This window comes from Atractosteus spatula, chromosome 16 (assembly GCF_055471065.1).
Source record: "Atractosteus spatula isolate fAtrSpa1 chromosome 16, fAtrSpa1.hap1, whole genome shotgun sequence".
Classification (NCBI taxonomy): Eukaryota; Metazoa; Chordata; class Actinopteri; order Semionotiformes; family Lepisosteidae; genus Atractosteus; species Atractosteus spatula.
Window position 1 is genome coordinate 16,454,094 of NC_142721.1, and position 128,216 is coordinate 16,582,309.

The following is a 128,216-nucleotide window of genomic DNA, read 5'->3' on the forward strand; positions in this document are numbered from 1 at the left end:
GCCTCCTTAGTGCCAGCCTGCGTGTCGGACGTGTGCCAGTGTCCACAGAGGAACCAGTCCCACTGCCTGTGCGCCACCGTGGCCGAGTACTCCCGCCAGTGTGCCCACGCCGGGGGGCGCCCCCAGAACTGGAGGACCCCCAGCTTCTGCCGTGAGTGTGCTGGGGATCTGAGTGCACGTAGGAGCAGTGAGACAGGAGCTCCAGCTCCGAGCCTGCTGCCCTCCTGGAGCAGGGAGCCCCTGTGCTGCAGAGGGCAGAGATTCCAGCATCCTGCAGCCCAGAGGAGCAGACAGGGCTGGATCTGACAGGACTGAGTGTCAGCAGGTCAAAACATTCTCACTGAAACTGAAGTTTCACACTTCAATGACAGCAATGCAGGATCAGAACAATCCAGTGACAAGTGTGGGGAGACTGTGAACCGTCTGCAAACAGCAAACTGGGACTGTCTGCTTGAACCTACCTGTCTGCCTGTCTACCTGTCTATCTGTATACCTGATCCATCCTGTATACCTGTCTACCTAAACTCTCCTGTGTACCAGAATGCTCCTGTCTGCCTGAACCAATGTGTCTACCTGTGTCCCTGAACCTGCCTGCCTGCTGTCTACCTCTATACCTGATCCTACCTGTATACCTCAGCCTACATGTATACCTGTGCCTACCTGTATACCTGATCCTACCTGTATATCTGAGCCTACGTCTCTACCTCTCTGCTTGAACCTACCTGTCTGCCTGTCTGTACGTCTATCTGTCTACCTAAACTCTCCTGTGTACCTGAACTTTCCTGTCTACTTGAACCGATGTGTCTACCTGTCTCCCTGAACCTGCCTGCCCTGCTGTCTTCCTCTATACCTGATCCTACATGTATACCTGTGCCTACTTCTCTACCTCTGTGCTTGAACCTGCCTGTCTACCTGAGCCTGCCTGTCCTCCTCTGGACCTGAAGACCTGTCTCCTCCTGTCTTCTCTGCAGCCAGGACATGCCCCCGCAGCATGGTGTATACTGAGTGTGGGAGCTCCTGCATGGCCACCTGCTCCAACCCCACTGGGGGCAGAATCTGTACCAAGGAGTGTAGGAGCGGCTGTTTCTGCCCCCCAGGTAAAGAGACCCCCCATCCCAGTGTGCAGCTGCAGGAATCAGGACTGACACCATGGATTTCAAATCAGATCATTCTAATCTGCTGTGTGCTGGGAGAACAAGTGTCCTGTCAATGTGCAAGAAACACCCACAGCCAACTTGTCAGTTCACCCGTCTCTCACGGACACTGTCCCCTGTCTGACAGGTACTGTCCTGGACGACATCACCCACAGGGGCTGTGTGCCGGTGGAGCAGTGCTCCTGCACTCACAATGGCAAAGCCTTCTCCTCAGGGCAGTCCTACAGCAGCGCCTGTCGCAACTGGTACGCCTCTCACTGCACACTGTACAACACTGCACTGCACACACACAGCTGAACACCAACTCTACAACACTGCACCGCACACACACAGCTGAACACCAACTGTATAACACTACACAGCACACAGAGCTGCACAGCCACAGTACAACACTGCACTGCTCACAGAGCTGCACAGCCACTGTAGAACACTGCACTGCACGCACACAGCTAAACACCAACTCTACAACACTACACTGCACTCAGAGCTGCACACCAACAGTACAACACTGCACACACAGCTGAACACCAACTCTACAAAACTGCACTGCACAAACACAGCTGAACACCAGCTGTACAACACTGCACTGCACACAGAGCTGCACAGCCACTGTACAACACTGCACACACAAGGCAACAGTATGCAACACACATGAATGACACTCTGCACACATGTTCAGTCAACAACAGCATGAATGGGACTCTGATCCTCTTCTCTCTGCTCTGTGTGTCCCTGTGTGTCTCTGTGTGTCCCTGTGTGTCTCAATGTGTGTCTCTGTGTCTCTATGTGTCCCCGTGTCTCTGCGTGTCCCTGTGTCTCTCTGTTTTTCTCTGTGTCCCTGTGTGTCCCTGTGTGTCCCTGTGTGTCTGGGCTGCAGCACCTGTGTCGGGGGACAGTGGAGCTGCCAGGACCTGGACTGTCCTAGAACCTGCTCTGTAGAGGGAGGCTCCCACATCACCACTTTCGACGGGAAGCCCTTCACCTTCCATGGAGACTGCTCCTACGTCCTGGCCAAGGTCCCTGAGCAGACAGCTCCGCCTGCGCCGATACCTGCCCCTCTGTGTGCCTCAGCAGGGCCACGTGACCGTCTGCGTCTCTCCACAGGACTGCTCTGGCGGCCAGTTCACCCTGGTGGCGGAGATCGTGAGGTGTGGGCTGACGGAGACCGAGACCTGCCTGAAGTCGGTCACCCTGTCCGTGTCCGGCACGAGCACGGTGAGTCCTCAGAGACAGGCCGCGCTCATGCAGAGAGACGCTCAGCCGCCTCTTGGTGGCGCAGAACGAGCAGCGTCCTGCTGGTCATGAGCGGCTGTGTTCTGCCCAGTGGGCGATGAGCCCCGGCCTGGCGCTGGGGTGGCAGGGAGGCAGGTGCCCCTCTGACGTGTGCGTTGTGCCCCTGCAGGTGGTAGCAGTGACGCCCAGCGGCTCCGTCCTGGTCAACGGGATGCTGTCCCAGCTGCCAGTGGCCACCAGTGAGCTGCTCTCCTCTCCTCTGCTCTGCTCTGCTCTTGTCCTTGTGAGACTGGGCGAGGGCCCGTGTGCTGACGCAGCCTGTCTCTCGTCCTCACAGATAACCTGACCGTCTTCACGCCCTCCTCCTCCTACACTGTGATCCACACCAGGCTGGGCCTGCAGCTGCTGCTCCAGCGCTCCCCCCTGCTGCAGCTCTACGTCAGCCTGCAGCCCTCGTACCGGGAGCAGACCTGCGGTAGGACAGCTACCTCGGTGTCCCTCTGTCTGCCTCTGTCCCCTCCTGCTTCTCTCTGTGTCCCTCTGTCTGCCTCTGTCTCTCTCTGTGTCCCTCTGTCTGCCTCTGTCTCTCTCTGTGTCCCTCTGTCTGTCTCTGACTCTTCCTGTCTTGCCTCTGTCCCCTCCTGTCTCTCTCGGTGTCCCTCTGTCTGCCTCTGTCCCCTCCTGCTTCTCTCTGTGTCCCTCTGTCTGCCTCTGTCTCTCTCTGTGTCCCTCTGTCTGTCTCTGACTCTTCCTGTCTTGCCTCTGTCCCCTCCTGTCTCTCTCGGTGTCCCTCTGTCTGCCTCTGTCCCTCCTGCTTCTCTCTGTGTCCCTCTGTCTGCCTCTGTCTCTCTCGGTGTCCCTCCTGTCTGTCTCTGTCCCCTCCTGTCTCTCTCTGCATCCCTTTGTCTGCCTCTGTCTCTCTCGGTGTCCCTTCTGTCTGCCTCTGTCTCCTCCTGTCTCTTTCTGTGTCCAACTGTCTGTCTCTGCATCTCTCTATTTCTCTATGTGTCCCCCTGTGTTTCTCTGTGTCTCTGTCCTCCCTTCTGTCTGCCTCTGTTTCCTCTCTCTGTGTCCCTCTGTCTCTCTCTACCTTCCTTTGTGTCCATCTTGTCTCCCTCTGTGAACCTCCCTTCTCCCTCCTGTCTCCTCCAGTTTCCCTTGGTCCTCTCTCTGTCTCCCCCTCTGTCTCTCTCTCTCTCTGTTCCCTCCTGTCTCTCCCTCTGTCTCCCTCTGTCTCTGAGTCTCACGGTGTCCTGCCCCTCTGCTCTCTGTCCCAGGGCTCTGTGGGAATTACAACGACGTGCAGACAGACGATTTCCAAGCTCCGGGTGGGATTGTGGAGGGGACGGCCTCAGCCTTCGGCAACAGCTGGAAGAGCAGAGGCAGCTGCCTGGACGTGAAGGACAGTTTCGAGAGCCCCTGCAGTCTGAGCGCGGAGAACGGTACGCAGCTCCTGCCCACTGCTCACCCGCTGTCCCACACACACGTGGCACCAGCGCCCAGACCCCCTGAAAAATCGGAATCGGATTAAACTCCTCATATTCTGGTTCCCAGCTTGGCTTCTGGCTCGTGCTTCTTGGGCAGTACATAGAGTAGCTCCAGCCACTGAACCTCTCTGAGACATCTGAGACATCTGAGCTCTGTGCCTGTGTGCTCAGTCAGGCCTGGTCTCTGAGCTCTGTGCCTGTGTGTTCAGTCAGGTCTTGTCTCTGAGCTCTGTGCCTGTGTGTTCAGTGAGGTTGTGTCTCTGAGCTCTGTGCCTGTGTGCTCAGTGAGGTTTTGTTTCTGAGCTCTGAGCCTGTGTGCTCAGTGAGGTTGTCTGTGAGCTCTCTGCCTGTGTGCTCAGTGAGGTTGTGTCTGTGAGGACTGTGCCTGTGTGCTCAGTGAGGTTGTGTCTGTGAGCTCTGTGCCTGTGTGCCCAGTGAGGTCTGTGCCTGTGTGTTCAGTCAGGCCTTGTCTGTAAGCGCTGTGCCTGTGTGCTCAGTGATGTCAGTGTCCAGTGTCCTCAGCATGGCTCAGGGCAGATCTCAGTCATCAGGCCTCTCTCTCACCTGCTGCTGTCCTTCCCCTCACAGAGCAGTTTGCCAAGCGCTGGTGCTCCCTGCTGTCCCAGAAGAAAGGTCCTTTCGCTGCCTGTCATGGTGAAGTCCTCCCCGATTCGTACGAGAAGGTACAGCAGCTCCTCGCTCACCTCTGTCCCCTGCAGCTGCTCCCCGACCCTCCTAATACCTGCTCCTCTGCCCCCAGAACTGCATGTACGACAGCTGTAACTGTGAGAAGAGTGAGGACTGTATGTGTGCTGCCATCTCCTCGTACGTCCGTGCCTGTGCTGCTAAGGGGGTGCAGCTGGACGGCTGGAGAGCCAGTGTCTGCAGTAAGTGTCTGCAATAGCCAGGGACCTGGGAGCTTTCAGGGTAGGAAGTTCAGACACCTGAAGGGAGTGTTCCTGTGACTGAAACCCTGGTTCTCCCTTCCTTCAGCCAAATACTCCAGCACCTGCCCCAGGACTCTGGTCTTTGGCTACAGCATGACCAGCTGTAATCGCACCTGCCGCTCCCTCAGCCAGCCTGACCCCACCTGTAGCGTCCAGTTTGTGCCTGTGGACGGCTGTGGCTGTGCCAAGGGGACCTACATGAACGAGGAGGGCAAATGTGTGCCAGCTTCACAGTGCCCCTGCTACTACCAGGGCACAGTGGTGCCAACTGGCGAGACCGTGACCAGGGACGGGACTCTGTGGTGAGTTCCTGTCTGCCGGAGGGGTCTGAGAGGCACATTTCCACAGCAGCACTGCTGGGAATCAACCAGCTGCTTCAGAAGATGAATTTCCTGCTCTTGCTTTGATCCATGAGAGTGATGGTCTTGATGATCTTTGTTCCTCTTTCAGCACATGCAGCAGGGGAACACTGAACTGCATGGGGTCGACCCCCCTGAAACCAGGTACTCTCCTCTTGACTGACATGATTCGTGAGACTGTGGCTAGATTAAGCACAAGAAACTAAGCGGCCTCTTGCCTCGCTCTCTCCTCCAGAGTGCACGAAGCCGATGATCTTCCTGGACTGTTCCAAAATTCAGCCGGGCTCCCCTGGAGCGGAGTGTCACAAGAGCTGCCAGACACTGGACACCGACTGTGTGAGTCACCGCAGCCCTGTGACATACACTATAGTGCCGCTCTGAAAACACACTACACACACAGCACTGTGTCACACACTATAGTGTCGCTCTGAAAACACACTGCATACACTGTACTGTCACTCCAAACACAGCACTGGAAACAGTGTACTGTCACTCCAAACACACACTGCACTGTCACGCACTGTACTGTAGCTCTGAATAAACACCACATACACTGAACTGTCACACACTGCACTGTCGCTGCAAATACACACTGTACGCACTGAACTGTCACTCCAAGCACACATTGGAAACAGTGTACTGTCACTCCAAACACACACTGCACACACAGCACTGTCACACACTGTACTGTCAATCCAAACACACACAGCACACACAGCACTGTCACACACTGTATAGTCACTCCGAACACACACTTCACACACAGCACTGTCACACACTGTACTGTCACTCCAAACACACACAGCACTGTCACACACTGTACTGTCACTCCAAACACACACTGCACACACAGCACTGAAACACACAGCACTGTCACACACTGTACTTTCACTCCAAGCACACACAGCACTGTCACACACTGTATAGTCACTCCGAACACACACTGCACACACAGCACTGTCACACACTGTATAGTCACTCCGAACACACACTGCACACACAGCACTGTCACACACTGTACTGTCACTCCAAACACACACAGACTGCACACACTGTACTGTCACCTGCATTCTACTGCCCTCTAGGGGTCATTCTGTCCTGGCTAATCCTGACCCTGTGCTCCCTGCAGATCAGCACACAGTGCATCTCTGGCTGCATGTGTCCAGAGGGCCTGGTGTCCAACGGCCATGGACGCTGTGTCCCCGTCTCCCAGTGTCCCTGCGTCCACAACGGACTGGAGTACAAGCCTGGGGAGAAAATCCAAGTCGGCTGCAACACCTGGTGGGCTGACCGTTGTGTTTTACCTGCAACTCCCCTTTCACAACAATGACACAACGTGAAGCCATATTTCAACAATGCTGCATTAAAAATGTCCCCTCTCCTGTTTCCAGCACCTGCAATGCCAGGAAGTGGCAATGCACGGACAGGCAGTGCCAGGGCTCCTGCACCCTCTATGGAGATGGGCACTACCACACCTTCGATGGGAAGAGGTTCGACTTCAATGGCGAGTGTGAATACACCCTGAGTCAGGTATGCACTGCGCCGGGGAGGGGCCCCAGAGTGGTCCCCAGTCCGCAGGGAGAACCACCAGGACCCTCCTTCCTCCTTCCAATCGCCCGTTTCCCTGCTTCTGCGACACGGGGAGTAAACTCTCCAGAGTCGGACAGCCTCACACACGAGCAGAGACCCGTGAATCTGACCTCCCACCTGCGTGTCTCCCCAAAAGTCCTAGACTCAGGCAATGTCGCACAGGCCACCCAGGCTGTGTCTCTCACCCCTGCTCTCTCCTGTGTGCAGGACTACTGCAGCAGCAGCCCAGACAACGGCACCTTCAGGGTGATCACTGAGAACATCCCCTGTGGCACCACTGGGACCACCTGCTCCAAGGCCATCAAGCTCTTCCTGGGGGTGAGACTCTGCTACCCGGCCTGCAGCTCTCAGGGGATCATAACTGTCCCTCCTGCCTGGAGAATCACATCGCCACCCTGAGGACAGGACGCCTACAGCTAGACTTACCCCTGTTCCCTTTCTACTTCCAACTCACTCTCACAGTGTCTCATAATTAAGACACCAGAGCACGAGTCTTCATGGGAAGTGGGTTAAATTAACTGTGTGGAGGGGCAGCCGGATACTTCTAAGCCAGACACTCTGTTGACATCTCCCCCTCCTCCCAGAAACCATCAGATTGCTACTGTCTGTGCTGACTGCAGTTCTGAGTAATGGTTCGGCATGTTGCTTCTGCAGAAAAACGAGCTGCGTCTATCTGAGGGGCGCTACGAGGTGGTGACGAGAGACACTGGCGCCGACGTGCCCTACAAGATCAGCCACATGGGCATCTACCTGGTGGTGGAGGCAAGCAATGGGCTGATACTACTGTGGGACAAGAGGACCAGCCTGGCCATCAAGCTCAGCCCCTCCTTCAAGGTAAAGAGACCCACAGAGATCTCACTATGCTCACGATGAGGAGCCAAACACAGGGCTTTCAGCATTGACTGTAACAAACCCATCACGTCTCATTGCATTCTGAGTGAGGAATATATTACACATGAGTCAGAAATGAACATACCACAAAATGCCCTGGAAAATCTGAACAACTGATTGTCCCTCCTCCCCCCTCTCTCCTGCTCCTTCTCTCATCTTCTCCCTTTCCAGGGTAAAACCTGTGGCCTGTGTGGGAACTACGATGGCAAAGGGAGCAATGACTTCACCGTCATGAGCCGGGAGCTGGTGGTCAGTGCCCAGCAGTTTGGGAACAGCTGGAAAGTGTCTCCCAGCTGCCCAGATGCAACTGTGGAGAAGAACCCCTGCAGCTCCAACCCCTACAGGAAGTCCTGGGCAGAGAAACAGTGCAGCATCATCCAGAGCAGAGTGTTCACAGCCTGCCACTCTCAGGTACTGCAATCACACTGGAGCTGCAGGCAGCCCAGGGCAGGAGAAGATGGGAAGTCATCATACTGTATGTGAGAAGTGAGACATCTCTGTGTCCCCCTGTCTGCAGGTGGACCCCACTCCGTACTACGATGCCTGTGTGACGGACTCCTGTGCCTGTGACAGTGGAGGAGACTGCGAGTGCTTCTGTACAGCTGTGGCTGCCTACGCTGAGGCCTGTAATGCAGCTGGTGTTTGTGTGGCCTGGAGGAGTCCCCAGATCTGCCGTGAGTACAGTTAGAGAGAACAACCTGTGCTAAAGCTGTGCTAACTCCCCTCCAATGTGCACCAGAAATGATACAAAAGTGCACGTAGAACTGCAAGGAGTTCAGCTTCTGTTACTCTCTCTCTCCTTCCCCCAGCTCTGTTCTGTGACTTCTACAACCCCCCTGGAGAGTGTGAGTGGCACTACAAGCCCTGTGGCTCGCCCTGCATGAAGACCTGCAGGAACCCCTCAGGGGAATGCTCCAGTCAGATCCCAGCCCTGGAAGGTAGGAACCTCACTCCAGAGCCTTTCAAAGACTCTAAACAAAAGGTGCAGAATTGCTGGTTAATGATGAGGTTTACCTCATGACCTCTGATCTTGCACAGATGTTTAAGCAAAGAAACCTGTTCATCCTCAAACCTCTAAGCTGGTGTCCCTCTGTCCTACTGTGGTGAACAGGCTGCTACCCCAAATGTCCCCCCAAGAAGCCCTTCTTCGACGAGGACTCGATGCGCTGTGTGGCCAGGAGGCAGTGCGGCTGCTACGATGCCAATGGGAAACGCTACAGCAATGGAGAGAGAGTGCCGTCCACAAAGAACTGCGAGGCCTGGTAAGACTGGCAAGAGCAGCCCAGCTGTGGGCACAGACAGGGTTGCTGTCATTAAGCCAGTCAGCCTTGCAGCAACATGGATGACATGAGCAGCTTCTGTGTGAGTCTCTGTCTTTAGATCAGCAGCTGCTTTGCTGATTACAGAATTGCTAGAACTTCACCCCCTTTCAGGATATTTCTCCCAGGTGACCAGGAGGGAGAGACATGGGAAGGTGACCAGGAGAGAAGGACGTTCAGACTGGTTTAATGTTCCAGCAGGAATTTGTCACAATGCTAAATATAACTGGAAACATGGAAGTCATTCAAAATGTAAACATAAGATGCTTTCCATCTAGTGTGTGGAATTATAAGGCCAGTCAGACCATGCCAAACAGTCCTGTAAGAATAGCTCCTGTTCAAGGTCAAACCTAAGGATTTTCTGAATCACACAGACCGATCTCCTTACTGAAGACAGACTACAAAATAACATTCAATCCTTAATAGGAGGCTCTTTCTTTCACATCTCTTTCAAGATTTGACTAAATATGAACATTATGAAAATTATAGAAAATGACAGGTTTGTTTTTCATCACATTTTACGCAGGATGTGGTGTGAAACAGACAGTTCCCATACATGCATAAATTAAACTGTTCTAATGCATTTGCTGTAGCTACATTACATAAAAGTTGAAATGAATATATTAAGAGCTTATATGGAATTATGTAAAATCTACTTAGACCATCAGAAAAAATAGTTCTTATTTCTATTTCATATTTATAGATGGAATACTTTCATGTTTGCTTCCTTCTTATTCTCTGCAGCTATTGCTCAATGAAAGGAGTACAGTGTTCTCATGAACCCAAAGGTGAGTAGAGGCCATTCATTCACTTTCGCTTCATGCAATTAAATAACGAACACACTCACCACACAGGCACCGTTTCCAAATTGGATTGCTTCAGACACTGTGCACTGTTTGGCATCACATGTCTCTTGAGCTGTCGTATTTCCCTTTGACTCCAGAATGCAAGTGTGTCTACGAGATGCGAGAGTACCCGCTGAACGCTGTGATCTACAACACCACCGACAGTATCGGAGGCTGCATGTCGGCCGTCTGCGGACCCAACAGCACGATCCAGAGACGGGTGTGGCCCTGTGCCATGACCACTGCAAAGCCCACAACCCCCTTCCAGTTCACCACAAGACAGCCGGCCTCTACCACCTCAGGACCAGGTGAGGACCAGGGGTCTGCAGCAGCTCCTCTAGAACCAGGAGAGCAACAGAATCCATTGAGCTGCAGGCTCAGCTCCTTCATGGGGCCTCTTCACAATCTGCAGGCGAAGTGCAGGGGTCTGGGAAAGTGTTTAAGTCCTGACTTTTATTACATCCTGGAGATTCACTACATTGTAGTTTGCTTTACCTTACACATAAAAACAACAGATGCTTGATCTAGAAAACCAAATATCTGATGAGAATGGTAGACCATGATATTTCTGTAATTAAGGGAGTTCTCTTTTGTGTAAATTATTTGGATGTTTATGCTTCAGAAACTGATCATAACTATTCTACAGTGTGAAAGAAGTGCAAAGCACTTTCTAATTTCTCATATTCATCCCTTCAAAGTTTTATACCAAATTGTTCTGACAAACCTTTTCCTTGACCCAGGTTCATATTATAATGAATGCCCTTTACCCCACCTTCCTTCACAGCTACATCTGCAGGACCAACAAAAACCTCTGTTTCTCACTGTGAAGAGGAGACCTGTGAGTGGTCAGTCTGGTACGATGTCCACCAACCTGATATTGTGAGAAGCGATGGAGACTTTGAGACTTTCACAGCCATCCAGGAAAAAGGCTACTCCATCTGCAAGACACCCAGCGACATACAGTGCAGGGCCAGCAGCTACCCAGACACGCCACTCAGTGACCTCGCCCAGGTGGTCCAGTGTGACAAGTCCGTGGGCTTGGTCTGTCGCAACTCTCAGCAGTTCCCTCCCTTCTGCTACAACTATGAGATCCGAGTCCTGTGCTGCAGCTACAAGCCCTGCCACAGCACCACCCCTGCCCCCACAACATCCACTCCTCACAAGTCCACCGTCTCCGGCACCACTAAGTATACCACCAAGCCCATCAAGACAACTACCTCCTCCAGCACCAGGACAACCTCCGCCCACACCAGCAAGCTCACAACCCCTGGGCACACCAGCAAGAGGGCATCAACGAGGATGACGCCCACACAGGCACATACCCGGACCACTGAGACGGCCCCAGTCAAGCTGAGCACTCCCGCTCCAACTCCACTCACAAGAACCACCAAGATCGCATTCACGTCCAGCAGCGTCCCCACCTCCCTGTCCACCAGCTCCCCCACCACCTGCAAGCGACAGTGTCAGTGGTCCCAGTGGTTCAACACCCATTTTCCCACAGTGGGCACCAATGAAGGAGACTTTGAAACATACGACAGGATTAAGGAAAGTGGAGGAAAAATCTGTGGTCAGCCAAGCCAGATAGAGTGCAGTGCGGAGAATTTCCCCAACAAGAGCATAGCGGATGTTGGACAAGTCGTGCAGTGCAATGTCTCCCAGGGTTTGCTGTGCAGGAACGCGGATCAGAGTGGACGCCTGCCACTCTGCTATGACTACAAGGTCAGGGTGCTCTGCTGCAGCCTGTACGAGTGTGAGACAACAGTCGCTCAGCCTACATCAAGCAGAGCATCGCCAACTACCACAGGATCACTGAAAAGCACCACTCGAGGCACCACAACATCCACCTTTGAGGTCAGGACAGGAAGCACCACTGTTCCCAAGACTGGAGGGCTTGTGTCCACGGTGATCCCAACAGTAACAAAAACATCTGCTCAGACCTCTAAGACAAGGACAACTACAGCCCGGACAACTAGGATTCGGACAACATCAAGCTACATTTTGGATCTAACAGAAACCATGCCCGACCTGACACTACCTCCAGACTTCACCTGGACCACTACTGAAAGAACCACCAGGGAAACAACCTCCAAGAAAACGTCTCCAGAAACTCTCCCTTACACCTCCACAAAACCCCTGTCTAGAACCACTACCCAGGTGACAACGTCTCTGAAAACCACACCTGTCAAGACCACCCTCACTCTCAGAACCACAACTAAAGAAGGAGAAACTAGCCATGAGACAACATCTACTACTCTGACAACCAGAAAATCTACTTCAGCTTTTATAACCCCTGAGAGGACAACCACACCCAAACCATCAACTCTTTTCACAACTCCCAAATCTCCAAGTCCAGCTCAAAGTACCCGCATGACATCATCCCACCCAGTAACAACCACAAAACCCCAGTCCACAACTCCTACTCACCTGCCAACTTCTCTGAAAACCACTCCTGTGAAGACCACCATCACTCTCAGAACCACAACTAAAGTTATTACTGGATCAACCACCAAATCCACTTCAGGTCCAGTAACTTCCAAGAAGACCACAACACCCAGAACATCAACATCTCCTGGAGTCACCAGAACGACACATCCAGGACACAGTACCCGTGTGACATCAACACACCCAGTAAGTCACAATAAGACTACAGCCTGTAAGCCCTTGTGTAGGTGGACGCAGTGGTTTGATGTCAACAAGCCCTTAGCATCATCTGGAGGAGATTTTGAGAATGTCACTGGAATTAGAAAAGCTGGATTCAAGGTGTGTGTGAATCCCAGGAACATTCAGTGCAGAGCTGTCGATTTCCCCAAGACAAAACTCTCTGAGCTCAATCAGAACGCAGCCTGTAACCTGAAGGGTGGACTAACGTGTTACAATCAGAAGCAGCCTGGCCCACAGAAAATGTGCCTGAACTATGAGGTGAGGTTCTTGTGTTGTGACTCATGTGAGCAGACCACAGCTATACCACACACCACAAGACCTACAACATCCAAGACAACGCCAGGCAAGACTTCAACATCTTCAGCAATCTCCAGAACAACAGGTCCAGCTCAAAGTACCCGGGTGACATCATCCCTCTCAGTAACAACCACAAAACCCCAGTCCACAACTCCTACTCACCTGCCAACTTCTCTAAAAACCACTCCTGTGAAGACTACCATCACTCTCAGAACCACAACTAAAGTTATTACTGGATCAACCACCAAATCCACTTCAGGTCCAGTAACTTCCAAGAAGACCACAACACCCAGAACATCAACATCTCCTGGAGTCACCAGAACGACACATCCAGGACACAGTACCCGCGTGACATCAACACACCCAGTAAGTCAAAATAAGACTACAGCCTGTAAGCCCTTGTGTAGGTGGACACAGTGGTTTGATGTCAACAAGCCCTCCGCATCATCTGGAGGAGATTTTGAGAATGTCACTGGAATTAGCAAAGCTGGATTCAAGGTGTGTATGAATCCCAGGAACATTCAGTGCAGAGCTGTCGATTTCCCCAAGACAAAACTCTCTGAGCTCAATCAGAACGCAGCCTGTAACCTGAAGGGTGGACTAACGTGTTACAATCAGAAGCAGCCTGGCCCACAGAAAATGTGCCTGAACTATGAGGTGAGGTTCTTGTGTTGTGACTCATGTGAGCAGACCACAGCTATACCACACACCACAAGACCTACAACATCCAAGACAACGCCAGGCAAGACTTCAACATCTTCAGCAATCTCCAGAACAACAGGTCCAGCTCAAAGTACCCGGGTGACATCATCCCTCCCAGTAACAACCACAAAACCCCAGTCCACAACTCCTACTCACCTGCCAACTTCTCTAAAAACCACTCCTGTGAAGACTACCATCACTCTCAGAACCACAACTAAAGTTATTACTGGATCAACCACCAAATCCACTTCAGGTCCAGTAACTTCCAAGAAGACCACAACACTCAGAACATCAACATCTCCTGGAGTCACCAGAATGACACATCCAGGACACAGTACCCGCGTGACATCAACGCACCCAGTAAGTCATAATAAGACTACAGCCTGTAAGCCCTTGTGTAGGTGGACACAGTGGTTTGATGTCAACAAGCCCTCGGCATCATCTGGAGGAGATTTTGAGAATGTCACTGGAATTAGCAAAGCTGGATTCAAGGTGTGTATGAATCCCAGGAACATTCAGTGCAGAGCTGTCGATTTCCCCAAGACAAAACTCTCTGAGCTCAATCAGAACGCAGCCTGTAACCTGAAGGGTGGACTAACGTGTTACAATCAGAAGCAGCCTGGCCCACAGAAAATGTGCCTGAACTATGAGGTGAGGTTCTTGTGTTGTGACTCATGTGAGCAGACCACAGCTATACCACACACCACAAGACCTACAACATCCAAGACAACGCCAGGCAAGACTTCAACATCTTCAGCAATCTCCAGAACAACAGGTCCAGCTCAAAGTACCCGGGTGACATCATCCCTCCCAGTAACAACCACAAAACCCCAGTCCACAACTCCTACTCACCTGCCAACTTCTCTAAAAACCACTCCTGTGAAGACTACCATCACTCTCAGAACCACAACTAAAGTTATTACTGGATCAACCACCAAATCCACTTCAGGTCCAGTAACTTCCAAGAAGACCACAACACTCAGAACATCAACATCTCCTGGAGTCACCAGAACGACACATCCAGGACACAGTACCCGCGTGACATCAACGCACCCAGTAAGTCATAATAAGACTACAGCCTGTAAGCCCTTGTGTAGGTGGACACAGTGGTTTGATGTCAACAAGCCCTCGGCATCATCTGGAGGAGATTTTGAGAATGTCACTGGAATTAGCAAAGCTGGATTCAAGGTGTGTATGAATCCCAGGAACATTCAGTGCAGAGCTGTCGATTTCCCCAAGACAAAACTCTCTGAGCTCAATCAGAACGCAGCCTGTAACCTGAAGGGTGGACTAACGTGTTACAATCAGAAGCAGCCTGGCCCACAGAAAATGTGCCTGAACTATGAGGTGAGGTTCTTGTGTTGTGACTCATGTGAGCAGACCACAGCTATACCACACACCACAAGACCTACAACATCCAAGACAACGCCAGGCAAGACTTCAACATCTTCAGCAATCTCCAGAACAACAGGTCCAGCTCAAAATACCCGGGTGACATCATCCCTCCCAGTAACAACCACAAAACCCCAGTCCACAACTCCTACTCACCTGCCAACTTCTCTAAAAACCACTCCTGTGAAGACTACCATCACTCTCAGAACCACAACTAAAGTTATTACTGGATCAACCACCAAATCCACTTCAGGTCCAATAACTTCCAAGAAGACCACAACACTCAGAACATCAACATCTCCTGGAGTCACCAGAATGACACATCCAGGACACAGTACCCGCGTGACATCAACGCACCCAGTAAGTCATAATAAGACTACAGCCTGTAAGCCCTTGTGTAGGTGGACACAGTGGTTTGATGTCAACAAGCCCTCGGCATCATCTGGAGGAGATTTTGAGAATGTCACTGGAATTAGCAAAGCTGGATTCAAGGTGTGTATGAATCCCAGGAACATTCAGTGCAGAGCTGTCGATTTCCCCAAGACAAAACTCTCTGAGCTCAATCAGAACGCAGCCTGTAACCTGAAGGGTGGACTAACGTGTTACAATCAGAAGCAGCCTGGCCCACAGAAAATGTGCCTGAACTATGAGGTGAGGTTCTTGTGTTGTGACTCATGTGAGCAGACCACAGCTATACCACACACCACAAGACCTACAACATCCAAGACAACGCCAGGCAAGACTTCAACATCTTCAGCAATCTCCAGAACAACAGGTCCAGCTCAAAGTACCCGGGTGACATCATCCCTCCCAGTAACAACCACAAAACCCCAGTCCACAACTCCTACTCACCTGCCAACTTCTCTAAAAACCACTCCTGTGAAGACTACCATCACTCTCAGAACCACAACTAAAGTTATTACTGGATCAACCACCAAATCCACTTCAGGTCCAGTAACTTCCAAGAAGACCACAACACTCAGAACATCAACATCTCCTGGAGTCACCAGAACGACACATCCAGGACACAGTACCCGCGTGACATCAACGCACCCAGTAAGTCATAATAAGACTACAGCCTGTAAGCCCTTGTGTAGGTGGACACAGTGGTTTGATGTCAACAAGCCCTCGGCATCATCTGGAGGAGATTTTGAGAATGTCACTGGAATTAGCAAAGCTGGATTCAAGGTGTGTATGAATCCCAGGAACATTCAGTGCAGAGCTGTCGATTTCCCCAAGACAAAACTCTCTGAGCTCAATCAGAACGCAGCCTGTAACCTGAAGGGTGGACTAACGTGTTACAATCAGAAGCAGCCTGGCCCACAGAAAATGTGCCTGAACTATGAGGTGAGGTTCTTGTGTTGTGACTCATGTGAGCAGACCACAGCTATACCACACACCACAAGACCTACAACATCCAAGACAACGCCAGGCAAGACTTCAACATCTTCAGCAATCTCCAGAACAACAGGTCCAGCTCAAAGTACCCGGGTGACATCATCCCTCCCAGTAACAACCACAAAACCCCAGTCCACAACTCCTACTCACCTGCCAACTTCTCTAAAAACCACTCCTGTGAAGACTACCATCACTCTCAGAACCACAACTAAAGTTATTACTGGATCAACCACCAAATCCACTTCAGGTCCAATAACTTCCAAGAAGACCACAACACTCAGAACATCAACATCTCCTGGAGTCACCAGAATGACACATCCAGGACACAGTACCCGCGTGACATCAACGCACCCAGTAAGTCATAATAAGACTACAGCCTGTAAGCCCTTGTGTAGGTGGACACAGTGGTTTGATGTCAACAAGCCCTCGGCATCATCTGGAGGAGATTTTGAGAATGTCACTGGAATTAGAAAAGCTGGATTCAAGGTGTGTATGAATCCCAGGAACATTCAGTGCAGAGCTGTCGATTTCCCCAAGACAAAACTCTCTGAGCTCAATCAGAACGCAGCCTGTAACCTGAAGGGTGGACTAACGTGTTACAATCAGAAGCAGCCTGGCCCACAGAAAATGTGCCTGAACTATGAGGTGAGGTTCTTGTGTTGTGACTCATGTGAGCAGACCACAGCTATACCACACACCACAAGACCTACAACATCCAAGACAACGCCAGGCAAGACTTCAACATCTTCAGCAATCTCCAGAACAACAGGTCCAGCTCAAAGTACCCGGGTGACATCATCCCTCCCAGTAACAACCACAAAACCCCAGTCCACAACTCCTACTCACCTGCCAACTTCTCTAAAAACCACTCCTGTGAAGACTACCATCACTCTCAGAACCACAACTAAAGTTATTACTGGATCAACCACCAAATCCACTTCAGGTCCAGTAACTTCCAAGAAGACCACAACACTCAGAACATCAACATCTCCTGGAGTCACCAGAACGACACATCCAGGACACAGTACCCGCGTGACATCAACGCACCCAGTAAGTCATAATAAGACTACAGCCTGTAAGCCCTTGTGTAGGTGGACACAGTGGTTTGATGTCAACAAGCCCTCGGCATCATCTGGAGGAGATTTTGAGAATGTCACTGGAATTAGCAAAGCTGGATTCAAGGTGTGTATGAATCCCAGGAACATTCAGTGCAGAGCTGTCGATTTCCCCAAGACAAAACTCTCTGAGCTCAATCAGAACGCAGCCTGTAACCTGAAGGGTGGACTAACGTGTTACAATCAGAAGCAGCCTGGCCCACAGAAAATGTGCCTGAACTATGAGGTGAGGTTCTTGTGTTGTGACTCATGTGAGCAGACCACAGCTATACCACACACCACAAGACCTACAACATCCAAGACAACGCCAGGCAAGACTTCAACATCTTCAGCAATCTCCAGAACAACAGGTCCAGCTCAAAGTACCCGGGTGACATCATCCCTCCCAGTAACAGCCACAAAACCCCAGTCCACAACCCCTTCTCACCTGCCAACGTCTCTGAAAACCACTCCTGTCAAGACCACCATCACTCCCAGAACCACAACTAAAGTCATTACTGGAACAACCACCAAAACTACTTCAGGTCCAGGACACAGTACCCCAGCAACATCATCGCACCCAGTAACTGGAGCGGTTGTGTCCACTGTGATACCAACACTTACGAAAACATCTGCTCAGACCCCTCAGACAAGGACAACTACAGCCCGGACAACTAGGATTCGGACAACATCAAGCCACATTTTGGATCTAACAGAAACCATGCCCGACCTGACACTACCTCCAGACTTCACCTGGCCCACTACTGAAAGAGCCACCAGGGAAACAACCTCCAAGAAAACGTCTCCAGAAACTCTCCCTTACACCTCCACAAAACCCCTGTCTACAACCACTACCCAGGTAACAACGTCTCTGAAAACCACACCTGTCAAGACCACCGTCACTCTCAGAACCACAACTAAAGAAGGAGAAACTAGCCATGGGACAACATCTACTACTCTGACAACCAGAAAATCTACTTCAGCTTTTGTGACCCCTGAGAGGACAACCACACCCAAACCATCAACTCTTTTCACAACTGCCAAAACTACAGGTCCAGCTCAAAGTACCCGCATGACATCATCCCTCCCAGTAACAACCACAAAACCCCAGTCCACAACTCCTACTCACCTGCCAACTTCTCTGAAAACCACTCCTGTCAAGACCACCGTCACTCCCAGAACTACAACTAAAGTCATGACAGGATCAACCACCAGGGCTACTTCAGGTCCAGTAACTTCCAAGAAGACCACAACACCCAGAACTTCAACATCTCCTGGAGTCACCAGAACAACACATCCAGGACACAGTACCCGTGTGACATCAACGCACCCAGTAAGTCACAATAAGACTACAGCCTGTAAGCCCTTGTGTAGGTGGACAAAGTGGTTTGATGTCAACAAGCCCTCAGCATCATCTGGAGGAGATTTTGAGAATGTCACTGGAATTAGCAAAGCTGGATTCAAGGTGTGTGTGAATCCCAGGAACATTCAGTGCAGAGCTGTTGATTTCCCCAAGACAAAACTCTCTGAGCTCAATCAGAACGCAGCCTGTAACCTGAAGGGTGGACTAACGTGTTACAACCAGAAGCAGCCTGGCCCACAGAAAATGTGCCTGAACTATGAGGTGAGGTTCTTGTGTTGTGACTCATGTGAGCGAACTACTGTTGCACCACACCCTACAACACCTGTAGCATCTACTACACCTAAACGCACGACTGCTGCCACTACCAAAGTCATTACCGGATCACCTCCTGCCACTACTGAGAAGACGACTCCCATGAAGACCACCCGGGTGGTGACCAGCCCCTCGGTGACCAGTGCCAGGACACAGTGTGTCTGCCGCTTCCAGGAACAGAACCTTCCTCCTGGTGAGGCTGGAGACTTTTATTCTCTCGTTTTCTCTACAATACCAGAGTTTTCGACTTTTTGTTATTCCTTGTTTGGGTGTTTGTGCTTAGTATGCTGGACATATCTAACAACAGAGATGCTCTTTCCTACAAGTTTTCCATAAAAGGTTTAAACGATGAGTGCATTTCTTTCTGTCTAGCTTGTTGATTTATAAATTGCATTAGGGGGTTTTAAATAGAATCAACTTCCCTCACAAAGTTCACCCTCGTGATGTACTGTACACAGACCTCATTCTGAAACTAATATTAAAAACTACTGTCCATTCGCTTGTCTTTATTCAGGGAGCACCATATACAATACGACAGACAATGGCGGGTGGTGCTACATTGCTTACTGCAACGCCACCTGTGGGATTGAGAGACACGTTACGGAGTGCCCCTCCACCCCCAGTGCCCCAGCCACCACTGCGGAGACAACAGCAGCAGGGACCCCCAAGACCTCAACCCCAGCACTGCCGACCACCACAGCTCCAAAGAAAGACTGCTCTGCTGTGTATCCGCCAAGAAAGGTAAGGACACAGCCCAGCCCCTCCAGCATCTGCTGATTCATGCCGAATGTGACCCCGTCTCCTGTCTGTCCCTGAGGCGAGGGTACTGACGTCAGTAATCACAGACATCAGGGCTCTTGTAATGCTGTCATTTACAGTGCTGTCCAGAGTAACCTGTCTATGTACTGCAGCAGACTTACTAAGTAGCTACAAAGGGTTTAGTCACAGCTCTCCTTCACATCGGAGTCAACAATAAGAGGCAGAGAGAATTGCACCAGCAGGCATCATGGTGTCTAGAGTTTACACCAATAAGACTGTTTCACTGAAACACCTGCTGCAGGCCCCTCATTCCTGGGCTCTGTTAAAGGTATTGGAGTAGAACAGTTGTGAACCACAAGCCTGTGAACTTGTCCCCCAGCTGAACGAGACCTGGAAGATAGACAAGTGCACCTACGCCACCTGCGAGGGGCCCAACCAGATCTCCGTGCAGCCCGTGAAGTGCAGCCCGGTGGAGCCGCTGACCTGCGCCAACGGCCGGCCGGCCCACAAGGTGTACGACGACACGGGCTGCTGCTTCCAGTACGAGTGTGAATGTGAGTTTCTGCTCTGCCCGAGGGCAGGGGTGGGACGCCCGAGACACAGTCATGCCAAGTGTTTCAGAGAGGAGCGTGTTGCTTTCAGCCCATGTATCTCAACACAGGTAGAGCAAGCAATGTTTCTGTACTGGAGCACATGAAGACATTTCAGTCTTTAACTGCTTCTTCAGAGCACCTCAAATGCAAACTAATCTGCCTGCTGCTGGTAAGACCCAGGAGCCCAAGCAGCTGTGATGAATTGCTCCGGCTACAAGCTCTTCCTCAGCTCTTCTCCAGCTGAGCCTCTCACTGCGGCCCGTGAGCCTCCTCCTCTTGAGGACCTCCTGTCCCGCGCTGCGCCCGCCTTACCACCCCTCCTCCCTCTCTGACAGGCGTGTGCGCCGGCTGGGGGTACCGCCACCACATGACCTTCGACGGGACGTACTACCCCTACAGCGGGCCGTGCACACACGTGCTGGTGCAGCAGGTCACCCCGCGGCTCGACCACTTCCGCGTCTACGTGGACGACGGGGACTGCCACGGCCGCAGGAGGGGGCGCTGCGCCCGCACCCTGCGCATCTTCTACCAGGCCAACGAGGTCACGCTGACCCAGAGGAACCGCCAGAACCTGGTAACCAGCAGCACACGCTGGCCACTGCGCCAGCACTGGCCTCTCGAGGCTTCTGTTCCGGCTCTGTAGCACCAGATCCTTCCTGACCTGGAGCTGCAGAGTCGCATGTTCCTGTCCCCACTCCTGGAAACTTGATTGTTCACAAGTGCACTGTAAAAACGTTCAAATACTGTCCGAGTTCAGGGTCCTGCGCCCCTGACCGAGCGTCGACTCCTCTCACTCTCTCTCTCCGGTCTGACCGGCCGCAGGTCTTCTTCAACGGCCGACGAGTCTTCCCCAGCCTGTACAGGAGCGGCTTCAAGATCTCCTCCACCGGCGTCAGCCTGAGCGTGCAGATCATGGACATCAATGTGGACGTGGCGTACGCGGGCATGGTCTTCGTGGTCAGCGTGCCGTACAAACTCTTCTCCCACAACACCGAGGGGCTGTGCGGTGAGTGTCTGCTTTGTTCGGAAAGCACCACCTGAGGCCAGAGCGTCCCACTCAGTGCCAGTTACCACATGACGTCCTCTGGATTGTAACTAACTCCACCTAAATCAGTGCACAGATAACTGTGTTCTGTACTACTGCTTGATCACCTCCTGCCAGTGCTGGGCAGCATTTACTGAGTGCAGGAGAATGAAATTGTGGTGTGTGGGATCTTGCAGGACTCTAAGATCATTTTTAGAAAGACTAAGAGGCCTAGGATTTTAATTGTGGAAGTTAGGCAGAGGCACACTGAGTAACAAAACTCAGCTCTGGAGTGAGAGTGCAGAAACACACAACAGGCAACTCTTCTGATTTTCTCACTTCTCCTGGAGCTGTCTGACCCTCTGAGGGCTTTGACCCTTCCCTTCCAACACCAGTGCTCAAGCGCAGTTCCTCCTCCACAGGCACCTGCACCAACCAGAGGGCGGACGACTGCCAACTGCCCAGCGGCGACATCGCAGACTCCTGCACCAAGATGGCCAAGGAGTGGCTGGCTCCTGGCCAGAACAAGTCAGCCTGTGAGCAGCCCATCTCCACCACGGCCGCGCCAACTTCACAACCCACCACGGCGCCAACGCCTTCCCGCCCCACTGGAACCCCGACCGCTGTCCCGTCCACCCAGACCACCCCCTGCAAGTCTGCCCTCTGCGACCTCATCAACAGCGAGTGAGTCATCCTGCAGACTCAGCTTGCCCTCACAGTGTTGCTCTGGGGTCGGGGATGTGCTCTGTTCTTCACGGAGATAAGCCTGCTCCTCTCTGCCACAGAGTCTTCCGGCCCTGCCACGCCCTGGTCCCTCCAGAGCCCTTCTTCCAGTCCTGCGTGGCGGACGCCTGCGAGCTGGGCGATGCGGACGTGGAGTGCAGCGGTCTGGAGAGCTACGCCGCCCTGTGTGCGGAGCAGGATGTCTGCATCGACTGGAGGAACCACACTGGGGGCCAGTGCTGTGAGTCTCAGCTTGATACTCACTGCTGAAGGACACAGCACTGCTCTGCGCCCATGTTGTCCGTATCAGCCCCACGTACCTCTACAGGGGGCGTGCTGTTTCCCTGAGTGCCCATCCTGTTACCTAAAAACAACATCAGTGACCTGTTGAGATCATGCAGTGCCAATTCGATCACATCATGAAAGTGAAATGTTTTGCTCCAGATTCTTATCAGGAGCTTATGAGCAGTGGAATCTGAGTCAGAACTCAAGAAGAGGTATTTCTGGTCGGCAGTGACTTAAGAGGACCTGTCTGCCATGTCTCCTGTGCTGATTTCTCACTGTGTCCTGTCCTATCCTGACACTCTGCTGCTGTGTCTCTGCAGTGTTCCCGTGTCCCAGTGGGAAGGAGTACAGAGCCTGTGGGTTCGAGGTGGAGCTCACCTGCAATCACAGGTACAGCCAGACAGTTCAGGGGCTCCTGGGAATGACAACCTCCTGCAGCTGCTGAGAGAAGGGGCTTCAGTCCCTCTGTCAGTTTGTCTTTGTCTGTCTTTGAGGCACTGAGCTTCTAACTTATATTGTCATGAATTATCTGTCATCGTCTCTAAGATTGCATAGATATTGTGTAAATTGGATATATCCTGCACACATAAAAAAACTTTATAAAACTGTTTCTCGTGTCATCCCTGTATCGAAAGGTATAATGAGGAATTCGGCAGCAGTGATAAGTCTCATCTGGCCGAGGGCTGTTTCTGTCCCAATGGAACCATGCTGTCCAGCCCCCATTCGGATATCTGCGTGTCGTCCTGCGGTGAGCCTGCTGACCGACTGACCCCCGACTCGCTCACAAGACCTCTGTCTTTCTCTGATTGATTTCTGCAGCACAAGTAACACTCAAGGATCTGTACCTGAGCTGTTTCACCACAGCCCAATATGAAGCTGCACAGTGTTTCCAGCCTCTAGTACCCCGACATGTATTCATGCATGACGCAGACATGATTCATGTGTGATCTGATGGATGCAGTCTGCAACGTGATCTGTCCTGTTTCAGCAGTCTGCTTGAGGTGGAGGAGAGGGCTGACTCAAACATTGAGCTTTGCTGGGGTAACTGATCTGAATGAGGGAGGATTCAAGCAGCTCGTTAGGGACAAAGATGGGGTGGATGGAGAGGTGTGAAATTAAACACACGAGCGAGCCGCGAAGAAGTGTGAGATGAATACATAGGTAGGAGGAAGTGGGCGAGATTAGCGTATGACCTCCAGCTGAGCTGATTTAATTCTCTAATTCTTTCGCTCAGAGCTGCTGTGAGTTAAGGAGCTGAAGACACCCGGCCTCACTGTCAGTGTGTGCTTTGGCTTCACTAACAGACCGTCCTCATTAAAACTTGTCCTTCTTCCTTTCAGACTGCATTGGGCCGGATGGCACGCCCAAGAAGGTGAGAGTGTTGTCTAACTCTGGTCCAGGTGTTTAATTTCAGCGTGCTTGTTTCTTGTGTGAGAGTCTTCTGCTCGTGAGCTCATGACTGTGTGTCACCTGTACTTCCTCCCTGTCACCCCTCTCCCCCAGCTGGGCGAGTCCTGGCGCAGTAACTGCCATGACTGCGTGTGCGACGAAGCCTCCATGAGTGTGCAGTGCCAGCCCCATGTGTGCCCTGTGCCACCCAAACTGCCCTGCACCCAGGAGGGCCAGGTGCTGGTGACGGGGCCCATGGCCAACGACTCCTGCTGCAACACCACGACATGCAGTGAGTGTCCAGCAGGGAGAGGGACAAGCGGTCAAGAGGGCCTGGACAGGGTCTGTTAGTCATGTATGGTCCAGGTGGATCTGTGCCCAGGAATCCACAGAGAGCAGCTGTGAACTCAGCGCAGCTCCTGGTCCCTTGTCCTGCTGTGAACAGCTGTCTGCTTGTCTGTGCAGAGTGTGACCTGAGCCGCTGCCCCAAGGCTGAGAAGAGCTGTGAGCCGGGATTCAAACCTGTGGCCCAGCCCTCCGAGCAGGGCTGCTGTCCAGTCTACAAGTGCGGTGAGCTTGTGCCCTCAGTCTGTCTCATTACTGCTGCAGCACGTGACCCAGTGAACCTCAGGGAGAGAAGACAATGCAGCTTCAACACGTTTCCAGCACAGACTTCCCTCCTATCAGCTCTTCAGAGTAACAGTGTTTGCTGCAGCAGTCAGCACCACTGCACTGGACCACACTGGGGAAAGTTCAGACACAGGACCTCACAGGCCCACAGCCACTCTGTGTGGCTCCAGTGTGAAACAGAACCAAGACAGAGATCAGAGTCCAGCTATATGAAACTCTTTCAGTTCCCAAGTCACAGAGTCTAGTCAAGGACAAAACTATCCTCATTTTGTACTCAAGATATCCAATATCTAAGATGTCCAGTGCAGGATTTATATGACTGATTGACTGATCTTGTGTTGTTAACGGTGCTCATTCTGCATTTGCAGAGCCCAGGAACGTCTGTGTCCTGAACAACATCGAGTACCAGGTAAGAGAGACCCTCCCTCCTCCTAGGGCCACGCGGAGAGCAGGGGAGGTCTGTGCGCCCCTGAACCCCTGGAAGAGCTGCGCGGTGCCGTGGTGAAGATGTGTCACATGTCTCCTGTCCTGTCCTGTGCAGCCCGGGGTGATCGTGCCGGTGTCCCTGTGCGAGGAGTGTCAGTGCACCTCTGAGATAGACCCCTTCACACAGCTGCACCAGATGCAGTGCAGGAAGCAGACGTGCGACAGGAACTGCCCAGCGGTGAGAGAAGTGATACAGCTCTGATGTCCTACTGGTGCGATTGATAGAGAGGAGAACTGGACAGAGCCTGGAAAGTGTGTAGATGAAGGAAGGATACTCTCAGAGCACAAGGCAGCTGTTGAGCCCTTGCTTGTTAGGGTGCCCCTGCTGTGACTGAAGCCCCTCACACGTGTGTCTCCACAGCCCTGCCTCTGCTGTTAACTGTGCTCTTTCCTCAAACCACAGGGTTTCCGATACCAGGAGGTCCCTGGCCAGTGCTGTGGAAAGTGCACCCAGGTTGCCTGTGTCTTCCCCATGCCCAACATCCCGGGCAGCACTGGCAACACCGATGGCAACACCACTCCCACTGGCAGCACAGGCCACAATGGCAACACAACACCTAAAGGCAACACAACACCTAAAGGCAACAATGGCAACACAACACCAAAAGGCCAGAATGACAACACAACACCTAAAAGCAATAATGGTAACACAACACCTAAAGACAACAATGGCAACACAACACCTAAAGGCCACAATGACAACACAACACCTAAAGGCAACAATGACAACACAACACCTAAAGGCAACACAACACCTAAAGGCAACAATGGCAACACAACACCAAAAGGCCACAATGACAACACAACACCTAAAGGCCACAATGACAACACAACACCTAAAGGCAACAATGGCAACACAACACCAAAAGGCCACAATGACAACACAACACCTAAAGGCCACAATGACAACACAACACCTAAAGGCAACACAACACCTAAAGGCCACAATGACAACACAACACCTAAAGGCAACACAACACCTAAAGGCAACAATGGCAACACAACACCTAAAGGCCACAATGGCAACACAACACCTAAAGGCCACAATGACAACACAACACCTAAAGGCAACAATGGCAACACAACACCAAAAGGCCACAATGACAACACAACACCTAAAGGCAACAATGGCAACACAACACCTAAAGGCCACAATGACAACACAACACCTAAAGGCAACACAACACCTAAAGGCAACAATGACAACACAACACCTAAAGGCAACAATGGCAACACAACACCAAAAGGCCACAATGACAACACAACACCTAAAGACAACAATGACAACACAACACCTAAAGGCAACACAACACCTAAAGGCCACAATGACAACACAACACCTAAAGGCAACAATGGCAACACAACACCTAAAGGCCACAATGACAACACAACACCTAAAGGCAACAATGGCAACACAACACCTAAAGGCCACAGTGACAACACAACACCTAAAGGCAACAATGACAACCCCACACCAACAGGCAGCAGTGGGAATCCCAGTGGAAATGGTGAAAGCCCTCTGTATGAGCTGAAGGTGAGTAAGAGCACTGTCTCAGTCTCAGGGGACAGGGGTGTGTGATGTACCTACTTCTCACTGACATTTATTACAATGCTTCTAGTTCTACTGTTACTACACTGCTACAAACTGCTGGGTTTGATACTACTGCCACTGCTACACCTGCCCCTGGATCTCATTAACACTCATCACAGGAGCACCTCTCCATTCTCCCCTCACAGCCTGGACAGAACATCACCTTCCCTGGAGACAACTGCACACTCTACCAGTGCTTCATGATCAACGGGCAGTACGTGCCCATCAGCACCAGGAAAGCCTGCCAGGAGTTCCACCCTGATGACTGTGTCCCTGTGAGTCTCCTGGATACAAACCTCACTCTAGACTCTACGAATACACTGAGAATCAGACTGTCACTAGACTGAGCTAATACACAGGGCATCAGACTGTCACTAGACTGGGCTAATACACTGGGCATCAGACTGTCACTAGACTGGGCTACAGTAATACACTGGGCATCAGACTGTCACTAGACTGAGCTACAGTAATACACTGGGCATCAGACTGTCACTAGACTGGACTAATACACTGGGCATCAGACTGTCACTAGACTGGACTAATACACTGGGCATCAGACTGTCACTAGACTGGGCTACAGTAATACACAAGGCATCAGACTGGCTCCTGGCTGGGTTAATGAGTACCGGTCACGTGGCACCATACTGATATAAATCGTTTTCTGTTTCAGGGCACCATTCGCTACACTGACGACGGCTGCTGTCAGATCTGTAAGTACAGCCAGCTGGACACAGACAGGGTTTCACACAAACTGAAAACCCCTCCTCTCAGGGCTGGAGCGTCTCTCACCAACAGCTGAGGATGTTGAGCAGATAGTCAGATGAAGAAGGGAAGGTGGAGGAGTACGAGGCAGGACTGGGCTTCCTCCTCTGCTGCATGAGGATGTGAGCAGAGCACAGAGCCAGGGCTGTGCTGTCAGCTGAGTAACGATGCCCTCCGTGTGTGTCTGCAGGCGATGAGAAGCCCAGGAGCTGCACTGTGCAGAAGAAGGCGACCACCATCACACACGAGGGCTGTGTGTCCAGCACGACTGTGGAGGTGTCGTCCTGCGAGGGCGCCTGCAGCACCTACTCCATGTGAGTACTGCCCTGCTGCCAGGCCTGGGGCAGGGGGACCCCCAGTGTCAGTCAGCTCCTGCCTTGATCCAGCACACTGTACCCCACTGTCTGCAGGGCAGGGGAACCCCCAGTCTCAGTCAGCTCCTGCCTTGATCCAGCACACTGTACCCCACTGTCTGCAGGGCAGGGAGACCCCCAGTCTCAGTCAGCTCCTGCCCTGATCCAGCACACTGTACCCCACTGTCTGCAGGGCAGGGAGACCCCCAGTCTCAGTCAGCTCCTGCCCTGATCCAGCACACTGTACCCCAATGTCTGCAGCGCAGGGAGACCCCCAGTGTCAGTCAGCTCCCTGTTCCAGCACACTGTACCCCACTGTCTGCAGGGCAGGGGGACCCCAAGTCTCAGTCAGCTCCTCTCCAGTGTGATGTACCCCACTGTCCACAGGCATCACCTTTATATGTTTTTCTATATTACTTTATTATTATTTCGCCTGCAGAGAATCAGAACATCTTAATTCTTTACTAATGTGTCTGAGACAAGAGCTCAGTCCTTCATCATCTCAGACACATGCAGTCCTCGTCCAGTAGGGAACCCGACCCCTCAGTCAGTGCCATCACAGGAAATCCTTTCAGAGTCTGTGCAGTGGAGACCGGTGGAGCCTGTCCCTGTCCATGGCCAGCGCTCAGGTGTGTCCACACTGCCCTGCGGCTCCTCCCCGCGGGCTCCCAGGCCCTGACCCCCATGGTGTCCCCCCCAGGTACTCCTCCGAGGCCAACGCCATGCAGCACAAGTGCAGCTGCTGCCAGGAGCTCAGTACCAGCCAGAGGAACGTGACCCTGCAGTGTGCGGATGGCTCCTCCGTGCCCTACACCTACACCCACATCGAGGAGTGCGGCTGCAAGGACACGCGCTGCCAGGACTCGTACAGCGACCTGCTCCTCGTCACGGCCAGCAGGGGCCGCAAGTGAGCGGGACAGCAGGAGGGCGAGAGGAAACCAGCGACTGGCCATGAGCTTCAGGCTCTGATCCATAGATACATGTCTCATATTTATATCTTCTTCTTGAGTAGATGATAATGACATTAGCACATGTATAATATAATAAAACAATGTACTTCTAAATATTGCATGTACCATTAGGCCAACGGATATGACATTGATCATATTTTACTGCGTTTCACATGTGCTTGTATTGAACTTCTGGTAGCTGCAATAAAACTGTAGTGTTTGCATTATAAGTGGGCTTGCTGTGTCTCCTTGAATCACACATCTGCAGCGGTAACTCCTCCCAGTGTGGCACACCGGTACCCCCTGTCCACCTTCACACTGGCATAGTCGCCCCACGACTCAGCGCAAAAGGGAGTTTATAACAGCAGGTCGGGAGGGACGACAACAACCAGGTTCAACCAGACTCAGCTGTCAGTGATTAGCAATCGCTCCTGACAATCCAGTCCTCTCCAGAACGCTACGAATACCTACGAGCTCCCCATCTCTCTCTCTTGCATGAGCCCCGCTGTCTCGCACAGACAGTATAAGACGCTGCCTAAACCGTCAATCAGTTTTCCCGTTTGCTGCTCCGATGCTCAGTCGATCTCAGCCAGGAGTCAGACTTCCTCCTCCTCCTCCGCGTACCAGCTGGCCATCGATCTGACTCTTCGTCGCTTTTCAACACCTGCGGCTCATGTCTTTCCCCAGACCGAGACCCGCCGTCGTCCCCCCGTCCTGTCCAAACCCCTGGCGTTCAACTATCCGCTTACTTCTCCTGTTGTGTTTTGAAATGAGCTGCTCTCGGCAAACGCGCATTGGCCGCCACGTTCGCAAACCTCCCATTCGAAACCTGTCCTCCCGTTATCACCCGGACAGTAGCACAACGTCACTAGACCACGTTTAAACAGCTTTCGTTCAGGACTTATATTTAGGAATATTACATATTCTCCTATCAAAGATATACTTATCGTATCCTGCGCTCCCGGTAAACTTCCGCGTCTCCTGATGACGTCATCAGCACCGCCACACTCCAGTGCAGCCGACCTGCTGATCCCGCCCTCGAGTCCACAGACCCGGGCTCTGGGTTTAAAAAATATGCTGCTTATTTCACATTCGCCACCCGCACTGCTAACGTGAGTCGCATTCATTCTCTATGTGTGGACCACGAGCAGGGAAGAGAAAAGTGCAACACACCTGCATTTCCCCAGCTTCCCACAAACCTGTTTCACCGTGAAGAAAGAGATAAATAAAGCTCTGAACTTCGGAGAGTAAATATCCATGGCTCTTCGGCACGCTGCTGCCCAGCTCATAGCAGGACGGAGCCTCTGAGCCCTGAAATACCACGACTGTCCATTCTGCAGTCTCCCTGCGTTTCTTCATTCAGCGGTCTGTATTGGTCTTCCTCATCGCGTCTAAACTCACCCCTCCGAATCTCAAGCCCCCTCTGTTCTTCCTCCATGTCCTTTTAATCTCACTTTTCTCCCGTGTGTTTTACTGCATCTCGTGTCCCCGGGTTCCTGTCTCCACTGCTATTGCAGCCGTCTCCTCGGCCCCGGGTCAGCAGTTGTCCTGTGTCTTGCGTCCCTGTCTCATTCGTGTTTCTGTCCAATTCAGCCCTTATGTCTCGTGTCCTTGTCTCGTTGCGTCTTGGTCCCCGGTGTCCAGTTCGGCCTCAGGTCTATCCCTCTCGTCTTCTGCTGTTCCCAAAGCTTGATATCAGTACAGGTAGGTCCTACTGGTGTCCCCGACTCATTGGTGTCTCTATCCCCGGCGTCCCATTCGGCCCCGGGTTCATTCCTCTCGTTCTGCGCTGCTGCTGATGCCAGCTCCGCTTTCCAGGCCACACCGGCTTCTGGGTCAGTCCAGCGTCTTCTCAGCTGCAGCACTACAGGGCCGAGCCACACTCAAACGATTCGCTGTCTGGAGGAGGGGCATCCATTGGGCCAGGACCCCCAGAGGTTTGTCTTCTCCCAACCGGAGTTTTTGTTTTCCTCTCCACGGCGCCCACATGGAGTCGCTGAGCGGTCAACAGCGCTTTCAGTCCTGTTCCAGAATCCGTAAGAATCCGAGCCGTTAGTCCCTTATACTTAACTCTGCCTCGGATACCAGGAGGCCACACGTCAGCAGGTGTATACGCCTCAGCGTTACACACTCACCCTGTCTGCCCAGGAGACTCTTATCAAATCCAATGGTTACAGGAGGCCGAGACGCTGCCGGTTACCTCCGTCCCTCAGTCTATTCACAGTACCAATACAGCGGACGAGTCTCCAATTTCCACTGCTGCTTTTGGGGGTACGATTGGAAACTCATCCAATCAGATAACACCGCCATTTTTAGTCAATTTAATAACGCCAGTGACTTCCTTTCCCGTTTACCAAGTTCTCGCGAATCCGGAGCTACTGAGGACGTCTCTTCCAGCTCAAGGCTGCCTCCTTGCTGCTCAATGCGGATGTATTTTAATAAGCAGCTCGCCCAGGTCTTCGGAGGCCTTCCTTCTTTACAAGCAATGACCCTAAACAAACGCTCCCTCAGCTGTTATTCGAGCTCTGCGATGACCCACAGTTCACACCACGAGTTCCTCTCCCCTCCTCCACGCTTCAGAATTCTGCATTGGTGGTTTGGGGTCCCGCTGGGAGACCAGGACCCCCCAGAAGAACCTTGTCCTCTGGCCGGGAGCCCTCAGCCGAGCGGGTTAAGCCACAGTTTCGCTCCATGACGCTTTCATCCCGGGTGTTGTCATTCCTCGTGAAAGGCTTTTCCCAATAAAAAACCCTGGGTAACACAAAGCCTGCATCATGTCCTCCTAAAAGAGAAACAGGCTTTTTCTCAAGGGGACGCCCAGCTCAGGAAGGAAGTGCAGAGAGAGGTGAAAAGGGAGATCGGGAAAGCTAAGGAACAGTATAGGGTGAAAATAGAGAACACCATGACAACAGGTGACACCAGGATGGCATGGCAGGGCATTAAAATCATAGCCAATATCCCTCAGAAGCGTAGTGGCAGCACTGTACCCTGTTAAGTGGTGTGGGTGGGCAACAGCTGGCCAATGATCTGAATGAGGTTTATACCCTCTTTGAGTTGAAATCTACAACCAGCTCAGCTCATAGTGCTATTCACCCTGGATCTGGAGAGGCTGTTTTTTAAATTGACACAGCAGAGGTACGTAGACCTTTTAGGAAACTTATATAAGGAAAAGTGCACGTCCAGATAGTGTGTGTGGTAGGGTCCTACAATCTTGTGCAGATCAGCTTTGCGATATGTTTAGTTTTCTCTTCCAGATGTCCTTAAACTTACAGATCATTCCCTCTCTGTGGCAGAAATCCATCATTATTCCTGTTCCTAAAACTGCCCAGCCTAGTGGCCTTAACAGCTACAGGCCGGTTGCCCTCACATCTCTCCCAGTGAAAGCTCTTGAGAGAATAGTGAAGCACCACATCACAAAGAGCACACAAGCCCTCATCGACCCCCTGCAGTTTGCACACAGGGACAGGAGGGGAGTAGACGATGCATTACACACGTTGTTAAATCTGGTCTATCAACACCTGGACCAACCAGGGACCTTTGTAAGGATTTTATTTGTTGACTTCTCCTCTGCTCACAATACACCCACTGTTGCTTGCACAGAAACTCTCAAAGTATTGTACTTCAGTCTGAATGAGAACTTGATAAGCTGGGTGCTAGACTTCCTAACTAACAGGTCTCAACAGGTCTGTAGCGGGAGCTGGTCCAGGCTCCTGCTAAGCGCTGTTCAGGACCCTGTGCAGACGGTATGATCCAGAAGTAAGTTGATAAGGACATCAGGGGAGGAGACGAAGAGGAATCAGGACGGGTTGACAGACGGGGAGGGGGGGGGGGTGACGGCAACCAAGTTTCCAAGGGGAAATCCCGGGGCGCAGTCCAAAGTCCGAAACCGGGGGATCCATCTAAGATGAGACAAACAAGGTTAAAATCTGGAACGGGATCTGGGACAGGGACAGGGAATAAAACCAGGATGAAGAGGCCAGGTGCTCTGAGCCCCGGACTCAGATGGTCAGGATGCTGTGATGAAACCTGTGCCGTCGGGTCTTTCCTGGACACGCCGGTAGACGAGCTTCTGGGCGTCCACCTCCCAGTGCTGAGCCAGGAATAGTGGGAGCACCAGGCTAAAATAAGGAGACAAACAGGGGGCAGGTGCACATAATCAACTAGAATACGAAAGGGATGGAGCGCCCCCAAGAGGAGGGATTACGACTGTGACAGGTCAGACTGGGGAAGTGCTTATCTGACATTCGCTACACATCAAGTGGATCACCACAGGGCTGTGTCTTGTCCCCTCTGCTGTACATTTTGTAAACCAGTGATCGCATAAGCAGACACACAGATAGACACCTCATGAAGTTTGCTGATGACACAGCCCTGGTCAGTTTATTAAAGGACACAGAATACCATCATGGGCCCATCCTAAATGATTTTACTAACTGGTGCAACGAGTCCTCCCTAAAGTTAAATGTTTCACAAACGAAGGAACTGGTTATTGATTGTAGGAAAAAGACCACACCCCCTCAACCCACTATAATAGATGGGCAGCCTGTTGAAATTGTCGATGATGCCGAATGCCTAAGCTGGTTGCTGAAAACCGAAAAACTGAAAAACCTTCTCGCTGCAGTCGGCATAGTTAATCAAAAATGCTAAGTAAAACTTTATATAAAGAGTGTTAGTTGTTATATTATAGATATATGATGACATGTTTGTAATTCAGCAGTAGCAGTAGTGGTGTGGACGGTCCTTCTCACTCTGATGTCACTTCAGAGACAAACGATGGGACAAATGTTGTGACACGATCTATAAAAAAGGCCAACAGAGACTCTTCTTTCTTAGGAAACCCAGGCACTTTAAGGCAGATAAAACTATTCTTACACTTTTCTACAAATCATTCACTGAAAGTGTCTTCACATCCTGCTTCACTTGCTGGTGTGGCAACATGAGTACCAGTAACTGTAACAGGCTGGTCAATTAGGGAACATCAGGTGCAAAATAATCAGGAATAATCAAATCAACTGAAGTATCCTTTACAGACAGAGGGTGACTAAGAAAGCCAAAAGCATCAGGGAGTGTGTGTCTCACCCCTCCATTGTGAATTCACACTTCTCCCATCTGGGAGACGCCTCTGTGCCCCCAGGTGTAAAACCAGCAGACTCAGGAAATCTTTCATCCTCACTGTAATCACACTCTTCAACAACGCAAAGTGACTACTTTGTCTCTTGTTTCTTATGTCCTGTAACACTACTGTATTCTCTTCCCTTTGATAATGTGTATTTGTCATTGTGTTGTGTTTGACTGTGCCATACAACTAATTTCCCCTACTGTAGGGAACAATAAAGCTTGAATTGAGTTTAACTGAATCTCCATCCATACTAAATCTGACCCTGATGTGGCTGTCCCTGTTCTCTCTAATTGCATCTCTAGCATGGATGGATGACTCAAACTTTCCTTTATCGAAACAGTGACAAGACTGAAGTCCTGCTTATTGGCCCCCATCAGCTCTGTAAAGCCAGTGCTGTAGCCCTCTCTGTGGACGGTTCTGCACTTGAGCTTCAGTCAAAATAAAAAAAAACGTGGAGGTGAGACTGTCCTGCCCAATCAGCCCATTGTAACGAACACGGACTGAGATCCGTGTCGGGTCTTGTAGGAGACCCTGTGCGATGTGGTAAGAGCTGGAGTAGACAGGAGGCGTGGTGAAAGGAAACACACAGGGGTTTAATAGTGCACAAAATAATAGTGACAGTCCGTGAGACAGTGAGTGGGGGAGACAAGGAATAGCATCCAAATCCAAACAGGTCAAAGGCAGGTCAGGGCCCAGTCCGGGGGTCCAGCGGCGAGTGATCCATCCTGGGACAAGACAAGGTTAAAATCCCCAGGAGGGGAGAACACATGGACAGACAAAACACGAGGTCCAGGGGTGACAGGGCGAGACCCTCCAGACCCCGGGCTCAGGAAGCGGGAGGTGTCGGGGACACCTGTGCCCCCAGGAGACAGACGTAGGGTTTCCTGGTGCCAGGCAGGCCTCGCGACATCCTGATCCTAATGATGAGCCCCGAGGACTGGAGGAGCTGGTCTTTAAATAATACAGCTAAGAGGGCACACCTGGGGAGCTTAACCACAAGGACAATAATGGGAGCAGTGGAGCGCCCTCTAGGGAGGGATGTCGGGCGTGACACCCATCAGCTTTACCTGATAGTCTGGTGCATCTCCCAGTCCCATGAGCACAGACACTGCAGCAAGACTGTAACCCCAACCTGAGCATCTCCTGCCTCCTTTCCCCCACCACAGGCACTACAAGGGTCCAGGAACAGGACTGGTAGAGACCCCCTGTTTGAATAATGAGGACTCATTGGATGAAAAGTAAAATGTTCAATTGGAGAAAACAGCTCAAGTACTGTATGAGCACAAACATATTATCAGTACTCAATTATTAGAAAGAGAAAAAGGAGCCTTCCTTTCTGATGTTCCCATGACTTTAATACTGACCGACTGATTTGCACTGATTTACCCAACTGATTATAATTAACAATACTGATGTCGCCAAACCAGCAAGAGAGACAGAATGTTAAGACACTTTCAATACATAACTTATAGAAAAGAGTGAAATTAGTTCTGTTTATCTTGAATTAGCTGGGTTTTCTATGAAACAAATAATTGTTGACAATTTATCATTCCTAAAATGTTTCTTTCTTTTCAAGACATTTAACTTCAAACAGAACATTGACTCAAATCATTTAGATTTGGGCCCATGGTTTTCTGGGCATTTTAATAAGCTGATTAGGGCTGGGTCTTCAACAGACTTATGCGAGACATCTGTGTGTTTGCTCTGATGCTTATTAGTGTACAGAATGTAGAGCAGGAGGTGAAACACAGCCCTGTGGTGATCCAGGGGACGTGTAGGGAATGTCAGAGCTGTGTGTTAAGAAGTCTGGGACCCACCTTATCAGGTTCTGGTTGAAAAAGAAGGAACTTCTGTCTCAACTGAGTTTGTGTGCGATGGTGGTTTTTAAGTTAAATGTTGAAATGAACGTAATGTTATAAAATGTTGTCCATGGCTCAAAACACACACTATTGGTAATTTTCCAATTCTGAGTGTTTCTAAAATGTTTCAGATCAAAGTTAAATTAGATTTCCGTGCTCAATGTAACCAGTCAGTACAGCGCTCTGTTTCTACTGGAAGACGTGAATGGACATGTGAAATTGCGTTGGCAGGTCCTGGTCTCTCTTACTGTTCAAACACTGTGATTCTTGTGGAGAAATGTGTCGCACGCGAGCCTCAGGGGAATATTTACATCCTCCCGGTCCCCACTAATCCTATTTCATTTGGGAAATAACTCCCGCCTAACATCCATGTTTTAGGGCACACATTAAGGACGTTACACGTGGCCCCCATATTCCTATCTAGCAGGGCTGAAGTGGCCCTCAAGGGCCCGGCTGTGTGAGTGGAGGGCTGGGCCTGTGGTTTTACTGGGCTCTGGCGGGTCCAGGATCTCAGACACACAGTCCTCACCACTTCGTCCATCTGAGGGGCTGCGAGCAGTGTCCTCTGAGGGTCAGAGCGCTGCGGTCTGGTCAGGAGCCCAACTGTGAGGGCAGAAGAAGCGGTTTACCACATCCTGGTCCTGGGCTGGGCCAGGGCAGGGGATTAGCAAGGCCAGGGAGTGGCCTGGAGCAGAGCTGCAGCACTGCTGCGATCCTGAGCACACAAGGCAGAATACAGCCCCACAGGGCAGCTCGGCCACACACTGACCAGGCCAGCGGTCAGCGGGGAGACCGCCTGTCCGCCCTCGAGCTCCTCCTCATGCGGACATCACAGCGACAGTAACGAGTTACTGTAATTAGTGAAGGAGTTCGATCAGATTTCAGTGCCAGTCTGTGCTGCGTGTCCAGTCCTGCTCCAGAGCCTGGGGAATTAAGAGCTAATTGTTCATTCACATGTCTGTACGCACAAGCACGGCTCAAACTGTGTTTGGATTAGAAATATAATGCAGATTAATTTAATACAGTGGAGTTGGTCTAATTAGGTCTAATTAGGAACTGGGGCGTGAGTGACATACTGTAATAAACACGTGAAGGAGTGTCTAGTGGCTAAAATTAACAGTGGATTAAAACCCCTTTATTATAATCAATTTCACTGAGCCGTAACAACCCGATTAACAGATAATTACACTTTCTTCTCCAGAAGCATTTTGCCAACTAAAAATGAACATAAAACTCCTGAATTTGAGATTGTAGGTAGAATATACAGCATGAGTGATCAGCGTTACTGAAATTCACACATTCCCTGAGCTGAGAGGACAGGAGGGGAATCTCAGCTCCCTGTGAGGGACGACTGTCTGCTCAGAGCAGAGATCCAGCGCTGACATGGAGATCCCTGAGAGGGGGGCCTGCTAGTGGTCACTGCAGGTCATGGAGGAGGAAGAGTACGCCCATCACAGGAGAGGAAGAGTATTTACATCATGGGGATGAAGAGCATGTCTGTCAAAGGCAATGAAGAGCACGCCCATCACTGGCGGTGAAGAGTATGTCTATCACAGGTGATGAAGAGTATGTCTATCACAGGTGATGAAGAGTATGTCCAGAACACTGCAGTAAACTTCATTGTAGCTTCAACCAGCTCTTTCTCTTCTCCGACTCTAGAATTGGATCATTAAGCCACATTTCTGTCTCAGCTCATTCAGTGTCCACAGTCGTCCCCTTCTCACTCGGGGTCCAACTCTCTCCGGATCACAGGGTGACCCCAGAACATCAGCAGAGGACCCCCAGTCACGTAGGGGCCGACTCTTCTCTTGTTGATGTCACAGGGAGAGCAGAAGAACATACAGAAGCTCCAGTAAATCCCAGCCCTCCTGTGCTAACAGTGCGTGAGTCCGGCTCTGGAAAATCTGTTTGCTGATCGGCTGTAATTCTGTTTGCCTGTTTGTCAGCCTGCCCCTCCTGTCCACCCTCAGGGGCCACGAACCCGGAGCCTGGGGCTATAAAGGGAAGAGCAGCACCTTCACGGCACCAGTCTGCAGAGCGACCCCGAGGAAGATGACGGTCTGGGCGGCGGTGTGGATGGCGAGTGTGGCTCTGGCAGCTGCAGTGGAAGGTGAGATCGTGCTCTGCTCCTCTCTGAGGTCTCGCTGCCCGCTGGCGCTGGCTCAGGGCTGTCTGGGGCGAAGCTGTCCTGTCCTTGAGGTGAACATGGCTGTCCTTATCCTGCTGCACCTCATCAACAGCCATACAGGACAGCTGAGAGCTCACAGCCAGACAAGGCAGGACTGATCAGATACGAATGAAACCTCTAGAGTGCTCAGTACAATACAGGCCGGCTGGCCTCTTGTCATTTCTCTCTAAGCAGAGATTTCATGTACAAGAACTCTTTACAGTTCCTGCTGTCTTAACCTGATAGGAAAATCACACTAACTCTTGTTTTTTATTTTTTAAAAGATCCACCAAAAATCAATCCGATTCTGATAAGAAACAACATTCCTCTTGTCCCCACCATACAAGTGCTTCCTGGTGTTGTGGGTAAGTAAGAGTCTCTCAACCGAAATACTAGATGAGCTGGACTGAGTGTCTCTACAGTATCTCCAGCTCTGATGAGGGAGTGTTAGTGTGAAGTTACAGAGGAGCTGGACTGAGTGTCTCTGCAGTATCTACAGCTCTGATGAGGGAGTGTTATTGTGAAGTTACAGATGAGCTGGACTGAGTGTCTCTACAGTATCTACAGCTCTGATGAGGGAGTGTTAGTATGAAGTTACAGAGGAGCTGGACTGAGTGTCTACAGTATCTCCAGCTCTGATGAGGGAGTGTTATTGTGAAGTTACAGAGGAGCTGGACTGAGTGTCTACAGTATCTCCAGCTCTGATGAGGGAGTGTTAGTGTGAAGTTACAGAGGAGCTGGACTGAGTATCTACAGTATCTACAGCTCTGATGAGGGAGTGTTAGTGTGAAGTTACAGATGAGCTGAGTGTCTCTACAGTATCTCCAGCTCTGATGAGGGAGTGTTAGTGTGAAGTTACAGGTGAGCTGGACTGAGTGTCTCTACAGTATCTACAGCTCTGATGAGGGAGTGTTAGTGTGAAGTTACAGAGGAGCTGGACTGAGTGTCTCTACAGTATCTCCAGCTCAGGTGATGCTCTCTCTCTCTGTGTGTCTCAGCTCATCCCCGGGGAGTGTGCAGCACCTGGGGCAGGCATCACTACCGCATGTTTGACGGGGAGCTCTATCAGCTCCCAGGCCCCTGTAACTACGTGCTGGCTTCCCACTGCCGTGCTGCCTATGAGCACTTCAACATCCAGATCCGCAGGAATGTGACCCCCAGTGACTCTGCTGTTAGCCAGGTCACCATGAAGCTGGAGGGCATGGTTCTGGAGCTGCGCAGGGAGACAGTCTCTGTCAATGGCGAGCTGTGAGTCTGGAACACGCAGAAGTTACTGCAGACTGTAGAGTCATGATGCAGCTGAGTGTGTCAATGTGTGGTTCTGACCTATTTCCCAGTGTTTTCATGCATGGTTCTGACCTGTGTTCCAGAGTGTGTCAAAACGTTGTTCTGATCTCTGTCTTAGTGTGTAGTACTGACCTCTGTTCAAGTGTGTACCACTATGTGGTTCTGACCTACACCCTAGTCTGTGACAACAATGTGGCTCTGACCTCCGTCCTAATTTGTGTCACTGTGGCTCTGACCTGTACCCCAGTGTGTGTCAAAGTGTGGTTCTGACCTGTACCCCAGTGTGTGACAATGTGTGGTTCTGACCTGTATCCCAGTGTGTGACAATGTGTGGTTCTGACCTGCACCCCAGTGTGTGTCAATGTGTGGTTCTGACCTGTACCCCAGTGGTATCTACAGTATGTGTGGTTCTGACCTGCACCCCAGTGTGTGACAATGTGTGGTTCTGACCTGTACCCCAGTGTGTGTCAATGTGTGGCTCTGACCTGTAACCCAGTGTGTGTACATATGTGGTTCTGCCCTGTACCCCAGTATGTAACAGATGCATGGTTCTGAACTGTACACCAGTGTGTGTACATATGTGGTTCTGACCTGTTACCAAAGTGTGTGACAATGTGTGGTTCTGACCTGTATCCCAGTGTGTGACAATGTGTGGTTCTGACCTGCAACCCAGTGTGTGTCAATGTGTGGTTCTGACCTCACTCCCTTGTGCACCAGGGTGCCTCTGCCCTTCATCCAGGGAGGAGTGCTGGCTGAGAGGAGCGGGGAGTCCCTGAGGGTGACGGCCAGACTGGGGCTGGAGCTGCAGTGGGACTGGAAGGACGCTCTCTCGGTACGCACCGGCCTCACGGACGCCTGCAGGAAGAAAACACAGATTCAGGAACCTCACTCACAGCTCTTTCCAGACCCTCCTCTCACTGTCTCTGTAACCTGTCTCTCTCGATGGGATCGGCGCTGTGGTCCAGCGCCTCGCCCTTCCCTTGACTCACCAGCAGGAGGTTGAGATCGATGGGAACAGACGTGGTCACGGTCTGCTGCTGTTCAGTACAGCTGCTCTGCAGTGAGGTCAAGCTGCTCGCTGCTGCCGCCTGGTGGGCACTGCAGGTATCGACCCAGCAGCAGACAGAGGCGTCCCTCTCTGGGCGCCCTGCTGACCGCAGTGCCTCCTCTCGCCCTGCAGGTGGCGATCGATGAGCAGTACAGGAACCAGACCTGCGGGCTGTGTGGGGACTTCAACGGCATCAAGGACAGCGACAGGGTCACTGCGGCAGGTAGGGAGGGAGACCCGCAGGGCCCTCAGTCCGGCTGATCCGCTAACTAGAGCTCTAGAGCCCTGACCGCTGCTCTGTCTGTCCAGGCGTAACAATCAGCCCCCTGGAATTCGGGAAACTGCAGAAACTGGACGGCCCGACGGAGCACTGTGAGGACCCGGCTGCACTGCCCCCGGAGACAAACTGCACCGAGGCGGTGAGCACACCCCCGTCCACCAGCGTCCGGCCACACTGACCAACAAGGCCTTTTCCCAAGAGACTGCAGGGAATTCCCAGAGCTGAGTGACCAGTGTGTGTCTGAGTGACCAGTGTGTATGAGTGACCAGTGTGTGTGTGACCAGTGTGTGTCTGTGTGACCAGTGTCTCTTTGTGTCTGAGTGACCAGTGTGTGTCTGTGTCGTAGTGACCAGTGTGTCTGAGTGACCAGTGAGTGTCTGTCTGAGTGACCAGTGTGTATGAGTGACCAGTGTGTGTCTGTGTGACCAGTGTCTCTGTGTGTCTGAGTGACGAGTGTGTGTCTGTGTCGTAGTGACCAGTGTGTCTGAGTGACCAGTGAGTGTCTGTCTGAGTGACCAGTGTGTATGAGTGACCAGTGTGTGTCTGTGTGACCAGTGTCTCTGTGTGTCTGAGTGACCAGTGTGTGTCTGTGTCGTAGTGACCAGTGTGTCTGAGTGACCAGTGAGTGTCTGTCTGAGTGACCAGTGTGTATGAGTGACCAGTGTGTGTCTGTGTGACCAGTGTCTCTGTGTGTCTGAGTGACCAGTGTGTATGAGTGACCAGTGTGTGTCTGTGTGTCTGAGTGACCAGTGTGTGTCTGTGTCGTAGTGACCAGTGTGTCTGAGTGACCAGTGGTTGTTTGTGTGTCTGAGTGACCAGTGTGTGTCTGTGTGTCTAAGTGCCCAGTGTGTGTGAGTGACCAGTGTGTGTCTGTGTGACCAGTGTCTCTGTGTGTCTGAGTGACCAGTGTGTGTCTGTGTCCTAGTGACCAGTGTGTCTGAGTGACCAGTGGTTGTTTGTGTGTCTGAGTGACCAGTGTGTGTCTGTGTGTCTGAGTGCCCAGTGTGTGTGAGTGACCAGTGCCTCTGTGTCTCTGTCCAGAGAGCCCTGTGTGAGCAGATCCTGTCCAGCCCAGCCTTGTCCTCCTGCAGGGCCCTGGTGCCCCCGGCCTCCTTAGTGCCAGCCTGCGTGTCGGACGTGTGCCAGTGTCCACAGAGGAACCAGTCCCACTGCCTGTGCGCCACCGTGGCCGAGTACTCCCGCCAGTGCGCCCACGCCGGGGGGCGCCCCCAGAACTGGAGGACCCCCAGCTTCTGCCGTGAGTGTGCTGGGGATCTGAGTGCACGTAGGAGCAGTGAGACAGGAGCTCCAGCTCCGAGCCTGCTGCCCTCCTGGAGCAGGGAGCCCCTGTGCTGCAGAGGGCAGAGATTCCAGCATCCTGCAGCCCAGAGGAGCAGACAGGGCTGGATCTGACAGGACTGAGTGTCAGCAGGTCAAAACATTCTCACTGAAACTGAAGTTTCACACTTCAATGACAGCAATGCAGGATCAGAACAATCCAGTGACAAGTGTGAGGAGACTGTGAACTGTCTGCAAACAGCAACCTAGGACTGTCTGCTTGAACCTACCTGTCTGCCTGTCTACCTGTCTACCAGTATACCTGATCCATCCTGTATACCTGTCTACCTAAACTCTCCTGTGTACCTGAATGCTCCTGTCTGCCTGAACCAATGTGTCTACCTGTGTCCCTGAACCTGCCTGCCTGCTGTCTACCTCTATACCTGATCCTACCTGTATACCTGAGCCTACTTCTCTACCTCTCTGCTTGAACCTGCCTGTCTACCTGAGCCTGCCTGTCCTCCTCTGGACCTGAAGACCTGTCTCCTCCTGTCTTCTCTGCAGCCAGGACATGTCCCCGCAGCATGGTGTATACTGAGTGTGGGAGCTCCTGCATGGCCACCTGCTCCAACCCCACTGGGGGCAGAATCTGTACCAAGGAGTGTAGGAGCGGCTGTTTCTGCCCCCCAGGTAAAGAGACCCCCCCATCCCAGCGTGCAGCTGCAGGAATCAGGACTGACACCATGGATTTAAAATCAGATCATTCTTATCTGCTGTGTGCTGGGAGAACAAGTGTCCTGTCAATGTGCAAGAGACACCAACAGCCAGCTTGTCAGTTCACCCGTCTCTCACGGACACTGTCCCCTGTCTGACAGGTACTGTCCTGGACGACATCACCCACAGGGGCTGTGTGCCGGTGGAGCAGTGCTCCTGCACTCACAATGGCAAAGCCTTCTCCTCAGGGCAGTCCTACAGCAGCGCCTGTCGCAACTGGTACGCCTCTCACTGCACACTGTACAACACTGCACTGCCCACACACAGCTGAACACCAACTCTACAACACTGCACCGCACACACACAGCTGAACACCAACTGTATAACACTACACAGCACACAGAGCTGCACAGCCACAGTACAACACTGCACTGCTCACAGAGCTGCACAGCCACTGTAGAACACTGCACTGCACGCACACAGCTAAACACCAACTCTACAACACTACACTGCACTCAGAGCTGCACACCAACAGTACAACACTGCACACACAGCTGAACACCAACTCTACAAAACTGCACTGCACAAACACAGCTGAACACCAGCTGTACAACACTGCACTGCACACAGAGCTGCACAGCCACTGTACAACACTGCACACACAAGGCAACAGTATGCAACACACATGAATGACACTCTGCACACATGTTCAGTCAACAACAGCATGAATGGGACTCTGATCCTCTTCTCTCTGCTCTGTGTGTCCCTGTGTGTCTCTGTGTGTCCCTGTGTGTCTCAATGTGTGTCTCTGTGTCTCTATGTGTCCCCGTGTCTCTGCGTGTCCCTGTGTCTCTCTGTGTCTCTCTGTTTTTCTCTGTGTCCCTGTGTGTCCCTGTGTGTCCCTGTGTGTCCCTGTGTGTCTGGGCTGCAGCACCTGTGTCGGGGGACAGTGGAGCTGCCAGGACCTGGACTGTCCTAGAACCTGCTCTGTAGAGGGAGGCTCCCACATCACCACTTTCGACGGGAAGCCCTTCACCTTCCACGGAGAGTGCTCCTACGTCCTGGCCAAGGTCCCTGAGCAGACAGCTCCGCCTGCGCCGATACCTGCCCCTCTGTGTGCCTCAGCAGGGCCACGTGACCGTCTGCGTCTCTCCACAGGACTGCTCTGGCGGCCAGTTCACCCTGGTGGCGGAGATCGTGAGGTGTGGGCTGACGGAGACCGAGACCTGCCTGAAGTCGGTCACCCTGTCCGTGTCCGGCACGAGCACGGTGAGTCCTCAGAGACAGGCCGCGCTCATGCAGAGAGACGCTCAGTCGCCTCTTGGTGGCGCAGAACGAGCAGCGTCCTGCTGGTCATGAGCGGCTGTGTTCTGCCCAGTGGGCGATGAGCCCCGGCCTGGCGCTGGGGTGGCAGGGAGGCAGGTGCCCCTCTGACGTGTGCGTTGTGCCCCTGCAGGTGGTAGCAGTGACGCCCAGCGGCTCCGTCCTGGTCAACGGGATGCTGTCCCAGCTGCCAGTGGCCACCAGTGAGCTGCTCTCCTCTCCTCTGCTCTGCTCTGCTCTTGTCCTTGTGAGACTGGGCGAGGGCCCGTGTGCTGACGCAGCCTGTCTCTCGTCCTCACAGATAACCTGACCGTCTTCACGCCCTCCTCCTCCTACACTGTGATCCACACCAGGCTGGGCCTGCAGCTGCTGCTCCAGCGCTCCCCCCTGCTGCAGCTCTACGTCAGCCTGCAGCCCTCGTACCGGGAGCAGACCTGCGGTAGGACAGCTACCTCGGTGTCCCTCTGTCTGCCTCTGTCCCCTCCTGCTTCTCTCTGTGTCCCTCTGTCTGCCTCTGTCTCTCTCTGTGTCCCTCTGTCTGCCTCTGTCTCTCTCTGTGTCCCTCTGTCTGTCTCTGACTCTTCCTGTCTTGCCTCTGTCCCCTCCTGTCTCTCTCGGTGTCCCTCTGTCTGCCTCTGTCCCCTCCTGCTTCTCTCTGTGTCCCTCTGTCTGCCTCTGTCTCTCTCTGTGTCCCTCTGTCTGCCTCTGTCTCTCTCTGTGTCCCTCTGTCTGTCTCTGACTCTTCCTGTCTTGCCTCTGTCCCCTCCTGTCTCTCTCGGTGTCCCTCTGTCTGCCTCTGTCCCTCCTGCTTCTCTCTGTGTCCCTCTGTCTGCCTCTGTCTCTCTCGGTGTCCCTCCTGTCTGTCTCTGTCCCCTCCTGTCTCTCTCTGCATCCCTTTGTCTGCCTCTGTCTCTCTCGGTGTCCCTTCTGTCTGCCTCTGTCTCCTCCTGTCTCTTTCTGTGTCCAACTGTCTGTCTCTGCATCTCTCTATTTCTCTATGTGTCCCCCTGTGTTTCTCTGTGTCTCTGTCCTCCCTTCTGTCTGCCTCTGTTTCCTCTCTCTGTGTCCCTCTGTCTCTCTCTACCTTCCTTTGTGTCCATCTTGTCTCCCTCTGTGAACCTCCCTTCTCCCTCCTGTCTCCTCCAGTTTCCCTTGGTCCTCTCTCTGTCTCCCCCTCTGTCTCTCTCTCTCTCTGTTCCCTCCTGTCTCTCCCTCTGTCTCCCTCTGTCTCTGAGTCTAACGGTGTCCTGCCCCTCTGCTCTCTGTCCCAGGGCTCTGTGGGAATTACAACGACGTGCAGACAGACGATTTCCAAGCTCCGGGTGGGATTGTGGAGGGGACGGCCTCAGCCTTCGGCAACAGCTGGAAGAGCAGAGGCAGCTGCCTGGACGTGAAGGACAGTTTCGAGAGCCCCTGCAGTCTGAGCGCGGAGAACGGTACGCAGCTCCTGCCCACTGCTCACCCGCTGTCCCACACACACGTGGCACCAGCGCCCAGACCCCCTGAAAAATCGGAATCGGATTAAACTCCTCATATTCTGGTTCCCAGCTTGGCTTCTGGCTCGTGCTTCTTGGGCAGTACATAGAGTAGCTCCAGCCACTGAACCTCTCTGAGACATCTGAGACATCTGAGCTCTGTGCCTGTGTGCTCAGTCAGGCCTGGTCTCTGAGCTCTGTGCCTGTGTGTTCAGTCAGGTCTTGTCTCTGAGCTCTGTGCCTGTGTGTTCAGTGAGGTTGTGTCTCTGAGCTCTGTGCCTGTGTGCTCAGTGAGGTTTTGTTTCTGAGCTCTGAGCCTGTGTGTTCAGTCAGGCCTTGTCTCTGAGCTCTGAGCCTGTGTGCTCAGTGAGGTTGTCTGTGAGCTCTCTGCCTGTGTGCTCAGTGAGGTTGTGTCTGTGAGGACTGTGCCTGTGTGCTCAGTGAGGTTGTGTCTGTGAGCTCTGTGCCTGTGTGCCCAGTGAGGTCTGTGCCTGTGTGTTCAGTCAGGCCTTGTCTGTAAGCGCTGTGCCTGTGTGCTCAGTGATGTCAGTGTCCAGTGTCCTCAGCATGGCTCAGGGCAGATCTCAGTCATCAGGCCTCTCTCTCACCTGCTGCTGTCCTTCCCCTCACAGAGCAGTTTGCCAAGCGCTGGTGCTCCCTGCTGTCCCAGAAGAAAGGTCCTTTCGCTGCCTGTCATGGTGAAGTCCTCCCCGATTCGTACGAGAAGGTACAGCAGCTCCTCGCTCACCTCTGTCCCCTGCAGCTGCTCCCCGACCCTCCTAATACCTGCTCCTCTGCCCCCAGAACTGCATGTACGACAGCTGTAACTGTGAGAAGAGTGAGGACTGTATGTGTGCTGCCATCTCCTCGTACGTCCGTGCCTGTGCTGCTAAGGGGGTGCAGCTGGACGGCTGGAGAGCCAGTGTCTGCAGTAAGTGTCTGCAATAGCCAGGGACCTGGGAGCTTTCAGGGTAGGAAGTTCAGACACCTGAAGGGAGTGTTCCTGTGACTGAAACCCTGGTTCTCCCTTCCTTCAGCCAAATACTCCAGCACCTGCCCCAGGACTCTGGTCTTTGGCTACAGCATGACCAGCTGTAATCGCACCTGCCGCTCCCTCAGCCAGCCTGACCCCACCTGTAGCGTCCAGTTTGTGCCTGTGGACGGCTGTGGCTGTGCCAAGGGGACCTACATGAACGAGGAGGGCAAATGTGTGCCAGCTTCACAGTGCCCCTGCTACTACCAGGGCACAGTGATGCCAACTGGCGAGACCGTGACCAGGGACGGGACTCTGTGGTGAGTTCCTGTCTGCCGGAGGGGTCTGAGAGGCACATTTCCACAGCAGCACTGCTGGGAATCAACCAGCTGCTTCAGAAGATGAATTTCCTGCTCTTGCTTTGATCCATGAGAGTGATGGTCTTGATGATCTTTGTTCCTCTTTCAGCACATGCAGCAGGGGAACACTGAACTGCATGGGGTCGACCCCCCTGAAACCAGGTACTCTCCTCTTGACTGACATGATTCGTGAGACTGTGGCTAGATTAAGCACAAGGAACTAAGCGGCCTCTTGCCTCGCTCTCTCCTCCAGAGTGCACGAAGCCGATGATCTTCCTGGACTGTTCCAAAATTCAGCCGGGCTCCCCTGGAGCGGAGTGTCACAAGAGCTGCCAGACACTGGACACCGACTGTGTGAGTCACCGCAGCCCTGTGACATACACTATAGTGCCGCTCTGAAAACACACTACACACACAGCACTGTGTCACACACTATAGTGTCGCTCTGAAAACACACTGCATACACTGTACTGTCACTCCAAACACAGCACTGGAAACAGTGTACTGTCACTCCAAACACACACTGCACTGTCACGCACTGTACTGTAGCTCTGAATAAACACCACATACACTGAACTGTCACACACTGCACTGTCGCTGCAAATACACACTGTACGCACTGAACTGTCACTCCAAGCACACATTGGAAACAGTGTACTGTCACTCCAAACACACACTGCACACACAGCACTGTCACACACTGTACTGTCAATCCAAACACACACAGCACACACAGCACTGTCACACACTGTATAGTCACTCCGAACACACACTTCACACACAGCACTGTCACACACTGTACTGTCACTCCAAACACACACAGCACTGTCACACACTGTACTGTCACTCCAAACACACACTGCACACACAGCACTGAAACACACAGCACTGTCACACACTGTACTTTCACTCCAAGCACACACAGCACTGTCACACACTGTATAGTCACTCCGAACACACACTGCACACACAGCACTGTCACACACTGTATAGTCACTCCGAACACACACTGCACACACAGCACTGTCACACACTGTACTGTCACTCCAAACACACACAGACTGCACACACTGTACTGTCACCTGCATTCTACTGCCCTCTAGGGGTCATTCTGTCCTGGCTAATCCTGACCCTGTGCTCCCTGCAGATCAGCACACAGTGCATCTCTGGCTGCATGTGTCCAGAGGGCCTGGTGTCCAACGGCCATGGACGCTGTGTCCCCGTCTCCCAGTGTCCCTGCGTCCACAACGGACTGGAGTACAAGCCTGGGGAGAAAATCCAAGTCGGCTGCAACACCTGGTGGGCTGACCGTTGTGTTTTACCTGCAACTCCCCTTTCACAACAATGACACAACGTGAAGCCATATTTCAACAATGCTGCATTAAAAATGTCCCCTCTCCTGTTTCCAGCACCTGCAATGCCAGGAAGTGGCAATGCACGGACAGGCAGTGCCAGGGCTCCTGCACCCTCTATGGAGATGGGCACTACCACACCTTCGATGGGAAGAGGTTCGACTTCAATGGCGAGTGTGAATACACCCTGAGTCAGGTATGCACTGCGCCGGGGAGGGGCCCCAGAGTGGTCCCCAGTCCGCAGGGAGAACCACCAGGACCCTCCTTCCTCCTTCCAATCGCCCGTTTCCCTGCTTCTGCGACACGGGGAGTAAACTCTCCAGAGTCGGACAGCCTCACACACGAGCAGAGACCCGTGAATCTGACCTCCCACCTGCGTGTCTCCCCAAAAGTCCTAGACTCAGGCAATGTCGCACAGGCCACCCAGGCTGTGTCTCTCACCCCTGCTCTCTCCTGTGTGCAGGACTACTGCAGCAGCAGCCCAGACAACGGCACCTTCAGGGTGATCACTGAGAACATCCCCTGTGGCACCACTGGGACCACCTGCTCCAAGGCCATCAAGCTCTTCCTGGGGGTGAGACTCTGCTACCCGGCCTGCAGCTCTCAGGGGATCATAACTGTCCCTCCTGCCTGGAGAATCACATCGCCACCCTGAGGACAGGACGCCTACAGCTAGACTTACCCCTGTTCCCTTTCTACTTCCAACTCACTCTCACAGTGTCTCATAATTAAGACACCAGAGCACGAGTCTTCATGGGAAGTGGGTTAAATTAACTGTGTGGAGGGGCAGCCGGATACTTCTAAGCCAGACACTCTGTTGACATCTCCCCCTCCTCCCAGAAACCATCAGATTGCTACTGTCTGTGCTGACTGCAGTTCTGAGTAATGGTTCGGCATGTTGCTTCTGCAGAAAAACGAGCTGCGTCTATCTGAGGGGCGCTACGAGGTGGTGACGAGAGACACTGGCGCCGACGTGCCCTACAAGATCAGCCACATGGGCATCTACCTGGTGGTGGAGGCAAGCAATGGGCTGATACTACTGTGGGACAAGAGGACCAGCCTGGCCATCAAGCTCAGCCCCTCCTTCAAGGTAAAGAGACCCACAGAGATCTCACTATGCTCACGATGAGGAGCCAAACACAGGGCTTTCAGCATTGACTGTAACAAACCCATCACGTCTCATTGCATTCTGAGTGAGGAATATATTACACATGAGTCAGAAATGAACATACCACAAAATGCCCTGGAAAATCTGAACAACTGATTGTCCCTCCTCCCCCCTCTCTCCTGCTCCTTCTCTCATCTTCTCCCTTTCCAGGGTAAAACCTGTGGCCTGTGTGGGAACTACGATGGCAAAGGGAGCAATGACTTCACCGTCATGAGCCGGGAGCTGGTGGTCAGTGCCCAGCAGTTTGGGAACAGCTGGAAAGTGTCTCCCAGCTGCCCAGATGCAACTGTGGAGAAGAACCCCTGCAGCTCCAACCCCTACAGGAAGTCCTGGGCAGAGAAACAGTGCAGCATCATCCAGAGCAGAGTGTTCACAGCCTGCCACTCTCAGGTACTGCAATCACACTGGAGCTGCAGGCAGCCCAGGGCAGGAGAAGATGGGAAGTCATCATACTGTATGTGAGAAGTGAGACATCTCTGTGTCCCCCTGTCTGCAGGTGGACCCCACTCCGTACTACGACGCCTGTGTGACGGACTCCTGTGCCTGTGACAGTGGAGGAGACTGCGAGTGCTTCTGTACAGCTGTGGCTGCCTACGCTGAGGCCTGTAATGCAGCTGGTGTTTGTGTGGCCTGGAGGAGTCCCCAGATCTGCCGTGAGTACAGTTAGAGAGAACAACCTGTGCTAAAGCTGTGCTAACTCCCCTCCAATGTGCACCAGAAATGATACAAAAGTGCACGTAGAACTGCAAGGAGTTCAGCTTCTGTTACTCTCTCTCTCCTTCCCCCAGCTCTGTTCTGTGACTTCTACAACCCCCCTGGAGAGTGTGAGTGGCACTACAAGCCCTGTGGCTCGCCCTGCATGAAGACCTGCAGGAACCCCTCAGGGGAATGCTCCAGTCAGATCCCAGCCCTGGAAGGTAGGAACCTCACTCCAGAGCCTTTCAAAGACTCTAAACAAAAGGTGCAGAATTGCTGGTTAATGATGAGGTTTACCTCATGACCTCTGATCTTGCACAGATGTTTAAGCAAAGAAACCTGTTCATCCTCAAACCTCTAAGCTGGTGTCCCTCTGTCCTACTGTGGTGAACAGGCTGCTACCCCAAATGTCCCCCCAAGAAGCCCTTCTTCGACGAGGACTCGATGCGCTGTGTGGCCAGGAGGCAGTGCGGCTGCTACGATGCCAATGGGAAACGCTACAGCAATGGAGAGAGAGTGCCGTCCACAAAGAACTGCGAGGCCTGGTAAGACTGGCAAGAGCAGCCCAGCTGTGGGCACAGACAGGGTTGCTGTCATTAAGCCAGTCAGCCTTGCAGCAACATGGATGACATGAGCAGCTTCTGTGTGAGTCTCTGTCTTTAGATCAGCAGCTGCTTTGCTGATTACAGAATTGCTAGAACTTCACCCCCTTTCAGGATATTTCTCCCAGGTGACCAGGAGGGAGAGACATGGGAAGGTGACCAGGAGAGAAGGACGTTCAGACTGGTTTAATGTTCCAGCAGGAATTTGTCACAATGCTAAATATAACTGGAAACATGGAAGTCATTCAAAATGTAAACATAAGATGCTTTCCATCTAGTGTGTGGAATTATAAGGCCAGTCAGACCATGCCAAACAGTCCTGTAAGAATAGCTCCTGTTCAAGGTCAAACCTAAGGATTTTCTGAATCACACAGACCGATCTCCTTACTGAAGACAGACTACAAAATAACATTCAATCCTTAATAGGAGGCTCTTTCTTTCACATCTCTTTCAAGATTTGACTAAATATGAACATTATGAAAATTATAGAAAATGACAGGTTTGTTTTTCATCACATTTTACGCAGGATGTGGTGTGAAACAGACAGTTCCCATACATGCATAAATTAAACTGTTCTAATGCATTTGCTGTAGCTACATTACATAAAAGTTGAAATGAATATATTAAGAGCTTATATGGAATTATGTAAAATCTACTTAGACCATCAGAAAAAATAGTTCTTATTTCTATTTCATATTTATAGATGGAATACTTTCATGTTTGCTTCCTTCTTATTCTCTGCAGCTATTGCTCAATGAAAGGAGTACAGTGTTCTCATGAACCCAAAGGTGAGTAGAGGCCATTCATTCACTTTCGCTTCATGCAATTAAATAACGAACACACTCACCACACAGGCACCGTTTCCAAATTGGATTGCTTCAGACACTGTGCACTGTTTGGCATCACATGTCTCTTGAGCTGTCGTATTTCCCTTTGACTCCAGAATGCAAGTGTGTCTACGAGATGCGAGAGTACCCGCTGAACGCTGTGATCTACAACACCACCGACAGTATCGGAGGCTGCATGTCGGCCATCTGCGGACCCAACAGCACGATCCAGAGACGGGTGTGGCCCTGTGCCATGACCACTGCAAAGCCCACAACCCCCTTCCAGTTCACCACAAGACAGCCGGCCTCTACCACCTCAGGACCAGGTGAGGACCAGGGGTCTGCAGCAGCTCCTCTAGAACCAGGAGAGCAACAGAATCCATTGAGCTGCAGGCTCAGCTCCTTCATGGGGCCTCTTCACAATCTGCAGGCGAAGTGCAGGGGTCTGGGAAAGTGTTTAAGTCCTGACTTTTATTACATCCTGGAGATTCACTACATTGTAGTTTGCTTTACCTTACACATAAAAACAACAGATGCTTGATCTAGAAAACCAAATATCTGATGAGAATGGTAGACCATGATATTTCTGTAATTAAGGGAGTTCTCTTTTGTGTAAATTATTTGGATGTTTATGCTTCAGAAACTGATCATAACTATTCTACAGTGTGAAAGAAGTGCAAAGCACTTTCTAATTTCTCATATTCATCCCTTCAAAGTTTTATACCAAATTGTTCTGACAAACCTTTTCCTTGACCCAGGTTCATATTATAATGAATGCCCTTTACCCCACCTTCCTTCACAGCTACATCTGCAGGACCAACAAAAACCTCTGTTTCTCACTGTGAAGAGGAGACCTGTGAGTGGTCAGTCTGGTACGATGTCCACCAACCTGATATTGTGAGAAGCGATGGAGACTTTGAGACTTTCACAGCCATCCAGGAAAAAGGCTACTCCATCTGCAAGACACCCAGCGACATACAGTGCAGGGCCAGCAGCTACCCAGACACGCCACTCAGTGACCTCGCCCAGGTGGTCCAGTGTGACAAGTCCGTGGGCTTGGTCTGTCGCAACTCTCAGCAGTTCCCTCCCTTCTGCTACAACTATGAGATCCGAGTCCTGTGCTGCAGCTACAAGCCCTGCCACAGCACCACCCCTGCCCCCACAACATCCACTCCTCACAAGTCCACCGTCTCCGGCACCACTAAGTATACCACCAAGCCCATCAAGACAACTACCTCCTCCAGCACCAGGACAACCTCCGCCCACACCAGCAAGCTCACAACCCCTGGGCACACCAGCAAGAGGGCATCAACGAGGATGACGCCCACACAGGCACATACCCGGACCACTGAGACGGCCCCAGTCAAGCTGAGCACTCCCGCTCCAACTCCACTCACAAGAACCACCAAGATCGCATTCACGTCCAGCAGCGTCCCCACCTCCCTGTCCACCAGCTCCCCCACCACCTGCAAGCGACAGTGTCAGTGGTCCCAGTGGTTCAACACCCATTTTCCCACAGTGGGCACCAATGAAGGAGACTTTGAAACATACGACAGGATTAAGGAAAGTGGAGGAAAAATCTGTGGTCAGCCAAGCCAGATAGAGTGCAGTGCGGAGAATTTCCCCAACAAGAGCATAGCGGATGTTGGACAAGTCGTGCAGTGCAATGTCTCCCAGGGTTTGCTGTGCAGGAACGCGGATCAGAGTGGACGCCTGCCACTCTGCTATGACTACAAGGTCAGGGTGCTCTGCTGCAGCCTGTACGAGTGTGAGACAACAGTCGCTCAGCCTACATCAAGCAGAGCATCGCCAACTACCACAGGATCACTGAAAAGCACCACTCGAGGCACCACAACATCCACCTTTGAGGTCAGGACAGGAAGCACCACTGTTCCCAAGACTGGAGGGCTTGTGTCCACGGTGATCCCAACAGTAACAAAAACATCTGCTCAGACCTCTAAGACAAGGACAACTACAGCCCGGACAACTAGGATTCGGACAACATCAAGCTACATTTTGGATCTAACAGAAACCATGCCCGACCTGACACTACCTCCAGACTTCACCTGGACCACTACTGAAAGAACCACCAGGGAAACAACCTCCAAGAAAACGTCTCCAGAAACTCTCCCTTACACCTCCACAAAACCCCTGTCTAGAACCACTACCCAGGTGACAACGTCTCTGAAAACCACACCTGTCAAGACCACCCTCACTCTCAGAACCACAACTAAAGAAGGAGAAACTAGCCATGAGACAACATCTACTACTCTGACAACCAGAAAATCTACTTCAGCTTTTATAACCCCTGAGAGGACAACCACACCCAAACCATCAACTCTTTTCACAACTCCCAAATCTCCAAGTCCAGCTCAAAGTACCCGCATGACATCATCCCACCCAGTAACAACCACAAAACCCCAGTCCACAACTCCTACTCACCTGCCAACTTCTCTGAAAACCACTCCTGTGAAGACCACCATCACTCTCAGAACCACAACTAAAGTTATTACTGGATCAACCACCAAATCCACTTCAGGTCCAGTAACTTCCAAGAAGACCACAACACCCAGAACATCAACATCTCCTGGAGTCACCAGAACGACACATCCAGGACACAGTACCCGTGTGACATCAACACACCCAGTAAGTCACAATAAGACTACAGCCTGTAAGCCCTTGTGTAGGTGGACGCAGTGGTTTGATGTCAACAAGCCCTTAGCATCATCTGGAGGAGATTTTGAGAATGTCACTGGAATTAGAAAAGCTGGATTCAAGGTGTGTGTGAATCCCAGGAACATTCAGTGCAGAGCTGTCGATTTCCCCAAGACAAAACTCTCTGAGCTCAATCAGAACGCAGCCTGTAACCTGAAGGGTGGACTAACGTGTTACAATCAGAAGCAGCCTGGCCCACAGAAAATGTGCCTGAACTATGAGGTGAGGTTCTTGTGTTGTGACTCATGTGAGCAGACCACAGCTATACCACACACCACAAGACCTACAACATCCAAGACAACGCCAGGCAAGACTTCAACATCTTCAGCAATCTCCAGAACAACAGGTCCAGCTCAAAGTACCCGGGTGACATCATCCCTCTCAGTAACAACCACAAAACCCCAGTCCACAACTCCTACTCACCTGCCAACTTCTCTAAAAACCACTCCTGTGAAGACTACCATCACTCTCAGAACCACAACTAAAGTTATTACTGGATCAACCACCAAATCCACTACAGGTCCAGTAACTTCCAAGAAGACCACAACACCCAGAACATCAACATCTCCTGGAGTCACCAGAACGACACATCCAGGACACAGTACCCGCGTGACATCAACACACCCAGTAAGTCAAAATAAGACTACAGCCTGTAAGCCCTTGTGTAGGTGGACACAGTGGTTTGATGTCAACAAGCCCTCAGCATCATCTGGAGGAGATTTTGAGAATGTCACTGGAATTAGCAAAGCTGGATTCAAGGTGTGTATGAATCCCAGGAACATTCAGTGCAGAGCTGTCGATTTCCCCAAGACAAAACTCTCTGAGCTCAATCAGAACGCAGCCTGTAACCTGAAGGGTGGACTAACGTGTTACAATCAGAAGCAGCCTGGCCCACAGAAAATGTGCCTGAACTATGAGGTGAGGTTCTTGTGTTGTGACTCATGTGAGCAGACCACAGCTATACCACACACCACAAGACCTACAACATCCAAGACAACGCCAGGCAAGACTTCAACATCTTCAGCAATCTCCAGAACAACAGGTCCAGCTCAAAGTACCCGGGTGACATCATCCCTCCCAGTAACAACCACAAAACCCCAGTCCACAACTCCTACTCACCTGCCAACTTCTCTAAAAACCACTCCTGTGAAGACTACCATCACTCTCAGAACCACAACTAAAGTTATTACTGGATCAACCACCAAATCCACTTCAGGTCCAGTAACTTCCAAGAAGACCACAACACTCAGAACATCAACATCTCCTGGAGTCACCAGAACGACACATCCAGGACACAGTACCCGCGTGACATCAACGCACCCAGTAAGTCATAATAAGACTACAGCCTGTAAGCCCTTGTGTAGGTGGACACAGTGGTTTGATGTCAACAAGCCCTCGGCATCATCTGGAGGAGATTTTGAGAATGTCACTGGAATTAGCAAAGCTGGATTCAAGGTGTGTATGAATCCCAGGAACATTCAGTGCAGAGCTGTCGATTTCCCCAAGACAAAACTCTCTGAGCTCAATCAGAACGCAGCCTGTAACCTGAAGGGTGGACTAACGTGTTACAATCAGAAGCAGCCTGGCCCACAGAAAATGTGCCTGAACTATGAGGTGAGGTTCTTGTGTTGTGACTCATGTGAGCAGACCACAGCTATACCACACACCACAAGACCTACAACATCCAAGACAACGCCAGGCAAGACTTCAACATCTTCAGCAATCTCCAGAACAACAGGTCCAGCTCAAAGTACCCGGGTGACATCATCCCTCCCAGTAACAACCACAAAACCCCAGTCCACAACTCCTACTCACCTGCCAACTTCTCTAAAAACCACTCCTGTGAAGACTACCATCACTCTCAGAACCACAACTAAAGTTATTACTGGATCAACCACCAAATCCACTTCAGGTCCAGTAACTTCCAAGAAGACCACAACACTCAGAACATCAACATCTCCTGGAGTCACCAGAACGACACATCCAGGACACAGTACCCGCGTGACATCAACGCACCCAGTAAGTCATAATAAGACTACAGCCTGTAAGCCCTTGTGTAGGTGGACACAGTGGTTTGATGTCAACAAGCCCTCGGCATCATCTGGAGGAGATTTTGAGAATGTCACTGGAATTAGCAAAGCTGGATTCAAGGTGTGTATGAATCCCAGGAACATTCAGTGCAGAGCTGTCGATTTCCCCAAGACAAAACTCTCTGAGCTCAATCAGAACGCAGCCTGTAACCTGAAGGGTGGACTAACGTGTTACAATCAGAAGCAGCCTGGCCCACAGAAAATGTGCCTGAACTATGAGGTGAGGTTCTTGTGTTGTGACTCATGTGAGCAGACCACAGCTATACCACACACCACAAGACCTACAACATCCAAGACAACGCCAGGCAAGACTTCAACATCTTCAGCAATCTCCAGAACAACAGGTCCAGCTCAAAGTACCCGGGTGACATCATCCCTCCCAGTAACAACCACAAAACCCCAGTCCACAACTCCTACTCACCTGCCAACTTCTCTAAAAACCACTCCTGTGAAGACTACCATCACTCTCAGAACCACAACTAAAGTTATTACTGGATCAACCACCAAATCCACTTCAGGTCCAGTAACTTCCAAGAAGACCACAACACTCAGAACATCAACATCTCCTGGAGTCACCAGAACGACACATCCAGGACACAGTACCCGCGTGACATCAACGCACCCAGTAAGTCATAATAAGACTACAGCCTGTAAGCCCTTGTGTAGGTGGACACAGTGGTTTGATGTCAACAAGCCCTCGGCATCATCTGGAGGAGATTTTGAGAATGTCACTGGAATTAGCAAAGCTGGATTCAAGGTGTGTATGAATCCCAGGAACATTCAGTGCAGAGCTGTCGATTTCCCCAAGACAAAACTCTCTGAGCTCAATCAGAACGCAGCCTGTAACCTGAAGGGTGGACTAACGTGTTACAATCAGAAGCAGCCTGGCCCACAGAAAATGTGCCTGAACTATGAGGTGAGGTTCTTGTGTTGTGACTCATGTGAGCAGACCACAGCTATACCACACACCACAAGACCTACAACATCCAAGACAACGCCAGGCAAGACTTCAACATCTTCAGCAATCTCCAGAACAACAGGTCCAGCTCAAAGTACCCGGGTGACATCATCCCTCCCAGTAACAACCACAAAACCCCAGTCCACAACTCCTACTCACCTGCCAACTTCTCTAAAAACCACTCCTGTGAAGACTACCATCACTCTCAGAACCACAACTAAAGTTATTACTGGATCAACCACCAAATCCACTTCAGGTCCAGTAACTTCCAAGAAGACCACAACACTCAGAACATCAACATCTCCTGGAGTCACCAGAACGACACATCCAGGACACAGTACCCGCGTGACATCAACGCACCCAGTAAGTCATAATAAGACTACAGCCTGTAAGCCCTTGTGTAGGTGGACACAGTGGTTTGATGTCAACAAGCCCTCGGCATCATCTGGAGGAGATTTTGAGAATGTCACTGGAATTAGCAAAGCTGGATTCAAGGTGTGTATGAATCCCAGGAACATTCAGTGCAGAGCTGTCGATTTCCCCAAGACAAAACTCTCTGAGCTCAATCAGAACGCAGCCTGTAACCTGAAGGGTGGACTAACGTGTTACAATCAGAAGCAGCCTGGCCCACAGAAAATGTGCCTGAACTATGAGGTGAGGTTCTTGTGTTGTGACTCATGTGAGCAGACCACAGCTATACCACACACCACAAGACCTACAACATCCAAGACAACGCCAGGCAAGACTTCAACATCTTCAGCAATCTCCAGAACAACAGGTCCAGCTCAAAGTACCCGGGTGACATCATCCCTCCCAGTAACAGCCACAAAACCCCAGTCCACAACCCCTTCTCACCTGCCAACGTCTCTGAAAACCACTCCTGTCAAGACCACCATCACTCCCAGAACCACAACTAAAGTCATTACTGGAACAACCACCAAAACTACTTCAGGTCCAGGACACAGTACCCCAGCAACATCATCGCACCCAGTAACTGGAGCGGTTGTGTCCACTGTGATACCAACACTTACGAAAACATCTGCTCAGACCCCTCAGACAAGGACAACTACAGCCCGGACAACTAGGATTCGGACAACATCAAGCTACATTTTGGATCTAACAGAAACCATGCCCGACCTGACACTACCTCCAGACTTCACCTGGCCCACTACTGAAAGAGCCACCAGGGAAACAACCTCCAAGAAAACGTCTCCAGAAACTCTCCCTTACACCTCCACAAAACCCCTGTCTACAACCACTACCCAGGTAACAACGTCTCTGAAAACCACACCTGTCAAGACCACCGTCACTCTCAGAACCACAACTAAAGAAGGAGAAACTAGCCATGGGACAACATCTACTACTCTGACAACCAGAAAATCTACTTCAGCTTTTGTGACCCCTGAGAGGACAACCACACCCAAACCATCAACTCTTTTCACAACTGCCAAAACTACAGGTCCAGCTCAAAGTACCCGCATGACATCATCCCTCCCAGTAACAACCACAAAACCCCAGTCCACAACTCCTACTCACCTGCCAACTTCTCTGAAAACCACTCCTGTCAAGACCACCGTCACTCCCAGAACTACAACTAAAGTCATGACAGGATCAACCACCAGGGCTACTTCAGGTCCAGTAACTTCCAAGAAGACCACAACACCCAGAACTTCAACATCTCCTGGAGTCACCAGAACAACACATCCAGGACACAGTACCCGTGTGACATCAACGCACCCAGTAAGTCACAATAAGACTACTGCCTGTAAGCCCTTGTGTAGGTGGACAAAGTGGTTTGATGTCAACAAGCCCTCAGCATCATCTGGAGGAGATTTTGAGAATGTCACTGGAATTAGCAAAGCTGGATTCAAGGTGTGTGTGAATCCCAGGAACATTCAGTGCAGAGCTGTTGATTTCCCCAAGACAAAACTCTCTGAGCTCAATCAGAACGCAGCCTGTAACCCGAAGGGTGGACTAACGTGTTACAACCAGAAGCAGCCTGGCCCACAGAAAATGTGCCTGAACTATGAGGTGAGGTTCTTGTGTTGTGACTCATGTGAGCGGACTACTGTTGCACCACACCCTACAACACCTGTAGCATCTACTACACCTAAACGCACGACTGCTGCCACTACCAAAGTCATTACCGGATCACCTCCTGCCACTACTGAGAAGACGACTCCCATGAAGACCACCCGGGTGGTGACCAGCCCCTCGGTGACCAGTGCCAGGACACAGTGTGTCTGCCGCTTCCAGGAACAGAACCTTCCTCCTGGTGAGGCTGGAGACTTTTATTCTCTCGTTTTCTCTACAATACCAGAGTTTTCGACTTTTTGTTATTCCTTGTTTGGGTCTTTGTGCTTAGTATGCTGGACATATCTAACAACAGAGATGCTCTTTCCTACAAGTTTTCCATAAAAGGTTTAAACGATGAGTGCATTTCTTTCTGTCTAGCTTGTTGATTTATAAATTGCATTAGGGGGTTTTAAATAGAATCAACTTCCCTCACAAAGTTCACCCTCGTGATGTACTGTACACAGACCTCATTCTGAAACTAATATTAAAAACTACTGTCCATTCGCTTGTCTTTATTCAGGGAGCACCATATACAATACGACAGACAATGGCGGGTGGTGCTACATTGCTTACTGCAACGCCACCTGTGGGATTGAGAGACACGTTACGGAGTGCCCCTCCACCCCCAGTGCCCCAGCCACCACTGCGGAGACAACAGCAGCAGGGACCCCCAAGACCTCAACCCCAGCACTGCCGACCACCACAGCTCCAAAGAAAGACTGCTCTGCTGTGTATCCGCCAAGAAAGGTAAGGACACAGCCCAGCCCCTCCAGCATCTGCTGATTCATGCCGAATGTGACCCCGTCTCCTGTCTGTCCCTGAGGCGAGGGTACTGACGTCAGTAATCACAGACATCAGGGCTCTTGTAATGCTGTCATTTACAGTGCTGTCCAGAGTAACCTGTCTATGTACTGCAGCAGACTTACTAAGTAGCTACAAAGGGTTTAGTCACAGCTCTCCTTCACATCGGAGTCAACAATAAGAGGCAGAGAGAATTGCACCAGCAGGCATCATGGTGTCTAGAGTTTACACCAATAAGACTGTTTCACTGAAACACCTGCTGCAGGCCCCTCATTCCTGGGCTCTGTTAAAGGTATTGGAGTAGAACAGTTGTGAACCACAAGCCTGTGAACTTGTCCCCCAGCTGAACGAGACCTGGAAGATAGACAAGTGCACCTACGCCACCTGCGAGGGGCCCAACCAGATCTCCGTGCAGCCCGTGAAGTGCAGCCCGGTGGAGCCGCTGACCTGCGCCAACGGCCGGCCGGCCCACAAGGTGTACGACGACACGGGCTGCTGCTTCCAGTACGAGTGTGAATGTGAGTTTCTGCTCTGCCCGAGGGCAGGGGTGGGACGCCCGAGACACAGTCATGCCAAGTGTTTCAGAGAGGAGCGTGTTGCTTTCAGCCCATGTATCTCAACACAGGTAGAGCAAGCAATGTTTCTGTACTGGAGCACATGAAGACATTTCAGTCTTTAACTGCTTCTTCAGAGCACCTCAAATGCAAACTAATCTGCCTGCTGCTGGTAAGACCCAGGAGCCCAAGCAGCTGTGATGAATTGCTCCGGCTACAAGCTCTTCCTCAGCTCTTCTCCAGCTGAGCCTCTCACTGCGGCCCGTGAGCCTCCTCCTCTTGAGGACCTCCTGTCCCGCGCTGCGCCCGCCTCACCACCCCTCCTCCCTCTCTGACAGGCGTGTGCGCCGGCTGGGGGTACCGCCACCACATGACCTTCGACGGGACGTACTACCCCTACAGCGGGCCGTGCACACACGTGCTGGTGCAGCAGGTCACCCCGCGGCTCGACCACTTCCGCGTCTACGTGGACGACGGGGACTGCCACGGCCGCAGGAGGGGGCGCTGCGCCCGCACCCTGCGCATCTTCTACCAGGCCAACGAGGTCACGCTGACCCAGAGGAACCGCCAGAACCTGGTAACCAGCAGCACACGCTGGCCACTGCGCCAGCACTGGCCTCTCGAGGCTTCTGTTCCGGCTCTGTAGCACCAGATCCTTCCTGACCTGGAGCTGCAGAGTCGCATGTTCCTGTCCCCACTCCTGGAAACTTGATTGTTCACAAGTGCACTGTAAAAACGTTCAAATACTGTCCGAGTTCAGGGTCCTGCGCCCCTGACCGAGCGTCGACTCCTCTCACTCTCTCTCTCCGGTCTGACCGGCCGCAGGTCTTCTTCAACGGCCGACGAGTCTTCCCCAGCCTGTACAGGAGCGGCTTCAAGATCTCCTCCACCGGCGTCAGCCTGAGCGTGCAGATCATGGACATCAATGTGGACGTGGCGTACGCGGGCATGGTCTTCGTGGTCAGCGTGCCGTACAAACTCTTCTCCCACAACACCGAGGGGCTGTGCGGTGAGTGTCTGCTTTGTTCGGAAAGCACCACCTGAGGCCAGAGCGTCCCACTCAGTGCCAGTTACCACATGACGTCCTCTGGATTGTAACTAACTCCACCTAAATCAGTGCACAGATAACTGTGTTCTGTACTACTGCTTGATCACCTCCTGCCAGTGCTGGGCAGCATTTACTGAGTGCAGGAGAATGAAATTGTGGTGTGTGGGATCTTGCAGGACTCTAAGATCATTTTTAGAAAGACTAAGAGGCCTAGGATTTTAATTGTGGAAGTTAGGCAGAGGCACACTGAGTAACAAAACTCAGCTCTGGAGTGAGAGTGCAGAAACACACAACAGGCAACTCTTCTGATTTTCTCACTTCTCCTGGAGCTGTCTGACCCTCTGAGGGCTTTGACCCTTCCCTTCCAACACCAGTGCTCAAGCGCAGTTCCTCCTCCACAGGCACCTGCACCAACCAGAGGGCGGACGACTGCCAACTGCCCAGCGGCGACATCGCAGACTCCTGCACCAAGATGGCCAAGGAGTGGCTGGCTCCTGGCCAGAACAAGTCAGCCTGTGAGCAGCCCATCTCCACCACGGCCGCGCCAACTTCACAACCCACCACGGCGCTAACGCCTTCCCGCCCCACTGGAACCCCGACCGCTGTCCCGTCCACCCAGACCACCCCCTGCAAGTCTGCCCTCTGCGACCTCATCAACAGCGAGTGAGTCATCCTGCAGACTCAGCTTGCCCTCACAGTGTTGCTCTGGGGTCGGGGATGTGCTCTGTTCTTCACGGAGATAAGCCTGCTCCTCTCTGCCACAGAGTCTTCCGGCCCTGCCACGCCCTGGTCCCTCCAGAGCCCTTCTTCCAGTCCTGCGTGGCGGACGCCTGCGAGCTGGGCGATGCGGACGTGGAGTGCAGCGGTCTGGAGAGCTACGCCGCCCTGTGTGCGGAGCAGGATGTCTGCATCGACTGGAGGAACCACACTGGGGGCCAGTGCTGTGAGTCTCAGCTTGATACTCACTGCTGAAGGACACAGCACTGCTCTGCGCCCATGTTGTCCGTATCAGCCCCACGTACCTCTACAGGGGGCGTGCTGTTTCCCTGAGTGCCCATCCTGTTACCTAAAAACAACATCAGTGACCTGTTGAGATCATGCAGTGCCAATTCGATCACATCATGAAAGTGAAATGTTTTGCTCCAGATTCTTATCAGGAGCTTATGAGCAGTGGAATCTGAGTCAGAACTCAAGAAGAGGTATTTCTGGTCGGCAGTGACTTAAGAGGACCTGTCTGCCATGTCTCCTGTGCTGATTTCTCACTGTGTCCTGTCCTATCCTGACACTCTGCTGCTGTGTCTCTGCAGTGTTCCCGTGTCCCAGTGGGAAGGAGTACAGAGCCTGTGGGTCCGAGGTGGAGCTCACCTGCAATCACAGGTACAGCCAGACAGTTCAGGGGCTCCTGGGAATGACAACCTCCTGCAGCTGCTGAGAGAAGGGGCTTCAGTCCCTCTGTCACAGTTTGTCTTTGTCTGTCTTTGAGGCACTGAGCTTCTAACTTATATTGTCATGAATTATCTGTCATCGTCTCTAAGATTGCATAGATATTGTGTAAATTGGATATATCCTGCACACATAAAAAAACTTTATAAAACTGTTTCTCGTGTCATCTCTGTATCGAAAGGTATAATGAGGAATTCGGCAGCAGTGATAAGTCTCATCTGGCCGAGGGCTGTTTCTGTCCCAATGGAACCATGCTGTCCAGCCCCCATTCGGATATCTGCGTGTCGTCCTGCGGTGAGCCTGCTGACCGACTGACCCCCGACTCGCTCACAAGACCTCTGTCTTTCTCTGATTGATTTCTGCAGCACAAGTAACACTCAAGGATCTGTACCTGAGCTGTTTCACCACAGCCCAATATGAAGCTGCACAGTGTTTCCAGCCTCTAGTACCCCGACATGTATTCATGCATGACGCAGACATGATTCATGTGTGATCTGATGGATGCAGTCTGCAACGTGATCTGTCCTGTTTCAGCAGTCTGCTTGAGGTGGAGGAGAGGGCTGACTCAAACAGTGAGCTTTGCTGGGGTAACTGATCTGAATGAGGGAGGATTCAAGCAGCTCGTTAGGGACAAAGATGGGGTGGATGGAGAGGTGTGAAATTAAACACACGAGCGAGCCGCGAAGAAGTGTGAGATGAATACATAGGTAGGAGGAAGTGGGCGAGATTAGCGTATGACCTCCAGCTGAGCTGATTTAATTCTCTAATTCTTTCGCTCAGAGCTGCTGTGAGTTAAGGAGCTGAAGACACCCGGCCTCACTGTCAGTGTGTGCTTTGGCTTCACTAACAGACCGTCCTCATTAAAACTTGTCCTTCTTCCTTTCAGACTGCATTGGGCCGGATGGCACGCCCAAGAAGGTGAGAGTGTTGTCTAACTCTGGTCCAGGTGTTTAATTTCAGCGTGCTTGTTTCTTGTGTGAGAGTCTTCTGCTCGTGAGCTCATGACTGTGTGTCACCTGTACTTCCTCCCTGTCACCCCTCTCCCCCAGCTGGGCGAGTCCTGGCGCAGTAACTGCCATGACTGCGTGTGCGACGAAGCCTCCATGAGTGTGCAGTGCCAGCCCCATGTGTGCCCTGTGCCACCCAAACTGCCCTGCACCCAGGAGGGCCAGGTGCTGGTGACGGGGCCCATGGCCAACGACTCCTGCTGCAACACCACGACATGCAGTGAGTGTCCAGCAGGGAGAGGGACAAGCGGTCAAGAGGGCCTGGACAGGGTCTGTTAGTCATGTATGGTCCAGGTGGATCTGTGCCCAGGAATCCACAGAGAGCAGCTGTGAACTCAGCGCAGCTCCTGGTCCCTTGTCCTGCTGTGAACAGCTGTCTGCTTGTCTGTGCAGAGTGTGACCTGAGCCGCTGCCCCAAGGCTGAGAAGAGCTGTGAGCCGGGATTCAAACCTGTGGCCCAGCCCTCCGAGCAGGGCTGCTGTCCAGTCTACAAGTGCGGTGAGCTTGTGCCCTCAGTCTGTCTCATTACTGCTGCAGCACGTGACCTAGTGAACCTCAGGGAGAGAAGACAATGCAGCTTCAACACGTTTCCAGCACAGACTTCCCTCCTATCAGCTCTTCAGAGTAACAGTGTTTGCTGCAGCAGTCAGCACCACTGCACTGGACCACACTGGGGAAAGTTCAGACACAGGACCTCACAGGCCCACAGCCACTCTGTGTGGCTCCAGTGTGAAACAGAACCAAGACAGAGATCAGAGTCCAGCTATATGAAACTCTTTCAGTTCCCAAGTCACAGAGTCTAGTCAAGGACAAAACTATCCTCATTTTGTACTCAAGATATCCAATATCTAAGATGTCCAGTGCAGGATTTATATGACTGATTGACTGATCTTGTGTTGTTAACGGTGCTCATTCTGCATTTGCAGAGCCCAGGAACGTCTGTGTCCTGAACAACATCGAGTACCAGGTAAGAGAGACCCTCCCTCCTCCTAGGGCCACGCGGAGAGCAGGGGAGGTCTGTGCGCCCCTGAACCCCTGGAAGAGCTGCGCGGTGCCGTGGTGAAGATGTGTCACATGTCTCCTGTCCTGTCCTGTGCAGCCCGGGGTGATCGTGCCGGTGTCCCTGTGCGAGGAGTGTCAGTGCACCTCTGAGATAGACCCCTTCACACAGCTGCACCAGATGCAGTGCAGGAAGCAGACGTGCGACAGGAACTGCCCAGCGGTGAGAGACGTGATACAGCTCTGATGTCCTACTGGTGCGATTGATAGAGAGGAGAACTGGACAGAGCCTGGAAAGTGTGTAGATGAAGGAAGGATACTCTCAGAGCACAAGGCAGCTGTTGAGCCCTTGCTTGTTAGGGTGCCCCTGCTGTGACTGAAGCCCCTCACACGTGTGTCTCCACAGCCCTGCCTCTGCTGTTAACTGTGCTCTTTCCTCAAACCACAGGGTTTCCGATACCAGGAGGTCCCTGGCCAGTGCTGTGGAAAGTGCACCCAGGTTGCCTGTGTCTTCCCCATGCCCAACATCCCGGGCAGCACTGGCAACACCGATGGCAACACCACTCCCACTGGCAGCACAGGCCACAATGGCAACACAACACCTAAAGGCAACACAACACCTAAAGGCAACAATGGCAACACAACACCTAAAGGCAACAATGACAACACAACACCTAAAGGCAACAATGGCAACACAACACCAAAAGGCCACAATGACAACACAACACCTAAAGGCCACAATGACAACACAACACCTAAAGGCAACACAACACCTAAAGGCCACAATGACAACACAACACCTAAAGGCAACACAACACCTAAAGGCAACAATGACAACACAACACCTAAAAGCAATAATGGTAACACAACACCTAAAGGCCACAATGACAACACAACACCTAAAGGCAACAATGACAACACAACACCTAAAGGCAACAATGGCAACACAACACCAAAAGGCCACAATGACAACACAACACCTAAAGGCCACAATGACAACACAACACCTAAAGGCAACACAACACCTAAAGGCCACAATGACAACACAACACCTAAAGGCAACACAACACCTAAAGGCAACAATGGCAACACAACACCTAAAGGCCACAATGGCAACACAACACCTAAAGGCAACAATGGCAACACAACACCTAAAGGCCACAATGACAACACAACACCTAAAGGCAACACAACACCTAAAGGCAACAATGACAACACAACACCTAAAGGCAACAATGGCAACACAACACCAAAAGGCCACAATGACAACACAACACCTAAAGACAACAATGACAACACAACACCTAAAGGCAACACAACACCTAAAGGCCACAATGACAACACAACACCTAAAGGCAACAATGGCAACACAACACCAAAAGGCCACAATGACAACACAACACCTAAAGGCAACAATGGCAACACAACACCTAAAGGCCACAGTGACAACACAACACCTAAAGGCAACAATGACAACCCCACACCAACAGGCAGCAGTGGGAATCCCAGTGGAAATGGTGAAAGCCCTCTGTATGAGCTGAAGGTGAGTAAGAGCACTGTCTCAGTCTCAGGGGACAGGGGTGTGTGATGTACCTACTTCTCACTGACATTTATTACAATGCTTCTAGTTCTACTGTTACTACACTGCTACAAACTGCTGGGTTTGATACTACTGCCACTGCTACACCTGCCCCTGGATCTCATTAACACTCATCACAGGAGCACCTCTCCATTCTCCCCTCACAGCCTGGACAGAACATCACCTTCCCTGGAGACAACTGCACACTCTACCAGTGCTTCATGATCAACGGGCAGTACGTGCCCATCAGCACCAGGAAAGCCTGCCAGGAGTTCCACCCTGATGACTGTGTCCCTGTGAGTCTCCTGGATACAAACCTCACTCTAGACTCTACGAATACACTGAGAATCAGACTGTCACTAGACTGAGCTAATACACAGGGCATCAGACTGTCACTAGACTGGGCTAATACACTGGGCATCAGACTGTCACTAGACTGGGCTACAGTAATACACTGGGCATCAGACTGTCACTAGACTGAGCTACAGTAATACACTGGGCATCAGACTGTCACTAGACTGGACTAATACACTGGGCATCAGACTGTCACTAGACTGGGCTACAGTAATACACAGGGCATCAGACTGGCTCCTGGCTGGGTTAATGAGTACCGGTCACGTGGCACCATACTGATATAAATCGTTTTCTGTTTCAGGGCACCATTCGCTACACTGACGACGGCTGCTGTCAGATCTGTAAGTACAGCCAGCTGGACACAGACAGGGTTTCACACAAACTGAAAACCCCTCCTCTCAGGGCTGGAGCGTCTCTCACCAACAGCTGAGGATGTTGAGCAGATAGTCAGATGAAGAAGGGAAGGTGGAGGAGTACGAGGCAGGACTGGGCTTCCTCCTCTGCTGCATGAGGATGTGAGCAGAGCACAGAGCCAGGGCTGTGCTGTCAGCTGAGTAACGATGCCCTCCGTGTGTGTCTGCAGGCGATGAGAAGCCCAGGAGCTGCACTGTGCAGAAGAAGGCGACCACCATCACACACGAGGGCTGTGTGTCCAGCACGACTGTGGAGGTGTCGTCCTGCGAGGGCGCCTGCAGCACCTACTCCATGTGAGTACTGCCCTGCTGCCAGGCCTGGGGCAGGGGGACCCCCAGTGTCAGTCAGCTCCTGCCTTGATCCAGCACACTGTACCCCACTGTCTGCAGGGCAGGGGAACCCCCAGTCTCAGTCAGCTCCTGCCTTGATCCAGCACACTGTACCCCACTGTCTGCAGGGCAGGGAGACCCCCAGTCTCAGTCAGCTCCTGCCCTGATCCAGCACACTGTACCCCACTGTCTGCAGGGCAGGGAGACCCCCAGTCTCAGTCAGCTCCTGCCCTGATCCAGCACACTGTACCCCAATGTCTGCAGCGCAGGGAGATCCCCAGTGTCAGTCAGCTCCCTGTTCCAGCACACTGTACCCCACTGTCTGCAGGGCAGGGGGACCCCAAGTCTCAGTCAGCTCCTCTCCAGTGTGATGTACCCCACTGTCCACAGGCATCACCTTTATATGTTTTTCTATATTACTTTATTATTATTTCGCCTGCAGAGAATCAGAACATCTTAATTCTTTACTAATGTGTCTGAGACAAGAGCTCAGTCCTTCATCATCTCAGACACATGCAGTCCTCGTCCAGTAGGGAACCCGACCCCTCAGTCAGTGCCATCACAGGAAATCCTTTCAGAGTCTGTGCAGTGGAGACCGGTGGAGCCTGTCCCTGTCCATGGCCAGCGCTCAGGTGTGTCCACACTGCCCTGCGGCTCCTCCCCGCGGGCTCCCAGGCCCTGACCCCCATGGTGTCCCCCCCAGGTACTCCTCCGAGGCCAACGCCATGCAGCACAAGTGCAGCTGCTGCCAGGAGCTCAGTACCAGCCAGAGGAACGTGACCCTGCAGTGTGCGGATGGCTCCTCCGTGCCCTACACCTACACCCACATCGAGGAGTGCGGCTGCAAGGACACGCGCTGCCAGGACTCGTACAGCGACCTGCTCCTCGTCACGGCCAGCAGGGGCCGCAAGTGAGCGGGACAGCAGGAGGGCGAGAGGAAACCAGCGACTGGCCATGAGCTTCAGGCTCTGATCCATAGATACATGTCTCATATTTATATCTTCTTCTTGAGTAGATGATAATGACATTAGCACATGTATAATATAATAAAACAATGTACTTCTAAATATTGCATGTACCATTAGGCCAACGGATATGACATTGATCATATTTTACTGCGTTTCACATGTGCTTGTATTGAACTTCTGGTAGCTGCAATAAAACTGTAGTGTTTGCATTATAAGTGGGCTTGCTGTGTCTCCTTGAATCACACATCTGCAGCGGTAACTCCTCCCAGTGTGGCACACCAGTACCCCCTGTCCACCTTCACACTGGCATAGTCGCCCCACGACTCAGCGCAAAAGGGAGTTTATAACAGCAGGTCGGGAGGGACGACAACAACCAGGTTCAACCAGACTCAGCTGTCAGTGATTAGCAATCGCTCCTGACAATCCAGTCCTCTCCAGAACGCTACGAATACCTACGAGCTCCCCATCTCTCTCTCTTGCATGAGCCCCGCTGTCTCGCACAGACAGTATAAGACGCTGCCTGAACCTTCAATCAGTTTTCCCGTTTGCTGCTCCGATGCTCAGTCGATCTCAGCCAGGAGTCAGACTTCCTCCTCCTCCTCCGCGTACCAGCTGGCCATCGATCTGACTCTTCGTCGCTTTTCAACACCTGCGGCTCATGTCTTTCCCCAGACCGAGACCCGCCGTCGTCCCCCCGTCCTGTCCAAACCCCTGGCGTTCAACTATCCGCTTACTTCTCCTGTTGTGTTTTGAAATGAGCTGCTCTCGGCAAACGCGCATTCGCCGCCACGTTCGCAAACCTCCCATTCGAAACCTGTCCTCCCGTTATCACCCGGACAGTAGCACAACGTCACTAGACCACGTTTAAACAGCTTTCGTTCAGGACTTATATTTAGAAATATTACATATTCTCCTATCAAAGATATACTTATCGTATCCTGCGCTCCCGGTAAACTTCCGCGTCTCCTGATGACGTCATCAGCACCGCCACACTCCAGTGCAGCCGACCTGCTGATCCCGCCCTCGAGTCCACAGACCCGGGCTCTGGGTTTAAAAAATATGCTGCTTATTTCACATTCGCCACCCGCACTGCTAACGTGAGTCGCATTCATTCTCTATGTGTGGACCACGAGCAGGGAAGAGAAAAGTGCAACACACCTGCATTTCCCCAGCTTCCCACAAACCTGTTTCACCGTGAAGAAAGAGATAAATAAAGCTCTGAACTTCGGAGAGTAAATATCCATGGCTCTTCGGCACGCTGCTGCCCAGCTCATAGCAGGACGGAGCCTCTGAGCCCTGAAATACCACGACTGTCCATTCTGCAGTCTCCCTGCGTTTCTTCATTCAGCGGTCTGTATTGGTCTTCCTCATCGCGTCTAAACTCACCCCTCCGAATCTCAAGCCCCCTCTGTTCTTCCTCCATGTCCTTTTAATCTCACTTTTCTCCCGTGTGTTTTACTGCATCTCGTGTCCCCGGGTTCCTGTCTCCACTGCTATTGCAGCCGTCTCCTCGGCCCCGGGTCAGCAGTTGTCCTGTGTCTTGCGTCCCTGTCTCATTCGTGTTTCTGTCCAATTCAGCCCTTATGTCTCGTGTCCTTGTCTCGTTGCGTCTTGGTCCCCGGTGTCCAGTTCGGCCTCAGGTCTATCCCTCTCGTCTTCTGCTGTTCCCAAAGCTTGATATCAGTACAGGTAGGTCCTACTGGTGTCCCCGACTCATTGGTGTCTCTGTCCCCGGCGTCCCATTCGGCCCCGGGTTCATTCCTCTCGTTCTGCGCTGCTGCTGATGCCAGCTCCGCTTTCCAGGCCACACCGGCTTCTGGGTCAGTCCAGCGTCTTCTCAGCTGCAGCACTACAGGGCCGAGCCACACTCAAACGATTCGCTGTCTGGAGGAGGGGCATCCATTGGGCCAGGACCCCCAGAGGTTTGTCTTCTCCCAACCGGAGTTTTTGTTTTCCTCTCCACGGCGCCCACATGGAGTCGCTGAGCGGTCAACAGCGCTTTCAGTCCTGTTCCAGAATCCGTAAGAATCCGAGCCGTTAGTCCCTTATACTTAACTCTGCCTCGGATACCAGGAGGCCACACGTCAGCAGGTGTATACGCCTCAGCGTTACACACTCACCCTGTCTGCCCAGGAGACTCTTATCAAATCCAATGGTTACAGGAGGCCGAGACGCTGCCGGTTACCTCCGTCCCTCAGTCTATTCACAGTACCAATACAGCGGACGAGTCTCCAATTTCCACTGCTGCTTTTGGGGGTACGATTGGAAACTCATCCAATCAGATAACACCGCCATTTTTAGTCAATTTAATAACGCCAGTGACTTCCTTTCCCGTTTACCAAGTTCTCGCGAATCCGGAGCTACTGAGGACGTCTCTTCCAGCTCAAGGCTGCCTCCTTGCTGCTCAATGCGGATGTATTTTAATAAGCAGCTCGCCCAGGTCTTCGGAGGCCTTCCTTCTTTACAAGCAATGACCCTAAACAAACGCTCCCTCAGCTGTTATTCGAGCTCTGCGATGACCCACAGTTCACACCACGAGTTCCTCTCCCCTCCTCCACGCTTCAGAATTCTGCATTGGTGGTTTGGGGTCCCGCTGGGAGACCAGGACCCCCCAGAAGAACCTTGTCCTCTGGCCGGGAGCCCTCAGCCGAGCGGGTTAAGCCACAGTTTCGCTCCATGACGCTTTCATCCCGGGTGTTGTCATTCCTCGTGAAAGGCTTTTCCCAATAAAAAACCCTGGGTAACACAAAGCCTGCATCATGTCCTCCTAAAAGAGAAACAGGCTTTTTCTCAAGGGGACGCCCAGCTCAGGAAGGAAGTGCAGAGAGAGGTGAAAAGGGAGATCGGGAAAGCTAAGGAACAGTATAGGGTGAAAATAGAGAACACCATGACAACAGGTGACACCAGGATGGCATGGCAGGGCATTAAAATCATAGCCAATATCCCTCAGAAGCGTAGTGGCAGCACTGTACCCTGTTAAGTGGTGTGGGTGGGCAACAGCTGGCCAATGATCTGAATGAGGTTTATACCCTCTTTGAGTTGAAATCTACAACCAGCTCAGCTCATAGTGCTATTCACCCTGGATCTGGAGAGGCTGTTTTTTAAATTGACACAGCAGAGGTACGTAGACCTTTTAGGAAACTTATATAAGGAAAAGTGCACGTCCAGATAGTGTGTGTGGTAGGGTCCTACAATCTTGTGCAGATCAGCTTTGCGATATGTTTAGTTTTCTCTTCCAGATGTCCTTAAACTTACAGATCATTCCCTCTCTGTGGCAGAAATCCATCATTATTCCTGTTCCTAAAACTGCCCAGCCTAGTGGCCTTAACAGCTACAGGCCGGTTGCCCTCACATCTCTCCCAGTGAAAGCTCTTGAGAGAATAGTGAAGCACCACATCACAAAGAGCACACAAGCCCTCATCGACCCCCTGCAGTTTGCACACAGGGACAGGAGGGGAGTAGACGATGCATTACACACGTTGTTAAATCTGGTCTATCAACACCTGGACCAACCAGGGACCTTTGTAAGGATTTTATTTGTTGACTTCTCCTCTGCTCACAATACACCCACTGTTGCTTGCACAGAAACTCTCAAAGTATTGTACTTCAGTCTGAATGAGAACTTGATAAGCTGGGTGCTAGACTTCCTAACTAACAGGTCTCAACAGGTCTGTAGCGGGAGCTGGTCCAGGCTCCTGCTAAGCGCTGTTCAGGACCCTGTGCAGACGGTATGATCCAGAAGTAAGTTGATAAGGACATCAGGGGAGGAGACGAAGAGGAATCAGGACGGGTTGACAGACGGGGAGGGGGGGGGGGTGACGGCAACCAAGTTTCCAAGGGGAAATCCCGGGGCGCAGTCCAAAGTCCGAAACCGGGGGATCCATCTAAGATGAGACAAACAAGGTTAAAATCTGGAACGGGATCTGGGACAGGGACAGGGAATAAAACCAGGATGAAGAGGCCAGGTGCTCTGAGCCCCGGACTCAGATGGTCAGGATGCTGTGATGAAACCTGTGCCGTCGGGTCTTTCCTGGACACGCCGGTAGACGAGCTTCTGGGCGTCCACCTCCCAGTGCTGAGCCAGGAATAGTGGGAGCACCAGGCTAAAATAAGGAGACAAACAGGGGGCAGGTGCACATAATCAACTAGAATACGAAAGGGATGGAGCGCCCCCAAGAGGAGGGATTACGACTGTGACAGGTCAGACTGGGGAAGTGCTTATCTGACATTCGCTACACATCAAGTGGATCACCACAGGGCTGTCTTGTCCCTTCTGCTGTACATTTTGTAAACCAGTGATCGCATAAGCAGACACACAGATAGACACCTCATGAAGTTTGCTGATGACACAGCCCTGGTCAGTTTATTAAAGGACACAGAATACCATCATGGGCCCATCCTAAATGATTTTACTAACTGGTGCAACGAGTCCTCCCTAAAGTTAAATGTTTCACAAACGAAGGAACTGGTTATTGATTGTAGGAAAAAGACCACACCCCCTCAACCCACTATAATAGATGGGCAGCCTGTTGAAATTGTCGATGATGCCGAATGCCTAAGCTGGTTGCTGAAAACCGAAAAACTGAAAAACCTTCTCGCTGCAGTCGGCATAGTTAATCAAAAATGCTAAGTAAAACTTTATATAAAGAGTGTTAGTTGTTATATTATAGATATATGATGACATGTTTGTAATTCAGCAGTAGCAGTAGTGGTGTGGACGGTCCTTCTCACTCTGATGTCACTTCAGAGACAAACGATGGGACAAATGTTGTGACACGATCTATAAAAAAGGCCAACAGAGACTCTTCTTTCTTAGGAAACCCAGGCACTTTAAGGCAGATAAAACTATTCTTACACTTTTCTACAAATCATTCACTGAAAGTGTCTTCACATCCTGCTTCACTTGCTGGTGTGGCAACATGAGTACCAGTAACTGTAACAGGCTGGTCAATTAGGGAACATCAGGTGCAAAATAATCAGGAATAATCAAATCAACTGAAGTATCCTTTACAGACAGAGGGTGACTAAGAAAGCCAAAAGCATCAGGGAGTGTGTGTCTCACCCCTCCATTGTGAATTCACACTTCTCCCATCTGGGAGACGCCTCTGTGCCCCCAGGTGTAAAACCAGCAGACTCAGGAAATCTTTCATCCTCACTGTAATCACACTCTTCAACAACGCAAAGTGACTACTTTGTCTCTTGTTTCTTATGTCCTGTAACACTACTGTATTCTCTTCCCTTTGATAATGTGTATTTGTCATTGTGTTGTGTTTGACTGTGCCATACAACTAATTTCCCCTACTGTAGGGAACAATAAAGCTTGAATTGAGTTTAACTGAATCTCCATCCATACTAAATCTGACCCTGATGTGGCTGTCCCTGTTCTCTCTAATTGCATCTCTAGCATGGATGGATGACTCAAACTTTCCTTTATCGAAACAGTGACAAGACTGAAGTCCTGCTTATTGGCCCCCATCAGCTCTGTAAAGCCAGTGCTGTAGCCCTCTCTGTGGACGGTTCTGCACTTGAGCTTCAGTCAAAATAAAAAAAAACGTGGAGGTGAGACTGTCCTGCCCAATCAGCCCATTGTAACGAACACGGACTGAGATCCGTGTCGGGTCTTGTAGGAGACCCTGTGCGATGTGGTAAGAGCTGGAGTAGACAGGAGGCGTGGTGAAAGGAAACACACAGGGGTTTAATAGTGCACAAAATAATAGTGACAGTCCGTGAGACAGTGAGTGGGGGAGACAAGGAATAGCATCCAAATCCAAACAGGTCAAAGGCAGGTCAGGGCCCAGTCCGGGGGTCCAGCGGCGAGTGATCCATCCTGGGACAAGACAAGGTTAAAATCCCCAGGAGGGGAGAACACATGGACAGACAAAACACGAGGTCCAGGGGTGACAGGGCGAGACCCTCCAGACCCCGGGCTCAGGAAGCGGGAGGTGTCGGGGACACCTGTGCCCCCAGGAGACAGACGTAGGGTTTCCTGGTGCCAGGCAGGCCTCGCGACATCCTGATCCTAATGATGAGCCCCGAGGACTGGAGGAGCTGGTCTTTAAATAATACAGCTAAGAGGGCACACCTGGGGAGCTTAACCACAAGGACAATAATGGGAGCAGTGGAGCGCCCTCTAGGGAGGGATGTCGGGCGTGACACCCATCAGCTTTACCTGATAGTCTGGTGCATCTCCCAGTCCCATGAGCACAGACACTGCAGCAAGACTGTAACCCCAACCTGAGCATCTCCTGCCTCCTTTCCCCCACCACAGGCACTACAAGGGTCCAGGAACAGGACTGGTAGAGACCCCCTGTTTGAATAATGAGGACTCATTGGATGAAAAGTAAAATGTTCAATTGGAGAAAACAGCTCAAGTACTGTATGAGCACAAACATATTATCAGTACTCAATTATTAGAAAGAGAAAAAGGAGCCTTCCTTTCTGATGTTCCCATGACTTTAATACTGACCGACTGATTTGCACTGATTTACCCAACTGATTATAATTAACAATACTGATGTCGCCAAACCAGCAAGAGAGACAGAATGTTAAGACACTTTCAATACATAACTTATAGAAAAGAGTGAAATTAGTTCTGTTTATCTTGAATTAGCTGGGTTTTCTATGAAACAAATAATTGTTGACAATTTATCATTCCTAAAATGTTTCTTTCTTTTCAAGACATTTAACTTCAAACAGAACATTGACTCAAATCATTTAGATTTGGGCCCATGGTTTTCTGGGCATTTTAATAAGCTGATTAGGGCTGGGTCTTCAACAGACTTATGCGAGACATCTGTGTGTTTGCTCTGATGCTTATTAGTGTACAGAATGTAGAGCAGGAGGTGAAACACAGCCCTGTGGTGATCCAGGGGACGTGTAGGGAATGTCAGAGCTGTGTGTTAAGAAGTCTGGGACCCACCTTATCAGGTTCTGGTTGAAAAAGAAGGAACTTCTGTCTCAACTGAGTTTGTGTGCGATGGTGGTTTTTAAGTTAAATGTTGAAATGAACGTAATGTTATAAAATGTTGTCCATGGCTCAAAACACACACTATTGGTAATTTTCCAATTCTGAGTGTTTCTAAAATGTTTCAGATCAAAGTTAAATTAGATTTCCGTGCTCAATGTAACCAGTCAGTACAGCGCTCTGTTTCTACTGGAAGACGTGAATGGACATGTGAAATTGCGTTGGCAGGTCCTGGTCTCTCTTACTGTTCAAACACTGTGATTCTTGTGGAGAAATGTGTCGCACGCGAGCCTCAGGGGAATATTTACATCCTCCCGGTCCCCACTAATCCTATTTCATTTGGGAAATAACTCCCGCCTAACATCCATGTTTTAGGGCACACATTAAGGACGTTACACGTGGCCCCCATATTCCTATCTAGCAGGGCTGAAGTGGCCCTCAAGGGCCCGGCTGTGTGAGTGGAGGGCTGGGCCTGTGGTTTTACTGGGCTCTGGCGGGTCCAGGATCTCAGACACACAGTCCTCACCACTTCGTCCATCTGAGGGGCTGCGAGCAGTGTCCTCTGAGGGTCAGAGCGCTGCGGTCTGGTCAGGAGCCCAACTGTGAGGGCAGAAGAAGCGGTTTACCACATCCTGGTCCTGGGCTGGGCCAGGGCAGGGGATTAGCAAGGCCAGGGAGTGGCCTGGAGCAGAGCTGCAGCACTGCTGCGATCCTGAGCACACAAGGCAGAATACAGCCCCACAGGGCAGCTCGGCCACACACTGACCAGGCCAGCGGTCAGCGGGGAGACCGCCTGTCCGCCCTCGAGCTCCTCCTCATGCGGACATCACAGCGACAGTAACGAGTTACTGTAATTAGTGAAGGAGTTCGATCAGATTTCAGTGCCAGTCTGTGCTGCGTGTCCAGTCCTGCTCCAGAGCCTGGGGAATTAAGAGCTAATTGTTCATTCACATGTCTGTACGCACAAGCACGGCTCAAACTGTGTTTGGATTAGAAATATAATGCAGATTAATTTAATACAGTGGAGTTGGTCTAATTAGGTCTAATTAGGAACTGGGGCGTGAGTGACATACTGTAATAAACACGTGAAGGAGTGTCTAGTGGCTAAAATTAACAGTGGATTAAAACCCCTTTATTATAATCAATTTCACTGAGCCGTAACAACCCGATTAACAGATAATTACACTTTCTTCTCCAGAAGCATTTTGCCAACTAAAAATGAACATAAAACTCCTGAATTTGAGATTGTAGGTAGAATATACAGCATGAGTGATCAGCGTTACTGAAATTCACACATTCCCTGAGCTGAGAGGACAGGAGGGGAATCTCAGCTCCCTGTGAGGGACGACTGTCTGCTCAGAGCAGAGATCCAGCGCTGACATGGAGATCCCTGAGAGGGGGGCCTGCTAGTGGTCACTGCAGGTCATGGAGGAGGAAGAGTACGCCCATCACAGGAGAGGAAGAGTATTTACATCATGGGGATGAAGAGCATGTCTGTCAAAGGCAATGAAGAGCACGCCCATCACTGGCGGTGAAGAGTATGTCTATCACAGGTGATGAAGAGTATGTCTATCACAGGTGATGAAGAGTATGTCCAGAACACTGCAGTAAACTTCATTGTAGCTTCAACCAGCTCTTTCTCTTCTCCGACTCTAGAATTGGATCATTAAGCCACATTTCTGTCTCAGCTCATTCAGTGTCCACAGTCGTCCCCTTCTCACTCGGGGTCCAACTCTCTCCGGATCACAGGGTGACCCCAGAACATCAGCAGAGGACCCCCAGTCACGTAGGGGCCGACTCTTCTCTTGTTGATGTCACAGGGAGAGCAGAAGAACATACAGAAGCTCCAGTAAATCCCAGCCCTCCTGTGCTAACAGTGCGTGAGTCCGGCTCTGGAAAATCTGTTTGCTGATCGGCTGTAATTCTGTTTGCCTGTTTGTCAGCCTGCCCCTCCTGTCCACCCTCAGGGGCCACGAACCCGGAGCCTGGGGCTATAAAGGGAAGAGCAGCACCTTCACGGCACCAGTCTGCAGAGCGACCCCGAGGAAGATGACGGTCTGGGCGGCGGTGTGGATGGCGAGTGTGGCTCTGGCAGCTGCAGTGGAAGGTGAGATCGTGCTCTGCTCCTCTCTGAGGTCTCGCTGCCCGCTGGCGCTGGCTCAGGGCTGTCTGGGGCGAAGCTGTCCTGTCCTTGAGGTGAACATGGCTGTCCTTATCCTGCTGCACCTCATCAACAGCCATACAGGACAGCTGAGAGCTCACAGCCAGACAAGGCAGGACTGATCAGATACGAATGAAACCTCTAGAGTGCTCAGTACAATACAGGCCGGCTGGCCTCTTGTCATTTCTCTCTAAGCAGAGATTTCATGTACAAGAACTCTTTACAGTTCCTGCTGTCTTAACCTGATAGGAAAATCACACTAACTCTTGTTTTTTATTTTTTAAAAGATCCACCAAAAATCAATCCGATTCTGATAAGAAACAACATTCCTCTTGTCCCCACCATACAAGTGCTTCCTGGTGTTGTGGGTAAGTAAGAGTCTCTCAACCGAAATACTAGATGAGCTGGACTGAGTGTCTCTACAGTATCTCCAGCTCTGATGAGGGAGTGTTAGTGTGAAGTTACAGAGGAGCTGGACTGAGTGTCTCTACAGTATCTACAGCTCTGATGAGGGAGTGTTAGTATGAAGTTACAGAGGAGCTGGACTGAGTGTCTACAGTATCTCCAGCTCTGATGAGGGAGTGTTATTGTGAAGTTACAGAGGAGCTGGACTGAGTGTCTACAGTATCTCCAGCTCTGATGAGGGAGTGTTAGTGTGAAGTTACAGAGGAGCTGGACTGAGTATCTACAGTATCTACAGCTCTGATGAGGGGGTGTTAGTGTGAAGTTACAGATGAGCTGAGTGTCTCTACAGTATCTCCAGCTCTGATGAGGGAGTGTTAGTGTGAAGTTACAGATGAGCTGGACTGAGTGTCTCTACAGTATCTACAGCTCTGATGAGGGAGTGTTAGTGTGAAGTTACAGAGGAGCTGGACTGAGTGTCTCTACAGTATCTCCAGCTCTGATGAGGGAGTGTTAGTGTGAAGTTACAGGTGAGCTGGACTGAGTGTCTCTACAGTATCTCCAGCTCTGATGAGGGAGTGTTAGTGTGAAGTTACAGGTGAGCTGGACTGAGTGTCTCTACAGTATCTCCAGCTCTGATGAGGGAGTGTTAGTGTGAAGTTACAGATGAGCTGGACTGAGTGTCTCTACAGTATCTACAGCTCTGATGAGGGAGTGTTAGTGTGAAGTTACAGAGGAGCTGGACTGAGTGTCTACAGTATCTCCAGCTCTGATGAGGGAGTGTTAGTGTGAAGTTACAGAGGAGCTGGACTGAGTGTCTACAGTATCTACAGCTCTGATGAGGGAGTGTTAGTGTGAAGTTACAGAGGAGCTGGACTGAGTGTCTACAGTATCTACAGCTCAGGTGATGCTCTCTCTCTCTGTGTGTCTCAGCTCATCCCCGGGGAGTGTGCAGCACCTGGGGCAGGCATCACTACCGCATGTTTGACGGGGAGCTCTATCAGCTCCCGGGCCCCTGTAACTACGTGCTGGCGTCCCACTGCCGTGCTGCCTATGAGCACTTCAACATCCAGATCCGCAGGAATGTGACCCCCAGTGACTCCGCCGTTAGCCAGGTCACCATGAAGCTGGAGGGCATGGTTCTGGAGCTGCGCAGGGAGACAGTCTCTGTCAATGGCGAGCTGTGAGTCTGGAACACGCAGAAGTTACTGCAGACTGTAGAGTCATGATGCAGCTGAGTGTGTCAATGTGTGGTTCTGACCTATTTCCCAGTGTTTTAATGTATGATTCTGACCTGTGTTCCAGAGTGTGTCAAAACGTTGTTCTGATCTCTGTCTCAGTGTGTAGTACTGACCTCTGTTCAAGTGTGTACCACTATGTGGTTCTGACCTACACCCTAGTCTGTGACAACAATGTGGCTCTGACCTCCGTCCCAATTTGTGTCACTGTGGCTCTGACCTGTACCCCAGTGTGTGTCAAAGTGTGGTTCTGACCTGTACCCCAGTGTGTGACAATGTGTGGTTCTGACCTGTATCCCAGTGTGTGACAATGTGTGGTTCTGACCTGCACCCCAGTGTGTGTCAATGTGTGGCTCTGACCTGTACCCCAGTGGTATCTACAGTATGTGTGGTTCTGACCTGCACCCCAGTGTGTGACAATGTGTGGTTCTGACCTGTACCCCAGTGTGTGTACATATGTGGTTCTGCCCTGTACCCCAGTATGTAACAGATGCATGGTTCTGAACTGTACACCAGTGTGTGTACATATGTGGTTCTGACCTGTTACCAAAGTGTGTGACAATGTGTGGTTCTGACCTGTATCCCAGTGTGTGACAATGTGTGTTCTGACCTGCAACCCAGTGTGTGTCAATGTGTGGTTCTGACCTCACTCCCTTGTGCACCAGGGTGCCTCTGCCCTTCATCCAGGGAGGAGTGCTGGCTGAGAGGAGCGGGGAGTCCCTGAGGGTGACGGCCAGACTGGGGCTGGAGCTGCAGTGGGACTGGAAGGACGCTCTCTCGGTATGCACCGGCCTCACGGACGCCTGCAGGAAGAAAACACAGATTCAGGAACATCACTCACAGCTCTTTCCAGACCCTCCTCTCACTGTCTCTGTAACCTGTCTCTCTCGATGGGATCGGCGCTGTGGTCCAGCGCCTCGCCCTTCCCTTGACTCACCAGCAGGAGGTTGAGATCGATGGGAACAGACGTGGTCACGGTCTGCTGCTGTTCAGTACAGCTGCTCTGCAGTGAGGTCAAGCTGCTCGCTGCTGCCGCCTGGTGGGCACTGCAGGTATCGACCCAGCAGCAGACAGAGGCGCCCTCTCTGGGCGCCCTGCTGACCGCAAAGCCTCCTCTCGCCCTGCAGGTGGCGATCGATGAGCAGTACAGGAACCACACCTGCGGGCTGTGTGGGGACTTCAACGGCATCAAGGACAGCGACAGGGTCACTGCGGCAGGTAGGGAGGGAGACCCGCAGGGCCCTCAGTCCGGCTGATCCGCTCACTAGAGCTCTAGAGCCCTGACCGCTGCTCTGTCTGTCCAGGCGTAACAATCAGCCCCCTGGAATTCGGGAAACTGCAGAAACTGGACGGCCCGACGGAGCACTGTGAGGACCCGGCTGTACTGCCCCCGGAGACAAACTGCACCGAGGCGGTGAGCACACCCCCGTCCACCAGCGTCCGGCCACACTGACCAGCAAGGCCTTTTCCCAAGAGACTGCAGGGAATTCCCAGAGCTGAGTGACCAGTGTGTGTCTGAGTGTCCGAGTGACCAGTGTGTCTGAGTGACCAGTGAGTGTCTGTCTGAGTGACCAGTGTGTATGAGTGACCAGTGTGTGTCTGTGTGACCAGTGTCTCTGTGTGTCTGAGTGTCCAGTGTGTGTCTGTGTCCTAGTGACCAGTGTGTCTGAGTGACCAGTGAGTGTCTGAGTGACCAGTGAGTGTCTGTCTGAGTGACCAGTGTGTATGAGTGACCAGTGTGTCTGTGTGTCTGAGTGACCAGTGTGTCTGAGTGACCAGTGGTTGTTTGTGTGTCTGAGTGACCAGTGTGTGTGAGTGACCAGTGCCTCTGTGTCTCTGTCCAGAGAGCCCTGTGTGAGCAGATCCTGTCCAGCCCAGCCTTGTCCTCCTGCAGGGCCCTGGTGCCCCCGGCCTCCTTAGTGCCAGCCTGCGTGTCGGACGTGTGCCAGTGTCCACAGAGGAACCAGTCCCACTGCCTGTGCGCCACCGTGGCCGAGTACTCCCGCCAGTGTGCCCACGCCGGGGGGCGCCCCCAGAACTGGAGGACCCCCAGCTTCTGCCGTGAGTGTGCTGGGGATCTGAGTGCACGTAGGAGCAGTGAGACAGGAGCTCCAGCTCCGAGCCTGCTGCCCTCCTGGAGCAGGGAGCCCCTGTGCTGCAGAGGGCAGAGATTCCAGCATCCTGCAGCCCAGAGGAGCAGACAGGGCTGGATCTGACAGGACTGAGTGTCAGCAGGTCAAAACATTCTCACTAAAACTGAAGTTTCACACTTCAATGACAGCAATGCAGGATCAGAACAATCCAGTGACAAGTGTGGGGAGACTGTGAACCGTCTGCAAACAGCAAACTGGGACTGTCTGCTTGAACCTACCTGTCTGCCTGTCTACCTGTCTATCTGTATACCTGATCCATCCTGTATACCTGTCTACCTAAACTCTCCTGTGTACCTGAATGCTCCTGTCTGCCTGAACCAATGTGTCTACCTGTGTCCCTGAACCTGCCTGCCTGCTGTCTACCTCTATACCTGATCCTACCTGTATACCTGAACCTACCTGTATACCTGCCTGTCTACCTGTATACCTGATCCTTCCTGTATACCTGAGCCTACGTCTCTACCTCTCTGCTTGAACCTACCTGGCTGCCTGTCTGTACGTCTATCTGTCTACCTAAACTCTCCTGTGTACCTGAACTTTCCTGTCTACTTGAACCGATGTGTCTACCTGTCTCCCTGAACCTGCCTGCCCTGCTGTCTTCCTCTATACCTGATCCTACCTGTATACCTGTGCCTACCTGTATACCTGATCCTACCTGTATATCTGAGCCTACTTCTCTACCTCTGTGCTTGAACCTGCCTGTCTACCTGAGCCTGCCTGTCCTCCTCTGGACCTGAAGACCTGTCTCCTCCTGTCTTCTCTGCAGCCAGGACATGCCCCCGCAGCATGGTGTATACTGAATGTGGGAGCTCCTGCATGGCCACCTGCTCCAACCCCACTGGGGGCAGAATCTGTACCAAGGAGTGTAGGAGCGGCTGTTTCTGCCCCCCAGGTAAAGAGACCCCCCATCCCAGTGTGCAGCTGCAGGAATCAGGACTGACACCATGGATTTCAAATCAGATCATTCTAATCTGCTGTGTGCTGGGAGAACAAGTGTCCTGTCAATGTGCAAGAAACACCAACAGCCAGCTTGTCAGTTCACCCGTCTCTCACGGACACTGTCCCCTGTCTGACAGGTACTGTCCTGGACGACATCACCCACAGGGGCTGTGTGCCGGTGGAGCAGTGCTCCTGCACTCACAATGGCAAAGCCTTCTCCTCAGGGCAGTCCTACAGCAGCGCCTGTCGCAACTGGTACGCCTCTCACTGCACACTGTACAACACTGCACTGCACACACACAGCTGAACACCAACTCTACAACACTGCACCGCACACACACAGCTGAACACCAACTGTATAACACTGCACTGCACACAGAGCTGCACAGCCACAGTACAACACTGCACTGCACGCACACAGCTGAACACCACCTCTACAACACTGCACCGCACACACACAGCTGAACACCAACTGTATAACACTGCACTGCACACAGAGCTGCACAGCCACAGTACAACACTGCACTGCTCACAGAGCTGCACAGCCACTGTAGAACACTGCACTGCACGCACACAGCTAAACACCAACTCTACAACACTACACTGCACTCAGAGCTGCACACCAACAGTACAACACTGCACACACAGCTGAACACCAACTCTACAAAACTGCACTGCACAAACACAGCTGAACACCAGCTGTACAACACTGCACTGCACACAGAGCTGCACAGCCACTGTACAACACTGCACACACAAGGCAACAGTATGCAACACACATGAATGACACTCTGCACACATGTTCAGTCAACAACAGCATGAATGGGACTCTGATCCTCTTCTCTCTGCTCTGTGTGTCCCTGTGTGTCTCTGTGTGTCCCTGTGTGTCTCAATGTGTGTCTCTGTGTCTCTATGTGTCCCCGTGTCTCTGCGTGTCCCTGTGTCTCTCTGTGTCTCTCTGTTTTTCTCTGTGTCCCTGTGTGTCCCTGTGTGTCCCTGTGTGTCTGGGCTGCAGCACCTGTGTCGGGGGACAGTGGAGCTGCCAGGACCTGGACTGTCCTAGAACCTGCTCTGTAGAGGGAGGCTCCCACATCACCACTTTCGACGGGAAGCCCTTCACCTTCCACGGAGACTGCTCCTACGTCCTGGCCAAGGTCCCTGAGCAGACAGCTCCGCCTGCGCCGATACCTGCCCCTCTGTGTGCCTCAGCAGGGCCACGTGACCGTCTGCGTCTCTCCACAGGACTGCTCTGGCGGCCAGTTCACCCTGGTGGCGGAGATCGTGAGGTGTGGGCTGACGGAGACCGAGACCTGCCTGAAGTCGGTCACCCTGTCCGTGTCCGGCACGAGCACGGTGAGTCCTCAGAGACAGGCCGCGCTCATGCAGAGAGACGCTCAGTCGCCTCTTGGTGGCACAGAACGAGCAGCGTCCTGCTGGTCATGAGCGGCTGTGTTCTGCCCAGTGGGCGATGAGCCCCGGCCTGGCGCTGGGGTGGCAGGGAGGCAGGTGCCCCTCTGACGTGTGCGTTGTGCCCCTGCAGGTGGTAGCAGTGACGCCCAGCGGCTCCGTCCTGGTCAACGGGATGCTGTCCCAGCTGCCAGTGGCCACCAGTGAGCTGCTCTCCTCTCCTCTGCTCTGCTCTGCTCTTGTCCTTGTGAGACTGGGCGAGGGCCCGTGTGCTGACGCAGCCTGTCTCTTGTCCTCACAGATAACCTGACCGTCTTCACGCCCTCCTCCTCCTACACTGTGATCCACACCAGGCTGGGCCTGCAGCTGCTGCTCCAGCGCTCCCCCCTGCTGCAGCTCTACGTCAGCCTGCAGCCCTCGTACCGGGAGCAGACCTGCGGTAGGACAGCTACCTCGGTGTCCCTCTGTCTGCCTCTGTCCCCTCCTGCTTCTCTCTGTGTCCCTCTGTCTGCCTCTGTCTCTCTCTGTGTCCCTCTGTCTGCCTCTGTCTCTCTCTGTGTCCCTCTGTCTGTCTCTGACTCTTCCTGTCTTGCCTCTGTCCCCTCCTGTCTCTCTCGGTGTCCCTCTGTCTGCCTCTGTCCCCTCCTGCTTCTCTCTGTGTCCCTCTGTCTGCCTCTGTCTCTCTCTGTGTCCCTCTGTCTGCCTCTGTCTCTCTCTGTGTCCCTCTGTCTGTCTCTGACTCTTCCTGTCTTGCCTCTGTCCCCTCCTGTCTCTCTCGGTGTCCCTCTGTCTGCCTCTGTCCCTCCTGCTTCTCTCTGTGTCCCTGTCTGCCTCTGTCTCTCTCGGTGTCCCTCCTGTCTGTCTCTGTCCCCTCCTGTCTCTCTCTGCATCCCTTTGTCTGCCTCTGTCTCTCTCGGTGTCCCTTCTGTCTGCCTCTGTCTCCTCCTGTCTCTTTCTGTGTCCAACTGTCTGTCTCTGCATCTCTCTATTTCTCTATGTGTCCCCCTGTGTTTCTCTGTGTCTCTGTCCTCCCTTCTGTCTGCCTCTGTTTCCTCTCTCTGTGTCCCTCTGTCTCTCTCTACCTTCCTTTGTGTCCATCTTGTCTCCCTCTGTGAACCTCCCTTCTCCCTCCTGTCTCCTCCAGTTTCCCTTGGTCCTCTCTCTGTCTCCCCCTCTGTCTCTCTCTCTCTCTGTTCCCTCCTGTCTCTCCCTCTGTCTCCCTCTGTCCCTGAGTCTCACGGTGTCCTGCCCCTCTGCTCTCTGTCCCAGGGCTCTGTGGGAATTACAACGACGTTCAGACAGACGATTTCCAAGCTCCGGGTGGGATTGTGGAGGGGACGGCCTCAGCCTTCGGCAACAGCTGGAAGAGCAGAGGCAGCTGCCTGGACGTGAAGGACAGTTTCGAGAGCCCCTGCAGTCTGAGCGCGGAGAACGGTACGCAGCTCCTGCCCACTGCTCACCCGCTGTCCCACACACACGTGGCACCAGCGCCCAGACCCCCTGAAAAATCGGAATCGGATTAAACTCCTCATATTCTGGTTCCCAGCTTGGCTTCTGGCTCGTGCTTCTTGGGCAGTACATAGAGTAGCTCCAGCCACTGAACCTCTCTGAGACATCTGAGACATCTGAGCTCTGTGCCTGTGTGCTCAGTCAGGCCTGGTCTCTGAGCTCTGTGCCTGTGTGTTCAGTCAGGTCTTGTCTCTGAGCTCTGTGCCTGTGTGTTCAGTGAGGTTGTGTCTCTGAGCTCTGTGCCTGTGTGCTCAGTGAGGTTTTGTTTCTGAGCTCTGAGCCTGTGTGTTCAGTCAGGCCTTGTCTCTGAGCTCTGAGCCTGTGTGCTCAGTGAGGTTGTCTGTGAGCTCTCTGCCTGTGTGCTCAGTGAGGTTGTGTCTGTGAGGACTGTGCCTGTGTGCTCAGTGAGGTTGTGTCTGTGAGCTCTGTGCCTGTGTGCCCAGTGAGGTCTGTGCCTGTGTGTTCAGTCAGGCCTTGTCTGTAAGCGCTGTGCCTGTGTGCTCAGTGATGTCAGTGTCCAGTGTCCTCAGCATGGCTCAGGGCAGATCTCAGTCATCAGGCCTCTCTCTCACCTGCTGCTGTCCTTCCCCTCACAGAGCAGTTTGCCAAGCGCTGGTGCTCCCTGCTGTCCCAGAAGAAAGGTCCTTTCGCTGCCTGTCATGGTGAAGTCCTCCCCGATTCGTACGAGAAGGTACAGCAGCTCCTCCCTCACCTCTGTCCCCTGCAGCTGCTCCCCGACCCTCCTAATACCTGCTCCTCTGCCCCCAGAACTGCATGTACGACAGCTGTAACTGTGAGAAGAGTGAGGACTGTATGTGTGCTGCCATCTCCTCGTACGTCCGTGCCTGTGCTGCTAAGGGGGTGCAGCTGGACGGCTGGAGAGCCAGTGTCTGCAGTAAGTGTCTGCAATAGCCAGGGACCTGGGAGCTTTCAGGGTAGGAAGTTCAGACACCTGAAGGGAGTGTTCCTGTGACTGAAACCCTGGTTCTCCCTTCCTTCAGCCAAATACTCCAGCACCTGCCCCAGGACTCTGGTCTTTGGCTACAGCATGACCAGCTGTAATCGCACCTGCCGCTCCCTCAGCCAGCCTGACCCCACCTGTAGCGTCCAGTTTGTGCCTGTGGACGGCTGTGGCTGTGCCAAGGGGACCTACATGAACGAGGAGGGCAAATGTGTGCCAGCTTCACAGTGCCCCTGCTACTACCAGGGCACAGTGGTGCCAACTGGCGAGACCGTGACCAGGGACGGGACTCTGTGGTGAGTTCCTGTCTGCCGGAGGGGTCTGAGAGGCACATTTCCACAGCAGCACTGCTGGGAATCAACCAGCTGCTTCAGAAGATGAATTTCCTGCTCTTGCTTTGATCCATGAGAGTGATGGTCTTGATGATCTTTGTTCCTCTTTCAGCACATGCAGCAGGGGAACACTGAACTGCATGGGGTCGACCCCCCTGAAACCAGGTACTCTCCTCTTGACTGACATGATTCGTGAGACTGTGGCTAGATTAAGCACAAGGAACTAAGCGGCCTCTTGCCTCGCTCTCTCCTCCAGAGTGCACGAAGCCGATGATCTTCCTGGACTGTTCCAAAATTCAGCCGGGCTCCCCTGGAGCGGAGTGTCACAAGAGCTGCCAGACACTGGACACCGACTGTGTGAGTCACCGCAGCCCTGTGACACACACTATAGTGCCGCTCTGAAAACACACTACACACACAGCACTGTGTCACACACTATAGTGTCGCTCTGAAAACACACTGCATACACTGTACTGTCACTCCAAACACAGCACTGGAAACAGTGTACTGTCACTCCAAACACACACTGCACTGTCACGCACTGTACTGTAGCTCTGAATAAACACCACATACACTGAACTGTCACACACTGCACTGTCGCTGCAAATACACACTGTACGCACTGAACTGTCACTCCAAGCACACATTGGAAACAGTGTACTGTCACTCCAAACACACACTGCACACACAGCACTGTCACACACTGTACTGTCAATCCAAACACACACAGCACACACAGCACTGTCACACACTGTATAGTCACTCCGAACACACACTTCACACACAGCACTGTCACACACTGTACTGTCACTCCAAACACACACAGCACTGTCACACACTGTACTGTCACTCCAAACACACACTGCACACACAGCACTGAAACACACAGCACTGTCACACACTGTACTTTCACTCCAAGCACACACAGCACTGTCACACACTGTATAGTCACTCCGAACACACACTGCACACACAGCACTGTCACACACTGTATAGTCACTCCGAACACACACTGCACACACAGCACTGTCACACACTGTACTGTCACTCCAAACACACACAGACTGCACACACTGTACTGTCACCTGCATTCTACTGCCCTCTAGGGGTCATTCTGTCCTGGCTAATCCTGACCCTGTGCTCCCTGCAGATCAGCACACAGTGCATCTCTGGCTGCATGTGTCCAGAGGGCCTGGTGTCCAACGGCCATGGACGCTGTGTCCCCGTCTCCCAGTGTCCCTGCGTCCACAACGGACTGGAGTACAAGCATGGGGAGAAAATCCAAGTCGGCTGCAACACCTGGTGGGCTGACCGTTGTGTTTTACCTGCAACTCCCCTTTCACAACAATGACACAACGTGAAGCCATATTTCAACAATGCTGCATTAAAAATGTCCCCTCTCCTGTTTCCAGCACCTGCAATGCCAGGAAGTGGCAATGCACGGACAGGCAGTGCCAGGGCTCCTGCACCCTCTATGGAGATGGGCACTACCACACCTTCGATGGGAAGAGGTTCGACTTCAATGGCGAGTGTGAATACACCCTGAGTCAGGTATGCACTGCGCCGGGGAGGGGCCCCAGAGTGGTCCCCAGTCCGCAGGGAGAACCACCAGGACCCTCCTTCCTCCTTCCAATCGCCCGTTTCCCTGCTTCTGCGACACGGGGAGTAAACTCTCCAGAGTCGGACAGCCTCACACACGAGCAGAGACCCGTGAATCTGACCTCCCACCTGCGTGTCTCCCCAAAAGTCCTAGACTCAGGCAATGTCGCACAGGCCACCCAGGCTGTGTCTCTCACCCCTGCTCTCTCCTGTGTGCAGGACTACTGCAGCAGCAGCCCAGACAACGGCACCTTCAGGGTGATCACTGAGAACATCCCCTGTGGCACCACTGGGACCACCTGCTCCAAGGCCATCAAGCTCTTCCTGGGGGTGAGACTCTGCTACCCGGCCTGCAGCTCTCAGGGGATCATAACTGTCCCTCCTGCCTGGAGAATCACATCGCCACCCTGAGGACAGGACGCCTACAGCTAGACTTACCCCTGTTCCCTTTCTACTTCCAACTCACTCTCACAGTGTCTCATAATTAAGACACCAGAGCACGAGTCTTCATGGGAAGTGGGTTAAATTAACTGTGTGGAGGGGCAGCCGGATACTTCTAAGCCAGACACTCTGTTGACATCTCCCCCTCCTCCCAGAAACCATCAGATTGCTACTGTCTGTGCTGACTGCAGTTCTGAGTAATGGTTCGGCATGTTGCTTCTGCAGAAAAACGAGCTGCGTCTATCTGAGGGGCGCTACGAGGTGGTGACGAGAGACACTGGCGCCGACGTGCCCTACAAGATCAGCCACATGGGCATCTACCTGGTGGTGGAGGCAAGCAATGGGCTGATACTACTGTGGGACAAGAGGACCAGCCTGGCCATCAAGCTCAGCCCCTCCTTCAAGGTAAAGAGACCCACAGAGATCTCACTATGCTCACGATGAGGAGCCAAACACAGGGCTTTCAGCATTGACTGTAACAAACCCATCACGTCTCATTGCATTCTGAGTGAGGAATATATTACACATGAGTCAGAAATGAACATACCACAAAATGCCCTGGAAAATCTGAACAACTGATTGTCCCTCCTCCCCCCTCTCTCCTGCTCCTTCTCTCATCTTCTCCCTTTCCAGGGTAAAACCTGTGGCCTGTGTGGGAACTACGATGGCAAAGGGAGCAATGACTTCACCGTCATGAGCCGGGAGCTGGTGGTCAGTGCCCAGCAGTTTGGGAACAGCTGGAAAGTGTCTCCCAGCTGCCCAGATGCAACTGTGGAGAAGAACCCCTGCAGCTCCAACCCCTACAGGAAGTCCTGGGCAGAGAAACAGTGCAGCATCATCCAGAGCAGAGTGTTCACAGCCTGCCACTCTCAGGTACTGCAATCACACTGGAGCTGCAGGCAGCCCAGGGCAGGAGAAGATGGGAAGTCATCATACTGTATGTGAGAAGTGAGACATCTCTGTGTCCCCCTGTCTGCAGGTGGACCCCACTCCGTACTACGACGCCTGTGTGACGGACTCCTGTGCCTGTGACAGTGGAGGAGACTGCGAGTGCTTCTGTACAGCTGTGGCTGCCTACGCTGAGGCCTGTAATGCAGCTGGTGTTTGTGTGGCCTGGAGGAGTCCCCAGATCTGCCGTGAGTACAGTTAGAGAGAACAACCTGTGCTAAAGCTGTGCTAACTCCCCTCCAATGTGCACCAGAAATGATACAAAAGTGCACGTAGAACTGCAAGGAGTTCAGCTTCTGTTACTCTCTCTCTCCTTCCCCCAGCTCTGTTCTGTGACTTCTACAACCCCCCTGGAGAGTGTGAGTGGCACTACAAGCCCTGTGGCTCGCCCTGCATGAAGACCTGCAGGAACCCCTCAGGGGAATGCTCCAGTCAGATCCCAGCCCTGGAAGGTAGGAACGTCACTCCAGAGCCTTTCAAAGACTCTAAACAAAAGGTGCAGAATTGCTGGTTAATGATGAGGTTTACCTCATGACCTCTGATCTTGCACAGATGTTTAAGCAAAGAAACCTGTTCATCCTCAAACCTCTAAGCTGGTGTCCCTCTGTCCTACTGTGGTGAACAGGCTGCTACCCCAAATGTCCCCCCAAGAAGCCCTTCTTCGACGAGGACTCGATGCGCTGTGTGGCCAGGAGGCAGTGCGGCTGCTACGATGCCAATGGGAAACGCTACAGCAATGGAGAGAGAGTGCCGTCCACAAAGAACTGCGAGGCCTGGTAAGACTGGCAAGAGCAGCCCAGCTGTGGGCACAGACAGGGTTGCTGTCATTAAGCCAGTCAGCCTTGCAGCAACATGGATGACATGAGCAGCTTCTGTGTGAGTCTCTGTCTTTAGATCAGCAGCTGCTTTGCTGATTACAGAATTGCTAGAACTTCACCCCCTTTCAGGATATTTCTCCCAGGTGACCAGGAGGGAGAGACATGGGAAGGTGACCAGGAGAGAAGGACGTTCAGACTGGTTTAATGTTCCAGCAGGAATTTGTCACAATGCTAAATATAACTGGAAACATGGAAGTCATTCAAAATGTAAACATAAGATGCTTTCCATCTAGTGTGTGGAATTATAAGGCCAGTCAGACCATGCCAAACAGTCCTGTAAGAATAGCTCCTGTTCAAGGTCAAACCTAAGGATTTTCTGAATCACACAGACCGATCTCCTTACTGAAGACAGACTACAAAATAACATTCAATCCTTAATAGGAGGCTCTTTCTTTCACATCTCTTTCAAGATTTGACTAAATATGAACATTATGAAAATTATAGAAAATGACAGGTTTGTTTTTCATCACATTTTACGCAGGATGTGGTGTGAAACAGACAGTTCCCATACATGCATAAATTAAACTGTTCTAATGCATTTGCTGTAGCTACATTACATAAAAGTTGAAATGAATATATTAAGAGCTTATATGGAATTATGTAAAATCTACTTAGACCATCAGAAAAAATAGTTCTTATTTCTATTTCATATTTATAGATGGAATACTTTCATGTTTGCTTCCTTCTTATTCTCTGCAGCTATTGCTCAATGAAAGGAGTACAGTGTTCTCATGAACCCAAAGGTGAGTAGAGGCCATTCATTCACTTTCGCTTCATGCAATTAAATAACGAACACACTCACCACACAGGCACCGTTTCCAAATTGGATTGCTTCAGACACTGTGCACTGTTTGGCATCACATGTCTCTTGAGCTGTCGTATTTCCCTTTGACTCCAGAATGCAAGTGTGTCTACGAGATGCGAGAGTACCCGCTGAACGCTGTGATCTACAACACCACCGACAGTATCGGAGGCTGCATGTCGGCCATCTGCGGACCCAACAGCACGATCCAGAGACGGGTGTGGCCCTGTGCCATGACCACTGCAAAGCCCACAACCCCCTTCCAGTTCACCACAAGACAGCCGGCCTCTACCACCTCAGGACCAGGTGAGGACCAGGGGTCTGCAGCAGCTCCTCTAGAACCAGGAGAGCAACAGAATCCATTGAGCTGCAGGCTCAGCTCCTTCATGGGGCCTCTTCACAATCTGCAGGCGAAGTGCAGGGGTCTGGGAAAGTGTTTAAGTCCTGACTTTTATTACATCCTGGAGATTCACTACATTGTAGTTTGCTTTACCTTACACATAAAAACAACAGATGCTTGATCTAGAAAACCAAATATCTGATGAGAATGGTAGACCATGATATTTCTGTAATTAAGGGAGTTCTCTTTTGTGTAAATTATTTGGATGTTTATGCTTCAGAAACTGATCATAACTATTCTACAGTGTGAAAGAAGTGCAAAGCACTTTCTAATTTCTCATATTCATCCCTTCAAAGTTTTATACCAAATTGTTCTGACAAACCTTTTCCTTGACCCAGGTTCATATTATAATGAATGCCCTTTACCCCACCTTCCTTCACAGCTACATCTGCAGGACCAACAAAAACCTCTGTTTCTCACTGTGAAGAGGAGACCTGTGAGTGGTCAGTCTGGTACGATGTCCACCAACCTGATATTGTGAGAAGCGATGGAGACTTTGAGACTTTCACAGCCATCCAGGAAAAAGGCTACTCCATCTGCAAGACACCCAGCGACATACAGTGCAGGGCCAGCAGCTACCCAGACACGCCACTCAGTGACCTCGCCCAGGTGGTCCAGTGTGACAAGTCCGTGGGCTTGGTCTGTCGCAACTCTCAGCAGTTCCCTCCCTTCTGCTACAACTATGAGATCCGAGTCCTGTGCTGCAGCTACAAGCCCTGCCACAGCACCACCCCTGCCCCCACAACATCCACTCCTCACAAGTCCACCGTCTCCGGCACCACTAAGTATACCACCAAGCCCATCAAGACAACTACCTCCTCCAGCACCAGGACAACCTCCGCCCACACCAGCAAGCTCACAACCCCTGGGCACACCAGCAAGAGGGCATCAACGAGGATGACGCCCACACAGGCACATACCCGGACCACTGAGACGGCCCCAGTCAAGCTGAGCACTCCCGCTCCAACTCCACTCACAAGAACCACCAAGATCGCATTCACGTCCAGCAGCGTCCCCACCTCCCTGTCCACCAGCTCCCCCACCACCTGCAAGCGACAGTGTCAGTGGTCCCAGTGGTTCAACACCCATTTTCCCACAGTGGGCACCAATGAAGGAGACTTTGAAACATACGACAGGATTAAGGAAAGTGGAGGAAAAATCTGTGGTCAGCCAAGCCAGATAGAGTGCAGTGCGGAGAATTTCCCCAACAAGAGCATAGCGGATGTTGGACAAGTCGTGCAGTGCAATGTCTCCCAGGGTTTGCTGTGCAGGAACGCGGATCAGAGTGGACGCCTGCCACTCTGCTATGACTACAAGGTCAGGGTGCTCTGCTGCAGCCTGTACGAGTGTGAGACAACAGTCGCTCAGCCTACATCAAGCAGAGCATCGCCAACTACCACAGGATCACTGAAAAGCACCACTCGAGGCACCACAACATCCACCTTTGAGGTCAGGACAGGAAGCACCACTGTTCCCAAGACTGGAGGGCTTGTGTCCACGGTGATCCCAACAGTAACAAAAACATCTGCTCAGACCTCTAAGACAAGGACAACTACAGCCCGGACAACTAGGATTCGGACAACATCAAGCTACATTTTGGATCTAACAGAAACCATGCCCGACCTGACACTACCTCCAGACTTCACCTGGACCACTACTGAAAGAACCACCAGGGAAACAACCTCCAAGAAAACGTCTCCAGAAACTCTCCCTTACACCTCCACAAAACCCCTGTCTAGAACCACTACCCAGGTGACAACGTCTCTGAAAACCACACCTGTCAAGACCACCCTCACTCTCAGAACCACAACTAAAGAAGGAGAAACTAGCCATGAGACAACATCTACTACTCTGACAACCAGAAAATCTACTTCAGCTTTTATAACCCCTGAGAGGACAACCACACCCAAACCATCAACTCTTTTCACAACTCCCAAATCTCCAAGTCCAGCTCAAAGTACCCGCATGACATCATCCCACCCAGTAACAACCACAAAACCCCAGTCCACAACTCCTACTCACCTGCCAACTTCTCTGAAAACCACTCCTGTGAAGACCACCATCACTCTCAGAACCACAACTAAAGTTATTACTGGATCAACCACCAAATCCACTTCAGGTCCAGTAACTTCCAAGAAGACCACAACACCCAGAACATCAACATCTCCTGGAGTCACCAGAACGACACATCCAGGACACAGTACCCGTGTGACATCAACACACCCAGTAAGTCACAATAAGACTACAGCCTGTAAGCCCTTGTGTAGGTGGACGCAGTGGTTTGACGTCAACAAGCCCTTAGCATCATCTGGAGGAGATTTTGAGAATGTCACTGGAATTAGAAAAGCTGGATTCAAGGTGTGTGTGAATCCCAGGAACATTCAGTGCAGAGCTGTCGATTTCCCCAAGACAAAACTCTCTGAGCTCAATCAGAACGCAGCCTGTAACCTGAAGGGTGGACTAACGTGTTACAATCAGAAGCAGCCTGGCCCACAGAAAATGTGCCTGAACTATGAGGTGAGGTTCTTGTGTTGTGACTCATGTGAGCAGACCACAGCTATACCACACACCACAAGACCTACAACATCCAAGACAACGCCAGGCAAGACTTCAACATCTTCAGCAATCTCCAGAACAACAGGTCCAGCTCAAAGTACCCGGGTGACATCATCCCTCTCAGTAACAACCACAAAACCCCAGTCCACAACTCCTACTCACCTGCCAACTTCTCTAAAAACCACTCCTGTGAAGACTACCATCACTCTCAGAACCACAACTAAAGTTATTACTGGATCAACCACCAAATCCACTTCAGGTCCAGTAACTTCCAAGAAGACCACAACACCCAGAACATCAACATCTCCTGGAGTCACCAGAACGACACATCCAGGACACAGTACCCGCGTGACATCAACACACCCAGTAAGTCAAAATAAGACTACAGCCTGTAAGCCCTTGTGTAGGTGGACACAGTGGTTTGATGTCAACAAGCCCTCAGCATCTTCTGGAGGAGATTTTGAGAATGTCACTGGAATTAGCAAAGCTGGATTCAAGGTGTGTATGAATCCCAGGAACATTCAGTGCAGAGCTGTCGATTTCCCCAAGACAAAACTCTCTGAGCTCAATCAGAACGCAGCCTGTAACCTGAAGGGTGGACTAACGTGTTACAATCAGAAGCAGCCTGGCCCACAGAAAATGTGCCTGAACTATGAGGTGAGGTTCTTGTGTTGTGACTCATGTGAGCAGACCACAGCTATACCACGCACCACAAGACCTACAACATCCAAGACAACGCCAGGCAAGACTTCAACATCTTCAGCAATCTCCAGAACAACAGGTCCAGCTCAAAGTACCCGGGTGACATCATCCCTCCCAGTAACAACCACAAAACCCCAGTCCACAACTCCTACTCACCTGCCAACTTCTCTAAAAACCACTCCTGTGAAGACTACCATCACTCTCAGAACCACAACTAAAGTTATTACTGGATCAACCACCAAATCCACTTCAGGTCCAGTAACTTCCAAGAAGACCACAACACTCAGAACATCAACATCTCCTGGAGTCACCAGAACGACACATCCAGGACACAGTACCCGCGTGACATCAACACACCCAGTAAGTCACAATAAGACTACAGCCTGTAAGCCCTTGTGTAGGTGGACACAGTGGTTTGATGTCAACAAGCCCTCAGCATCATCTGGAGGAGATTTTGAGAATGTCACTGGAATTAGCAAAGCTGGATTCAAGGTGTGTATGAATCCCAGGAACATTCAGTGCAGAGCTGTCGATTTCCCCAAGACAAAACTCTCTGAGCTCAATCAGAACGCAGCCTGTAACCTGAAGGGTGGACTAACGTGTTACAATCAGAAGCAGCCTGGCCCACAGAAAATGTGCCTGAACTATGAGGTGAGGTTCTTGTGTTGTGACTCATGTGAGCAGACCACAGCTATACCACACACCACAAGACCTACAACATCCAAGACAACGCCAGGCAAGACTTCAACATCTTCAGCAATCTCCAGAACAACAGGTCCAGCTCAAAGTACCCGGGTGACATCATCCCTCCCAGTAACAACCACAAAACCCCAGTCCACAACTCCTACTCACCTGCCAACTTCTCTAAAAACCACTCCTGTGAAGACTACCATCACTCTCAGAACCACAACTAAAGTTATTACTGGATCAACCACCAAATCCACTTCAGGTCCAGTAACTTCCAAGAAGACCACAACACTCAGAACATCAACATCTCCTGGAGTCACCAGAACGACACATCCAGGACACAGTACCCGCGTGACATCAACGCACCCAGTAAGTCATAATAAGACTACAGCCTGTAAGCCCTTGTGTAGGTGGACACAGTGGTTTGATGTCAACAAGCCCTCGGCATCATCTGGAGGAGATTTTGAGAATGTCACTGGAATTAGCAAAGCTGGATTCAAGGTGTGTATGAATCCCAGGAACATTCAGTGCAGAGCTGTCGATTTCCCCAAGACAAAACTCTCTGAGCTCAATCAGAACGCAGCCTGTAACCTGAAGGGTGGACTAACGTGTTACAATCAGAAGCAGCCTGGCCCACAGAAAATGTGCCTGAACTATGAGGTGAGGTTCTTGTGTTGTGACTCATGTGAGCAGACCACAGCTATACCACACACCACAAGACCTACAACATCCAAGACAACGCCAGGCAAGACTTCAACATCTTCAGCAATCTCCAGAACAACAGGTCCAGCTCAAAGTACCCGGGTGACATCATCCCTCCCAGTAACAACCACAAAACCCCAGTCCACAACTCCTACTCACCTGCCAACTTCTCTAAAAACCACTCCTGTGAAGACTACCATCACTCTCAGAACCACAACTAAAGTTATTACTGGATCAACCACCAAATCCACTTCAGGTCCAGTAACTTCCAAGAAGACCACAACACTCAGAACATCAACATCTCCTGGAGTCACCAGAACGACACATCCAGGACACAGTACCCGCGTGACATCAACGCACCCAGTAAGTCATAATAAGACTACAGCCTGTAAGCCCTTGTGTAGGTGGACACAGTGGTTTGATGTCAACAAGCCCTCGGCATCATCTGGAGGAGATTTTGAGAATGTCACTGGAATTAGCAAAGCTGGATTCAAGGTGTGTATGAATCCCAGGAACATTCAGTGCAGAGCTGTCGATTTCCCCAAGACAAAACTCTCTGAGCTCAATCAGAACGCAGCCTGTAACCTGAAGGGTGGACTAACGTGTTACAATCAGAAGCAGCCTGGCCCACAGAAAATGTGCCTGAACTATGAGGTGAGGTTCTTGTGTTGTGACTCATGTGAGCAGACCACAGCTATACCACACACCACAAGACCTACAACATCCAAGACAACGCCAGGCAAGACTTCAACATCTTCAGCAATCTCCAGAACAACAGGTCCAGCTCAAAGTACCCGGGTGACATCATCCCTCCCAGTAACAACCACAAAACCCCAGTCCACAACTCCTACTCACCTGCCAACTTCTCTAAAAACCACTCCTGTGAAGACTACCATCACTCTCAGAACCACAACTAAAGTTATTACTGGATCAACCACCAAATCCACTTCAGGTCCAGTAACTTCCAAGAAGACCACAACACTCAGAACATCAACATCTCCTGGAGTCACCAGAACGACACATCCAGGACACAGTACCCGCGTGACATCAACGCACCCAGTAAGTCATAATAAGACTACAGCCTGTAAGCCCTTGTGTAGGTGGACACAGTGGTTTGATGTCAACAAGCCCTCGGCATCATCTGGAGGAGATTTTGAGAATGTCACTGGAATTAGCAAAGCTGGATTCAAGGTGTGTATGAATCCCAGGAACATTCAGTGCAGAGCTGTCGATTTCCCCAAGACAAAACTCTCTGAGCTCAATCAGAACGCAGCCTGTAACCTGAAGGGTGGACTAACGTGTTACAATCAGAAGCAGCCTGGCCCACAGAAAATGTGCCTGAACTATGAGGTGAGGTTCTTGTGTTGTGACTCATGTGAGCAGACCACAGCTATACCACACACCACAAGACCTACAACATCCAAGACAACGCCAGGCAAGACTTCAACATCTTCAGCAATCTCCAGAACAACAGGTCCAGCTCAAAGTACCCGGGTGACATCATCCCTCCCAGTAACAACCACAAAACCCCAGTCCACAACTCCTACTCACCTGCCAACTTCTCTAAAAACCACTCCTGTGAAGACTACCATCACTCTCAGAACCACAACTAAAGTTATTACTGGATCAACCACCAAATCCACTTCAGGTCCAGTAACTTCCAAGAAGACCACAACACTCAGAACATCAACATCTCCTGGAGTCACCAGAACGACACATCCAGGACACAGTACCCGCGTGACATCAACGCACCCAGTAAGTCATAATAAGACTACAGCCTGTAAGCCCTTGTGTAGGTGGACACAGTGGTTTGATGTCAACAAGCCCTCGGCATCATCTGGAGGAGATTTTGAGAATGTCACTGGAATTAGCAAAGCTGGATTCAAGGTGTGTATGAATCCCAGGAACATTCAGTGCAGAGCTGTCGATTTCCCCAAGACAAAACTCTCTGAGCTCAATCAGAACGCAGCCTGTAACCTGAAGGGTGGACTAACGTGTTACAATCAGAAGCAGCCTGGCCCACAGAAAATGTGCCTGAACTATGAGGTGAGGTTCTTGTGTTGTGACTCATGTGAGCAGACCACAGCTATACCACACACCACAAGACCTACAACATCCAAGACAACGCCAGGCAAGACTTCAACATCTTCAGCAATCTCCAGAACAACAGGTCCAGCTCAAAGTACCCGGGTGACATCATCCCTCCCAGTAACAACCACAAAACCCCAGTCCACAACTCCTACTCACCTGCCAACTTCCCTAAAAACCACTCCTGTGAAGACTACCATCACTCTCAGAACCACAACTAAAGTTATTACTGGATCAACCACCAAATCCACTTCAGGTCCAGTAACTTCCAAGAAGACCACAACACTCAGAACATCAACATCTCCTGGAGTCACCAGAACGACACATCCAGGACACAGTACCCGTGTGACATCAACGCACCCAATAAGTCAAAATAAGACTACAGCCTGTAAGCCCTTGTGTAGGTGGACACAGTGGTTTGATGTCAACAAGCCCTCAGCATCATCTGGAGGAGATTTTGAGAATGTCACTGGAATTAACAGAGCTGGATTCAAGGTGTGTATGAATCCCAGGAACATTCAGTGCAGAGCTGTTGATTTCCCCAAGACAAAACTCTCTGAGCTCAATCAGAACGCAGCCTGTAACCTGAAGGGTGGACTAACGTGTTACAATCAGAAGCAGCCTGGCCCACAGAAAATGTGCCTGAACTATGAAGTGAGGTTCTTGTGTTGTGACTCATGTGAGCAGACCACAGCTATACCACACACCACAAGACCTACAACATCCAAGACAACGCCAGGCAAGACTTCAACATCTTCAGCAATCTCCAGAACAACAGGTCCAGCTCAAAGTACCCGGGTGACATCATCCCTCCCAGTAACAGCCACAAAACCCCAGTCCACAACCCCTTCTCACCTGCCAACGTCTCTGAAAACCACTCCTGTCAAGACCACCATCACTCCCAGAACCACAACTAAAGTCATTACTGGAACAACCACCAAAACTACTTCAGGTCCAGGACACAGTACCCCAGCAACATCATCGCACCCAGTAACTGGAGCGGTTGTGTCCACTGTGATACCAACACTTACGAAAACATCTGCTCAGACCCCTCAGACAAGGACAACTACAGCCCGGACAACTAGGATTCGGACAACATCAAGCTACATTTTGGATCTAACAGAAACCATGCCCGACCTGACACTACCTCCAGACTTCACCTGGCCCACTACTGAAAGAGCCACCAGGGAAACAACCTCCAAGAAAACGTCTCCAGAAACTCTCCCTTACACCTCCACAAAACCCCTGTCTACAACCACTACCCAGGTAACAACGTCTCTGAAAACCACACCTGTCAAGACCACCGTCACTCTCAGAACCACAACTAAAGAAGGAGAAACTAGCCATGGGACAACATCTACTACTCTGACAACCAGAAAATCTACTTCAGCTTTTGTGACCCCTGAGAGGACAACCACACCCAAACCATCAACTCTTTTCACAACTGCCAAAACTACAGGTCCAGCTCAAAGTACCCGCATGACATCATCCCTCCCAGTAACAACCACAAAACCCCAGTCCACAACTCCTACTCACCTGCCAACTTCTCTGAAAACCACTCCTGTCAAGACCACCGTCACTCCCAGAACTACAACTAAAGTCATGACAGGATCAACCACCAGGGCTACTTCAGGTCCAGTAACTTCCAAGAAGACCACAACACCCAGAACTTCAACATCTCCTGGAGTCACCAGAACAACACATCCAGGACACAGTACCCGTGTGACATCAACGCACCCAGTAAGTCACAATAAGACTACTGCCTGTAAGCCCTTGTGTAGGTGGACAAAGTGGTTTGATGTCAACAAGCCCTCAGCATCATCTGGAGGAGATTTTGAGAATGTCACTGGAATTAGCAAAGCTGGATTCAAGGTGTGTGTGAATCCCAGGAACATTCAGTGCAGAGCTGTTGATTTCCCCAAGACAAAACTCTCTGAGCTCAATCAGAACGCAGCCTGTAACCCGAAGGGTGGACTAACGTGTTACAACCAGAAGCAGCCTGGCCCACAGAAAATGTGCCTGAACTATGAGGTGAGGTTCTTGTGTTGTGACTCATGTGAGCGAACTACTGTTGCACCACACCCTACAACACCTGTAGCATCTACTACACCTAAACGCACGACTGCTGCCACTACCAAAGTCATTACCGGATCACCTCCTGCCACTACTGAGAAGACGACTCCCATGAAGACCACCCGGGTGGTGACCAGCCCCTCGGTGACCAGTGCCAGGACACAGTGTGTCTGCCGCTTCCAGGAACAGAACCTTCCTCCTGGTGAGGCTGGAGACTTTTATTCTCTCGTTTTCTCTACAATACCAGAGTTTTCGACTTTTTGTTATTCCTTGTTTGGGTCTTTGTGCTTAGTATGCTGGACATATCTAACAACAGAGATGCTCTTTCCTACAAGTTTTCCATAAAAGGTTTAAACGATGAGTGCATTTCTTTCTGTCTAGCTTGTTGATTTATAAATTGCATTAGGGGGTTTTAAATAGAATCAACTTCCCTCACAAAGTTCACCCTCGTGATGTACTGTACACAGACCTCATTCTGAAACTAATATTAAAAACTACTGTCCATTCGCTTGTCTTTATTCAGGGAGCACCATATACAATACGACAGACAATGGCGGGTGGTGCTACATTGCTTACTGCAACGCCACCTGTGGGATTGAGAGACACGTTACGGAGTGCCCCTCCACCCCCAGTGCCCCAGCCACCACTGCGGAGACAACAGCAGCAGGGACCCCCAAGACCTCAACCCCAGCACTGCCGACCACCACAGCTCCAAAGAAAGACTGCTCTGCTGTGTATCCGCCAAGAAAGGTAAGGACACAGCCCAGCCCCTCCAGCATCTGCTGATTCATGCCGAATGTGACCCCGTCTCCTGTCTGTCCCTGAGGCGAGGGTACTGACGTCAGTAATCACAGACATCAGGGCTCTTGTAATGCTGTCATTTACAGTGCTGTCCAGAGTAACCTGTCTATGTACTGCAGCAGACTTACTAAGTAGCTACAAAGGGTTTAGTCACAGCTCTCCTTCACATCGGAGTCAACAATAAGAGGCAGAGAGAATTGCACCAGCAGGCATCATGGTGTCTAGAGTTTACACCAATAAGACTGTTTCACTGAAACACCTGCTGCAGGCCCCTCATTCCTGGGCTCTGTTAAAGGTATTGGAGTAGAACAGTTGTGAACCACAAGCCTGTGAACTTGTCCCCCAGCTGAACGAGACCTGGAAGATAGACAAGTGCACCTACGCCACCTGCGAGGGGCCCAACCAGATCTCCGTGCAGCCCGTGAAGTGCAGCCCGGTGGAGCCGCTGACCTGCGCCAACGGCCGGCCGGCCCACAAGGTGTACGACGACACGGGCTGCTGCTTCCAGTACGAGTGTGAATGTGAGTTTCTGCTCTGCCCGAGGGCAGGGGTGGGACGCCCGAGACACAGTCATGCCAAGTGTTTCAGAGAGGAGCGTGTTGCTTTCAGCCCATGTATCTCAACACAGGTAGAGCAAGCAATGTTTCTGTACTGGAGCACATGAAGACATTTCAGTCTTTAACTGCTTCTTCAGAGCACCTCAAATGCAAACTAATCTGCCTGCTGCTGGTAAGACCCAGGAGCCCAAGCAGCTGTGATGAATTGCTCCGGCTACAAGCTCTTCCTCAGCTCTTCTCCAGCTGAGCCTCTCACTGCGGCCCGTGAGCCTCCTCCTCTTGAGGACCTCCTGTCCCGCGCTGCGCCCGCCTTACCACCCCTCCTCCCTCTCTGACAGGCGTGTGCGCCGGCTGGGGGTACCGCCACCACATGACCTTCGACGGGACGTACTACCCCTACAGCGGGCCGTGCACACACGTGCTGGTGCAGCAGGTCACCCCGCGGCTCGACCACTTCCGCGTCTACATGGACGACGGGGACTGCCACGGCCGCAGGAGGGGGCGCTGCGCCCGCACCCTGCGCATCTTCTACCAGGCCAACGAGGTCACGCTGACCCAGAGGAACCGCCAGAACCTGGTAACCAGCAGCACACGCTGGCCACTGCGCCAGCACTGGCCTCTCGAGGCTTCTGTTCCGGCTCTGTAGCACCAGATCCTTCCTGACCTGGAGCTGCAGAGTCGCATGTTTCTGTCCCCACTCCTGGAAACTTGTTTGTTCACAAGTGCACTGTAAAAACGTTCAAATACTGTCCGAGTTCAGGGTCCTGCGCCCCTGACCGAGCGTCGACTCCTCTCACTCTCTCTCTCTGGTCTGACCGGCCGCAGGTCTTCTTCAACGGCCGACGAGTCTTCCCCAGCCTGTACAGGAGCGGCTTCAAGATCTCCTCCACCGGCTTCAGCCTGAGCGTGCAGATCATGGACATCAATGTGGACGTGGCGTACGCGGGCATGGTCTTCGTGGTCAGCGTGCCGTACAAACTCTTCTCCCACAACACCGAGGGGCTGTGCGGTGAGTGTCTGCTTTGTTCGGAAAGCACCACCTGAGGCCAGAGCGTCCCACTCAGTGCCAGTTACCACATGACGTCCTCTGGATTGTAACTAACTCCACCTAAATCAGTGCACAGATAACTGTGTTCTGTACTACTGCTTGATCACCTCCTGCCAGTGCTGGGCAGCTTTTACTGAGTGCAGGAGAATGAAATTGTGGTGTGTGGGATCTTTTAGGACTCTAAGATCATTTTAAGAAAGACTAAGAGGCCTAGGATTTTAATTGTGGAAGTTAGGCAGAGGCACACTGAATAACAAAACTCAGCTCTGTAGTGAGAGTGTAGAAATACACAACAGGCAACTCTTCTGATTTTCTCACTTCTCCTGGAGCTGTCTGACCCTCTGAGGGCTTTGACCCTTCCCTTCCAACACCAGTGCTCAAGCGCAGTTCCTCCTCCACAGGCACCTGCACCAACCAGAGGGCGGACGACTGCCAGCTGCCCAGCGGCGACATCGCAGACTCCTGCACCAAGATGGCCAAGGAGTGGCTGGCTCCTGGCCAGAACAAGTCAGCCTGTGAGCAGCCCATCTCCACCACGGCCGCGCCAACTTCACAACCCACCACGGCGCCAACGCCTTCCCGCCCCACTGGAACCCCGACCGCTGTCCCGTCCACCCAGACCACCCCCTGCAAGTCTGCCCTCTGCGACCTCATCAACAGCGAGTGAGTCATCCTGCAGACTCAGCTTGCCCTCACAGTGTTGCTCTGGGGTCGGGGATGTGCTCTGTTCTTCACGGAGATAAGCCTGCTCCTCTCTGCCACAGAGTCTTCCGGCCCTGCCACGCCCTGGTCCCTCCAGAGCCCTTCTTCCAGTCCTGCGTGGCGGACGCCTGCGAGCTGGGCGATGCGGACGTGGAGTGCAGCGGTCTGGAGAGCTACGCCGCCCTGTGTGCGGAGCAGGATGTCTGCATCGACTGGAGGAACCACACCGGGGGCCAGTGCTGTGAGTCTCAGCTCGATACTCACTGCTGAAGGACACAGCACTGCTCTGCGCCCATGTTGTCCGTATCAGCCCCACGTACCTCTACAGGGGGCGTGCTGTTTCCCTGAGTGCCCATCCTGTTATCTAAAAACAACATCAGTGACCTGTTGAGATCATGCAGTGCCAATTCGATCACATCATGAAAGTGAAATGTTTTGCACCAGATTCTTATCAGGAGCTTATGAGCTTATGAGAATCTGAGTCAGAACTCAAGAAGAGGTATTTCTGGTCGGCAGTGACTTAAGAGGACCTGTCTGCCATGTCTCCTGTGCTGATTTCTCACTGTGTCCTGTCCTATCCTGACACTCTGCTGCTGTGTCTCTGCAGTGTTCCCGTGCCCCAGTGGGAAGGAGTACAGAGCCTGTGGGTCCGAGGTGGAGCTCACCTGCAATCACAGGTACAGCCAGACAGTTCAGGGGCTCCTGGGAATGACAACCTCCTGCAGCTGCTGAGAGAAGGGGCTTCAGTCCCTCTGTCACAGTTTGTCTTTGTCTGTCTTTGAGGCACTGAGCTTCTAACTTATATTGTCATGAATTATCTGTCATCGTCTCTAAGATTGCATAGATATTGTGTAAATTGGATATATCCTGCACACATAAAAAAACTTTATAAAACTGTTTCTCGTGTCATCCCTGTATCGAAAGGTATAATGAGGAATTCGTCAGCAGTGATAAGTCTCATCTGGCCGAGGGCTGTTTCTGTCCCAATGGAACCATGCTGTCCAGCCCCCATTCGGATATCTGCGTGTCCTCCTGCGGTGAGCCTGCTGACCGACTGACCCCCGACTCGCTCACAAGACCTCTGTCTTTCTCTGATTGATTTCTGCAGCACAAGTAACACTCAAGGATCTGTACCTGAGCTGTTTCACCACAGCCCAATATGAAGCTGCACAGTGTTTCCAGCCTCTAGTACCCCGACATGTATTCATGCATGACGCAGACATGATTCATGTGTGATCTGATGGATGCAGTCTGCAACGTGATCTGTCCTGTTTCAGCAGTCTGCTTGAGGTGGAGGAGAGGGCTGACTCAAACAGTGAGCTTTGCTGGGGTAACTGATCTGAATGAGGGAGGATTCAAGCAGCTCATTAGGGACAAAGATGGGGTGGATGAAGATAGTCCACTGCACTGGACCACACTGGGGAACGTTCAGACACAGGACCTCACAGGCCCACAGCCACTCTGTGTGGCTCCAGTGTGAAACAGAACCAAGACAGAGATCAGAGTCCAGCTATATGAAACTCTTTCAGTTCCCAAGTCACAGAGTCTAGTCAAGGACAAAATTATCCTCATTTTGTACTCAAGATATCCAATATCTAAGATGTCCAGTGCAGGATTTATATGACTGATTGACTGATCTTGTGTTGTTAACGGTGCTCATTCTGCATTTGCAGAGCCCAGGAACGTCTGTGTCCTGAACAACATCGAGTACCAGGTAAGAGAGACCCTCCCTCCTCCTAGGGCCACTCAGAGAGCAGGGGAGGTCTGTGCACCCCTGAACCCCTGGAAGAGCTGCGCGGTGCCGTGGTGAGGATGTGTCACATGTCTCCTGTCCTGTCCTGTGCAGCCCGGGGTGATCGTGCTGGTGTCCCTGTGCGAGGAGTGTCAGTGCACCTCTGAGATAGACCCCTTCACACAGCTGCACCAGATGCAGTGCAGGAAGCAGACGTGCGACAGGAACTGCCCAGCGGTGAGAGAAGTGATACAGCTCTGATGTCCTACTGGTGCGATTGATAGAGAGGAGAACTGGACAGAGCCTGGAAAGTGTGTAGATGAAGGAAGGATACTCTCAGAGCACAAGGCAGCTGTTGAGCCCTTGCTTGTTAGGGTGCCCCTGCTGTGACTGAAGCCCCTCACACATGTGTCTCCACAGCCCTGCCTCTGCTGTTAACTGTGCTCTTTCCTCAAACCACAGGGTTTCCGATACCAGGAGGTCCCTGGCCAGTGCTGTGGAAAGTGCACCCAGGTTGCCTGTGTCTTCCCCATGCCCAACATCCCGGGCAGCACTGGCAACACCGATGGCAACACCACTCCCACTGGCAGCACAGGCCACAATGGCAACACAACACCTAAAGGCAACAATGGCAACACAACACCAAAAGGCAACAATGACAACACAACACCAAAAGGCAACACAACACCTAAAGGCAACAATGGCAACACAACACCAAAAGGCCACAATGACAACACAACACCTAAAGGCCACAATGACAACACAACACCTAAAGGCAACAATGGCAACACAACACCAAAAGGCCACAATGACAACACAACACCTAAAGGCAACAATGGCAACACAACACCTAAAGGCAACAATGGCAACACAACACCTAAAGGCCACAATGACAACACAACACCTAAAGGCAACAATGACAACACAACACCTAAAGGCAACAATGACAACCCCACACCAACAGGCAGCAGTGGGAATCCCAGTGGAAATGGTGAAAGCCCTCTGTATGAGCTGAAGGTGAGTAAGAGCACTGTCTCAGTCTCAGGAGACAGGGGTGTGTGATGGACCTACTTCTCACTGACATTTATTACAATGCTTCTAGTTCTACTGTTACTACACTGCTACAAACTGCTGGGTTTGATACTACTGCCACTGCTACACCTGCCCCTGGATCTCATTAACACTCATCACAGGAGTACCTCTCCATTCTCCCCTCACAGCCTGGTCAGAACATCACCTTCCCTGGAGACAACTGCACACTCTACCAGTGCTTCATGATCAACGGGCAGTACGTGCCCATCAGCACCAGGAAAGCCTGCCAGGAGTTCCACCCTGATGACTGTGTCCCTGTGAGTCTCCTGGATACAAACCTCACTCTAGACTCTACGAATACACTGAGAATCAGACTGTCACTAGACTGAGCTAATACACAGGGCATCAGACTGTCACCAGACTGGGCTAATACACTGGGCATCAGACTGTTACTAGACTGGGCTACAGTAATACACTGGGCATCAGACTGTCACTAGACTGGGCTACAGTAATACGCTGGGCATCAGACTGTCACAAGACTGGGCTACAGTAATACACTGGGCATCAGACTGGCTCCTGGCTGGGTTAATGAGTACCGGTCACGGGGCACCATACTGATATAAATCGTTTTCTGTTTCAGGGCACCATTCGCTACACTGACGACGGCTGCTGTCAGATCTGTAAGTACAGCCAGCTGGACACAGACAGGGTTTCACACAAACTGAAAACCCCTCCTCTCAGGGCTGGAGCGTCTCTCACCAACAGCTGAGGATGTTGAGCAGATAGTCAGATGAAGAAGGGAAGGTGGAGGAGTACGAGGCAGGACTGGGCTTCCTCCTCTGCTGCATGAGGATGTGAGCAGAGCACAGAGCCAGGGCTGTGCTGTCAGCTGAGTAACGATGCCCTCCGTGTGTGTCTGCAGGCGATGAGAAGCCCAGGAGCTGCACTGTGCAGAAGAAGCCGACCACCATCACACACGAGGGCTGTGTGTCCAGCACAACTGTGGAGGTGTCGTCCTGCGAGGGCGCCTGCAGCACCTACTCCATGTGAGTACTGCCCTGCTGCCAGGCCTGGGGCAGGGGGACCCCCAGTGTCAGTCAGCTCCTGCCTTGATCCAGCACACTGTACCCCACTGTCTGCAGGGCAGGGGAACCCCCAGTCTCAGTCAGCTCCTGCCCTGATCCAGCACACTGTACCCCACTGTCTGCAGGGCAGGGAGACCCCCAGTCTCAGTCAGCTCCTGCCCTGATCGAGCACACTCTACCCCACTGTCTGCAGCACAGGGAGACCCCCAGTGTCAGTCAGCTCCCTGTTCCAGCACACTGTACCCCACTGTCTGCAGGGCAGGGGGACCCCCAGTCTCAGTCAGCTCCTCTCCAGTGTGATGTACCCCACTGTCCACAGGCATCACCTTTATGTTTTTCTATATTACTTTATTATTATTTCGCCTGCAGAGAATCAGAACATCTTAATTCTTTACTAATGTGTCTGAGACAAGAGCTCAGTCCTTCATCATCTCAGACACATGCAGTCCTCGTCCAGTAGGGAACCCGACCCCTCAGTCAGTGCCATCACAGGAAATCCTTTCAGAGTCTGTGCAGTGGAGACCGGTGGAGCCTGTCCCTGTCCATGGCCAGCGCTCAGGTGTGTCCACACTGCCCTGTGGCTCCTCCCCACGGGCTCCCAGGCCCTGACCCCCATGGTGTCCCCCCCAGGTACTCCTCCGAGGCCAACGCCATGCAGCACAAGTGCAGCTGCTGCCAGGAGCTCAGCACCAGCCAGAGGAACGTGACCCTGCAGTGTGCGGATGGCTCCTCCGTGCCCTACACCTACACCCACATCGAGGAGTGCGGCTGCAAGGACACGCGCTGCCAGGACTCGTACAGCGACCTGCTCCTCGTCACGGCCAGCAGGGGCCGCAAGTGAGCAGGACAGCAGGAGGGCGAGAGGAAACCAGCGACTGGCCATGAGCTTCAGGCTCTGATCCATAGATACATGTCTCATATTTATATCTTCTTCTTGAGTAGATGATAATGACATTAGCACATGTATAATATAATAAAACAATGTACTTCTAAATATTGCATGTACCATTAGGCCAACGGATATGACATTGATCATATTTTACTGCGTTTCACATGTGCTTGTATGGAACATCTGGTAGCTGCAATAAAACTGTAGTGTTTGCATTATAAGTGGGCTTGCTGTGTCTACTTGAATCACACATCTGCAGCGGTAACTCCTCCCAGTGTGGCACACCGGTACCCCCTGTCCACCTTCACACTGGCATAGTCGCTCCACGACTCAGCGCAAAAGGGAGTTTATAACAGCAGGTCGGGAGGGACGACAACAACCAGGTTCAACCAGACTCAGCTGTCAGTGATTAGCAATCGCTCCTGACAATCCAGTCCTCTCCAGAACGCTACGAATACCTACGAGCTCCCCATCTCTCTCTCTTGCATGAGCCCCGCTGTCTCGCACAGACAGTATAAGACGCTGCCTGAACCTTCAATCAGTTTTCCCGTTTGCTGCTCCGATGCTCAGTCGATCTCAGCCAGGAGTCAGACTTCCTCCTCCTCCTCCGCGTACCAGCTGGCCATCGATCTGACTCTTCGTCGCTTTTCAACACCTGCGGCTCATGTCTATCCCCAGACCGAGACCCGCCATCGTCCCCCCGTCCTGTCCAAACCCCTGGCGTTCAACTATCCGCTTACTTCTCCTGTTGTGTTTTGAAATGAGCTGCTCTCGGCAAACGCGCATTCGCCGCCACGTTCGCAAACCTCCCATTCGACACCTGTCCTCCCGTTATCACCCGGACAGTAGAAAAAATGCTGCTTATTTCACTTTCGCCATGTTCACTGCTAATATTCACTGCTATTTCACATTCACTGCTAACGTTAGTCGCATTCATTCTCTATCCGTGGACCACAAGTAGGGAAGAGAAAAGTGCAACACACGTGCATTTCCCCAGCTTCCCACAAACCTGTTTCACCGTGAAGAAAGAGATAAATAAAGCTCTGAACTTCGGAGAGTAATAAATATCCATGGCTCTTCGGCACGCTGCTGCCCAGCTCTTAGCAGGACGGAGCCTCTGAGCCCTGAAATACCACGACTGTCCATTCTGCAGTCTCCCTGCGTTTCTTCATTCAGCAGTCTGCATTGGTCTTCCTCATCGTGTCTAAACTCGCCCCTCCGAATCTCAAGCCCCCTCTGTTCTTCCTCCATGTCCTTTTAATCTCACTTTTCTCCCGTGTGTTTAACTGCATCTCGTGTCCCCGGGTTCCTGTCTCCACGGCTACCGCGGCCGTCTTCTCAGCCCCGGGTCTGTCCGGCGTCCTACCTCTGACCCAGTCGGCAGCAGTCACGTGTCCCGCGTTCCTGTCTCGTTCGTGTTTCTATCCCTGTCCTATTCTGCTCTGCCACTACCAGCACCACCTTCTTAACGTTCATACAGGTAAGTCCTGTGTCTTGCGTCCCCGTCTCGACTTTGTGTTTATTCTTCTTGTCCTTTCTGCTACCGGTCCCACCTCATCAATATTTGTACAGGTAAGTCCTTCATCACATGTCCCTATTTCATGCGTGTGTGTCCCCCCGCCATGTCCGATCTGCCCCTGCTTTCTTCGGTTCCCCATCCCAGGAATCCAGTTTGGGCTCCAAGTCCATTTCTCTTGTCCTCTGCTGCTACTGACGCCTTGGGTCCATCCAGCATCCTCTCCCACTCAGTCAGCAATCGCCCTCTGTCTCATGTCCCTGTCTCGTCACGTCTTTATCCCCCTTCTCCGGTTCAGCCTCAGTCTCATCCCTCCTGTCCTCCGTTGCCACTAGAGCCACCCCCTCAACATCCATCCAGCTTCCTGACTCTGGCTACTTGGCAATCGTCCTTCGACTCAAGTCCCTATCCCTGACCTCCGATTTGGCCCCAAGATCATTTCTCCCAGCCTGCACTGCTACTTCTTGGCTCCAGTACTGCTCTTGCTTCATGTAATATTCCAAGCCGTTTCCGGGTCTAGTTACAGTACTACAGCTGGAGTTGGGAGGCCATCAACGCACGCCATCCAGATCCAGAGTCCAAAAAAATCCCAGCAGTTAGCTCCACTTAATTTATCGTCAGACAGCGTAGGGGTTACTTGCCAACAGGTTCACACGCCTCAGCATTTCCTTCGAGCTGGCCACTCCGTTTGTCCAGGAAACCCTCATCAAAGTTATAATGGCTGTAAAGGGCCAAGTCGCTGCCGTCTACCTCCATCTCTCCTCCCGATCACCATGCGAATCAAGTGCAGGAGTCTCCAATTTCCATTGCTGCTTCTGGGGGTCACAATCGCAAACATGGGTCCGTACCCATCCAGATAACATCACCACCACTGACCCAATCCAATAATAGCAGCGATTTTCTTTCCATATACAAAGAGCCTATGTGGTTTCTCTTCATTTAGACCCTGTGTTCATTTGAATTCCTTTCCGTCAACACCTCAATGCGTATCTATAATAAGCAACTTGCCTAGGCCGACAGAAGCCCACTTCCCTACAGTAAACCTATACAGGACGCGGACAAGCACTCCGACTGCCCTACTGCTGCAACAACCCAGCGTCACTGATTACACCTCCTCACCTTCTTCAGGCTCTTCCACATTCTGCATCGGTGGTTTGGGGTCCCGCTTGGTTCTTTCTGGGGGTCCTGGCCTCCTCAACCTCTGGCCAGGAGGTCAGCCCTCAGCCAACCGGGTTAAGCCAAATATCCGCTCCATAATAGTTCATCACGCTGTGATCTTGGAGCGTTGTCATTGCTAGTGAATGACTGATGTACTGTGATGTACGAGTGAATAAGTACAGGTTGTGCAGCAGACATTTCACTGCAGAAATGTTCCACTGTGATCTACATGCAGAGTTAACAGGTAAGTAGTATTTGATGGCAAAACCATCTTGAAGTCGAGAGCAATATTTCTATGGGATTAAAAGAGCTGGATTCACAGGCCTGCTTGTTTACAGTATCATAGGGCCTCTTCACCTCAACAGAAGGTGTTGTTGCCTCATTCAGAATCAGAGAACATGGAGCAGCAAATAGCTGGAAATTTATGGTTTAAATAAATTAAATGGTTTATTTTGTAATGTAAAACCCAAAAAATGAAAATAGTGTTGTGGTTTAATGACCCCAAAATGCCACGTTGCTCAGCTGTGAGTGTGAGTGCTATTTGAAAGTGCTTCATCAAAGAGTGATGCTTTAGTGCTGGAGTGTGCTGTAAGTTTTCACTAATTAGTGACAAACTAGTGCCTGCCTCCAGGAAAACGCCTCCTTCCTGATCCCCAGCGAAACCCCGGACAGAAGGTATCCATGCTGAGTGCTCCAGGGACAGAGATGAAGTTGACTTGTGGGCCGTGTATTTAGTGAGGGACATCATGCTTCACCCAGTGTGTGAGGGAGTAGTTTCGCCTGCTCACGCTCTTGAAGTGTCAGGGAAAGCCTGCTAGCAAACGGGAGGATGGACCCTATGCGGTACCTTAGGAGTTAAATGAGAGGCGAACTCCGATAAGGGATCCAAGGTCCGAGAGGCTAAAGACAAGAGCTAAGGTCTCTTAACCAGAGAAGGGCGAGGCAGAGGTCGAAGTCGAGAAGGCTGATCCAAAGGTCCGAAGGAGGAGAGCAACAAGAGAGTTTCCAGATACCAGGGGCGAGACGGTTGACGGTGAGTAGAGGGCGTGACAGTACTCCCCCCTTCACGGGCGGCTCCCGACGCCCCAGTGGTCTTCTGCGAGGTGGTCTTGTGGAAATCGAGGATGAGTGTCCGGTCCAAGATATCCTTTTCGGGAACCCAAGATCTCTCCTCTGGTCCATAACCCTCCCAGTCGACCAGGTATTGTCGTGAGCCATTGTACCAACGCGAGTCCAGAATTTTGTTGACAGTGTAGGCAGGGAGGCCATCGATCAGACGAGGGGGAGGAGGTCGGGGTTGGGGTCTGGAAAGAGGGGAGCGGTAGAAAGGCCGCAGGAGGAAGACATGAAAAGTGGGGTGAATCCTGAGTGAGGGGGGAAGAGCCAGACGGAAGGACACTGGAGTAAGGACCAATTAAGCGAGGACCGAGCTTCTTAGAGGGTTGCCGGGGAGAGGGGAGGGGAGAAGAGAGGACCAATCATCCTGGGCAGATGAGGTGTAAGACCTTAAATAAGTGAGGAGGCTCTGGTTAGTCCTCTCAGCGTGGCCGTTGACTCTGGGTGATAGCCAGAGGTGAGTGAAACCGAGGTGCCCAGGGATTTGCAAAAGGCTTTCCAGTATCGGGAAATAAACTAGGGACCTCTGTCAGAAACAATATCCCTGGGTATACCATGGAGACAGAAGATGTGCTGTACGAATAGGTCTGCCATAACATTGGCTGAGGGTAAAGCAGGTAAGGGGATGAAGTGTGCTGCCTTGGAGAATTGATCAATCACAACCATGATGGTTGTATTACCACAACTCTCGGGAAGATCTGTAATAAAATCCACTGACAAATGGGACCAAGGTCGATCCGGGATGGGGAGGGGATGAAGAAGACCGGTTTTCTTACCTTGTGGTGTCTTGGACCTCGTGCATACAGAGCAAGCCCGGACATAATCGGATATGTCCTGCTTCATAGAGGGCCACCAGAACTCTCGGCTAATAAGGTCCAAGGTTCGTTTGGAACCAGGGTGGCCTGCTGAGCGCGAATCGTGCCCCCATTGTAGGACGGAAGAACGCAATGAATTGATGTCAAAGAGCTTGTCAGAAGAACATTGTGGAGGGACAGTTGTGTTAGCGAGGGCACGTCTGACCTGTTGATCGATGGAGCTCTGGGCGACAGCGAGGATCTTGTTGGGAGGGACGATGGGTTCAGGAATCTTGACCAGGTCTGGAGGATCATGCAGGCGAGAGAGAGCGTCAGCCTTTAGGTTCTTGGAGCCAGGTGTTTTAGGTGATGTCAAAATCAAACCTGGAGAAGAACAGAGCCCACCTAGCCTGTCTTGGATTGAGGCGCTTGGCAGACTGGATATAGGCTAGATTCTTATGGTCAGTAATAATAACGAAGGGATGTTGAGCTCCCTCAAGCCAGTGTCTCCACTCCTCTGGGGCCAATTTAATGGCTAGGAGCTCTCGATTACCCACATCATAATCGACCTCGGCAGGAGATAATTTCTTAGAAAAGAAAGCACAGGGATGAAGAAGATTCTTCTCACCATGGCGTTGAGAAAGGACAGCTCCAACTCTGTACGCAGATGCGTCCACTTCCACTACAAACGGGAGGGAGGGATCCGGATGACGCAACAAGGGAGCTGTGGTAAAAAGGTGTTTAAGTTTAAGGAATGCTTGGTTAGCTTCTGGGGTCCATCTACTGGCATTGGAACCATTACGGGTGAGGGCAGTGATGGGGGCTGCGATGGAACTGAAGTTTCGGATAAAACGTCTGTAAAAGTTAGCGAATCCAAGGAAGCGTTGAATCTGTTTTAGAGTGTGAGGAGCGGGCCAGTCCTGGATAGCCGAAACCTTAGCTGGGTCTATCTCCACACCTTCGGAGGAGATGACATAACCGAGAAAATGGGTTTTGTCCATATGAAAAGAGCATTTCTCCAGCTTGGTGTAAAGATTATTTTCAATAAGGCGAGATAGGACCTCCCGCACGTGTGTTACATGATCCTGAAAGTTAGACGAAAAAATGAGGATGTCATCTAAATAAACCAGTACGGATTTGTGGATGAGATCCCTGAAGATATCATTCATAAAGGCTTGAAAAACTGATGGGGCATTAACAAGTCCAAAAGGCATTGCAAAATACTCGTAGTGCCTGTGGATGGTCATAAAGGCAGTCTTCCATTCATCCCCTTTACAGATCCGGATAAGATTATAGGCTCCTCTGAGGTCCAACTTGGTAAAAATAGAAGCTCCGCGTAAGGATTCTATAGCAGTAGGTATAAGAGGCAAGGGATAGCGGTTCTTAACAGTGATTTTATTAAGCTCCCTGTAGTCAATACAGGGACGGAGAGAGTCATCTTTCTTTTTATCAAAAAAGAACCCTGCGCATGCTGGAGACGTGGAGGGGCGAATAAAACCAGACTGCAGAGATTCCTGAATGTATTCCTCCAGAGCTGTAGACTCCACCCTGGAAAGTGGATAGATACGCCCTCTGGGGGGGGAGGGTTTTAGGAAGTAGATCTATCGCACAGTCTTAGGGGCGGTGCGGAGGGAGTGACAGAGCCTTCTGCTTACTGAACGCAGAGCACAGATCAGCGTACTGAGACGGGATGAGGGAGGAGTTGTCCTGCGGGTGTAGAGCTGAGGAGATCCTGATAGGAAGGTGGCAGCATGACGACAGGCAGCGGGGACTCCAGGAGAGGATTTCGTTACGTGACCAGGAAAAGTTGGGATCGTGTTTAAGAAGCCAGGGGTATCCTAAAAGAAGCGGGTGTGACGGAGAATCCAGGACGAGGAATTGGATTCGTTCCAAATGGGTGGCGCCGATGGAGAGGGTGAGTGGAACAGTTTGCCGTTCAATCAAACCAGGTGACAGGGGTGAGCTGTCCAGTGAGTAGACGGAGATGGGCGGAGATAGGGGTACAGTTGGGATCTTCCATTTCTTGATGAAAGAGGCGTCTAGGATGTTTTCGGCAGCACCTGAATCAATAAAAGCCGAAAGAGAGATTTTAAAAGAATTCCAGGACAAAACCACAGAGAGGGACGGACCCAAAGGCACAGAAAAAGGAGAGAAACTGCTAACCATAGTAGAAATTGGGCGCGCAGGTCGAGTACTGGGAGGTCTAGTGGGACAGACAGAAAGGAGATGTCGTGGAGATCCACAGTAGAGGCAAAGTCTCTCCTGACGGCGTCTGTCCTTCTCCAGCGGGGTAAGTCGGGAATGAGACACTGTGGGTTGTCGTGGTTGAAGGGGAGAGGTGCTTGCGTCCTCTTGAAAACGTTCCGTCCTCCTGGCCTGAAGGCGGGCGTCTAATTCAACCACCTGAGAGATGGTGAGATCCAGAGAATAAGAGCTAAGAGGAACAAAGACTAAGTGGTCTTTCAGTTCTTTAGAGAGCCCTCTGCGAAACTGGCAAATAAGGGCTTCGTTGTTCCAAGCGGAGTCGATGGCCAGAGCCTGAAATTCAATGATGTAGTCTTGTAGGGGTCGTGCTCCCTGTGGTAATGAGGAGAGATGGAGATTGATGAGGTCTGGGCAGGCGAGATCGAAAGACGATCGAAGCTTCTCAACGAAGAGATGAAAGTCCGAAAGTTCAGGGGCAGCTCTAGTAGCCGTAGCCCAGTCCAGACCCCTGTCAGAAAGGAGTGAGATGACAAATCCAATTGCCTCGCAATTGGAAGGAAAGCGCTCCGGATGAATCTGAATGCACAAACAGCACTGAGCAATGAAACTCCGGCATTTCGCAGGATTCCCGTCAAACTTATCAGGGGGAATCAGCGGCAGGGCTGTAGCAAGAGGCGAGGCAGCAGCAGCTGCGGGAACAGGTTGCAGAGCCGGTATTTGAACAGGCGCTGGTGGAGGAGTGGGAGCAGGACTAGACGAGATCCGAGAGACCTGATCTGTGAGGAGCTGAAGGGAGTGATGAAGGTGGGTCAGAGCTTGTGAGTGCTGATTGAGGAGGGAGGAAATAGATTCTAGGTCCGCGGGGTCCATGATTGTGCCCGGTATTCTGTCAGGGAAAACCCGCTAGCAAACGGGAGGATGGACCCTATGCGGTACCTTAGGAGTTAAACAAGAGGCGAAGTCCAATAAGGGATCCGAGGTCCGAGAGGCTTAAGACAAGAGCAAAGGTCTCCTAACCAGAGAAGGGCGAGGCAGGTCAAAGTCGAGAAGGATGATCTAAAGATCCGAAGGAGGAGAGCAACAAGAGAGTTTCCAGATCCGAGGGGTGAGACGGTAGGCGAAGTCGTAGGTAAAGTTCCGTGGTTGGCAACGATGAGTCAAGAGGCAAAGAGATACAAAGGCGAGGCAGGTGTTCTAAAGAGCAACCAATACCGGGCGAAGAGCAGAGGATTCAGAGGGGTTTAAGTACTGTGTGAAGAAGAAGGTGCGTTGATTGAGGAAGTGTCGTGGTTGGCTGATTTGCAGGGGCGGTGTCGTTTGGCAGAAGTGCTCAGGGCTGGGGTGTAATTAGTGCGGGTGCGTTTCCGTGTGAGAATGCGATGAGTAGAGGGCGTGACAGAAGTGCGTCCCTGGAGGAAAAGGACACAGGAACACACAGGGGCACAGGGACACACAGAGACACAGGAGGACAGGGTTACAGCTGCAGAGGGACACAGGGCCTTCCCTGGTGAGTGAATGTGGGGCAAAAGGTTGTTTCAACAGATTGAGAGTCAGCAGTCAGTGGGGATCTGCCTGGCCATCATGCTAATCTCTGTCATCCTGTCCATCTGCGCGCGGAGGTGATCCTGAACGCCGGCCTGCAGGGCATCGTGGGCCTCATCACCATCGCCAGATTCGCCAGATCAGCGCCCAGGCACAGCACTGGCACTGAGATTACCAGTCCAGCGCACCTGTCAGAGTAACACTCCCTCATCAGAGCTGTAGATACAGTAGACACTCAGTCCAGCTCATCTGTAACTTCACACTAACACTCCCTCATCAGAGCTGTAGATACTGTAGACACTCAGTCCAGCTCATCTGTAACTTCACACTAACACTCCCTCATCAGAGCTGTAGATACTGTAGACACTCAGTCCAGCTCATCTGTAACTTCACACTAACACTGCCTCATCAGAGCTGTAGATACTGTAGACACTCAGTCCAGCTCATCTGTAACTTCACACTAACACTCCCTCATCAGAGCTGTAGATACTGTAGACACTCAGTCCAGCTCCTCTGTAACTTCACACTAACACTGCCTCATCAGAGCTGTAGATACTGTAGACACTCAGTCCAGCTCCTCTGTAACTTCACACTAACACTGCCTCATCAGAGCTGTAGATACTGTAGACACTCAGTCCAGCTCCTCTGTAACTTCACACTAACACTCCCTCATCAGAGCTGTAGATACTGTAGACACTCAGTCCAGCTCATCTGTAACTTCACACTAACACTCCCTCATCAGAGCTGTAGATACTGTAGAGACACTCAGTCCAGCTCCTCTGTAACTTCACACTAACACTCCCTCATCAGACTTGGAGATACTGTAGAGACACTCAGTCCAGCTCATCTGTAACCTCACACTAACACTCCCTCATCAGAGCTGGAGATACTGTAGAGACACTCAGTCTGGCTCATCTGTAAGTCTGAAGTGTTGCTCCTATTTCCAGGCCCTGCTGAGCTCTGAAGGAGTTGTGTGTCTGTCTTTGTGTTGCAGGGCCTATGCCTGAAGAGCTGGTGACTCTTTGCTGTGTCCAGCCCTCAGCCCTTCAGCTGAGGCCTGTCAGCTGAGCCCCGAGACACAGACAGGGACCCCGCCTGCGTGCTGCAGGTTCAGTGAGGCAGTTAGTTCGTCTCTGACTTGTAACAGGACAGAGGGCACTGGAGACTGGATCAGTGTGAAACCTGTGTACTGGGGCACACGGCCCAGGGTTCAGGCAGTGTGCTTTAATCCTTATTGCATCACAAGACCATTCCTTGTTTTTTACTTACAGAATATGCTGTGTATTTATATAGATTTTATGAAAGTTTCACTTCCTATTTTTTATCAGTGCAGATGCAGATGAGAGCGCTGCGTGGGGCGGTGTTGTTTCCAGTTCCTGCCACTAGAGGGCAGCCGTCGCTCAGAAATGTTGTGTTTAAGCGCCGATGTCTCTGTGATGGAAGTTTCACGATTAAAGTGTTTTGACAGAAACAATCTTGTCCACATCATTTAACTCCGATTTTCCCCTGCGGACGTTTATTTCACATCTCCCCGGAGTTTCTGATCCGGGCTGTGTTTACAGTACGCTGCACAAAGCGAGAGAAGCAGAGCAGTATCTTCACTGTTAAACTGTTCAGACAGCCCGTCCCGCGATTTGTGGCCAAAACCATCAACCACCACCCATCGATCCCCAAACCATCTTTCTTTACTACTCAGAACAATCAAATAAATTAGATTCACATGATACATAACTTATAAAAAAAAGAACACGAGGCACTCGTTTTACAAAGATGAAGTATTTAAACATTGAAAGTAATAAAAAGAAACATTAATAACATTAATGATAACATATCCAGTTTATTTCAGAATTTGAGCAAATCATAACTTACAAATTATTGCCCTGAAACCTTAATAGAAAGGAATGACATTAAGAAATAAACAAGTGCACTGAACAACAGAGGTAAGATCAGTAAAGCTGGGCACTTTAAAAAAGATAAATTTAATAAAACTGTTTTAAAACTTAAAACGTTCTGTATTCAATGTTCCCATATTTTCGACCTTTTAATCGACTTGAGCTCTGAAAAGCCGCTCTCTGCTCCTGCCGCAGTCCGGAGGGCTACAGGTCGAGGTCTCGATGTAATGAAAGACGGGAGAAACTCGAGTCCAGTCGCTGAACAGTCTGTCGCGCCGCACGTTCGCCTGTGTGGTTTGGTCAGGCGAGCCCCACGGCACGCGTGCAACTGCGGAAACGTGGGTCTGTCGACTTTTACTCCAACATCTCTAGCAGGGCCTATGCCTGAAGAGCTGGTGACTCTTTGCTGTGTCCAGCCCTCAGCCCTTCAGCTCAGGCCTGTCAGCTGAGCCCCGAGACACAGACAGGGACCCCGCCTGCGTGCTGCAGGTTCAGTGAGGCAGTTAGTTCGTCTCTGACTTGTAACAGGACAGAGGGCACTGGAGACTGGATCAGTGTGAAACCTGTGTACTGGGGCACATGGCCCAGGGTACAGGCAGTGTGCTTTAAACCTTATTGCATCACGAGACCATTCCTTGTTTTTTACTTACAGAACATGCTGTGTATTTATATAGATTTTATACAAGTTTCACGTCCTATTTTTTTAGCAGTGCAGATGCAGATGAGAGCGCTGCGTGAGGCGGTGTTGTTTCCAGTTCCTGCAATACTGCAATACATGTAACCGGGGTAAAGTTAGCTCGAAGTTCGAAAACGATTTTGGCACGCCTGTAGCGCTTTCACGAAACCTCTTAGAATTGCGAGAATGCTTGTTTTGTGTATAAAATACATTGTGGATGCTTTCTCAGCCTTTACTTTTTCGTTTTTATGACATTTTTTTGACCAAGCACGAATATTCTTTTGTCCATATCTTCGCAATGGAAGCACAGAACGCCGTCAAACCAAATGCATTTTAAAGACCACGACTTGTGGATATTTCCACACCCTTTACATCAAACTATCAGTGAGCTAATTATCTTTTTTTAAACCTCCGGTTTTTCATCGACGTGTTATTACGCACGAACTGGAACCCGGGGGACCGCAGTGTGCACACGTTCACAACGCGAGAAATACTGTTCAATACGGCTTCGTGCGAAAAACCCGTATGTGACCATAGGAAGCAGAACAGCGCAGTCTCCCATTACCCAGACTGTAAGCACGGGAATAAAGCTTTGTTTGATTTCTGAAACCCTTCCTTTACGCCCTGTTTTCATTCAGGTAAGGGTCAACTATATTGAAAATACTACTGACAGCAGGAAGATTAAAATATTCTTTACTCAGCAGCTTATTAAAAACAGCTCCCATGATGTTCAAACCGATTTTTTACACAGAACACTGACACGGCTTTGCATTCTGAATCTCTTTTTCTCATGCTTTTATTTAATATGGCACAATGCACTGGAATAGGGGTATTCTGTTCACAAACCAATAGCATTTAAATCACGGCACCCACAATGCTGCAAGTGTTTTGCACACTAAACAGGTCCTCTGACTTTTCCCAGCTTTGTTTTGGGTTGTGGAACCTTTATTTTTTTATGATTTTTTGAAGATAACACTACAGGTAATACACTGGGACAGGTGGGTCGTCTTCATGGCTCAATAGCATTTCAAATACAACAGCCACACTGCTGAAACCAAGTGTTTTACACACCAGACAGGCCCCCTAACCTTATACAACCTTTCTGTGGTTGTGGCCCCTTTCTTTATTTTTTTAATAAGAATTTTAGTTTTTCAATATGGCACCATTAGACAGGCGGTACATGGGGATTGGGGGGTGCTATTCATGAGTCAATAGCTCTTCAAGCACAACAGAGGAAGAGAAATAACAAACTACAACACACCGGGGTCAACTCGGGTACAGTTACACAGGAACAGGGTACACGAGTCCGGGCGATCTTGAGACCGAGTCCGGGTCCGGGTCCGTCATTGGTCAACCTTCCTGGCCGCCCCTGCTTCCCTCCTGCCTCACCTCGCTACAGTATGTTAAGGAGTTTATAACAGCAGTTCGGGAGGGACGACAACAACCAGGTTCAACCAGACTCCGCTGTCAGTGATTAGCAATCGCTCCTGACAGTCCAGTCCTCTCCTGAACGCTATAAATACCTACGAGATCCATCTCTCGCTCTCTCTTGCATGTCTCTTACAGCCCCCCTCCACCTCTGCAGTTGCCCCTTGGTCGCCCTGCAGGGGGTCCTGGTCCCCTTGTCCTCTGGCCGGGAGCTCAGCCCTCAGCCGAGCGGGTTAAGGCAAGATGTCGCTCCATGACGCTTTCATCTTTGGTGTTGTCATTCGTAGTGAAACGTATTATTGATCTGCACGATCACGTGTGAGCGAACTATTCCGTGTAGCAGCTCTTTCTGTTGCTGCTGGCGAGCATTCATCCTAAACTCCAGCTCCACCAAAAACTCCAGATGACCAGTCATGACCGAGAATGTGATGCTTCTGAAGAGCAGAAAATAATAGCGGGGTAAGCGATCTCAAAACAGAGGCACGCCTAATCACGTCACTGCGATAATGCACACTACGTGTAATGGAGAGCAAGCTGGGGTATGCGAAAAGATAATTCCTAATGCAAGAAATTGTAAAGGGATAATAAAGTTATGTTGTTGTTTGTTGTTGTTGTTGTTATTAATGATTGTAGTCATTTGTATTTCATTTGGTTTGGAGTCGGTCAGATCCACGTAACTAGCGAACGGTGGACATGTCGCGTTTTCAAGCTGGAGACGTATTGCGGGCTGCTAGAGATGTTGGAGTAAAAGTCGACAGCCTGTTCCAAGACCTGACGCGAATTTTTTTTTTGCTTGATTTGCATGATTTGGGCCATTTTTAGTCATTTGGGGGGGTTAAAGCTTGTATGGAATTTTTTTTGGGGGGGTCAAACCTAGAGTGCTGCACATATGCACGCGTCGTGACAATTTGGAACTTTTCAACCGTAAGAGGGAATCGCCTCAAAATTGCTCTGGAGTGGCCTTTAGTCAGCCTCACTATTTTCAAATTGGTTTGGGGCCCCTTCGGATGCACCCCCCCCCCCCCCCCCCCCGCATTTTATATAGTTTTTTCTGAGTCATTTTGAAAGGTTTTGGGATTTCACTTATAATTCTTATAATTTAAAATTAGTCCAATGTAGGCAAGTGATATATCAAATTCAAGGCCTTTCCAAGTATAAATGGAGGCCAGTCGAATTTTGTGCATGGGATGAAGTTTCACTAAAATATGACTTAATTTGCATATGAGCATGGCCCTTGGATTGCTCAAAAAGTGAGACTTGCTCACTTTATATGCATATAAAATATATTTCCCGTGGTTTTATGGACAAATCGATGCAAGGATCTATTAAACACATCCTTGGCTTCACACTCATGTCATAGAAATGTAAAATAAGGCAATAATCATTATTTTATTAGTTAATTACTCAAGCATGAAGTTCAAAATTTGGAAAATGCCTACAAGTTTTTGGGGAAAACCTTCAAACGAATAAGCCTACAAGCTTAGCTCCACATGTTCTAAGAAGTAGAGACCCAGAGCTTTCATATTACATCAATGAACCCCATGTACATCACTTCTGCACCCCCCAAAAAAATCTGTCTAATATTATGTAAATTTGGAAAAAAACGTACTGCATATCTACAATAATATCTCCGAAAGGGTGCAGACTAAAAGCTTAAAACCCAATGCATGTGAAAGCAGAGACCCAGAGCTTTCATTTAGTGTCCATTAACCCCGGTTTTAAATTCGGCATCATGGTTGTCACCATAAGAATGTGTGTCAAATATTTTTGTGTATTGACCAAACGGATGGCATTTTAATTAATATCTCCAAAACGGTGCATACTACTGTACAAGCTTAAATCCAAATGCACTGGAAAGCAGAGTCTCAGAGCTTTTATTTAATGCCCATCAACCCCACTCAGCATCATTTTGTCAGGTGCAGCATACTTTTCAAAAGATGGAAGCTGAATTATATTCTGCGCATCTGAAAGTTTTTGTTTCAAACCTTTTAATCAATACTATGCTTCAGCAGGGCATCCCTAGCTCCTGAAACTATTTGAATTTCTTAAGAATAAACTGATGTATTAACTTACGTACACTAATAATAGAGCCCAGCGTGTTTCTGGTAAGAGGTTCAGCCACCATATGGCAGAGTTGAGTCTCTTCATAGAATGGAAAACCTTGTCTTCAGGTTTATCATTTATCAGTGTAGTTGCCATTGTTTACACTAATTTTGATTGGGATTCTAGGTTTAAGATTTAAGATTACTGTCTGTTATTAGTAAGTACATACCACATATACTTAATTACGGGCTAGGACAGATCACTTTGCAACCATGCATGGGGTTCAGCGGGTTACCCGCGCCTGTCGGCGAAGGGTAGACACACGCTGATCCATTCAGTGTGGCGCGCGTGCAGCCCCGGACATCTAAAGGCATCACAGACCTGTTACTGCTCCATCTCGTGTGGCTGAACGCCACTAGCCCCTGTAAGAAGTTGGACGCCGACCGCACGGGGCCGCGTAACTAGTTAGCATGCCGGAGTCTCGTTCGTTATCGGAATTAACCAGACAAATCGCTCCACCAACTAAGAACGGCCATGCACCACCACCCACAGAATCGAGAAAGAGCTATCAATCTGTCAATCCTTTCCGTGTCCGGGCCGGGTGAGGTTTCCCGTGTTGAGTCAAATTAAGCCGCAGGCTCCACTCCTGGTGGTGCCCTTCCGTCAATTCCTTTAAGTTTCAGCTTTGCAACCATACTCCCCCCGGAACCCAAAGACTTTGGTTTCCCGGACGCTGCCCGGCGGGTCATGGGAATAACGCCGCCGGATCGCGAGTCGGCATCCTTTATGGTCGGAACTACGACGGTGTCTGATCGTCTTCGAACCTCCGACTTTCGTTCTTGATTAATGAAAACATTCTTGACAAATGCTTTCGCTTTCGTCCGTCTCCCCCGGCCGTCCCTCTTAATCATGGCCCCAGTTCCCCAGAAACCCACAAAATAGAACCGGAGTCCTATTCCAGTATTCCTCGCTGCGGTATTCAGGCGTACCGGCCTGCTTTGTACACTAATTTTTGCAAAGTAAACGCTTCGGACCCCGCGGGACACCCGGCTAAGAGCATCGAGGGGGCGCCGAGAGGCAGGGGCTGGGACAGGCGGTAGCCCACCTCGCGGCGGACCGCCAGCTCGATCCCAAAATCCAGCTACGAGCTTGGACTCGAGTTCTCTCTTGTTATAATTCCTGTAGTATCCCTAACCCTCCCTCAGAAATTATGTTTGAATAATTATAATATAATAATTGAATAATTTCTTTTGTTTTCCAGAGAGCCACTATAGGGGAAAAAAAACCTTGTTTGTTTAAAATCTGAATTTGTTTCTGCCAGGAATGGATAAAGAGTATGGTTTTCTTTATGAATAATTCTATGGTCGTTGGCCTTATGTTTATGATATTTTAATTTTTCTTTACAATGTTTCTGAAATGTGTAGAACTATCTGTCCAGACAGAAATTACTTGTTTTTAGTATCACAGATTATACAACATGCAGAATTGACCAATTATTGTATTTTAATAGTTTCCTGATTGGAGATAAAGGACCCTCTACCTGAACCCTAACCCTAATCTCCTGTTAGTAATGCTATGAAAACTCTTACATTGATGTCATCCATACTCGGTTGAATTTCACATAGTTTTCACTTTGAAAGTCAGCTGTAAAATCATTAATAAATTCATGATACAACTGATTTTGCTCTTCACAAAACTCGCCAAATTCACAGAGCAGAGTAATCTGTGAATTCCTTTGACCTGCTGTGGTTTGCTCCAATGGTAAGAATCGCAGAACAATGAGGGGCCAATCTTAATCTTACAGTTTGTTTCATACATCTTTTAGTCATGAGATCAAAAAAATATTTATTTTAATTCCAAAACAAGAAGCAGTCATTGTCCATGATGGTCACATGTAGAAGTCGTATTGAAATTTTATAGAAAATCAAAAAGTTTGAAAAACCTGCTAATTGCACAATAATTACAATTTTTATTTGCTATAAATTATGGCAATAAAATATGACATGCATTCACAATTAGTATAGTTCAATTCAATTGATTTTTATATAACCCCTTTCATAACAAGGTTGACCTGAGGCACTTAACATAGCTGGGTGATGATGCATGATGTTCCAATATAGAAAGAGTAAAAGCCAGAAGATAACAGAGGAAAGGAACCAAAAACTCCTCAGTAAGGAAACAGAAACCTCTGGGGGTCCAAGGTCAACTGGCTGCCCAACCCCTCTGGGCATGCTGACATTATACAATTAGAAAAATAGTTTGGGGACAAAAGACAAAACTCTCGCACAGTTCTGTTTTCAGTTTTTCTGCATGATTGATTTCTTCTTCTTCTAAAGGTGTCCTGTTAGGCATGACAGGTGAAAATTTGTGATTTTGTCCTGAGCCACAGCACTGTCGTCGTGGTCATCACACCTCCTCATGTACATCCTGGCATCTTTGCTGGTAGTGATTGGCAGGCGATGGCTACAAACAATTCCATATGCATAATCATTATGATTGTGTTGAAAACCAAATTAAAAAATAAAAGCCTAAGCAACTCTGTGCATTAACCTTTCTAATATTCACAATTGTGTCTCATTTAAAAAAACAAATCCAGCAGAATTAGGCTGTGAAACTGATCAAATGCCATAAGCCCTGTTCAAATTTGTGACTGAATTTCCAGGATGGAGACAATGTTATTTTGTTTAAGAAACTGATCTCTGTCGTAAATAGAAATCCCAGATCAGTGACTGAAACTAGCCATGTTAGCAAATTATTGCTTTACAGTTTAAAAATTAATTAATTAATGTGGTCACAAATAATATCTTGGCTTTCAGACCATGATATCAAACATGATATGTTTACTGAAAAAATGTTTTCAACAGTTTAGCTCCAAAGTGAAAATGAAATGGTTTCATTTTGTATTGTTAAGGGTGTCCACTGTATGGAAATTAAATTTTAAAACATTGTTGAAATAACAAACCACAGGAAATACAGATGTATCAAGCCTCTAACTCATTAACAATGTTCATTGTTTGCCCCCAAACTGTTTTTCTTTTCTCAGATATTTCACTGCTACTTCATTAACTTACGCTGTGATGCAAACTGCAGAATGGAAATAGAACATTGTTTGTGTATGCAGGAGGAGAGCCAGCTCACAATCCTACCTATGATCTGCGAGGACTGCATGAGAAGTAAATTGAATTATTTTGATGTATTTTCTTTTTACTTTTCTGTGGCTTGAAAACACCTATTCTATATATGTTTGTTTTGCAGGTACCACCTACCACTGATTACTTGCTATGTTGCAAGAAGGGCATTTGAAATGGCAATAAAGAAGCTGCCTAGTGATCAGAAAACTGTCCTGAAGGATTATTTAGGCGTTTCAAATGGAGCTGTTGAAAAACTAGCCAGAAGGCTGACGGATGAGGACATGTGCTCAGCCAGCGAACGGATTCATGGCATTGTAGAAGCAGGATCTCTGTAAGGGTTACAGTGATCTCAAGATCCAGTATTTGAAAGTCAATATTTAAGATTAACATAAATTTCTCATTTTTTTTAAACTTCAGTTCAGGATCAGGAGAGCAATCTCCAGGCTATGGACAAGAACGTACAGCTGCTATACAGTAAGTCTGAATTCAATATCCCTCTTTGTTACCTTTTAGCCACTCTGTCTTAGATCTGAGATATTTAAGTTTTCTTTTTACAAACAGGTCCACTGTGGCAGCTGCTGCATATAGATGCCCAAAGTTGGATGATGCTGCAGCCTTCCAGAAGCTGATACAGATGTTTCCCGTGACGTTAGATGGGCAGCCTCTCAGAAAGAAAGAGCTCCTGAGAGTGACCGGCCTTCACAAGCGCCGCTGTTACAATAGATGGAGAGCTGAGCAGAGGAAAAGGAGGCAACAGAACATATTCGGTAAGAACAGGATTTCTTCCCTTTTTAAAAGAGTAATATTTCGAGAGTCTATTACTGGATATATTCTTAGGGTGGATTTCTGATCTATTTCTCACTACAGATCAATACAATAGACGGTTACCAACAGAAGGCCAAGTGACCCATTATATAGAAAAAATGGGATGGTCAACCAATACACCAGCTGTGTCCAAGGTACTTCAGAACTGGAAGCCGCATGCAGAAGTCCAGCCAGATGGCAAGGCCATTGAAAATCTAGTAAAACTCCAAACCTGGAGAGGCCTGCACATCGTTGACGATCCTGTGAAAGGGAAGAAGGTTATAACTTCCAGGTGTTTCCAGTAGGGAGAGGTGGTGTGTGATTACCATGGCAAGGTTATCACAGAGACAACTGGAGAAGCCCTAATGGCACAGATGGCAGAAGGAGAGATGGGATATCTTTTCTTTTTTGATGGACCTAAACAAAAAATGTGCTTTTCTTCTCATGAAGAACACTGCACCTGCCACCCGGATACGGACACGATCATTCAAATAAAAAAGCCAACCTGAGACCAATTAAAGAATCTTTTGTAATTGATGAAAAGACTGTCATAATTCTGTTCTTGGCAAAAAGAGAGATTGCAGTGGGAGAAGAGCTCCTATATGATTATGGTGTCTCCAGGAAGTCGTTTCGTGGAGAAGGACAAGCTCTGGGGTGGTTGGACAAATGATCATTTCCAACTAAAATACCAAACAGTAAGTATATTAAAGATGGTATTTTGTAGATATGTGTTTTCTTGTAGCTTGAAAAGAATCTTTGTGTTATAGTTGTTTCTCCACTCATACTACAAAGGAATCTACTCACCCCCTGGTCTTAGTGAAAGCGTAAGAAACCTTAAGGAGTAAACTGTTGACTTTACCTGAATATGTGAAAAGAGCAATGAGTCCATTTCAGTTATTTTTCATGTTATGTCATGCTAGGAAAGCAATAAGAAGAATCAACATTAGATGGCCTCATGAGATGAATCATCAACTGAATGACTGGACTTCAGGAGGAGAGCTCTAAAAAGATGAGTGTTTGCAGTGATTCTGTCTCCAGCTTCAACGCAGTGATATCTAGAGGTGCTCCTGTAATTTATTACAAAGAAAATCATGTTCTATGATACAAGATAAATAAACTAAAGCTTCAACACACTGGATCACAGGTTTAGACCCCCCGCACTCTTTCTCCTGTGGTGTCTCCGGGGGAGAGTTTATGTAAATGAAGGTAGTACTCACACCACACTTTTCTTTCCTGAGATCCGTGGCGTTTCTTCCTCCAACTGTCTTCCAAATAAAGTCCGTAATCCATTCCCTTAGTCCTGATCCGATCCGAGTTCCAAAAGTCCGTAATAAAGCCAATCCGCGATGTACCCTTAACCAGTGTCCGTAATCCAAAACCCATAAACCTTTTCTCCTTTCAGTAGTCCGTTATTCCTTAGCCCGATCCTTAACATGCACCTCTTTCCACTCTTTCCACTCTTTTCCTCCAAACCGCATTCACCTTACCGGCTTCTGCCCTGTTCACTGCCTCCGGGGCACTTATATTCCGGTTCCTGATGCGTCTCAGCTGTGTCTCATTGTTTCTCAGGGTAGACCCTTTCCATTTCCTGGTCAGCTGATTCTTTTTGGCCGCCATTTTGCTAAGGTCCATATTTAGTATTTTCAGTGTTTCGTTCCTGAAATACCGGTTA

General features: G+C 50.9%; 5 protein-coding genes and 1 pseudogene across 5 annotated transcripts; 5 read left to right on the forward strand and 1 right to left on the reverse strand.

Annotated features, from left to right (window-relative positions):
- Positions 1-976: 976 nt before the first annotated feature.
- On the forward strand, positions 977-28,550 carry LOC148819681 (uncharacterized). The gene is made up of 43 exons (XM_088935212.1): positions 977-1,097; positions 1,282-1,399; positions 2,032-2,170; positions 2,259-2,369; positions 2,557-2,626; positions 2,725-2,862; positions 3,665-3,829; positions 4,463-4,557; positions 4,635-4,761; positions 4,868-5,123; positions 5,272-5,324; positions 5,416-5,516; positions 6,310-6,461; positions 6,572-6,710; positions 6,978-7,088; positions 7,425-7,604; positions 7,833-8,072; positions 8,179-8,335; positions 8,471-8,599; positions 8,773-8,923; positions 9,725-9,768; positions 9,924-10,133; positions 10,610-12,006; positions 12,179-12,184; positions 12,283-15,879; positions 16,315-16,575; positions 17,011-17,271; positions 17,707-19,237; positions 19,559-19,785; positions 20,183-20,357; positions 20,732-20,970; positions 21,219-21,402; positions 21,843-22,104; positions 22,206-22,384; positions 22,749-22,818; positions 23,064-23,176; positions 24,816-24,856; positions 24,989-25,111; positions 25,337-26,467; positions 26,671-26,799; positions 27,195-27,234; positions 27,477-27,600; positions 28,340-28,550. Exons 1-43 carry the CDS (start codon positions 992-994, stop codon positions 28,548-28,550), a joined length of 13,293 nt encoding a protein of 4,430 aa, XP_088791338.1. The 5' UTR covers positions 977-991.
- Positions 28,551-36,995: 8,445 nt separating this feature from the next.
- Positions 36,996-40,527, forward strand: LOC148819682 (mucin-2-like). Its single transcript, XM_088935213.1, has 6 exons — positions 36,996-37,009; positions 37,514-37,677; positions 38,733-38,982; positions 39,739-39,853; positions 40,202-40,292; positions 40,379-40,527. The coding sequence occupies exons 1-6, from the start codon at positions 36,996-36,998 to the stop codon at positions 40,525-40,527; spliced, it is 783 nt and encodes a 260-aa protein (XP_088791339.1).
- A 79-nt stretch (positions 40,528-40,606) lies between these two features.
- Positions 40,607-68,397, forward strand: LOC148819683 (uncharacterized). The gene is made up of 42 exons (XM_088935215.1): positions 40,607-40,621; positions 41,391-41,607; positions 42,192-42,317; positions 42,503-42,620; positions 43,273-43,411; positions 43,500-43,610; positions 43,798-43,867; positions 43,966-44,103; positions 44,936-45,100; positions 45,772-45,866; positions 45,944-46,070; positions 46,177-46,432; positions 46,581-46,633; positions 46,725-46,825; positions 47,619-47,770; positions 47,881-48,019; positions 48,287-48,397; positions 48,734-48,913; positions 49,142-49,381; positions 49,488-49,644; positions 49,780-49,908; positions 50,082-50,232; positions 51,034-51,077; positions 51,233-51,442; positions 51,919-53,315; positions 53,488-53,493; positions 53,592-59,154; positions 59,476-59,702; positions 60,100-60,274; positions 60,649-60,887; positions 61,136-61,319; positions 61,760-62,021; positions 62,123-62,301; positions 62,666-62,735; positions 62,983-63,095; positions 64,735-64,775; positions 64,908-65,030; positions 65,256-66,350; positions 66,554-66,682; positions 67,042-67,081; positions 67,324-67,447; positions 68,187-68,397. The coding sequence occupies exons 1-42, from the start codon at positions 40,607-40,609 to the stop codon at positions 68,395-68,397; spliced, it is 13,422 nt and encodes a 4,473-aa protein (XP_088791341.1).
- Positions 68,398-76,840: 8,443 nt separating this feature from the next.
- LOC148819684 (mucin-2-like) lies at positions 76,841-80,669 on the forward strand. Its single transcript, XM_088935216.1, has 6 exons — positions 76,841-76,854; positions 77,359-77,522; positions 78,912-79,161; positions 79,882-79,996; positions 80,344-80,434; positions 80,521-80,669. Exons 1-6 carry the CDS (start codon positions 76,841-76,843, stop codon positions 80,667-80,669), a joined length of 783 nt encoding a protein of 260 aa, XP_088791342.1.
- Positions 80,670-80,941: 272 nt separating this feature from the next.
- LOC148819685 (mucin-5AC-like) lies at positions 80,942-108,191 on the forward strand. Its single transcript, XM_088935217.1, has 45 exons — positions 80,942-80,956; positions 81,061-81,277; positions 82,136-82,261; positions 82,446-82,563; positions 83,324-83,462; positions 83,551-83,661; positions 83,849-83,918; positions 84,017-84,154; positions 84,985-85,149; positions 85,821-85,915; positions 85,993-86,119; positions 86,226-86,481; positions 86,630-86,682; positions 86,774-86,874; positions 87,668-87,819; positions 87,930-88,068; positions 88,336-88,446; positions 88,783-88,962; positions 89,191-89,430; positions 89,537-89,693; positions 89,829-89,957; positions 90,131-90,281; positions 91,083-91,126; positions 91,282-91,491; positions 91,968-93,364; positions 93,537-93,542; positions 93,641-97,237; positions 97,673-97,933; positions 98,369-98,629; positions 99,065-100,595; positions 100,917-101,143; positions 101,541-101,715; positions 102,090-102,328; positions 102,577-102,760; positions 103,201-103,462; positions 103,564-103,742; positions 104,109-104,178; positions 104,426-104,538; positions 105,175-105,215; positions 105,348-105,470; positions 105,696-106,250; positions 106,454-106,582; positions 106,906-106,945; positions 107,188-107,311; positions 107,981-108,191. Exons 1-45 carry the CDS (start codon positions 80,942-80,944, stop codon positions 108,189-108,191), a joined length of 12,969 nt encoding a protein of 4,322 aa, XP_088791343.1.
- Positions 108,192-122,777: 14,586 nt separating this feature from the next.
- On the reverse strand, positions 122,778-123,793 carry LOC148819686 (18S ribosomal RNA; annotated as a pseudogene).
- Between the last annotated feature and the right edge of the window lie 4,423 nt (positions 123,794-128,216).

Excerpts from the sequence above, each read along its gene's own strand:
- LOC148819681 (XM_088935212.1), top strand. The coding sequence starts at position 992 with ATGGTGTATACTGAGTGTGGGAGCTCCTGCATGGCCACCTGCTCCAAC. Across the intron at positions 15,880-16,314 it reads GAACATCAACATCTCCTGGA|ACTTCAACATCTTCAGCAAT; the intron begins GTCACCAGAACG and ends ACGCCAGGCAAG. Across the intron at positions 26,468-26,670 it reads GCCCTCTGTATGAGCTGAAG|CCTGGACAGAACATCACCTT; the intron begins GTGAGTAAGAGC and ends CTCCCCTCACAG.
- LOC148819682 (XM_088935213.1), top strand. Across the intron at positions 39,854-40,201 it reads ACTGGAAGGACGCTCTCTCG|GTGGCGATCGATGAGCAGTA; the intron begins GTACGCACCGGC and ends CTCGCCCTGCAG. Across the intron at positions 40,293-40,378 it reads CGACAGGGTCACTGCGGCAG|GCGTAACAATCAGCCCCCTG; the intron begins GTAGGGAGGGAG and ends CTGTCTGTCCAG.
- LOC148819683 (XM_088935215.1), top strand. Across the intron at positions 41,608-42,191 it reads GAGGACCCCCAGCTTCTGCC|CCAGGACATGTCCCCGCAGC; the intron begins GTGAGTGTGCTG and ends TCTTCTCTGCAG. Across the intron at positions 62,736-62,982 it reads GAGCTCACCTGCAATCACAG|GTATAATGAGGAATTCGGCA; the intron begins GTACAGCCAGAC and ends CTGTATCGAAAG.
- LOC148819684 (XM_088935216.1), top strand. Across the intron at positions 77,523-78,911 it reads TCTGGCAGCTGCAGTGGAAG|CTCATCCCCGGGGAGTGTGC; the intron begins GTGAGATCGTGC and ends TGTGTGTCTCAG. Across the intron at positions 79,162-79,881 it reads GTCTCTGTCAATGGCGAGCT|GGTGCCTCTGCCCTTCATCC; the intron begins GTGAGTCTGGAA and ends CTTGTGCACCAG.
- LOC148819685 (XM_088935217.1), top strand. Across the intron at positions 100,596-100,916 it reads GGAACAGAACCTTCCTCCTG|GGAGCACCATATACAATACG; the intron begins GTGAGGCTGGAG and ends GTCTTTATTCAG. Across the intron at positions 106,946-107,187 it reads CGACGGCTGCTGTCAGATCT|GCGATGAGAAGCCCAGGAGC; the intron begins GTAAGTACAGCC and ends GTGTGTCTGCAG.